Genomic DNA, 121058 nt, shown 5'->3' with positions numbered 1-121058 from the left:
CTCAAATCCCATCGAACACGTGATTTTACTAACATTTTATCAATTATATTATAACGTTTAAAAAATATATTTGAGTGACTAATAGAAAATAAACATACCCATTTAATATCCATTTTAATTCATATAGGAACCATAATCCAAGTTTGAATGAATGGATCCGAATTTGAGTGAAGAATTTGGAGACATGATTTCATATTAAAAAATTTTGAAATGTACCATTATTTAATGAAACATAATTTAAATTTAGAGGTTGCGATTTGAAATCCTTTAAAACTAAAATTATCTAAATAAATCCATAAAATTTGAGATCATAACTTCAAATTTTTCGATTCAAATATAACTTAAATAGATTTAGCTAATGCAACATACGTTGAATCCAAATTAAAATGCTTTTAAACTCAATCCAACTCAACATAAAATTAATTGAGTTGAATTCAATCATGGATTTCAATTAGGGATGTACAGTTTGGTTCCCGATACTGAAAATTTGGTATATCAGTACCGTACCAAATATTGAATATTTTTTGTAAAAAAGATATGTATATATACATTATTAAATATCATTTTATTAAAAAAGACTAAATTTTATTATTTCAATTAGTATAGCAATTAATTAATAAGTATTAACTAAAAAGATTAAAAACTAACAACTATTTTTTTAAGTAAGAGCGATGAAATATTATTAATTGAAACAAATTGATTACAATCATTTCTGTCAGATATTAATATCTAATAAATTATTATAATAATTATACTCTGATCAATAATATCAAATATACTAAATCTAACAAACACCTACTATTGCAATAGAAACAACATCCCACGTATAAGACGGAACTCGAACTCATAACCTCAAAAATTATAGGGCCTCAATTTCACCAACTACATTAGGTTTTATTGGCCAAAAAAAAAATAATGAACTATTTTAATAACTAATAAGTGTTTCAATCCATATTTCAGCTCTACATCGTAATATCATTGACTAATAAGTAAATTCCAGGATATAAAAAACGTAGTTAGAAAAAAAGGAGGGCTCAGATGCACTGCACTTGTTCGTCCAGAGAGATCCGACGGTTGTGGGTAACCCAATATCCACAGTCGAGCGCATTGGGTTCGTCACAGCTCCTCTGCACCAGCCGGGAATCGAACCCGGGTCTGTACCGTGGCAGGGTACTATTCTACCACTAGACCACTGGTGCTTGTTGAATTTCAATAAGGTACTTTCCACTCATCATCATAGGAAACAAGTGTATCTATGATAGCCATCTCTTTATCATAACATTTAAGTTAAAATACAACAGACTCCCTTCAAATTTGTATAATCATTAATATTATCTTGCTATTTTGAGAATTTCAAATATTTCTTGAAATTAATAGTTGTTTAACAAGTATCACGACGATCGTTAATTCTAACAGGTTTTTTCAATAGAGTATTTGTAATTATGACAAATATTAGGAATCTATTTTAGTTTATCCTAATATTTAAAATAATTCACGCCAATAACCTAAAAGTTAAGTCTAATTACAAAAATCTATCATGCTCTTTGAATACTTACTCTGAAAATTCATTAGGAACTAAAATTTACACGAGCACTTTTAAAAGAAAATTACATCTACAATCCCCTAGACAAAGTTTTACGAACTAAAACTTGATTCGTAGTGTTCTTTGAAATTAGCCAGGGCGGCACATTATCTTTATGTAAGTATAATTAATTGTATTTCATGCTTAAAAATATATTATAAAAATAAAATATAAATCAATACATAATATTTTATAAAAAAATAATAAAATAAAATAAATAAAAAAATTAATATTACAGTGTTATAAATCGTGTTTTATATAAGTGAATAAAAAGGCTTTTTTGTGTATAAAGAACAATAATAGTAGCAACTCTCTTTTTGATAAAAAGAAAGCAAAATGCATCCCCACCGCAACCGAAATAAAGAGCTTCTGGACGCTTCTAAACCCCCATTCGCACCCAAAAATCTGAGGAAGAAGACGTTAATACCCTGCTGATTACTGCATGCGGTGGATGTTGCGACACCGTATTTACGTTGTGTCCGTAGGGTTAATCAAGTCAATCACAAGTCCATTCCCGTATTTCTTCCTCCCCAAGTCCCAAAATCCCTCCTAAAACCCTGAAATCTTCGCTGTTCAGATTTAGCCCTTCCGATAAATTCCATATACCCATTCGTCGGAGCCATGTCCCTGAGCAGAATCACGACTCGGTTCTCCAGGACCGTGTTGTCTCAGTGTCGCAATTCGCTGCTCTTCTCTGGTCGCCATGAGAATTACCACTTTTACTCTTTTCCACGAGGGCCGGTTGATAAGGTACTGTTTTCGTTTTCAGGATTAGGGTTTTCCTGGGTTGTCGCCCCTTTGCTTGGTACTTGTGTTTTTCTTATTTGATCGATGGGGTCTTGGATACTTTTGGTGTTTTTATGAGTCGTGGTGGTGATTTCACTTTTCCTCTTTGAAATGATTTCTAAGCTGAATCGAGTATGGGTTTGGATTTATGTACTATCTTGTGTTTATTTGTCTCTACTCTTTATGTATTAGTTTGCTTTCTGCATGAGATTTTCAGTACCTTCTATTTTGGTATTGGTTTCCTTTTTTCTGCCTTTCATTCCAGTCAAAACCCTTGTTGATTATTCTTTTATGCGTGGTGTAATTTCATTAATTATTTTGCTGTTAAGATGGTTCATTGCCTAGAGATTAGGATATGAACCTCTTAGATTCAGAAGAAGCTATTCTGTCCCAAATGATCAACTTTCTGGGTTCCCTGAAGTATTTTCCGGATGATGTGGTGAATTTTGGGTTTAGTTGTCTAAGATGGCATGGAAATAGTAAAATCGATTCACATAGGCTTGCAGCAAGTTGTTCCATTCTTCTACAAGATCCATGCTAATATCGTAAAGAGACCAGTAGAGATGCCAAGTTAGTTCAGGAAATTTCTGTTCATGGAGTTTATATTCATACGTCTTGATTTTATTTTTGCAATGTCATGATTTTCTATTCTACATGTAAGAAAATATATGGCACAATGCTTATTTGAACTTTTAAATGTCTATGGACACCTTCAACATGCCAGTTTATTGGATACAGGCTATGCTATAGCTTTGACATCGATTGGGACCATCAGTTTGCAGAACTGACTGGTTGGCATTGAAGTATGTAAACTAATAGAACTATCCTGGGGATATTGGAGGATACTTTTCTGGGAGAAATATCTGATTTATGCTTGAATGGGTTGTACAGACAGCTAGTGCTGCATGTTTTGCTCTCGCCTGCTGCTTTTATGTAGTGTATATGACCAGAAATTAGTAGTATCAAGGAGATATGCTCTTTTCCATTTCAGGTGGTATCTGGTCAGGTGTCATGGCTACATCATTCAGCCATAAACTCGTCAGCCTTTCAGTGGTTTGGATTCTCGTCATCTGCATCTCCACAGCCCAATGAGAAGGAGACAGCTCAATCTGCAAATGAACCGGAAATTAAGGGTGATAATGAAGCTGCTGGTGATGCTCCTCACCAAACAGAAGCATCGGACAAAGAAGCTGCTGCTACTCCTCAGCAAACAGAAACATCAGTTTCTGATGGAAAAACTGAATCAGGTTCTGCTAGGGGGCCTCACCCTAACACGTCTGGGACTGTCAAAAGGAGAAGAGGTACTAAACGAGTTGCATTTTCTGATTCAGATTCAGATGCAGAGAGTGATCTTTCAAGAGATGATCTGGTGAAGCTTGTGGCTGAGAAGGAACAACTTCTGGCAACGAAGCAAGAAGAGCTTGAGACAATGAAGGATAAAGTCCTGAGGACTTTTGCAGAGATGGAGAATGTGAAGGAGCGTACTAGACGTGAGTCTGAAAATGCAAAGAAGTTTGCCATTCAGGTTTGTGGATTTGTTTTTCTATTTACTTAACATGTCTGGAGGACCATGAGCTTCTGATTATTTTTCCTTGGCCTATTCTAGGAAATTCAATTAATTATTTATTTGGCATATGATGCAGAATTTTGCAAAAAGCCTTTTGGATGTGGCAGATAACCTGGGTAGGGCTTCTTCTGCTGCAAAAGAGAGTTTTTCAAAAATTGATGCATCAAAAGATACGACAGGAGCTGTTCAACAACTTAAAACACTCCTGGAAGGTGTTGAAATGACTGAAAAGCAATTGATAGAGGTATATTGTACTCTTTCTCTGATATTGTTTTGTCTGTCTGCTTTTGACCAAATACTTGCACTAGTTGTTTTAGTGATTTTTTTGCTTAAGGTTATTTTGCAAGACAGTAGGCTTTGCCTCAGTTTCTTGTGTCATACCTGCAAATCTTGGCTACAATTACTAATTGTTGGTGTTGGACTTTGTGTTATGTAATTAACTTTTATTTATAGCTGATTTCTGTTATATTAAATATTTGCTGAATTGAAACAAGAATACAGGAACTGATTGTGAATCATGAGACTATTTGGAAACTAGAGCTATCGATCAGTTGTAGAAGTGTAGTAATTTATGAGGAAATAACTGAAAACAGTGACGATCAGGGTCTTCTGCCAAAATGCTTAGATTGTCTGAAAGTAACTGGTATAGTGGGCAAGTATTCGTCTGCTGCTTAGAGTATCTGATAGTAATTGGCAGTAGTGGGCACTTGTTTGTCACCTTCAAATACTTATAGAATTTGTCCAGTGTGGAGTCTGTGATGCATCCGGAGCTGCAGATATAGATTGATAACTGATGCACCTAAATTTTGTGATTTACAGGTATTTAGAAAGTTTGGACTGGAGAAATACAACCCTGTAGATGAAGAATTTGATCCGAACAGGCATAATGCAGTGTTCCAAGTACCAGACGCTTCAAAACCAGCTGATCGTGTTGCAGTTGTTCTGAAGGTATCCCAAGCTGCATGTGCCAACTTTCTTTAGCATTTATTGCAGCAGAATACCTATTATAACTTCTACATTGTTGTAATCTTATATACAGACTGACAAATCCTGTATGTAATTGCCTCTGTGTTCCTTCTCAGGCTGGATACATGCTGCACGACCGAGTCATAAGGCCTGCTGAAGTCGGTGTAACAGTGGCAGTGAACAAAGACGAAGCCGGGCAAGGATCCGAGGCCTGAGGGGAGAACATTGCACAACAATGACTCACGTGCAACGTCCAAGTGCTTAACTCGTCAAACTGTATCTTGTTCGGATCAGCTTCATGCATCATTCCCATTGCCGACAATAGAAACTATAGGCTACTTTTACCTTTTCATCCGTTTTATTGTTGGTTGTTCTTGCGGATCTTTTCTACGAGATTCATGGCAATGAAAATTTTGGGTGACCGAGAGCAGAAATTGAAGAGGTTGATTCTTGTTGCATCTCTATGGCCCCCTCCAAAGTGTTTGTACTAATAAAAGGTTGCATATCGCCCCAAATTCAATGATATATCTGGTTTGGTATATCCCCAAAGATTTTGGGACAGTACCCAACTTAATTCTATGCGCATGCTGAGGCTCATTATTAGGAATGAAGAATTACTAATTTTTCTTTAGGGTATATTATAATAGATGCTTTTAGATCTGTCGAAATTATAAATATTATTTTTTTATTTAAAAATTTTTAAATATTATTTAGAATTAATAGTTGTTTAATAAATTTTTTTTATAATTAACTATTAGGAGGGGTATTTATTATATGATCGATAATTTTAGAGAGAATTTATAATTTTTTTAATTGTTATAATGAATTATTTACGATTATGATAAATTTTAAGACAATCTGTTACGAATTACCCGCTTATTTATGTGAGTCCTATGTTTTCCTTTTTTAATGTCTAACAAAAAATCATATGAATTGTTTTAAAATAAAAATTTCAGAGGTGATCAACCTTCGCTTGAAAAGTAAAACGACGACGTCGATCCTGAATAAATTATAGAAATATCTTATCCTCAGCAGTTAACAGAAACATAATCCATTTTTCTCAGAGTCACACAGCTGCTCCAAGTCCAACAATGGAGGCCCGCGCTACTTCACCTGCCCACACATTCTTCAAATTCAACCCCTCTTCTTCCTTCTCGCCTTTCCCATCTTCTCTCTCGTTTCTCAATGTGTATCTCCTCAAGCCCATCAAGACCCCGTTACTTCATTGTTCCCGCCAATTCTCTCCTTCCAAGTGCCCAACTCGCGGGGCGAAGTTGACCCGCTTTGTAGCATCGGCAGCTCCGGCGACTGCTGATGACGTTGTTGCCGAGAAGCTTCCCGCTGATATTCAAGTTACAGAGACGCCAGAGCCCAATTCTAGAGTCGGTTTCCTTTTCTTCTTTCTCTTGTTAACTGAATTTTAGAGAGTTTTCCTCGTCTTGTTCTGTAACTGCTGGCTGGATAAGTGGGACGTTCCTCTTGGTTTCGTGGGCTGTAATATCCTCGTTTAATACTTAAGTCCACCTTTTTTCCTTGGCGTTTTGACACCAATACGCACATTTTTCCTTGGCGTCGACAAGTGTCTTGAACTCTGTTTGATTAGTCGAAGTTTCTGAGGGTTTCGCGTTTAGCATGTTTTGGTCTGGTTTGATGTCGTGAATAGTAAACTTATTTCTTTGTGCAGGTGAGGTTGAGTGTGGAGGTACCTGCTGCTGTATGCGATGATTGTTACAGAACAGTCATCAAGGAGTTCACCAAACGATCAAAGGTACGTCCGACCCAATACTTTGATCGAGATTCTATTTTCATCATTATCATTGTTGCAAATGTGCTACACTTTAGTTATTTGTGTTCCAGTGATGTACTTAGGGAAATCTATAAGTACCTCTGTCTTGGAAAAAGAGCAGCCAGTCACAGAATTCCTAATTTCTTTCCAGTTTGGCATACTTGTGGTCCGTGTGTTTTCTTTTCTTTTTCGCAACTGAAAAATCCTGTTGCATTGATGATATTAAAAGATGTCTTGTCTGTAATTACGAATTTTCATTTTAGGTTCCTTTTTTCTGCTTTCTTCTTGGTGTTCCCATTTTACTGCTATTCACAAGTGATTTACTAAATGGGGCAAATAACTAGCTTATCTTTGTCTACAACCCCGTTAATTAATTATCTTTGTATTGACTCTACAGGTCCCTGGCTTTCGTCCTGGGAAGAATGTGCCAGAGAGTATTCTTATTGGTTATGTGGGGAAGGAAAATGTTAAGAAAGCTACCATTGAGTCTATCTTGAAGAGAACACTTCCTCATGCCATGTCTTCGGTTCGCCTTTATAGTCTTTATGTGTTTACGGAACATCTCTTTCAACCTACTACTCCATTTGTTTGAGTGAAGAGATTTACTTTGAGTTGAGATACATTTTAACCTTCCTTTACTGGTGTGATCCATGTGCTGCAATCATACCTCACTCATCATAAATTATGAGAATTCTATTATGTGAACTGATTTCAATGCTTGTGACTTCATAGGTAAGTGGAAGAGCCTTGGAAGATTCACTTCACATTATCACCAAATTCCCAGAGATGGAAAGCACTTATTCTTCTATGAAATCACTGAGGTTTGTTTCCAGACTTCCTCTAAACAAACAACTATACATCAAGAACTAGCATAAACTGTATGCTTTGGCCATCTAAATAGTTTATCCATCTACCACAGAAAAAAAGTTGTAAAGTTCTGCTTATTGCTTTTCATTTATTAGAGGATGTGGCTATATATGACTTCTTTTTTTATTATATTAAATTTGTTGATATGAAATCTTTTTTGTTTTGTTTTGGGGGAGGGGGTGGGGTTAAGGATAAAGAGGCGTTGCATGTGGTGGTCTATAGTTTTATTTTAAATTCATTTTAATATATGTTTACAAACATACTAGTAAGAAATTGTGTCTCATCGCTCATGGCTGGAATTCTTAAACCTGATCTCGTTGTTTAGATATGATGTTATTGTTGATGTGGTACCTGAAGTCAAATGGATTCCTGAAGATGGCTACAAGAATTTGAAAATTGTGGTTGAGATTGACAAGGAAATAGATGCCCAGACTGCAGCTGAACAAGAATTAAGACGTCGTCAGAAGGCCCTTGGTGCTCTGAGAATCGTAACTGACAGAGGGCTTCAGGTAATCAAACTAGGCACATCTCTAGTTGATATCTCCCTCATATTCCAAGCATCTAAGGCACTTTGTTAGAAGATCAAGTAGAATGAATATTCTATCAATCACATTTGACTGAAATACTGCTTTTACTCTGTTGCTAAAACACAATTAAATAGAGGAACAATGCCTTTTGCTTTTAGGTCAAATTAATTTCAAGATTAAAACTTCTGCAGGTAGGTGATGTTGCTATTCTTGATATATCAGCTACAACGATTGAGCAAGATGAATCTGCTGCTCAAAGCATACCATCAGCGGAGAGTAAAGGTTTGTGTGCAACTCTAATATTGTCCCTTACGAGTCAGTCATTCTGATTTATCTTATCCTGGCTAACATAAGTCCTTTCCCTTTTCTTTCTTTATTTCTTTCTAATAGTTTCTAGGGCCTTCACATTCAAGTAATGGAAAAATTAGGAAGAGAACAGGATAAGTTGGTTTATATGGACATACATGTTTGCGACAGCATCTGTCGTACCTCTTCTGAACGCCTTAAAGTTAAACATAAAGATGGATCATGTTTTGTCTTGTCATGTTATTCTTACCTTAACTTAATGGGTATGCGACAAGTGAATGATATGATTCGAGATCGCACACTTTTTGTACCATCTCATATCTGCATAAACTACTAAGAAGAAATGTACATAGTTTAGTGTATTACTTTCTACTTAATTATTCTCCTAGAGGTGTACACAAAGTTGGGTCATGTGACAAATATGAAGATTGGGACAAATTTCTGTTGACACTTGATTAAAGGCTAAAAATAGCTTTTTCTTTGTTCTTTTCTTTTTTGTTTTTGCAGGGTTTCAATTCGACACGGAAGATGGAGATAAAGTCCTTCCAGATTTTCTCGACTCAATTATTGGGATAAAACGTGGTGAAACTAAGTCTTTTCCATATGTATTTCCTGATTCATGGAAACAAGAAGATCTTCGTGGAGTTCGCGCTCAATTCACGGTTAGTTAATTTATTAAATTAAAAGAAATTAATCTCAATTGTTACACTAAGATGTGCGCTCACACGTACATACGAGCATGATGAACCTCTTGAGCTAACTTGCTGCTTGTTCTTTTCCCACTATATTTTTGTCTTCCTATTTCAAAAAGGTTATTAGCTTTTCCCTAAAATAAAACAAAGAAAACCATTTGGTTAAAGGACTATAATCCTTGCCTGTCAGTGGCATCTGATGCTTGATATGAGTTACTTATAAAAACTAGTTTAAACGCTATTAACTCTTATAAATTATTATTCCTCAATCAATACTCCCAACTTGGAGTTCTTGATATCAATATCAACTTAAACCATGTTATTGTTTATGACAATATTTCATAGCATTTAGGTGCTTTAGTTTAGATGCTGATTATTCTGTACATTTAATCTTTATGCCTATCTTTCTAGGTGGATTGCATGGAACTGTTCTACCGAGATTTACCTGAACTGAATGACTCTATTGCTGATAAGATACTATCTGGATGCAGCACCATTGAGGAGGCAAGTTGTTAAACATGTATTTTACCATGATAATGAGTTAATGGTGATTGCTGAGCTTACCCTGCAGCACAAAAATCTCAGTGGAGGTTTACCATCTCTAATTTTCAGGTGAAGGAAACATTGCTGCAAAAGTTTCTTGAAGTGGAGCAAACTGCCAAAGAACAAGCTACAGATAATGCTATCTTGGACCAGCTACACAAAGTATTCTCTATTTAATCTCTTTGGACATTAACAGCCAGTTGAGACTTTTGATGAAATTGAGCCTTTTGTCTTTCTTTCTCCTCCTTGCTTTTTTTCAAAAAAAAAAAAAAGAAAATGCCAAGACATTCACCATACTAGTATAGAACTAATGATATTCTGTTTCCAATCTGTGCTTGGTAGCGATGTCATCTGCTGAGAGCAGTTATATTACCATTACTTGAGTTCTTTATCATAAGTAAAGGTACACTTTTGATTATATGTCCTTAATCTTGATACATCATCTCATACTTCTCAGATGGTTGAAGTTGATATTCCTCCATCTTTGTTTGAGGACCAAGGAAGACAGCTTTATGGAGCCCAACTCTTGCAAATTCAGGTAACACTTGCATTAGCATTTCCTTCATGGGATAATCTTCTCTTATTGTTGATTATCAAGTCAGCTGCATTTTAATCTGTAGAGACTCATGCTTCAATTTTGTTTATTAGGCAAATATGAAACTTAACGAACAGCAGCTGGCATCTTTGTCTAGTCCCAAGGCTGTAAAGGAGTATCTGGAAAATCAGAAAGAAAATATAACAAATATTATAAAGCAGAACCTAGCTGTTGGGGACATATTCAAACGTGAAAATCTGCAGGTATAAACTTTTCCTCTTTATGCACTCTCATCATGTGTGCAGTTTTTGTCAACTATTGGATAGGAGATTGAATCTCAAATAGATATGATGTGTGTTACATGATATAGAACATTTACTCAGATGCCTACTATCTGTGAGTTAAAAATGTTTCCATTTCCACCACTATACAAGAACTATGCTTGAATTTCCTCAAAATTTTCTTTCAAATTGCAAGTGGATCGGTCTGCTTAGACGCACATGGGCATGGATATGCTGGTAGAAAGTGCCCATCTACTTTATCATGATTGTTAATTTCTTCATATTTCAAGTTGATTCAGATAGCCTTTCCAAAAATTTAGTTGCTTGCTATCCAGGTAGCACAAGCCACTGGCACGTAAAGAAGAGAGATATTACCATGAACTATGTTGTGCTCCCTGGTTGATTAGATCGCTATCATAGTAGGATTGTAAGGAAAAAACATCATCATAGAGCAATAATTTTGCAAAGAACTTTGGCCCTCATCTATTTTGTACCAGTTTCCCAAATGAGCAATACATACATACATAATGTGCTTCAATGTGCAGATTTTAACGGATGAGCTGGTGAAGGAGGTGAACAATTCAATATCTGAATTTAAGCGCCACAACCAAGAATATGATGAGGGGCGAGTCAAAGAACAGGTTATTAACTTAAAATAAATTAGTAATTCAACTGCTAATAAACATCAATCTCGTAGTCTGTAGCTTATATCAAACACGTTGATGAGCGGAGAAGTACATCATTTTCTTGCTATCAAATTGCTGAAAGAAATCTGTACTTGCATTGATGTTGCTCAGGTAGAAGAGGTACTTGAGGGAGCCAAAGTGCTGGAATGGCTTCGAGAACGAGCAGATATCCAGTATATAACAAAATGAGGAATACATGTGTGATACCATTTCATCAAGCAGGCTGCCTCATTGGCTGCCTCCCAAGTAAAACCATGTTTCTCCACCGCTGTCCAGATAAATGAGTCCCGATGTTAACTGAGGAGAAGTGTGTGAAGATGGCAGGGTGGTACGAAGTATCAAATCTTGAAAGGAGAGAAGAAACCAAGCTCTTTAGGCATACAAAGCTTTAATGGGAAGGCGTGAGTATGTCTGTGTAACTGGGATTCTGCTGTGTATGACAATAGTTGAGCTCTCTAGACCAATTATCATTTGCTTCTACTATTAATGTATACCATTATTGAATCTTGAATATTATGAAATAATGTTTTTCATGCAACCTTATGCAGCATACACATAATAATTAAATATATATAGTTTTTGAATGGTGATGATACCTAAGCAATGAATGCCATAAAATCTCCTCATCAAGAATACAATACAATATCTCTATCAGATGCCTCCATGCCTAAATATCTTCATCCCATCCTTAGTATCCCTCACCCTCCTCCATCTTTTATTTAATTAATAATTAGTGGCTGAAATATACTCCATGTAATTTTTATTTAATTAGAATATAAGAGAAGAAAAATAAAATAATAACTTACATGATTCCAATCACCAAGTCTTTAATTTCTCATCTATATGCTGCAGTCAAACAACACTTGACGGGTGGTGGACCCTCAAATAACCCCTAAAACACGGGGCCAGAATCCACACACCAAAGCGGCGTCGTTTATCTGCCAGGATTGGGGGGTGGGGCCCACACCCACAACATTTCATTTTCTCCCTCCTCTGCAATATCTTTTTCCTCTGATTCCCAGTCCTTTCAGTTTCCACTCTCACTCACTTATTAGTCCTTTCGGACACACCCTCCCACACTCTCACGCACAAAATAACTCGTAGATCTGGCCCCGAATCCACCGAAAATCGGTCCGTATTTGCGATCCTGTAAGAATATATTTGGATTGCAGCTTTTTCTCTGAGATTTTTGTTGACAATGTGAGAATGTGGTGTCTGCTGCTGAGTGCAAGTGTTGTGGTAGTTGGTTCGTCCGGATATTTTGTTTGATTTGGTAGCACTAGTTCGCTTGCTCTGGAAATGTTGTTCGATGTTAACACTTTTTTGTGGTGAATGTGATGTGTGGTTGTGGATTTATGTACCTTTGTGTAATGTTTGGGTGTGTGTGTGCGTGTTTACTCGTTCGAGGGTTTTCTGTTAGGTGCTGTCCTTGAAAAATGTGACTGGTAGTCTCTTTCTTTGTTTGATTGGGTGTAGAGAAGTTCAAGTACATTTTGTGGGTTCAAGTGGAAGTAGGGATTTTAGTTGGAATCTTGCAAGGATCTGGAGTTTATTATGCCTGTTTTTTTGTATAAGTTTTGATTATGTTTCTCAAACTGGTAAGTAAGAGTGAGAAGGCATCCTTAGTCTTGCTTTATCGAATTCTCTGGTTGATGCATTTTATAGCTAAGGGTACTGTCTGAGTAAATGAGTTTGACTTCTTTGTGTTGACTCTGCGTATTTCATGGAAAAATACAAGATAACATGACCTTCGTAGTGATTGCCACCAATTATGCGACAGGGTTTCCTGGGTCAAAGTGCATCTGTTTTGTTATATGTCTCATGGAGAAATACTGAAGTTTGAACGTTTCTCAGGTTTATTTTGAGCCACAGTGGAAATGGCAGCTGTAGAAGCTGAAAATCCTCATCTTGGACAAATTACGTGTGGGTCTTTACTGCAGCAGTTGCAGGTAATCCATTCTTCAATACTACCGCAGCTTCCCGCTCATGCTCTCTGTTTTCAGTTACTCTAAATCTCTGCTGTACTAACTGCAACTAATCTTTGTTCTTAATGCAGCAAATCTGGGATGAAGTTGGTGAAACTGATGAGGAACGGGACAAAATGCTTCTTCAGTTGGAGCAAGAGTGCTTGGATGTATACAAGAGAAAAGTTGACCATGCTGTGAAGTCCAGGGCACACCTCCTTCAGACATTGGCGGATGCTAGAGTTGAACTTACCAACCTCCTATCAGCCCTTGGAGAGAAGACCTATGTCGGAATTGTTAGTAATTATCCCTGCTGGCTATGCATTTTGTAAAAACTGTGGAATTTTTAATCACTCTTGGAACAGTTTGCATCAATAGCATTGGGGTAAAATAAGACTAGCTTAAGTTATCTGGTAAATTGTCCCTTGTTCTGCTTTGTTTCTTTGCAGCCTGAGAAGACATCAGGAACAATAAAGGAACAGCTTGCAGCTATAGCTCCTGCACTGGAAAAACTTTGGAAACAGAAGGATGACAGGGTAAAAGAGTTCTCTGATATACAATCTCAAATACAGAAGATATGTGCAGAAATTGCTGGAACTAGTGAGCCAGTGGAGAGTCCTGTAGTCGATGAGTCAGATCTATCAACAAAGAAATTAGATGAATTTCATGCTCAGCTCCAAGACCTTCAGAAAGAAAAGGCAAGGCCTTTCACTTACCATAAATCAGTTATTAGATGCTGCCACGCATATTCTCTTAGCAGGAAATCTTCATGGTTTGTTTTCTTTATTTTGCAGAGTGAGAGGTTGCACAAGGTTCTTGAATTTGTGAGCACTGTACATGATCTTTGTGCTGTTCTTGGCATGGACTTTCTTATGACAGTCACAGAAGTACATCCAAGCCTAAATGACTCTCGTGGTGTTCAGTCAAAAAGCATAAGCAATGATACATTAGCAAGATTGGCTAATACTGTTTTAGCACTGAAGGAAGATAAGAAGAAGAGATTGCAAAAGGTAATGAGTCCAGTGACATGAGCTCGGATCTGATTTGCAGGAGAACTTTATGCAGATGATCTTGCCAGCATAATTTGTTACCTGAAAAGTGTATCATCACCGATTGATGGATACTAGAATCTACAGCTCTTTCTCATATACCTCACGTACTCTTACATTTATTAGAACTTTTCTCACCATACAAATGATTTTGTTTTCTTTCCTCCTGTTAACAGTCGTCATTGGATCTTATAGTACCTCGCAGTTATACTTTACTTTAAAAATATAATGTCTACAAAGTTCTGATTTCCATCAATGTATTTATGATATTCTAGGCTGATTATATGCTGCAAATTTCTCTGGCTAGTTCACAGTAGGTTGGCCTTTTCAACTCTGAGCACTTGATCGCAGTTCTGTTTTATTTGTTAACAAACATCATTTGAGAAGTTTCTCATTTATGATTAAAGAACTGTTATCATAGTTATAACTTTCTCTTTTCGGAATTTGCATAATTTTGCTTCCCTATTTAAAAATATCTTCTTTAGCCCAAGTATATTATATATGAGGATTAACTTTATTTTCTGACTGATTCTCACTCTCTACAGCTTCAAGAATTGGCAACTCAGCTAATTGACCTCTGGAATTTGATGGACACACCCACAGAAGAGCGCAGCCTTTCTGGTCATGTTACTTGTAATATTTCAGCTTCAGTGGATGAAGTTACTGTACCTGGGGCTCTTGCTTTGGACGTTATTGAACAGGTACCTGCAATTCTTCACTCTGTAAAACTTAATTTGCACACAAAATTACAATCAACCAGTGATTTAATCAATCTTCTATTTTAAAGGCTGAAGTGGAAGTCGAGAGGCTTGATCAACTAAAAGCTAGCAGAATGAAGGAAATTGCCTTTAAGAAGCAAGCTGAGCTCGAAGAGATATTTGCTCATGCTCACATAGAGATTGATACTGAGGCTGCCAGAGAAAAAATTTTGTCGATTATTGATTCAGGGAATTTCGAGCCTGTAGAGTTATTGGCTGACATGGATAATCAGATAGTAAAAGCAAAAGAGGAGGCTGTGAGCAGGAAGGATATATTGGATAAGGTTGAGAAATGGATGTCTGCTTGTGAAGAAGAAAGCTGGCTTGAAGACTACAACAGGGTAATTTCTTTTGAGACGCTTCTCCTTTCCCTCTTTGCTTTATTCACATACTTGCATTGGTCTAAGTCTTGTCTGCATATGAGCAAAGCTCGACAATTCAGAAGTTTCTTTTACAAATTTTCCGACAAATAATGATTCATTTTCTACTTCTGTTTTTATGATTCCTAACTTATGCTTTTATTTTGCTGAAGTTCTCGAGTTGGTATGTTTGATTTGGTGACATAAATAAAATGTGATAAGGTCCTCTGCCTCCATAACTTTCCTGTCAATTATGCCAACAGTATGACCTTTGATTCCTGCAACCTTTGTCTTTCATATTGTGACTGGATACTGGATTAGAAATGTCTCCTATCACTATAGAGCCCTTCTAGCAACCATAGAGCTTTGACAGTCCCACCTTCTTGCTTGTAATTAAGAATATGATCTCTTCTAGCACTTGATTAACTGGAACAATTTTTTAATTGGTTAAACAGGATGAGAACAGGTATAATGCTAGCAGAGGTGCGCATTTGAATCTAAAGCGGGCAGAAAAGGCAAGAATCTTGGTCAATAAAATTCCAGGTACTTTTTATGAGATATCTTACAGCTACCATAACATTCTAGTATTATATTCCTTGTACAAATTGTCCAGAAGACCGATGACATTTGCACCTCTTTCTAGTGAAAAATTAACTAAAATGGTACCATCCTACAGATAAGGGGTATATTACTTGTTTCTTTCTTGCAGCTCTTGTTGATAGTTTAGTTGCCAAAACTCGTGCTTGGGAGCAAGATCGGGGGGTAACATTCACTTACGATGGCGTTCCTCTACTCGCTATGCTAGATGAGTACGTAATGCTCAGACATGACAGGGAAGAGGAGAAAAAGAGGTTGAGGGTAAGTCTAATCAATCTCCTTTACTTTCTACTTTCGTTCTTGCTGACAGCCATTTATTGGAACCGAATTGCTCTCATCGTAATTTAGAGTTCTACTCATGATCTTTACAGGACCAAAAGAAGTTGCACGAACAGCTGAATAAAGAACCGGATTCCCCGTTTGGTTCAACACCAAGTCCGGCCCGACAGCCGAGTACCAAGAAGGTGGTCGGCCCACGAGCCAACGGAGGTGCCAATGGAAGTACCAGCAGACGGCTCTCTCTTAACGCTCATCAGAATGGTTCGCGGTCTGTAAATAAAGATGGGAGGAGAGACAGCAGACCAGGTGCTCCAGTGAACTATGTCGCGATGTCGAAAGAGGACGCAGCATCGCACGTTTCTGGGACCGAACCTCTTCCAAACACACCCTGAAACCAAGATCTTGATTCGTCCCTATAATTAGGTGATAACTTTTGTTGTAGAGTAGTGGTAGTAGGAAGGAGATTTGTTTGATAAGGGGGTTATTTCAGGGTAGAGACTGTATCAGATGTTTTGTCTTTCATATTGAGGTTAACGAGAAGCTCTTTCAATTATTTCAGAATTTTAAAAACTATTAAAATATTTTGTAATTTATATTGGGTAAATTATAATAACTTCACTTGGGATTTGACATAATTACATTGTTTGAAAAATTATAAAATACTCCATGATATTTGCTAAAATTATGTAACCCTTGGATGAAAAGTATGAAATTGTTAACTTTGTCCTTATTGTACTTTTTTTTTTAAAAAAAAATTATAAAATAAAAAATTGAATTGGATGGATAAATTTTTTAAAAAAAATTATAAAAATTATTCACTTAGTTCATAAAAAAATAATTTTATTTTAAAAATAAATATTTTTTTAATTTTTAATCTACAAGTGTATTTTGATTAGTTCATCATAAAAAATGTATGAATACTTAATTGATTGGGCTAATTGTTAGACGGTCGTTAAAATTAAGGAGTATTAATAATTTTTTAAATAACGAGAGGGTATTTATAATTATTTAAAATCTAAAGAAAGATCGTTCTAATTTATCCTTTTATACATACTACGTATAAATTGACAATAACATAATACTTGGAATTATTTAGCTTTATAACTAAGTGTATTAAATAAGATTTACAATGCATGTCATTATAAGTTAAGAGTACTTTCATTTGCAACTTGTCTTGGAATGTTTTTTAAACATTCCAAGACAAGTCGGAAATTTGATTTGGAATTTTTGGTTTACTATATTAGTTTGTATTTAAATGTATGGAATGATATAATAATTTTAATTTATTTAAAAAAAATATTTTTCAAACTCTCTTTTTAGTAAATTAATTATAATTATATTATAAATTTCAATCATCAATAAATTATTATTATTAAGTAATAATTATTATAACAGTATATCAGCAATTATTATTAAAGTGGACTATTACCTGTATATTAATAAAATTCAAATTTGTTGGTTTCATCGATAAAGCTAAACCTCATATAAAATCTTTATGAAAGTTGAGATTAAAATTCTAAAGTACTTAATTAAATTTTGTGACAATTATTTATATCCTCTAATTATAGTTTATTTACAAAAATTATTCATATATCTTTTGTAATTACTAAATAATCTCTTTGTAGTAAAAAAATATAATTAATTTATGTAATATTGTTAACGTTTTTAAAAAGTAATTATGTAATTTTAAAAAGTATGAATGATTTACATAATTGATATTGACTTTTTTGGCAGACGTATTTGTGATTTTTTAAAAAATAGAAGTGATTTATGTAAATAAATTTTTTAAAATTCAAATCTATAGCGATATGGATATTTAATATAATACTTACTATTAAGACGTTCAAAACTTAAAAGAGGAAAAGAAAGGAGTGCAACAGATTGGGGACAACCGACGTCGTATGTCAGTGACGAAGCCATTCCCACTGCTCTCTCTCTCCAACAGTGATGACGACCGAGAATGAGCCGGCGAAGCTGCTTCTCCCTTACCTTCAGCGTGCCGATGAGTTGCAGAAGCACGAACCGCTCGTCGCCTACTACTGTAACTTCTTCATTTCTCTCCTTGTCCCTTCTTTCTTCATCAATCAAACCCTAAAATTTGCGATATGGACCTGGATCGTTTGTACATAATCTGATCGAGGAGAAGGTATTCTGGAATTTTTGATTCATGATTGTTGAACAGGTAGATTGTACGCGATGGAACGAGGGTTGATTATTCCTCAGAAGGAGCGTACCAAGACTACTAACGCCCTCCTGGTTTCTCTCATGAACCAGCTTGAAAAGGTCTTTTGATGCTCTTTTTTTTTTAATGATTATAATAATTCCAGTCTTAGCGACGTGTTCTTTGTTTTGTGTTGAGGAATTTTAAGTGGGTTATGAGGGTTAAATGTTGGGTGTTTGCTGCCTACGGATGTGATTTCTATTGTTAGGACGTTCTTTTACTGTCTATTTTTACAGTATTTTTGGTTCAAAATATTTTGCTTGTATCGATTGGTTTGGGAAGCTGTATATAACCTAATTCAATGATATTGTTTATATCTTGGTGCAGTATCCACCAATCTCTATAGTAATAATTATCAGAGTTGTTGATGGTGTCTGAATGTTGTGGCCATAGTAGTTAATGGCGCACGGCGCATAATGGCGCCAAGAGCTCCTGGAGCCATGGCGCATGGCGCACAGCGCGGCGCGCGCCTTTTCGAAGGTTGGCGCAAATATAACAAATAATCTATATATTTATATAATTAGTATTAAATGCGATATATATATAATATTTATATTGTATTTATCTAAACAATAGTTACTTCATCATCTTTAAGTATGCTGCATGCAGTTTTGAGTTTCATGATTTTTGGCAAAAATCTACTATAAATATCAACATCAACATAAACATACAATAAAATACTGTAATTAATTTAGAAAAAAGTCATGTGAAGTGTGAACAGCAGCGGCAGGACAAGATGCTTATAAGTTATATGGAAGAGAAGAAGAGAACTAGAGAAGAAGTAAGAAGAAGATGTGTTGAGAACTGAAGAGAACTGAAGAGCATGTGAGAACTGAAGAGTCAAGAAAGAACTGAAGAGTCATGTGAGAACTGAAGAGTCAAGAAAGAACTGAAGAGTCATGTGAGAACTGAAGAGTCAAGAAAGAACTGAAGAGTCATGTGAGAACTGAAGAGTCAAGAAAGAATGAAGAGTCAAATTCCTTTTTTTAATTAGGGTTTACCTTTTCTTTTTTAATTTCATGGGCCTGGGCGAGCTGCAGCCTAGCCAGCAGCCCGCTGCCCAGGCCCCTTCAGATGGCGCGCGCCTGGGCAATGCCGAAATGGCGCCCAGACGCGCGCTACGGCGACGCCATATAGAAGGGCGTCGCCATGGACGCCGTATGGCGCGAGGGCTGCGCCTCTCGCGCCATGCGCCATGGCGCGCGCCATAGCGCGCTATTAACTACACTGGTTGTGGCGTGCTTATATATGATGATGCATCTGGAATGTCAATTGCAGGATGCTTTCCCTTTGTGGCTTATGTTCTGTACCTTGCCTTGTAGGATAAGAAGTCGTTGAAGCTGGGCCCTGATGATAATCTACACGTGGAAGGTTTCGCCCTGAATGTCTTTACAAAGGCAGACAAGCAAGATAGAGCAGGGCGAGCAGATTTGTATGTAACTCCCATGTGTCTCATTAATGACTCTTAGCTGGGTGATATTTTTCTCATCTTGTCATGTGAAAGACTATTCTCGTAACCAGGGAGTTTGGATAGACTACATGGATAAATATTCAATATGCTAGGCAGTCCGAGGTTTTCTGCTTAGATATTTTTATGCTCATTTACACTTATTCACTGCTGGTTAGAGCAACTTTTGAAAGCCTTGGGCATCTGACTCAGTGCGTCTGTGTGATCCAAGAAACCTTATTCCTAGAATTTCGATATTATGACCACTATAGTTGGACACATGCATGCGAAGTGAAAGAAGCTTTTAGTATGCGCCCTAATTGATAATTATCATCTGATGGTTACAGGAATACTGCAAAAACTTTTTACGCCGCGAGCATTTTCTTTGAAATCCTAAATCAGTTTGGTGAACTTCAGCCTGATGTAAGTCTCTTACGGGTTTTCTGAAATACCTATGATGGTTACAGGCCTTTCATAGTTTTTGGGTTGCTAGCATGAACATTTCTCTCACATCTTATCTTTCTTTCTGTGTACCTTTTATTCAACCGGTCCCTCATTTGGTTATAAAAATAATTTTCCCCTGTTACAGCTTGAGCAAAAACAGAAGTATGCAGCATGGAAAGCAGCAGATATAAGGAAAGCTTTGAAAGAAGGGAGGAAGCCTCTTCCAGGTCCTCCTGGTGGTGATATTGATATGTCAGTGTCATCAAGTACATCCAAGGGTGAATATGTATGTTAGTTGCACCTTGGAGTTTCTCTCTCAATTCTTTTTGCTTTTTGTGCGGGGAGAAAGTAAGCTTGTTAATACTCTAATTGGGGAAAGTCTAAATAAAGCTGAAGTTGTCATGTGCAAATTATATAAATTCTTTGTTTATTTTATTTTTTTTCTTTTTCCTGTTTAATTGGAGATGAAGATGCTAGCACTTTTGCCCTCATTTTCTTCTTATCTGGTGCACTTTCTTTCTATAAATATTAATGGGTTTGAGCAAGTTGGTTCTTGCGACTTTGATGAATATGGTATCTCCATTGGAGATAGATTTCATCATGACACTGTCTCAGGAATTTACTGTTTCGAATGTTATCTTTGCAGGATCTTGAACCAAGCAACAGCAATTTCGTGACCGGCGCTGAACCAGGCAGAGGAGATCCATCAGCAACAATTCCACCAGATTCAGATTCATCACCTCAGCCATATGATAAAGTTAATTTGCAGCATTCTACGAATATCTTGCCACAACCTTCAAATAGTATGCCTTCACCTCCTTCAAATATTTCAACTCCGCATCATTATTCAACCGATGATTACCCATCTGACACTTTCCATCAACCACCTCCATCCAACAACTCTGAACATACCATTTATCCTCAGTCTTATCACCAGCAACCATACCAAACAGAACCTCAGCAGCACTTTCCCCAACACTACACTTCTCAAAATGTACCCTCATACTCGTACCCGAATTTCCAGTCTTACCCCAGTTTTACTGAGAGTAGCCTTCCTACTGCTCCATCTCATTACCCTTCTTATTATCAAGGCCCTGATGCTTCCTATTCCAACCTGCCACCTGCTGACCCGGCCACCTACCCGTCAAGTGCTCAATACAATTCTATTTCCAGGAATGGGAGTTTTTCAGAGGCTTCACCAACTACTACTACACCAAACTACGAGTATGACAGCAGCTATCAGCCTCCACCAGAGCAAATTTCGGAAGCACACAAGGCTGCTAGGTTTGCAGTTGGCGCTCTTGCATTTGATGATGTTTCTGTTGCAGTCGACTTCCTTAAGAAATCACTGGAATTGTTAACAAAGCCTTCAGCTGGCAACTGAATAAATCCAATGCAAATTTTTCACTAGATGATGCTTTACATGAGTCAAGGAATCAAATATAACTGGAATTGTAATCGATGCGGTACTATGGAACTTGAGTGTCTGTTCCTCAATTCCAAGATGACTCCGGTTATTTGGTAGTCTCATGTGCTTGCAGTCTATGAACCTCTCAATGTATTACATGCTGCTAGATGTTCGGATGTAGTATTTCTATTAAAATGGCATATAGCTATTTCCTTACATTCACATTTCCATTCGATGATCACATGAATTGATCCAGCCCGAGCACTATCTTGTGCCTTTGCAGCCTTTCTGCAATTTCCAGCAAGCCTATTCAAACACTTCGCACCCATTCCCTACCAGGCTTGCTCATCACAATGGCAACTCACCCAGGTTCAAATTCAACATTTCAATCACACCGCATGTCTTATACTAACTATATAATTAATTTAAGTCAGAACAGACTTAATTTGAATTAAAATTTCCTGTTAGATACCCCGGGGTTGACCAGCTAATTTCTACCCATAAAAAGAAAGAAAACAAAAAGTTAATTTTACAAATATAATAGAATATGGATTCACATAGGACGGAATGCCACCTCACCTGCATGGATAAACCCCTTTATTTATCCGAGGAGGATCAGCCAAGAATCTGAAATTGTCTTGTGGTTCGAAGTTTCTATTTCCACTCTTCAGAAACTCCTAAGCAGACATCTTGTGGTACAAAGTTTCTATTTTCCTAGACAGACATCCTTGTGATGCATGAGAATGCGAAGATACCGTTTTGATTGGAACCAAGTTGGACGATTTATGCAAAGACAAAACGAAATGTATCTTTGAGAAAGAAAATACAAACACTGAATCTAACTTCGGCGGTAATAACAATGCTTAACTAGGTTTAATTACTAGATTCAAAGTAATCTCCACTGCCCATTAACTGACAATCCATACATTCCTCAGAAAATTCGTCCAGCTAGAGAGAGAACCCGCCTAACATCTCTCTTTATAATCTTTTCAACCACATTTATCCATATTCTACTGACTCTGATTCTTGCTTCAGGATTCCCTGATACTAAAGAAGAGAAATGGGCTCAAATTTCTGTTGTCTCCTGAAAACAGACAGCCCCATCAGATCACCGAAACGGAAATCAGACAACAAAAAAAGTAGATGGACAGAATCAGCAATGAAATTCATAAACCCGAAAAGCTTATTGACTGCCATGAAAACAAGAAAGCCACAGCTCCATCGACTGGAAGATTTGAAGCACGAGATGGTGGTGTGCAATTACACCAGTAAGATGTTGACGTTGGAGGATTTCATTATCTCATCTCCAGGTTTCAACAAGACAGATTGCGGTGGCAGTGAACATCTGTATGTGCCCAAACAATCTTCCAGGAGAATTCATCCATCATTTCCTGGAGACAGCAAAGAAGGGGCTTTGCCTACAAGTTTGTCTACGGAGATTTTGATGGAAACTGAAGGCGGAAATGGCCGGTTGTTAAGTTCATCATTCAGTAGAACTAAAAGTGAGAAACTGAAGAAGAAAGTAAGGTTCAGATCACCCGAAGTTGCTGATGTATTCATGCTGGATTCACCAGTGATATATGCAAGTGTTGAAATGGAAGTTTCATGAGGAAGAAATGAATGTGTATTGAACTTGGACTGATTTTCAATGGTGGTGTATAAACTTTCTCATGCTGAGAAAAATTTGTGTCGGATCATAATAATGCTCCAGTAGATCTACTGCAGGGTCCCTTGTATCGTCAGTTTACTTCAATTTCCTGCATATTCTACCTGTGAAACTCTACTGAAAACCATCCGGATTAGCTTTCTACATGATAGTTTCTGAAAAGTTCAATTTCATGACAACATTTTGTATGAAAGTTATGTACATTATTGCAAATGTCATATGAAAAAATGTCTTTTATTCGAGTTGTTAAAAAAAATTGGATGTTACCATGGTTCAATCCCCTGGTCCTTATCTACCTAACCAATGAACTAATACAGACTACAAATAAAGCTACATATTGTACAGAGCTGAATTAGAACACCCCTGCTTCACTGCAACTACATCAACAAGCTACCTGTTAACAAACAATTGTTCTGTTACAATCAATCGCCAACTCGAAGAGGAAAGTTAAAATGAATGCAAATAGATAGCCATTGGCAAAAAACTTAGAAAATTTTCCATGTCATTGATATGCATATATCATGTACCTGATTAGAATGAGCGGAAGGGCAGCACACATATTCTTCAGACCTATGATATGCCTAGGAAATTTAACAGGAAATATCACGAAACAGCCCTTTCGATTCGTCGAAAATCCAGCTGCAAAAATATGTATATGGACATGAATAGTGGATAGACGAAGTTAATAAACTGGGGGAAATAAGCACACATCAGAGAGCACAATATAATTCAGTCCTTAAATATACTAAAAGGATATACTATTACAAATTATTGTCAATTGCAACTATAAATATGGATCCTCATATCCTGTCATTTTTCCTAAAAGTTTCGGAAGTTTTTAACTGGTCTTCTGATATCTTAGGATATACCATCACAACAGTCAAATCAGAGCAGACAGTATGATGGCACAAATGTATATAATCAATGACACAAGATTGATTAAGCAATTGTAACGCACTGCTAATGGCAAGGGTGAAATGACAAGCATGGGTGCCTCAAGTGAATATGCAGACAGATTAAATTGTGGCACATAGTGGGAATTGGAATCAATTATAAGACAAATCTGTGAGCTGGGAAGTAGGATGCATAAAGCAGTAGACGCACTTGCACAGATAAAGTGGAGGCAAGAGGTCATCCTGCTGTGCCCCTGAACGACATCTCTTTTCAGTCTCTTCAGCAAACTTTTTTGCAGGAAGGACATCACATGGGCTTTGAATTAATCCAGCCATCACTGTTCTACCACAATTAGACTCATAAACCTGTAAAAGGGTATAGACAAACACAGGTGAATAAACAGCATTTCACCTTGAAAGCCAATCACAAATAAATTAATTAAAGATGGTACGGATCATAGAACTCGTGACATGATATCGCTCTTTCCAGTAGTCCTGTTTTATGGTTGAGAGATGGATGTTGGATATGATTAAGTATTTCATATCTTTCATACTTCTCCGGGAAGCCGCCAAGTAATTAGAAAACCCATGTACAAGAGTAACTTTACTAGGATATAATCAAGATAACAAATCCGTGAAAGAACAACTCAAAAGTGGCACGAGTTCTAAATGAGATGGAATGTATCTTTCAACTAGTTTTGCACTTTATAAACCAAGAAAAATATCTCAGCGGCAATAGGTGTAGACAAAGCACAACTCCTACAACATACTTCACGTCTAAGATGGAGATTACCATTTCAAAAGAAATGCATAGATAAATTTTCAAATTAAACACCACTAGCAAGCAACTTTCCCAGTTCTAGCCAATAATCATCAAATCTTCCATCAAGTTTCCATTAACTTTATGTGAACACAAGTTTGATAACTGATGTGCAAAACTCTGTACAATATACAGTAGCATAAACTTCTGCTCATATTTCTTATTTCATAGATTGAAACACAGACAGTAAAAGCTATGCCATTTCAGTTCGAAGTGTTGATTGTTATCCTTAAAAATGATCAATGATTTTGCTGTGATTCCTTAAATCTTTTGACCATTGTAACTTCACTGAATACAAAAGTTTCATAAGTACAAAGCAGAGCATTAATATTGAGGTTTCCGGATATGGTAATTGATCCATCTCTTTATCAGGTGTATAAAGTGACACAGGAGGCTCCACAACCCACATAAACTTAGTGATCAATTATGCTTGGACCATGTCACATATTTCTAAGTTCGTACAACATTGCATCGAGGAAATAGACTCATTAATATGATCAAAATTCACCTCACTGCTTTCCAGGAGACATGGACGGCCAACAGCCTCTGGCAAATCACCAGGAAAGTAACACCGTTTTACTGTTACCCACTTCTTTGAAGTATGGTTATCCTCCCACATAGCCTGCAGGAAGGAAGCAACATCCATTACACCAAACTCAGCACAAATTATTGTTTCTACAAACAGCTGCAAAAACTAGGGGCACACAGTTCCTCAAGTAAATGGCACACTCATGTCTGCTCAAGGCACTGTAGTCAAGCTAAGTACACAGAACAGATGGTAACAGTGGCTGGAAATATGAAAACCAAACATGAACATATGATCAACCACAATAAAGTGATGACACAATAATACCATGCATTGGCAAGTCAGGATGGAAAAGAAAGATTAATGAGAGTGTACTTAGCTACAGCAAGGCAGTAGGCACTAACCTCCAAGTTCAACATTTAGAACCAATAACAAAGAATGGAAACCTGATTATTCAAATGAAATATTTATCATATATCACAAACATACATTAAGTAGACAAAGTTTTTCCATTGGATTTGTGGAAAGCATTTAATGACAAATAGTCTCTCAATGTGTAACCAAGAAGTTGGAAATGAAACTAACCCATGAATTGTTAAATCGACAAACATTGCTTACCTGAAGCTTTGAAGGTATAAGTTTGTCATTGTCAAAGTGAATAAGAACATGATCCATAACTTTATAAACATGTCCATTGATGCTGCATGAGGTGTAATAGATTTTCTCATCCAACGCTTGAACTGGGTCACCAACCCAATTGACAGCATGTAAACCATCTGAGGGAGACATGCCCTGGCTCATAAACCCAGAACTAGAAACAATTTCTGAAGAATTATCACGCACCGCCTCTCCCTCCTTCAGTAGGTTTGGCTTATGGTTTAAATTCTCATCACCATGAGATTCTTGCGGATCCCTAACCATATCATCATTTTCTAGAGATTGCTGTAATGTATTTGCTTCACCATTTTGCATTTTCACAGACTTTCCAGACATATCAGGAACCATCTCTATCATTGCAGGGAGATTTGGTTTTAATTCTACCTTTTTGTCATTACAAATTTCATCAGGCGTTGAGTTCACAGATGGAACAGAAGCAGAACTGGAGGTTTTCATCATATTATCTGGGCATCCTTTTGAAGGTACTTTATCATTTATCTCAACCCTACTTGAGATAATATCAGTCGGTTGCATTCCTTTAGCATCTTCTCTCTTTGACCCAGATATCTGATGGCTAAAATTATTTTCCACAGCTCCAGTAGGAACATTTTGCATTGAGGTGTTCGCATTGACTGTCCCTTTTGGCTGCCCAACCTTCTCTTCTGAAGCACCAATTTTTTCACTTGAAGTGGATGGAACAACTGCTGAATTTGGAAACAACTTTGATGTGTTCATGTTTCTCAAGACACGACCATATTTAGGAGGCAGGGGTTTCCCATTGCTTAAAGACAAGCACTTTCCACAATGCCACTCCCCTCTTGGAACTCCTTTCTGGTTAGTAGTCTGGAGGCACTTCAAGTGATACCCTTTCTCACAACCATCGCAAATGAGTACACTACCTATCTCACTTATAGTAGACATGCACATCTGACAAGTCAAAGCCTTATGCATATAATCCCTAGAAGGTGGAATCCAAGTGTGTTGGTCAGAAACCTTGGGTTGCAGTAATTTCTGAACGATCCTACCAACATCAGCATGGATATTTCCTATAGAAGCCTGCATATGATTAGCGCCACGTGCAGGTAGTCCAGCTGGCTTCGGAGAAATAACTGTCTGAGGCATCATTTGAGAGGCCAATCCAGATTTAACATCACCAATTCCCTCTACTTTAAGGGAAATATTAGCAGGCACCTTATTATCTAATCCAATCGTGGCTGATGAAACAGATGGAGGTCGCACTGACCAGGTTGGAGTCCTCACAGATGAATTAACAGAGTAATTTGCTGCATGAGGAAAGATTCCATAAAGTTGCATGCTAAGGCATGAAACATTAGAAGAATAATATAGTTGCAGCTTGGTACGACAATTCCTCAAGTGAAATGCTATGGCAAAACTAACACTCAAGAAGATAACATCCTCTCAATAAATTCCCACGAGATAAGTATATTTACTCAGTTATGCAATTAGAAATGAAAAAAGTCCTATAAGACAAACTTTAATGATAACAGCTGGCCCAAAGAATACATAGCTGTCAGAGGTGTTGGTAGTTATTGTCAATTTTGAACCAAATCTAAACTTTTAGCACAAGGCAGATATTTAGCCATAATCTACAACTAAAAGCAAGATTTTGTGTTACCTTGATCTGATCTCAGATTTGGCCTGTCAACTCTTGGCAGTGCTGCTGAACCCAAATGGCCCAAGGGCAAAGCACTGGAGACCACTGGTCTTATATCATTTGTAGGAAGCTGATATGGCAAAGATGTAGAATTTACTGTGGTACTACGGAGAGAAGGTGAAGCAGATTGGAAATTTCCAGAAGATATAGGCATGTGACCTGATTTATCTGACTGAGATGTTTGAACTTGATGTAATACACTATGACTTTCAACTGTTTTACCAGAATTCCCTTGCAGACGTTGAGATGAATGTGGAGTAGATGGTAGTGAAAAATCTTCTGCTTTTTCCATCTAAAGCAGAGAACAGGAGAAAAATTAGGTGTCGGGATAAACAATTTTTAGTTAGTAGCACGCAATCAGCTAAAGCAAGAAAAGCAGTCAATTTCGATGTCTCATTCCAAAATAATCAATAAATTAATAAACTAAACTTTCTAAGAGAAAAGCTACAGGCTGGAAAAAAATATTTAACTCATTGACGTAATTGACTAACCAATCAACAGCAAAGAGAAAAGATTGAATGAGTTGGCAGACAAGTAATTGGCATAGTTTAGGCGCAAACTCTGAGATGATAAATTACAGGAAAGGTAGCCAGCAAAATGCAACACCATACGTGTCTATTGCATGGGAAAAAGGTAAAAGTAAACAAATAAATGGTGTTTCACAAATTTAAGGCACAAGCAAAACATGACAACACACATGCAAGGTATTAAATCATCTTATTGCAAATTTCAATGACATATCTTTTGCATTAACTCTTTTCTTTTTCATGAACTTTATTGCTTCAGCATAAAGACCCTTGGTACATGTAAATGGTGTACATAACAAAGAAAGAAATCCCTAATAATGTGCATAGTATTGAAAAGATGACCTAATATTTAGATACAAAGTTTCTCAAGCAACTTAATTAATGCTCACTTCAGTTTATGTTCTCGTGATACTGTACATTGGAGCTATAACTGATTTATTGTAAACAATCTGTTTGATCTACTCTATTACAACTGCTGCTTAACTTAAAACATCTAATAGTGCACACAGGTGAAATTCTAAAGCAGCTGCCGAAGGGGCCAATGTGACCAACTGTAGGACAGTGTACCAGGCAATGTATAATAAGTGTGTAAGCAAATAAGTGGTTCAATTTTGGCACCTATTCAGATTTTTGAACTTGGACGCATCATATTGGCTATTGAAATCACTGGGATAGAGCACTAATTTTTTAAACAACGACATTTGGTAGAAGATCCTGCAACTTTCAACCCTGAATAACGAAATCAACAGATTTTGGCGCTATCCAACTACCACTGGCTTTTCCTTCAAATTTCCTAAATTGACCCCAGTAAAGCCAATGCTGGAAAGGAAATAATTACTGTAAATTCCATGTCGCATTCAATAACATTCCAACTCGCATTCCAATACTTCAGCTACAAAATTACGAGATTCAACCAAACTTTTATCAGAACACAATAATGTTGTTCATTCAATAGGTGAGAAACACGTCCAAATAGTCCTTAAAACGTCATCTCTCTCCAACCGATCGCTCAACTAGACCTTCACATCTAAGCAACCAAATTCTAGCCAATATTCTCAACTCAATCTTTGTGAATATACACAACATGAGCAAAAAAAAAAAAAAATCAGGATTACAACGAGTAAAGCAAACCAAAGAACCAAGCCGAAAAAATCAAGACATCGCGAGAACAAACCTTCCTTTTCGAGACAAGCAACTTCTGAGCAATGGACATTTTAGGAGGGCGAAACCCTAGCCTCTGTTCTTTCAACATACTCAACCCCAAATCCTCAATCACACCCCCAAAAGCATCCCTCGGGAACACATCCTTGGGCGCAAAACCCTCACAAACCTTAACCAACCTACTCCGCGCCTCCGCCATCAAGTCCTTCTCCGCGTCAGTGGGGGCCCTTCCTCCCCTCATCTTCCCCATCGCTGCCAACACCAACACCATCTCCGCCACCCTCCTCACATCCCCATTCACCCCTCCCTTAATCCTCTTGTTCGAAGCCTCCTTCAACACATAACAGTCCTCAATTGATCGCCGCTTCTGCGCCGCAACGCCCTCCGATTCCGCCTCAGCCGAACCAATCAGCAGCGTCGACTCCATCGAAGGCTCTAAACCTCCATGGACATCGCCGTATCAAGAGGGGAATCCAACAACACCTGCAGAGAGGAGAGAGACGCGAATCCATAATAATAAGAGTAGGAGAGAGAGGAGTGGAGGGAAAAAAGAGAGAGGGAATGAAATCTGAAAAAAGAAAAAGAAAAAAACTTGGAATGAAAGAAAGAAATAATTGAAAAACCTGTTTTGGCGCGTAATTATTTAGAGAGTAGAAGAGGGGTTTGAGGTTTGCGAGTATAAACCGTATATAAGTGATGGTCGGGGGGGTAGGGGTAGGGGAAAACTTGAGCAGGGTAAGAGGGGAGCGAGAGAGAGAGAGAATTTGGGATTTTGATACATAGCTCTTTCGTTTTCTCTTGGGCTCATAATATCACATGCGCTTATGTACTCGGCACGAGGGTTGCACGCGCTACACTTGTGTTTGGCTTTTTACAAATTTGCCCTCCATAATATGCACTTATTATGTGTATTATTTGTTTTTTTTATGTAAATATAAGTTAGAATGAGATTCTCGTGAGGTTTGATATAATTATAAATACTTTATTATTTTTTAAAAAATTATGAATATCTCTTGATATTTGATAAAATTATATAATTTTTTAATAGTACCTAAAATTATAATTTTTTTCCTTCTTGTACTTTCTTCATTTGAAAAAAATAAAAAATTATAAAAATCAAATAAGGTTCCATAAGAAAAAAAAAGTTATGACTTATAGTAATATCACTCCCCTCTCCTGAGATTAAATATAATTATACGTAAATTTTATATGGTTTGAAATTTTACATTTAGTATCATTGATGGTTGCTTTCGTCTTATAAGTACGTCAATTTGTTCGTAAAAATTCACTAAATTTGTTTATATTAACAAAAGAAGTCTTAATATAAATTGATTTTTAACCTCATCTGACTTTTTGTAAGTCAAAAAAATATTTTGTGACTAAACTATCTTATAACATTAAAAATATACCTCCTCACGTGCATTAACATGCGAAAATGCATAAAGATAATTTAATCATAAAAAGATTCATTTAACCTGTAATAAATTAATAACAAATCAATCTAGAGTAACTATAAATTTTTATTCAATTTTTTTATTAATATTATCAAATTTATTGTAATTAAACTAACAGACGAACTTGTTTGTAGACAGAAACAAACCTTAAAAGTACTGAATGTAATTTCAAACAACAAAAAATTTACATACAGTTACATTAAATCTTTACCTCAAAAGATGGCAGGATAATTATCCCCAAAATTTATGATTTCTAGTAATATCTCAAGGCCCATATTTTTGAAGTTGTCGGTGGAGGATTTTCCGCTTAGGCCAGAACCAAATGTTACAGTGCATTATATTCATCAAAGAAAGAAAAACATACGTCTAACTACAAGAATAATACGAATACATGAATACTGGTCTAACTACAAGAATAATACGAATACATGAATACTTTTTTCTTTTTTTGGATACACAAATACATGAATTATACAGTGGTGCATACGGATACAAATAGTATAGGAAAAGAGGTCACAAGTAATCCCCCTGATGTGGGAGAGTGATTCTATAAACATCTTAAACATGCTACATCCTCAGTGGTGGCGGGGCCGGCGGCCGCGGCGGCAGTAGTCTCATGAATTGAGCTACTCTTATGTTGCCAATACATCCAGAATTCGACTCACGACTAGGCAGCGACCAGACGAGTCTCTGCAGAGGATTCGGGCAATATGGAGCTCACAACCACTGAAATCTAGGAGCTTACATATGGAAAGACGGGGATTCAGTCGACAGCAACTAGACGAGATTAAACTGTTTGACAGGGGCCACATCACTGCATATCACAATCCAAGATTCTGTGCAGAGGATGTGAGCATCTTGAAGCCCATAACCATGGAAAACTGGAATCTGAAATCCTTCACTGAGTTTCAAGTTTACGTATGGCAAGACCACAGTCCTCAATGTGGTGGACATTAACATCTGCAAATACCGGTAACATGATACATAAATACCACCCAAGGTATAAGAAGAAAAACTTAAAGCAAATACGGTCTTGGGAGCAGCGTAAAAGTCGAGGTTTCGAGCCTGGCACAACGTCTGCCATTCAAGGTGATTGGTTTATGTTTAACTTTCTTATGAACTTATGTGCATGTTATTTGTGCTTGCTGCACAATATATTTCATTGTAGTAGCAATATAAAGAGAGAAGAATTAGGCAATGCATTAACAATGAAAATCACAGCAGATTTATAAGACGAGCAATTGCAGGAATAAACGGCAGACAAATGGCTTATTTTCTACTTCCTTTAGTTATTATTATCGTAAGTGAGCTTATATTCAAGATACATGTCATGAATGAATTTTAGAGGCAGGGTGGTTTCCTGGTTGTAAAAACAATTCATAGAATTGGAAAGATTGGAACAAGTACCTGGACTAGATTCATGTGCAAGTCACCAATTTTGCTCCACTTAAGCGACATACTGATGTCGTTTAATTTCACATAACCAGTAAGAGCGTTCCCTTTAATTCCCGGGGACACAGAAGCACTAATCACCTGCAGCGACCAAATTTGTTACTTCCATCCAGACAGAATTAGATCACACAAGACAGATACTCAGAACTGAAGATTTCAGAAGGTTTAAAGTAGTGTAGAAGACTAGATAATTGGCTTTCCCAATGTGCATATATACCATGTAGTTACCTAATATGTTCAACGTTCTATCAACATAGTTCAGAGTTGATAGACAAATGAAAGGATCTTTATCATCCGAGTATTGCCGTTCTCTCTCAAGTATCAATTATCTAACATATTTATGTGATGTCAAACAAGGTTGAAGTTTCCATTCCTTATACCTTTCCCCTTCTTTCAGCAAATGCATGCAAATGATCAACTTAAATGAACACAAGTTTGAAAATGTGCATCAATTGAGGTTCATTAGTTTTCAACTTCGATAATTGCAGAGCAGAACATGCAAAGGCACCCAATTTCAGTAATCATGATAAGCGTAAATATTTCGGGGGACTAGAAACTGCAGCAAGTACAAGGAGAAAAAAGTGCAATGACCTGATAGCCAGATAATCCGAAACCAGAGTGGAAGCTTACCGTGGAAATGCAAGCAACTGGTATTACTTCCTCCACATCCAAAACATCAATCACCACATCTAAGGGAATTTTTGCCTTAATCTGCTGTTTCTCAACATTTAAGATTGGTGGTGAAGATACAGAAAGATTCAGATTCATGTCGTGATTGGGGTACATCTTGTACAACTGTGGAATAATAAACCTCCAACCAGCTGTGTTCAAGAGAGATTGATCTGGTACTTTATCAACAATCCAGTGCATCTTGTTTGCCTGGTACAAAAACCAACTGTTACTATGCAATAATACGAGATAACTCTATCGCAATTTAAGCAAACCATGATGTTGGCAATAGGATTAACTAGTAATATATATCAACTGGCTTAAGATTTGACTGAAGCAAGCCTATTCTCCCATTTTTTCCAGAAAATGTTAACTAATGACTAATGAAATTAAGTGCTCACCTCAAAGTAAACTGATGATGCTGACTTTATCACATTTTCTTGTAATGAGAATTTTACCATCTTATCTGCTTCCTTGCAGGAAAATGAAGCTTGTAGTAACCTATGGTAGTGGCGGGAAAGTGCAGCTTCATGCTTGGCAGTGAATAACCCATTGACTTCAAGGTCAAGTGATGACTCACTGAACTCTGGGTCATCCACAAATGTAACATTCAGTTCAGCGATATTAGTTACCGGTACTTCTTTTGGAAGCGATTGCAATACTGAGTCAAGCTTTATAATGGCTTCTTTTATTTTCTTAGAAACAGCATTTTCAACAGCAGAACCAATTTTGCCCTCAAAAGCATCAATTAACCTGAAAACAGAAAAAATGACTTAATTGCATGTCTATTGGAAAAAAGACTATAATAAAGGGAAGAGTAGTAATAGAGATTTGAAGAATCATCTAAGCACACAGAAAAGGCAGAGGCAGCAAAAGAATCCTGTAGGCTCACTAGTGAAATTTAACCCATATATGATAAATAGTTCGACATACAATTTTGTGATACCTACTTTGTTGCACAAATCTTTAAATGAAAATCCATGAGTTTGGAAGGAGTTGCGAGATTTTGGGATGATAAGCAATTTATTTAATTGTTATTGTGGAGTTCCATGCTTTTGACAACGTGTGATGTACTATCAATCAAGAAGGGAGACCAGGGAAATAAGCAAAGGCAACAGAAAGCCATCTCTTCTTAAGAATAGCAGCAGGATATGACTCACAGCAAGATAAGAGAGAAAACCCCCAAAGCAAAGAGTAGTGATTGCACTTTAGATTACCGGACTTCATAATTAAAAGAAGCATCACAATGGTTTTAGAGGTAGTCCCAAGTATAAATTCAGACTGAACCAACAAATAAGCAAGCAGCTTCATCGGAATCAATTTCATTTGATGAAATGCTTTAAATATGTTCTGGTGTTCAGTCGACCTTTGAATATAGCGAAAGCCACTTATAAATCTAGAGGAGTTATATTATTAAAGCATGCCATACAAATAGCCACTGCATGGTATGATGCCAATGCAAGATAAATTGCCAGAAACTTAATATTTTTCAAAATGTGGGACCTAGGTCCTAAAGTTCAGGGCAACCTATTAGTGTTCAGCAAATATATAGACAGCGGAAATATTCTTCCGTCGCAGATTATAACAGGTAAAAGGTGTTGATATATTACAACTCTAATGCCCATAAAGCAAATTCCTATAAAAGAGAAAGATACATCTATTCACATCATTCTTATGCTATCCAGATTTAGTGGATAATTTTAACAATCGTAGATACCAATAAATAATCCACAGTCCTCAAACAGAAAAAGAGAACAACATGAGAAAAGATACCCTTGATAAAGCCACGATGCTCCTCCATCCAACTTTATAGAGATATCGTTCACGTTGCACTCACATTCCAAGAGAGACAACTTTAGAGAGCCATTTAGCATCTTTAAACTGAGTGAAAGGCCAACTTCAAGTCCTTCAACCTTATAAAAAGCAAAATTTATCAATTCATCTTGGTGCATAATATGTCTGGTATGATTGCATAACTTGACAAGGAAAAGACCTAATACTTTTCTACTCTTGCTAACGGAATTGAGGCTTCACATCTAGGGCGCAGCGGCTAAAATGTTGGACCCACTTGATTGGACATTGAAGACATAAATCATAGATGTGTAAGAACTAAGAAGGTAGAAGATATGACTCGAACAAGGAGTTCCTAGACTACAATCATGCTAACTGTGAAATTATCGACTCCTACTCTACTAAACTTTTAACAGATTAGATAGAGATCCTTCTCCTTTGTTTTCATGCGTGTTCTCGCTGCATAAAACAAATTCCATGTGATGAGTAATCTTAGCTTTTTTGCATCATCGCCAACAAATAACTTCCGAGGAACCTTGCATAAGTGTGAAGAAGGAAAACACAAATTCCATGAACTTGCTAGCAATGCGAATTGATCGAAACGGAAAGCTCCCATATCATCTTGCATTGAATTAATGAACCGTAGGCTCGTCAAACAAAACATACACCAATTCTCATTCCCCAACATGAAATCAAATAGTTAGACTTTTTCAAGAATTCAAACCGTGCAATGACTATTAACTTCTCTAACTTAATATCTAAATTCATTCAAGCATCACCAGCTCACGTGCTACATTTCCTCATATCAAATACAATAAACGGCAACATCATTTAACACAATCAGACAGTAGAACGCGCAACAATCAGCCAACAAGCAAAATTCTCACTGAGGTATACCAGACAACAAACTAAAGCTTCAAATCATGTACATTTCCAACAAATTGAATAGCATCAAATTTAGCAAGTACCTGAACAGTAGCATTCCCCTTATCAGAGACTGCAATGGGAACTAACCAAGTACTGTACGAATACTTCCATTTCATAGTCAAATTCGCGGTGGCTCCAGAAACATCAATAACTATCCCGCTATCTCCAGTCTTCACAGTAGATGAAGTCACATGAATTCTTTCAATAACAATATTGGAAAGCACCATCTGAACGCTGCCCACAACTGGGATTTTCACAGACTTCTCAATCTTGGGCAGCTCAAGTGGGACTAACGAAGACTCCGCCTTTTCTATCAGCAAGTCCTTGAGAAAATCAAGACCCTCGTTTGATATTTCCGCCGTTATGTGCCCTTCTTCACGGGATTGAACACGATCACACGAAAAGGCAAACAAAAGGAGAATCAAGAAATGGAAAATTGAGCTCGCCATGGAATGATTGAAGATAAACCCAGGTAAGAATTGAAGTTTCTGAATCAAACTGGAGGCATATTTCCAATCATTGAAGGCTTTGAGTGGATTGGAAGCGTACAGTGGTATATTCTTGGAATCGTTTTCTCTGATGAGGGGTTTGAAATCTGGAAGCAACAAGTTAAATGCTTGAACAGAAGGCAGCAATCATCCGTAAAATTGAATATAATTGTAAATAGAATGAACAGAGGGTAGCTGAAGTTTCGGTATATGGAGTTCTCTGATTTACACGGTGGATTTTGTCTTTCCTTAATGTTCTCTCCAGTTGTTGATTGCTTGTCCAGTGATTATTATTTAATGGAATATAATTTGAAATTTAATAATTAATAGTTTTATGTGTATTTTTGTTTATAAACACATGATAATTTACTTCAAAATAATTATGGAATTGGAGAATTTCATTCATATTTCAATGAAATATAATTAACTTACAAAAATAAATCCCCTCTCCTATAATTAAAAAAAATATTTACATTATAATCTATATTATTTATTAAGAGAAAATGTTTAATTTATTTTTTTATAGCTTCATATTTTTCCACTATCATATGATAGTCTTTTTTTTTTAATATCTTTTGTTTCACTACTCTTTTATAATTCTATTATTATTAAATAATAAATATTTTATTTTAAATAATATTAAAGCATTTTGCGCACACACCCACATTGTAAAGTTAATAACATAATTAATTTTTATTCAATTTTTTTATTATAATTATCTATACTATTATAAAGAGAACGAAACTTATAAATACAAAAGGATGGTTTTTATACCACATATAAAGTGTCAATTTTTTATTTAATTTGACTAAAACATGTATTAATAATTAATGCATTAAAAAAAATTATCAAATAGTTTTTGCGTGTAACTTTGTAAAACAATGAAAAATTTTAAATATAAAGAAACGATTATGAGTTTCAATAAAATGAAAGCATTACTAAATATTATGCGCGCGAGTCGTGCGTGCCACCGTATCTATTATTATATTTATAGCCTATTATAAAGGGAAAAGGGTTTATAAACTCAAGATACTTTTCAACTTTCCAACTCATATTAAATTAACAACTCAATCAAGTTTCTTTAGAAAAATAATTATATGTAATTACATGTACTGAAAAATTAATTTTATTTCCATTTTATTTAAATTTATTGTTAATTGAAATTGAAATAACATACTAGTATTTATTTTGTAGGTATATATAGCCATCATTACCAATATAACATATATTTACAAATTAAGTGTCAATTTTTATTTAATTTGAGTAAAATATATATTGATAACTAATGAATTAAAAAAATATGAGACAGTTATGTAGGTGAGGTTGTAAAGCAATGTCAAATTTTAATATAAAGGAACAAATTATGAATTTTAATAAAATAAAAGTATTACTAAATATGTATACACGCAGGTATTATATGCCATCGCATCTAGTATTATATATATATATGTATATGCAAATATCGAGTGTGCTTTATCTTTAGTAGATATAATTTATTGTGGTATATAATATTTTAAACAAACGATTTTAAAAAATAAAAAATTACTTTTGAAAAATTTTCATATGAAAAGAAGCACAACGGTAGAGGTTGGTATCATGTGAATATAAATATGAAAGAAGACTATAATTTGGCCTTGTAGTGGCATTTCTGGTCAAGACTCCGGCTTGCGAGATGGACTTCCAGATCACAAGAAGCGTAGGCGACGACGGAAATGTCGATTAGTAACCGCAGTTTCCCCGGAAGTTTGACGTTAGACTGCAAAGGCAACATGCCGGATGACGTCGGAGTAGAAATTCGAGTCGGAGAGCAGGCGATCCGCCATTTGTTGGAAAAATAATAGGTTTCAAGTAATCGAAACAATGTTTTGAAATATTTCAATCGGATTTAGAAATCAAAAGCAATAAAGCCACGTTGGAACAGATAACATAAAGCGATCAGAAACGCTATTTACGACAAGAAATTTAAATAGAAAACTTACAACGAGAATTGTATCGTAACAATTCTCAGTCCAATTTGAAGTCGTTAATTTTTAACTGAATCGCAGAATAACTGCTTGCCTTGAAGAAAATATACGCCCCGTATCAGCAGTGCACCAGGTTCAACGTAATTTCTCCCAGGATAAGACGGTTACAGTTCTTCGGTTTTAGCACTATACCAAAGAACACCTCGAACAACACTCAAAAACTTATTGAAACAAGAGACTCAAATCTTGAAACAAAATATAGAAGCCAAAAGAGAGAGTTTGAGAGAACTCAAAATGAGAGCTTGTTGTTTTGGTGTGTCTCAAATGAAGAATGGACAAGCCTATATATAGGCTTCCAAAAAATTCAGCCATAAGAAGGACATAATGGCAATAATTTCCCCACATGAAACCGTCCAAAATGAAATGAAGTAGCAGTAAAATTTTGTGGCAGTTTTTCCATCTCAATCAAATGCAGAGTAAACCAAATTGAAAGTGAATTAATGTTGTTGCTGTTACAAATTGCTGTTTCAGATATGTGTGTTTTCATCTTTTGAAATTTCAAATTCAACAATCCCCCACAAACTCATAGATTTGAACTCAAGTTTCCATGACTTGCTTTCAACAATGGTACCTTCCGGTTTGAACCACTGTCTAAGTTATCTAACGTCAGTTGTCACCAGGTCAAATGGAACTAAGCCTTGAATTTAAGCCTGTGAGTGTGACAACGTCTGTCAGTAACAACAAGCCACCAGCTATGTGTTGATCTTTAGGGTTAACACTTAGGCCATGTGTCCTGATCCTGTTCATGAATGCTTTCAGGAATAATCCAATCCTTAGTTGCGGCCAAAGAACGACATTCATTTAGTTGGGCGTCTCCAGGGATGCACTGCTAGCATCTCGTCTTATAAGACTTGACCCCATTCAGAGTTAGACTCTTACTATACTTGCAGTAGCAACACCTTCCAGAATTTCAGGGGACAGACTCCAGATACAAAGTATCAGTCTATTTGGTGCTCCGACATACCCTTACGACTTGTTGATACCACATTGAACCTTCTTTGTGGGATCTCCACTCAAAAGGTTGGGTTGCCGTCGTAGATATATCACTGATGGGTTTTCAGTCCCATCCCCAATCTGGACTTATGAACTTGTGACAGATTCAATCCTTTCGTCAAAGGATCAGCCACATTGTCCTTTGTTCCCACAAAGTCAATGTCTATTACTCTGTCTCACACTAATGCCCTTATAGACTTCAGTCTAACTTGGATGTGTCGTTTGGTCTTTTGATTGTATTTACGACTCCTCACCTTTGCTATTGTGGTTTGGCTATCACAATGTACATCAATCGGTGAAAGAGGCTGACTTACAATGGGAAGTTGTGATAACAACCCAAATAGCCATTCTGCCTCGGTACCAGTCGTATTTAACGCACATAACTCGGCTTCAAACGTAGACCGGGTTATCAAAGTCTGTTTTGCAGACTTCCAAGAGACTGCGTCCCCACCTAAGGTAAAAACATATCCTGAGCACCCATTACTCCCGGAGTTTTTGGCTATCCAGCTAGCATCACCATATCCCTCAAGAACAACAGGGAATCTGCCATAATGTATGGCTAGTGACACCGAGCCCTTTAAGTACCTTAGTACTCTATCCAAAGCACCCCAATGAGTTTTGTCAGGACAACTAGTGTATCTAGCCAGCTTAGAGACAGAAAATGATATATCTGGTCTCGTGCCATTTGCCAGATACTGTAAGCTCCCAATAATTTGGGAATACCTTAGCTGTGCAACCGGAACACCACTTTCATTTTTGAATAAAGCTACAGAAGGATCATATGGTGTTTTAGCAATTCTACTGTTTTGATAACCAAATTTCTCAATTATCTTCTCAACATAATGAGATTGAGAAATGGTTATCCCATCAGTTGACCGAGTCAACTTGATACCAAGAATCACATTAGCCTCACCCATATCCTTCATTTCAAACTTGTTTTTCAAAAATGACTTGGTTTCGGTAATAATATCTAGACATGATCCTATTAACAGAATATCATCCACATACAAGCATAGAATTATCATTTTATCTCCTTTAACCTTGCAGTATATACATTTATCATTCTCGTTTACAGTGAAGCCAAATGCAAGAATAGTTTTATCAAACTTTTCATGCCACTGTTTGGGTGCTTGTTTAAGTCCATATAGAGACTTAACAAGTTTACAGACTTTATGCTCGTTACCATGAGCTACAAACCCCTCAGGCTGATCCATGTAAATTTCTTCCTCGAGTTCACCATACAAGAAGGCTGTTTTCACATCCATCTGATGAATCGGGAGATTATACACCGAAGCAAGTGCTATAAGCACTCGGATTGTAGGCAATCGAGCTACCGGGGAATAGGTATCGAAATAGTCTATTCCCTCCTTTTGTTTAAACCCTTTAGCCACCAATCTGGCTTTAAACTTATCTATGGTCCCATTAGGTTTCAGTTTCCTTTTAAAAATCCACTTACATCCAATAGTAGTACACCCTGGAGGGAGATCGACTAGCACCCATGTTCCATTGGAAACAATGGAGTCCATCTCACTTTTGACAGCTTCTTTCCACTGCTTGGCTTCTGAAGAGGCCATAGCATCTTTGAAAGTTATCGGATCATCCTCGATGTTGTAAGTGACAAAGTCACTTCCAAAATCCTTGACGATCCTAGCTCTCTTACTCCGTCTAGGTTCATCTGACTCCTCATGAGTCTGATTAGAACTACTAGGACCAACCCCCACATTTGACATCTTTTCCACATGTTCAGGAATAGATGTGGAGGCAAGTGAATCATCAAGCGAAACATTAGAAGGTATTCCTGTTTTTAAAGGAAATACATCTTCTAGGAATACAGCATCACGAAATTCGACTATTGTGCTGACCTCAATGCCTGGAATTTCTGATTTAATAACCAGAAATCTTAAGGCATAACTTGTCTCCACATAGCCCAAGAACACAGCATCGACAGTCTTAGGGCCCAATTTCTTTCGTTTGTGTTATGGGACTAGCACTTTTGCTAGGCACCCCCACACTCGAAAGTATTTCAGGCTTGGTTTCCTACCTTTCCACAACTCGAAAGGAGTAGTCATATTGTGTTTCAGAGGGACTCTATTCAGAATATGGCAAGCCGTATTCAAAGCCTCTCCCCACAAATACTTTGGTAACCCAGAGGTTAGTAGGAGACTGTTAATCATGTCTTTGTATGTTCTATTCTTTCGTTCAGCCATTCCATTAGACGAAGGGGAATAAGGAGGAGTCTCTTCATGAATAATGCCAAATGTTTGACAATATTCATTGAACTTACTCGACTCATATTCTCCTCCTCTATCGGACCTTAGTCTTTTAAGTTTTCTTACCAGTTTGGGTTTCTGCTTCATTTTTAAACAAAATAAATTTGTCTAAGGCTTCATCCTTATTTTTTATGAGAAACACATAACAGTATCTACTGCAATCATTTATAAAGGTGATAAAATATCGTTTGTGGTCCCTGGTCAAAACTCCATTGAACTCACAAATATCAGTGTGAACTAAATCAAGTATTTTCGAATCCCTTTCAATTGACTGATAGGGTTTCCTAACTTGTTTAGCTTCTACACAAACTTGGCATTTGTGATTTCGTTCAATATTTTGACTAGGAATTAAATTCAAATTCATCATTCGTTTGATTGAATTGAAATTTAAATGACCTAACCTACTATGCAACAGAGTAGAAGATTCAACATTCAATATAATAGAATCAGAAACATCAATTTTATTATTATCAACTCGAACTTTGAACAAGTCATCGTCTAAGTAGCCTTTACCAACAAAAATACCAAATTGCTGAATAACAACTTTATTAAACTTGAAAACCACTTCATATCCTTCCCTAACTATTACAGAACCACTAATAATGTTTCTTCTGACAGTGGGTACATGATGAACTCGTTTTAGTAACAGAATGCGCCCTGAAGGAAACTTCAAGTCCACACTTCCTATCCCAAGTACATCAGATGTACTGGAGTTCCCCATGCTTACTGTCCTTCCACTGATGGCCTGATAAGACACAAAGAGAGATTTATCAGCACAAACGTGCACATTCGCTCCAGTGTCAATCAACCAATCATACGGTTCGTAAATAGTCAAGAGTTCGGGTTGTACAGATACATACCCACCAGTTGCTCCTAAGGTGCTAGCACCGCTAGAACCTCCCACAACCATGTTGACAACTGTCTGCCCAATCTTGGCTTTTTTATTAGGACAAAGCTTGGCCCAATGTCCAACCTGCCCACAGTTTCAGCATGGTTTGTTTGCTTTTGGTTTCTTATTTTTGGAGGCCTTGCTTTTATTGATGGCTTTCGAGTTCGTGTTAATCTTATTCACTTTTGGTTTCCCCACTATAAAATTGGCCCTTGGTTGATGTTTAACAGGCATCTTGTGTGTTTGATTTCTATGTTCTTCCTCAATGCTGATAGCAATCATAAGATCATCCAAAGACAATCTCCCTTTCTGATGCTTGAGTGTCATGCCAAAATTTTCCCAAGATTTGGGAAATTTGTCCACTAAGGACATGACCAGAAACTTCTCGGGAAGCTTCATCTCAGCATCAGCCAGAGCATGCTCAAGGTTGATAATCTCATGAGTCTGTTCAGCTACAGACCGGTCCTCAACCATTTGATACCTCATGAACTTAGAAACAGAATACTTTTCGAGCCCTTGCTCTTCAGTATTATATTTCCGGTCCAACTCATCCCACAGAGACTTAGCAGTGTAAGAATCGGAACAATAGACATCGAATAGCGTATTTGACAGGGATGACAAAATCGCTCCTCTGCCTATTTGATCCCTTTATGTCCACTGTGTTATCTCAACAGTTTTGGGATCGGTATCAGTAGGTTCAGGTCTGATCACCTGAATCACTGACAAAAGTCCTTTCATCGTCAACCAAATTTTCATTCGTTGTTGCCAGCGTTTGAAAAATTGGCCCGAAAACTTGTCCGGTAAATCGGTCAAGTCGACCTTTTGTGTGATCGGAATTGCAACAGAAATCGGCTCAGCCATCTTTTAGTATTTTAGGAAACTAAAAGTAATATTTCAAAAATGCGTTTGAAAAAATAGCGTTTTCTACAACAGTTCCAACACAAAATCCGATTTTTCAAAACCTGTATATTTTCTTCAAGATTGTTGGAAAAATAATAGGTTTCAAGTAATCGAAATAATGTTTTGAAATATTTCAATCGGATTTAGAAATCAAAAGCAATAAAGCCACGTTGGAACAGATAACATAAAGCGATCAGAAACGCTATTTACGACAAGAAATTTAAATAGAAAACTTACAACGAGAATTGTATCGTAACAATTCTCAGTCCAATTTGAAGTCGTTAATTTTTAACCGAATCGCAGAATAACTGCTTGCCTTGAAGAAAATATACGCCCCGTATCAGCAGTGCACCAGGTTCAACGTAATTTCTCCCAGGATAAGACGGTTACAGTTCTTCGATTTTAGCACTATACCAAAGAACACCTCGAACAACACTCAAAAACTTATTGAAACAAGAGACTCAAATCTTGAAACAAAATATAGAAGCCAAAAGAGAGAGTTTGAGAGAACTCAAAATGAGAGCTTGTTGTTTTGGTGTGTCTCAAATGAAGAATGGACAAGCCTATATATAGGCTTCCAAAAAATTCAGCCATAAGAAGGACATAATGGCAATAATTTCCCCACATGAAACCGTCCAAAATGAAATGAAGTAGCAGTAAAATTTTGTGGCAGTTTTTCCATCTCAATCAAATGCGGATTAAACCAAATTGAAAGTGAATTAATGTTGTTGCTGTTACAAATTGCTGTTTCAGATCTGTGTGTTTTCATCTTTTGAAATTTCAAATTCAACACCATTAAGGTTAGTGTGAGGTTCAAACAGCGGGTGGCGCCGTCGGCAATCTCGCCGGTGGGGATGTAGGCCTCTCCGACTACTTTGCCTCTGTAAATGAGGAAAGCGGAGGAGTTAGTGTAATTGAAGTCCACTCGGTTGGGGTTCTTGACCGTGACGTTGGCATTTAGGGTTACGTTCAAGTGGACGTGTAGTTCGGCTGCGTCGATGGAGAAATGCAGGTCGGAGACGGCGATGGAGTCGACGGTTGGGATGGGGTGCTTGGGCTTGAATACCGTGAGGCCGAGGAGGAGGAAGAGGAGCGAGCCCAAGGCCACTGTCGCGGCAGCAACCCATAGACATATGCAGAGGCTCTTTTTGTTCATTCCGGCGGCGTGTGGTGGAGGACGGAGGAGGCAGCATTAATCATAGTTTCGCTTTGATAAATTCGTAAATAATTATAGAGCAAGAAAGATGGCAACAATATATATCTATTTTGCTGTAGTGATACTCCTGTCCGTATACGGTATGATTTTTGACAGATTTTGTTTGTGAAAAATCGAACAGATGGTAATTAGAGAGCTTTGTCTGCAGAATGATGACCGTATCTGAAGTTCGAAATCAAGAAAGAATTTCCTTGCCATAGTTGAGATGAGAGGGAAATCAATTGGCTGCTAATATTCAAGAACATGCGCCTTACAGTAGAGATAATCATCCATCCCTGATATTCACTACCATTTTCATTCATCCACAAGTCAATTTACCATACAGAGATGGAATCCTCAAATTCAATCATAGATCTCTAGCAAATTGAGATACTATCAGATTAGGCAAGAACACAAACAAAATACATGATTACACCGGCACTTATCATTGATGAATTTGCCTTGCTCAGAGGAGAAAATCTTGAAAATAGGTTTTGAGGCAACCATGGAGAACTCACTTTAATGATGAAATCATGTTGATTATACATGAAAAGCAATCAGAAATATTCTGTCTTTTTGAGATAAAGCACAAGGCGTTTTCGCTCTTCTCTTTTCCTCTTTCTTTACCAACATAAAAATTATATTAATCCAGGGCACAAACACACAAGAGAGGTCTAATGCATCATTTCTTAGATCACAAATATTTGACCAGCATATATATAACTGCAACCAAGACGACAATTCCTATAACTGATAAAAGCAGGCACAAGCAGGAGCAGCCACCCTTGGTCCGCTTGTTCAGTATCGCTAGTCTCCTCTGTACTCGCTGTTTCGAAAGAAAACCAAGAAATGAATTAAAGTCAAACTTAGTTGGAGGGGAGAAAAAAGGAATCTTCAGATATGTTCAGAATTAGATACTACACATCAACAAGGGCGCAAAGCTACAACAAATGCCTCGTGATGCTAGTATATGTACATTCGCTTACAACACAATATGACAGCATCACGTGAACCAATCATGATTCTATGTTTGACAGTGTAATTGTTGAAATCAAGAAACATGATACTACTGTTCTACTTTAACTTTAAACAGATTTTAAGAATCTATTATCTCATAGTAGACAAGGTATAACTACCTCGTTTCTGAAGCTGAGTTGTTGATTATTATTTTCTTACATGTGAAGGTTTAAATACCTAAAGGTAATCCAAAGCTACACTTAATAGCAAAATAAATTTACTATTGTTTGAGAAAATAATATAGAAACAACTATCACCTGTAGTCTGGAGTCTGTAACCTCAACGTGTTGATCCAGATCATCCTGCACATTAAGTCATTAAACAGATATGAACTTCACCAGCACAGCATCTTACAATTGAGGAATTATTAACGACTTGCTTTGACGAGATAACAAGAGATAGGTATCATAAAAATGAAGTGGAAACAAGAAAACCCACGATCAGTCTTGTATGTAGATCAAGCTCTTCATTCACTGCCAGTGCAATGTGTTTAGTACTTATCACTGTCTCCTCCAATTTCTCGAGACCCTCATCTTGCTCTGCAGCGAAAGTAAGGATTAAGATAAATAACAGAAAAGTCAAAAAGGAAAGTAACGGACAAAAACGCAAATGAAGTTAAAGAAACGAGCTACAGAAGCTAGCCTTTCATGATTTGTCTTTGAAGCCCGACAATGCCATGGTTGTCAAGGCCAGTTGTTCTGCTCATGGCATCAGCAGGCTTTATCTCAGGCCCAAGTAAGCTGTCTCTATTTGCAAAGTTTGACATGTTCAATGTGGAAGCCATTTGGTTTACTTTTGATCTCAAATTAGCAACCATGTCCTTGCGACGATTCATTTCTTTCTCAGTCCTGTATACAAAAAAGGGCAGTTTGAGAATGGAGTATGAGGACTACAGGTTTATTACAATCAGGTGCCGAGTCTGCACAACCTGAAATCAAATTAGTGAAACAGCACCAAGTAACTTGTTACCAGAGCCACTGAGGCAAAAACAATTTAGGAACCTCAAACGTATGGAGCTAACCCAAGTTGCCAATAAATGCATCAATACATACAAGCTAATACAATAGAAGTGAAGTGGAATATAATCTTTTCACAAAATACATAAACAAGCAATAAGAAAGAGCTAGAGTTTCCAAGGTCACTCTAGGTACAATTAATTATATCCCATCAAATTTTCAAAATAGATAGTCATGGTTATCATTACGGCCCTTCAGACTCAGGTGCAACTACAGCATACAACAGATCAATTGCATATAATTATGTCGGTTCAACACTGGGATAGGGTAATTGATAAGAGAGATTGAAGCAGGTGGAAAGAGGGGAAGCCGGGTGAAGCCATTTTAGCCCATGCAAGCGAGCTAGTATAATCCTAAAAAGTTCCAGATCTTTACTAAGAAACAATTAGATAACTTACAATGGTTGCTTTCCAGGAAGCTTCGAGAGAAGAGACTGCAGGCTGTCCAGTCTGGTTCCCAGTATGGTAATTTTCCTTCGGATGGCAGATGAATGGCGTTGCGCTTCTGGCCCAGTTGCAGGCAACGAACTCCTTTCAGATATCATGTTAGTAATATCATCAGCAAGTCTGACTGCTTCATTATATTCCCTCACCCATGAGTCCCCAGAAGCTGCCATTCTCTGATCAACGCGGAACATAGTTTTTTAGTAAGCAAGCAACCAACTACAAACAGAGAAAAATTTATTCTTCTAACTACTAAATTTAATTTTGCAGTGGTTACATGTTATTTAATTTTGCAGTCGACAAATTAGTATGAACATGACATAGAAACGTAGGACTTAGAAACGCAAGTTTCAGCATTTTGCAGACGTATCTTCAAATAAACACCAGGACATAAGACTATAAAGATAACACCGAAGTCGATGTGGAGCAGAAAATGACAGTCTGAACAGCCAGTAACCCTCGCAGGAATCAAAACAGCATTAAACTCCAATCCAACACAACAACACCCAACAACAAATTCGAAAACCCCGACAAACAGGAAAAGAGTACAACATAGCTCAAATAGAAGAAAACTCAACACCCCTCGAGCCAAAATTGAAGCAGCAACCCAGCTGAATTTTTGGGGTGCAGTAGCTAAACGGCATGTGGAAAGCCGATCAAAAGCACAATTGACATTACACCCTTGCGTACCATTAAAACCCTCTAGCCGCAGGATAATTCAAATGGATAATTGCTTTTCCTTCCCAATTGGAATCAGCTATCAGAATTGTGGAACCGCACGAGGTATTGGTGAGAAGTGAGAGATTTGTGGAATAGCTGATTGAGTTTTTTTTTCTTTAAAGGGCAAACAACGTGACGTGACGGGCGGCGCCACCAGCTACCGGCAAAATTTGTCCGACCTGATCGTCTCCTTCGCCAATCGCATCCACACCACAAGTCAATGATTTTACACTGCTACACACCTTTTTTCCTATTAGAATATGGACTGCATTTTCGAAGAGAAAGTTCGAACGTGATTGATTATAGTTTGCTTGGGTTGTCCCTTGGGACCCAAACGGCGTCGTTTATCTCGAGGTTTCCTTTTTTTATTTTGAGCACAAAATCCAACCCAAATTGAATTTGATCAAATTTGAATAAATTATATAGCATTTGTTGTGTGATTTGTATACAATTCAAAAATAAATAAATAAATAAACGCATGCTACATATATTACATTTACTTTTTGGTTTATCAAAACCTGATTTTAATAAGAATTTTCAACCATGCCACTGACTGTGTACCCCAACTAGTAATGCAAATCAATAAAACAATCAGACACAATATTATTTAAATTTATTTAAATTATTATCGAATTTGAAACATTATATTCAAACTCAAATAAGTTTTAATTATACTAATAAATTGGGCATTTCTAAACATATATTGTTTGTTAACGAGTCCTAATTTTGTCTATAAAGTTGGGTTTGACTCCCACAAATACATAATTATTATTTTATTTCAATAATAGTTATTAATTTATTATAACAGTATGTATCGACTGATTGTATATATTTGATATTAACAATTAATATATATTGATTGTTATTTGAAATTTACAATATAATTACAAATAATTCCTTAAAAAAAATTATTTTTATTATTTGTTTTCTAATTCAATCGAGCTCGAGTAAATTTGATAAAATTTATTAAGTTAAAAGACTCGAGCTAAAAGAATCTTTTATCTGCTCAGTATCGAATAATTTAATTTATTATTCATACCAGATTTAATATATGGCCCATGTTTCTCAAATGTTAATTTTTTAAGCACCATCAATTATCTTGATATTTTATTTCTCCATAAGCCAATGTATTATTTTTGACAAAACAAAGCATAACAATTGAAAAGGGTTTAATACAATTAACTCCTTTGACATTTACAAGCCAAATTATTATTTTATTGAGAAAAAATAGCGATTTATTTCTCAGTCTTTATTAAAATAAAATAATTTATCTTATTGTTTAAGTGATAAATTATTTTATTTTAAAAAAATATAAGGAGATAGTTTGCTATTTTTTATTTTTTTTTCATAAAGCGGTATTTTGCACATACTACGTAGGCTAAAATGACTTTTACCTCTCTGTGTTTTGTTGAAAAAGCTAAAATTCATTCTGTTTTTTTCGAAATAGGCTAAAAATCCCCCTGTATTTTGTAAAACTTGGCAAAAAATGTCATTCTGTTAGTAATTAACGAAAAGTGCATTACACGCTCCTTGTGCTTTTGGAAATATTTTTTTTTACTGTTTTGAACTTGTCTCGTGAAATTTTATTAATCACATGTAGACATAATAATGTTAGCAGGTCAACACAAATATTTTATGAATTTATGTATTTGCCGATATTAGTAAAAAAAATTGAATAAAAAATTCATATCTATCTTTGATTGATGCATTGTTGACTTATTGCAGGTTAATACAAATATTTTATAACCAAATTACAATGGTGAAGATATATCTCATCACATACATTAGCGTGTGAAGTGAGTCAGTGTGACGATTTATAAGGATAATTTAATTTGGAAAAGATTTATTTGACATGTAATAAATTAATCGAAAAACAAATATAAATTTTTATTTAATTTTTTTACTAATTTTAATAAAATTTTAAAAAATTAATTAATAAAAAAATGTAATAATATGGGGGGGGTGGGCGGCCAAAATGACATTTCAAAGCAAGAGGGTGACATTTCAAAATAAAAGGAGTGCTGCATCCAGAAAACCTAATAAGGCAAGATATAAGGGGGGAAATCAAAATTCCCCGAAGTTTAAGCGCGAATCGTGAAAACCCCAGTCCAGAGAGAGAGAGAGTGAGCCTCACCACTGCTAACGTCAGTCAACAGTGGCAGTATCGAACTACAGTTTTACTGGAAGGAGAAGATCGCTATATATTCCGATGCGGAATCGCGGAATTGGTTGTTAATACGGACGGGATAGGGTTGACGCACGAAAAGAGCAGCGGCGTTTGGATTCCGAATCTGGGAAGATGTCGGACCTAGACCGGCAAATAGAACAGTTGAAGAGATGCGAACCGCTCAAGGAATCTGAAGTCAAGGCCCTCTGCCTCAAAGCCATGGAAATCCTCGTCGAAGAGAGCAATGTTCAGCGCGTTGATGCCCCAGTAACTGTAAGTATCGAAGAAGAAAAGTTTTGGCTCTAACGCACATTTTTTTTGGGGGGGGGGGGGTTGGTTTTGGTCCTTTTCTTTTATGGTTTTTGAATTTGAGGAGCTTGAGATTGATTTCGGTGGGAGTGATTCTGCTCTCGGATTTTTGTATTTGTTGTATTATTTTGAGTTATTAGTTGCTTGATGGATCTAGGTTTGGTTTTTACTGGAGTTTTTGTGAAATGTAAATAGTTTTTTGCCGATTTTGTATTTCTTCCATCATTGAAAATCTAGACCTTTACAAATTAAAGATTTATTGTCCAGATGTTATAGAGCTTTTTTTATGATAATAAGATGCTATGGAGCTCGACTTCTCATTTGTAATACTAGAAACAGGAGGTATTTATGTTAAGCACAAAAAACTGAAATTCATGGCAATTGGGTTTCTAAGTAGATTTTTGTTTTCTGCAATTGACTTGGGTCCTCTTTATGCTGCCAGTTTGTTGATTCAGAAAGTATGGAGCGAATAACAAGCTCCGACTCATATTGCTATTTGTTCTTGTTCTCTTTTTGGTTGTGTATGTGTGTGTGTTTGGGGGGTGGAGGGTTGGTTAATCTAATTTGGCTCAGAAAGTAAGGAAAACCAAGTCAATCACTCAGAAATGAGAAGTTCAATCAAAGAAAATACTAGCACTCACAGATATAGTTTTACTACAATTGACAATTAGGTCATGTCTGAGTAGTGGAGCCTCAGATATAGGAATGGTTGGTCAATGGAAAATATAGTGCATTTTAGCACTCATGTTCACCCAAAACACGATCTGGATACAGATTGACAACATTTTTACATATCATGTTTGGTAATTAGTACACGTGTTAAAAAAAAATGTACAACTGGATTGGATTTTCAGCCTCAGATGTGTTACTACCTCACTTGAAACTGTTTTTCCTGCCCATTTTGCTGAAGGTCTTCCGACTTTCATCATCAGTAAAGTCACGAGGCCAGAAAATATCGTAAAATAGTTTTTGATGCTTCTCAATGTTTTCCTCTTAATCCAGTTATAGACTTTGATTTAAATTTAAGGTATTTCCAATTGATTAATGAAATTGAGCAAACTGAGAGATTGAAGATATTAGTTTGAGAGCAGCTGATCTGCAGAATGATCTCGATGTGATCCAGCCAATGGTTCAAACAGAAAGGTTGAAGCTTAACCATAACAGGAACAGCTAGAACTTTTACTCTGAAAGAAGCCACATCTTAACGGGATAATAATTAGTTCATATTTTTTTAACTGGAGTCGCTTGTTCAAGTGATAACCAAATTACTTACAGTCACAGCCACAAGCCATCCTGACAAGTTGAAGAAAGTCGCAACTCGTAAAAATTGATGGTGCTAATCCTTCTCTCCCCCCTCCCCCAAAGGATTATTCGGAAACAATAAAAAAGTGCAAGGGGGAAACATGGCAATACAGACTCTTTAACCTTCTTTTATTACTCTATCCATTGCAAAGATGCCGAACTAGCTTCTATTATAACCCCATGGTACTCTAGTTACTGCCTTTCAGGTTATGGAAGCTGTTAATACAGTTGGCTGAGTTCTAATTCTATACTAATACCTTTTGCCAAGTGGTTGATGTAGATTTGTGGAGACATACATGGGCAGTTCTATGACATGAAAGAGCTATTTAAAGTAGGAGGTGATTGTCCACAGACAAATTACTTATTTCTTGGAGATTTTGTTGATAGAGGATTTTACTCTGTTGAGACATTTCTGCTTCTACTTGCTCTGAAGGTAATTGCTTACTACATTACTTGCATATAAGTGGTCCAGCATTTTTTATGATACCCAGTGTTCTGGGATAATACGAAAAGTCAAAAGCATATCTATGTACCCAATGCTCCATGTTTTCAGACAATAAAGCTACTTTGCTCAACTAACAGTTACTGCATTGACAGGTAAGATATCCTGATAGGATAACTCTCATCAGGGGAAACCATGAGAGCCGACAGATAACGCAGGTTTAGTCTTCATTCTTTTGTGAGGTTTTGAGGTACAATTTTGCATAAAATACTTATTAGCTTTCTCTTCTTCCAGGTGTATGGTTTCTACGACGAGTGCCTACGGAAATATGGTTCGATCAACGTTTGGAGATATTGCACCGAAATTTTTGATTACATGAGGTTGAGATCTTCTATTAATTTCTCAGGTCTTTGTGCAAAGCACAAACTTCATTTGAGTTTCATATGTTGGATGATATAACAAGGTGAAAAAGAATTAATAAAAGCTTAGATGAGGCAAACTTCAAAATGTGGTCTTGCACCTCCTTCATGCCTGTATTACCATGTTTCAATTTCCCATGTCCCTGTCATGGCTTATTTGGGGACACATTAATAATGTCATGTCCTTTTTGCTGTCTTTTGCAGCCTGTCAGCACTCATTGACAATAAGATATTTTGTGTTCATGGTGGTTTGTCTCCTGCAATTTCCACGTTAGACCAGGTCTAAAGAATATACTAAATTAATTATTTTGTGCTTTTAATTTGTTTTATCATATTAGATATTGATATCATCTATATTCCAGATCCGGATAATTGACCGAAAGCAAGAAGTTCCTCATGATGGTGCCATGTGTGATCTTCTGTGGTCAGATCCTGAAGACATTGTTGATGGTTGGGGTCTGAGCCCGCGTGGTGCAGGATTCTTGTTTGGTGGCAGCGTTGTCACTTCATTTAATCACACGAATAATATTGACTACATATGTCGGGCCCATCAGTTGGTAATGGAAGGTTATAAATGGATGTTTAATGAGCAGATAGTTACAGTCTGGTCTGCCCCAAATTACTGTTACAGGTAAAACTGCTATATGTTTCTCTTTCATTCATCTCCTTTGAATCTGTTACGAATTTTAGTCATGCCGCAGATGCGGAAATGTAGCTGCAATTCTCGAGCTAAATGAAAACCTAGAAAAGGAGTTTCGTGTTTTTGAAGCAGCCCCACAGGTACGTGCAAATGATTATGCGTGCCTGGGCACATGCTTCATGCTTCATGCTTCCTAAATGCTGATGTATTAACCATAGACCTATCTTGAGTCACCATGACATGTAGTTTGTCAACAGTGCATTTTTGCTTTCTTAAAATGCATTAATGCTGTTAATGGTTGAATGCAGGAATCAAGAGGAGCACCGGCCAAAAAGCCACCTCCAGACTACTTCTTATAGGAATGAAGTTAACACGATTTTAGGTAACTACAATTCTTCAATGGGCAATCTCATCATGTTGTGAATGCTCTGAAGCGGTAGACGAAGATTGTGCTTGAGTTGGGTAAAAAATGGTATCTATGAGAGATTTAAAGAGATGGATTTTGCACTTTGCCAACCACCTCTCTGAGCACTTGATTCTTTTGTATTTCTATTTATATATGTTCATGCTACTACAGTGTGTCAGATACCAAGGAACACCTTGTATATGAACCAAATTGCAGGTCCCTCACCCCCACAAACCCAGAAAAAGGAAAAAGACCAAGAAAATTGTTCATCTGTTTCTGCTTTCGGCTACGGATTTCAATTACTAACCAGATGGAGCACGTACGTAAAAAAATTTAATGGGGGTAAAGAGAAGACTTAATCTCTTCTGAACCCCTATAATCTATCAAATTATGAGTTATCTTTACAAGTCGAATCACATTAGTTCTTAAAAACATTTGACACAACATGGTCCTACAAGAATTTTCCATCATACAGGACTAGAATCATAATTTTCTTCGTTGAAGTGTTATCCATCAAAGGAAAATGACGTACTCTTCAAATAAGAATCAGTGGCCCTGTTCTCACTGTACAGATTTTAAGTGCTACGGTTCAATCTACCTATGGATGAAATTTCAGTTCAGCTACGATATAAGGGAATAGACTAAGAAGCATTGAGAAATTGCAATTCAACAGATGGTACAATCAATCATTATAACATGGAAATGCCACCTCAAGCCCTACCTGATGAAGAGAGAAACGAACTGATAAAAGAAAGGTACGAACCAAACACAAAAAGGTTAAAAAAAGAGCCTCCGAGCAGGCATCCTAGAACTAGTCGCAGGAGAGGTTGGTGGATTGATAGTGACTGGAGATTTCATGCCGTCTGGGCTCCCAGTGGGCTTATCAGCTAGCTTTGCACCCCTTGGGTCTGTCAGAAGAGTCTTCTGAAACGACTGAGTGAAACCAGTGGCAATAATGGTGACGTGGATCTCCCCATTGTAACGCTCATCCACAACTGCGCCAAATATAATGTTGGCAGAAGGATCTGCTAAACTCGTAACGACCTGGAAGCAAATGGTGATGAATTTAGAAAGAATAACACACGAATCCAATATCTTAGTTTTACTTTTTGGTTATGGTTCTTTCATGCGCCCTGGAAACTGTAATAGTAAAGTGATCTGTGCCCTTTTCGTCATTTTCTGAATATATGCATACATTTTTGGTTTACACAATCGTTTAAATTATACTGGGATACAACATAAATTGCAGATTACTCCCTCATCTTCCATGTGTGGACAATATACAGTTGGGTATCCCCATCAATCAGAGGCCCTAGAAACAGAGAGTTGCTGATGCTTTAGTGGTAGTTGTGAATCCACAAAAATAATGCTATGTGAGATTTTACCCCAAAGAGAAAGAAAAAGGGAAAAAAAGAGTTACGAAGGTGTGATTCTTGGGAACAGAAAAACAAAAGAAAAGAAACATGGAGAAAGGTGGCAGAATACCTGTGACACCCTATTCACTTCCTGCAATGTTATATCTTTCCCTCCAGTAATATTGTACACAACTCCAGTAGCGGATTGAATAGAAGAGCCAATCAGTGGAGCCAAGGTTGCTTGTTCAGCTGCTTCTTCAGCTCGGTTCTTGCTTGCGGAAACACCAACTCCAAGCATAGCAGTACCAGAGTCCTTCATGACTGCCTTCACATCTGCAAAATCCACATTTACCAAACCAGGTATCTGCAAAAACAAGAAGAATGATTGAATTCTCGTGAGATGCAAGCTGTGAATAAGTTTCTGATGCATACATAACCTGGGAATGAGATCCACACATGTAACATGAATAAAGTTTTTGGAATATTTTATGCATCATAGAAATTCAGTAGTCTCCAGAATGACTTGGGAATGCGTAATCAGGATATCAAACATCAAAATAATTTTTTCACATCTAGCTGAGTGAGGCAAATTCAAGACAGAGTGAAAAGGTCAGATATTCAAGCATGCTCCAATGCTCTGGGGGAGTTGAGAAACTTATTAAAGAGCCAGAAAATTCCGGACGATGCACTATAAAATCTTATCATCACTTACCGTGATTATATCTGATATCCCTTGAACACCTTGACGGAGCACATCATCTGCTAGAAGGAAAGCATCTTGAAGGGCAGTCTGTTCATCAGCAATATCTAGGAGACGATCATTTGGAATTACAATAAGCGTATCCACATTTTTCTGGAGCTTTTCAATTGCTTCGAGAGCCTGAAACAAAATTATATGCAAAGCAAAACAGTGTTGAGATATGTTCAATGAATTCTTGTTTCAAAGGGCACATATCCTTAGCACGATAGAGTAAGAGAAGTATACCATAGGGCAAAATCATCCAATTCAAAAGGAAACTCATAGTAAAATAACCGAGAAGAACAAGACATTTATTCTTGTTTCTCTATAATTGGAAAAGAACAGAAGAACACCTACCTGCATAGATCTTTTACGTCCTTCGAAGCTGAAAGGGTAGGTTACAACACCAACTGTCAAATACCCTGACTCCTTTGCTATTTGTGCAACAACAGGGGCAGCACCAGAACCTGTACCCCCACCCATCCCTGCTGTTATAAATACCATATCTGATCCCTTGAGGGCATTTGCAATGGCTTCCTTTGATTCTTCTGCAGCCTGTTCCCCCAAAAGTGGGTTGCCGCCAGTACCTGCATTCCAGCAAGACTGTTGTCACAAACTGAAACAGTTCTACCATCAGACCACGCTAGCCAAGTTGGATAGATAACTATACATGTAAAGCAAATCCATGATGACATCATTTTCCGTTTTAGCATGTAAAACTATTGCATGTTCAAGTTTAAAAAGATCAAATAGTTGCCAAAATGCGAAGAGTCTAACCAAGTCCACGAGTCAAAAGCTCTCCAATCTGAATAGGATTCTCAGCAGCAGATTGCAGTAGAGCTTGAGCATCCGTGTTTATGGCATAGAAGTCCACTCCCTATCATTAAGTAGGGACAGAAAATTGTCTCAGGAAATTTAGATTATTAGAAAAAGAAATGCCTGAAATAAGAGTATAATCACATGTCAGAAAAATGTGAAAAAGAATGTTTGCACTTGATTCACTATGAGATGAAAACATGATAATCAATATAATCGACTGAAACATGTTAGTAAACATTAATGAAAGTGGATTTAAATGCCAATAAACACCACTCCCGGACTTCTAAAGCAGAATAACTCTCTAAAATAGCATCCATATTTGAAAAGAAGTTCTTTGCACAAGACAATGTCTTCCTACAGTTTTAGAAATAACTTCAACCACATTCCTCTTATCAGATAATCATTGCCATTCGCCCGCACTAAAGAGGACTCAATTTTAGCATATTATCCAACCACAAGTAACATCTTCTTATGGCACTAAGACTTGCTTAACTCGAAGTCCAGTTCCTGTAACCCCTTGCATATTACCGTAACCACTATCACCACTCATCCATACACTTACAGCAGCAAAATTGCCGACCAAATTTAGCTTCAAAAAGTCAAATCTTAAGGTAAAAAACGCCAGTGAAAAAGTAAACCAAAACCCAACCGCATTACACAAAGAAAAGAAGGGAAATTCTAAGTCAACCGATAAGCCGCTGCCAATCATGCGATTAACGGCATTGTTACCACCGCCGCCGACGCCAACGACCTTAATCTTGGCGGAGTCCATAGGAATAAACGAGCACTGAACCCCACTCCGATGGCGTCTGAAACTGCAAAAACTTCGCCGGCGAGAGCTAGAGAAGGAGACATTAGAACGTGCATTTTTAGATAGCAACGGGGAGAAACCGATGGAAATGGAGGCGGTGGAAGAGTGAGAGGAGGCCAATTCAGAGGCTGGGGTGGAGAATCTGGTGGCCATTAACGCGAGCTCGGTTACAGGTATGAGAAAGTGAGTGATTTTGTTATCTTTTTGTCTTTGTTGGGTTACAATAGCATTTTAGGGTTTTAGATTTTTCAAAGAAATTTGTTTTATCTGATTTTCACAAGTGTGTATGCTTGTTGGCCCTACTCCTCTCCCGCTCTCTTTATAGTTTATACATTCACAACTTGTTCCTTATTGTGTATAATACATACGATAATTTTGTTTTTTTATGAATAAATTTTTATAATTTCAAAAATTATATTTAATATTTTTCAGGTTAGATTTATTTTTATTTAACAAAATTCACGTAATTTGTTAGTATAACAAGAAATGTACAGAAAGAGGTACGTCTTCATACTTACAAGATAGTTTGATTAGAAAAAAAAAAAAATTAATCTGCTATAAGTTAATTATAAATTAATCAAGGATAAATATAATTTTTTATTAATATCAACAAATTAAGTAAAATTTAACGAACATATAAATCTATTTGTTAGACGAAAACAAACATTAAATGTATTAAATGTAATTTTCAAAACATATATGTAACTACAACAAATCTCAGGAAAGAGTGGTGTAATTATCCATGAAATAACATTTCACACTTTATTTTAAATAAAAATAAAATATATAAACAAACACATCACATTTCAAAAATAAATAAATTAATAAATCAACTTAAAAGATATTATTGACACAGCAAAAAAATTAATGTACAAATATCAGAAATTGCGATTTTGAAATAAAAAAATCTTTACCTTATATAATTGTAGAGGTATAATTACTTAATAATTGAAGCGCACTCATGACATATTTATTTATTTTATCAAAAAGAAAAAATTAAGTCGGGTTTTACAATAGTGAAAGTCATAGTATATGCGACTTGCAATGTGGAACTTCATATGTTTACATTGAAACCAGAAGTTTACAGTGAAAAAGAATGCTTAAAAACTTCATTAGAAATCAACAGAAAAATTAAAGCCCCTAATGCATTTGAGTTTTCCAGACCTTAAACGGTAGCATAAAAATGAGTTGTGCAGAATGAATCCTCATTCCCAAATGGCTTACACAGATATAGAAGCTGATGATACAAACTCCAGTTTCTTATTCGCTCCTAACTCCTAAGTAACAGCAAATATGATAAAATCCTTAAAAAATCAATGAAAGATCAGAGAAGATAAAAGTACATTAAAGTTTTCTCCATCACTGAAAATTACATACAAATCTGACAAAAACCGGATTCTTTGTACTGCATGGTTATACCCCAAAATGTTATTTATCACTCTCCATTTCTCCATTCACAAACAATAATATGGATTTGCAAAAGGATACCACATGCTTCTCATAGATACATCACTCTGATTCGTTCAAAATCGGGACAATTAGAGGTTTCATCTGCGACAAATACACTATCGCCCACCTGCAAATGAAGAGCAGAAGCAGGGTGAATCATCAATGGTCTTTAGCATCATTTGCAAAAATTGATGCAAAATTTAGTAATGTAACAGCCAACCGCCCCCAGCGCCAACCGAAATAAAACATTGAACTTCAGCGTCAAAGTTATTGTCTCTGCTGAAGTTCAAATGGAAGCCCAAACAGCACCATAACAACTATTATTAGTCAACCCAAGGAAATTCACAACGTTCTCAAGGACCTCAGTAGTACACATGCCAGATGATTGAATAGAATCAACAAATGAGACAAGAACAAAGCACATCGCAAAGCTGAGCTGAAGAGCTCCTTGCCAGAGGGGAAGAACAGTTCATAGGATTTAAGCTTGCCAGAGTACAGTTCTCAAAAGAATGTTACAACAGAATCCAATTTTCAACATTTATTAGAATAGGAGACTAAGCCTATTCAGCATCAGATAAAGATCGGGGAAGCAGTCCAGGATTCAGATAATTCGAACTTATAATACAAGGTAAAGATTATGTGTTTAAACCAAAAAAGCGTAAGCATCTGATGAGATTCTTAACCAAATTTCGGAATATTGCCATGGTTATTTAGTGAGAAACATCAGCTACAGCAGAAGAAACAGAAGAAATGAGAAAAAGGAAATTCATGCTTGTACATACTATTAGGACAATTTGTTTAAGCAACAAGCATGCATGCATTTATTTGTTACTTAAAAGAGGGAATATGACTTACATCATCCAACAGCATACCGTGGCAGTAATAATCAATGTCAGATGTAACCTGCATTGCAAAACAGAATTAGCTCTGTGCTGAAAGAAGTTCAACTGAAGCCCAAGCAAATGTGGCAAGCAGAGAAAACATATTGAGCATGTCTAACAAGTAACAACCTCAACAGCCAAATGCAACTGCAGTTGTAAACCCTTTTCATTCCCAAGCACTAAATGAGCACCCAAACAAGCCAACCGAACAAGTGAGATAAATACTTAAATAGAAATTCAGATATTCACTTGGCCATCTTTAGATTCAAACATAGCAGTATCGCTATATTTCCTACTAGTAACAAGAACTTTCCATAACTCCTGTGGGCAGCTCTCTAGCTTAGAGAAGTATGCAACAAACTCAAAACATAAAGCCTACTTGTCCTATTCATATACATTGCTTTGTGTTGACACAAGATAGATAGCTACGAACTATGGTGACTAAAGAAGTTGTGAATGCGCAGTAGGTAACTACCACATAAAACCAAAAACATAGAAAAAAATTAAGAAAAACTACGTAAAACACATACAGATTCGCAGAGGGTCCTCTGTTGCAGCAGATCCTGGCGCAAAGGGATGCAATAATCCCAACCACTAGGAAGATTAGGGTAGTTACAAAGAACCCCATCTCCAACACACTCCCCGACAATATACCAATTGAACTGTAACTGCAACAACGAATTTGAGCCAACAAATCAATATGGAGATCTACACTTCCAAAATCAAATTATATATTCCAGATTCCAAGTGTTCTATAAATAACAAGATGCCACTGAAGAAATGCAATAGTTCCAAAACTAAAGTATTAAAGCTTATAGCAATTCAACGCGATCACGCATTGCAAAGAACCCTAAAACATTATCGGAAAAAGGTAGCAAAATAATTCACAACAAGACGAAACTCACTACGGTGGGAACACGATAAGCACCCCCAAAACTCCGGCGACCGGAGATGGTTCTGGAAGCCGGTTGAAGCTGCTGATCCGGCGTCGCTTTGATCAGATTCGATGCTTTCTCAACGAGTGGAAGTTTATCAATCGCAAAATGATGTCCAACGTGCGATTGAAACAATTTTTAATTTTATTTAAGGGGAAAAAAAGGAAGTAGTTTGGGTCTGAATTTATGTGGGCTAAAAGTCTTACTTTATGGGCTTCAGTAGGCCCAACTGTATTGAGTGTTGGGCCCAAACCTCGGCCTCATCCCAATTATTCTAAAAGTTCTTAATTACTATTTTAAAGTAATAATAGTTATGAGGATAAATTCAAACAAGAAAAATAAACCAAAAAATTTGTATGATTATGAAGTCAAAATTGTGAATGTTAATCCTAGAATTTTATTAAATAATTATTTAATGTACTTAATTAATTATTAATAAATATATAAATATAATGATGATTTTGACAAATCTCCTATATAAATCCAGAGTTTTTTTTTTTAATAAATCTATTTAAGGAATATAATTATTTAAAAGGCAAATCACAACGGGATCCCATAAAATTTATGATAATTACAAACACTCTTTTGTTATTTGAAAAATTATGATTATGAAATTAATTCGTTTAACATTTTTCCCTCATGACAGCCACTTGGATATTTATTAGACGATTTTTATTCCAGAAGGATATTTGTAATTTTTCATATAATGAGGAATATTCATAATTATCCAAATTTGGGGGAGTCCTTTGTAATTTCTTCTTCTTATTATTAAAATATGGCAATGTCTCTAAAGAGTAGTGTGAAATTAAATCTACAAAACTTTTCATATATCATAAGGATTTTAAGCAATTGACCCTGTGTGATATTACAAATGAGCAAATTACCCTATATAAATAAAAATAATAATTTATCTCCCTAGACAGAGAGGTAAATAACTCCATTTTAAAAAATATAAGAAGATAAACTACAGTATTTTTTTTTAAATTAAAAGGGTGAATTACTATTATTTTTATAGGGCATAATTTGCTTATTTATAATATCACGAAGCGATTGTTCGTATTTTTTCCATTTTACAATTAATAGTAGAGATTGGATAGGATAAGAAGAAAAATTAAATTAAGTGTAAATTGATTAATTTATTTATTCTTGATCGCAGCATAATACGATAGATTGATTAAGAGGTAATGACATGATTAGGACCCTGCACCCTATGTCTATATCATATTATAATTTATCCATATTTGAATTAATCAATCTCAGTTAATTACTCTCTCAAGTTTTTGACTCAAACACATTTTAGTCTACAAAATTTAGTTTGACTAATCCAATCCAATGCTGCACCTAAACCCCTTTAATTAATGATTTGTAGATTAATTATCGTAATTATTAATTTCTGACTCAATTTGTGACAAAGGATTAAGGTTCACACACTCCAATTACAAGGTTTTCGTGTTACGCCATAATTTTTTTACAGAGCTCGACTCATTTACACCTCTAGAATGGTGCAAGAGATTGAAGTTTGAGAAGTATATTAGAATACATGCCCAGTTTGAAATTGAGAGAGCTTGGCTAAGTTCATACGAAAGACAAGAATTAATTGGGATTATAAGAAGGTATGATCGATAGATATATAAAAATTTAAATTAAATTAAGGATAAGTTCAAGAATATATATATATATATATATATATATCTATCTACGTCTACATGGACTAGTGCATGCTAATCGCAATCTTCTACCCTGAATTTTATCGAATTGGAACATTTTATTTTAAATTTTACTTCATCTTTTATTTCAATTAACATATACACACTTGGTGGATAAAATCTTGACAAAAAAAATGGATCTAAAGGGGGCCAAGCGCCCTCAGGTTCTGTAATTCTTTTTAAAATATACATAATTTTTTTTTTTTATATATTAGCTTCGCCAAATTATTTTAGTTGTCTTCGGCGATATGAACTCGATGCATATGTATAATTTGTAGACGTCCTCAAACTTTCACTTTTAAATTTGGCGCTAATCTTCACTTCTAAATCCGTCTCTAAATCCGACTCTTGAAGATTGAAATCTTATGACTAACATTATTATGTTTCTTGTGTTTCACTTTAACAAAAGAAGAAACTTCTGGGTTTGTATCAGGTTTCATCACACTACAAACAAATCAATTATTTTTATGCTATAAATTCAGACAAAATCGATGTGAAAATTTAAATTTCAATCCCGATTAATCAATATTTGTCATAATTTTACATATGACCAGAATATGTGCTGCAGTTTTTAAACTTTAGCAAATATTTTAACATCATTTACAAAAACAACGACTGATAGCTGTTACGTAGTTGTTATTAATTGATCTACTAATCGTAATAAAAAAAAATATATTCTTTTCTAATTTAAGTCATATTTGTCTCCATGCACGTGCATTAGGTGGGGGCAATAACATCGTGTTGCAAGAAAGTGTAAGGGATTAAAAAAGATGTTACGTCGTGGGATGGGAAGAGTCGTGTTTTTAGTTTATATATTAAATCTTGACTTGGGCGTTGAAAGTGTGAGCGCTATTTGTTTGCATGTGGAAGCAATGGTCTATAAATTGTGTTAAAATCGTTCTTTGTTTTCTCATATCCAACTCTTACTAGCTGCAGCACTTGGGCAAGAAGAAATGGCTGCCAAGAGTTTGATTTTTCTAGGACTTGTCTTTGCTATAATTCTTGTTGTCTCTTCCCATGTTGTTTCGGCTCGTAACGACCCCGGCCTCCCTCAAACTGGTGAGTACTCTCTTGCTCAAATTAAGTTTTGATCGCGTTGAATTAATTATCAACGTAACTTGTTATTATTATCTATTCGTGAATAAATTAACATGGAAAGACGTATGAGAATAATTTGGTTATAAAAATACTTATTTGATCTGTCATAAATCCATACCGAGTTGATCAGAGTTAAATATGAATTTTTTTCTAATTTTTTTTGTTAATATTAACAAATTTGGTGAATTTTGACTAATGAATGGACTTATTAATTTGCTAGATTAAAGCAAATATCAGAGATGCTAAATGTAATTTTCCAAACTACAGGAGGTCTACATGTAATTGCACCAAACCTCAGGAGAGGGGAGTGTAATAAGCCCTTTAATCTAGGAAAAAATGCAAGCAACCCCCTGTGATATTGCAAATGAGCAAAGTACCGCCTTATGAATTCTTTTTAACAATTTACCCTCTTGTATTTTTTAAAATGATACCTCTCTAGATAGGGGCTAAATTATTATTATTTTTTTATAAGAGATAATATGCTCATTTACAATATCACAAGGGAATAGATTGCATTAATCTAATAGTAAAATCAAAATAAAGATAAATTAGTTCTTACATGTCGAATCTTTTCTCGTCTTGCATAAATTTTGATTGTATTACTCATATTTGTGAAGAGGGCGACGTGCAAGTGGACGGATGGCATGACCACCACCATCACTACCACCACCACTGCCACTACCCCCACTGCCAAGAGCTAGAGGCCGACGGGGATCATACTGAGGCTCAAAGCCATGAAGAAGCTGGAAAGAAAGCTGCCAAATCAAGCGATGGTGCAGAAGTAGACGGACACTACAAGCACAAACCAAAGAAGTGCAAACATTGGCCACATTGCTAAGGTTGCTCGAAAGCCCGACTACTCATAATATATACTGTTTGTAATGACTTATGGTTAATTGGTGTTTGAGGTCAAAATAAAACTGTCATGAGCTCAGGAGAGTTCTCGTTTGATTATGGTTTGGTGATTAATATGTAGTGTTTGAAGTATTGGTTGCAATACTATGTAGTTTGGCTGTATGCATACTATTTAAGTGAATAAAGGTGTCTTTATGTTAGGTTCTTTTTTTCTTTTTGGATATTACACAAAGTTGTATTTATATTCAGATTCGGTCGAGTAGAGTCCGAACTAGAGTTTCTCCAAACGTTTATATTGCAATGGAAACATATAATAAATGTGTATTTATATTCAGATTCGGTCAAGTGGGGTTCGAACTAGAATTTCTCTAAATATTTAGCTTACCAAAAAAGTAACAATGCTCCTATTTGTTAACATTAGACATTGTTGTATTCGGTTTTCACTAGAATGTAAAAAATTATGGTGTGAGATAAAAAAAAAATAAATTATAAAGAGACACAAAATATAATAAGGTGAGGAAAAAGAAAGAAGTATGTGAGGTAAAAAAAAAAAGGGAATTGTAGGGTAAAATAAAAAAAAAGAATATATATATATATATATATATAATTATGGGTTTATTAAAAATATGAAAGCTTGTAAGAAAAAATAAATATGGGGCATTTGAGATAGAAAAAATTAATTGTAATAGCATTTATTAAAATTATGGAAGTTTGTGAGGGCAAAAAATATGATCATGAGAGAGAAAAATAGAATAGTGGTTTAAGAGAAAAAAAATAAAAAATAATTAAAAAGTATTAAAATTACTATTATGGACAATTTTTTTTAAAGAATAAAATGAACGAAAAGAGGGTACGATCAATGGATTTTCTTTTATAATAATATAGATATTTACAATCGTCTTTTTTTTGGGTTAATGAAAAATAGAATAGATTTTAAAATAATTAGCCATCATGGTACATTATTTCTGCGTGCATATAATAAATAATTTTTTATATTTTAAAATATATTATAAATAATAGTAGAATATATGTAGACAAATACATTATATAAAAAGAAAAAAGAAATAAAAGAAAATTAAGATCAGTTGAAGGTCATTTTTAGTCTACAAAATATTGGTGTGACGACGTCATTAACAGCTGTTTGTGAGTGTCAATGATTTTTTTTTTATATATTAGTATAGATATAGATAAAGAAAAGCAGCACAAATAAGAGTTTGATCAAATTAGTTCGGAATAAACAAAATAAAATCAGTTCAATTACTCTTTTTACAGTAGTCTGTTCGATGTACCTTTGAGTGTTAATGGCAACGAGAGTTGTTGACCCCTAAATTATAAGTTGGCTTAACAAAAGTTGTATGTCGCTCCCAATCAACTTTTACAACTTTTGTTGATAAAATTAAAAATATTTAGTTGCTTCGTCAAATATTTCAACCTCGTTTGTTTTTTCATTTCTCATTTATATTTCCAAATATTCCCAATTTTTACTAATATTTAATTTATAATTATTTTTACAATTTATTCTCACCACAGGAGGAGTAGAACAATGCAAATATACCTTAATATGTTTAATTTTTATGATTTAGTGCAGAAATCAGTAGAAAACAAAATTACAGACAAAGACACAAAATTTAGGCTTGAATCTTTTTGAAAGTTTTGGGCCTGCGGTAGATGTAGTTGGGTTAGAAGAACTTCTGGGCTTAAGCAATGCAGAAGATCCAGTTTTTTGGGCTTTGGGCCCAAACCTCAGCCTCATCACAATTCCAGTATAAAATTTTCTAATAGTTGTTAATTTTTAGGACTTATTTAAGTAAAAATAAAAAAAAAAGGAATTTTATTTTTGTATTAATTTTTAAAATAAATCAATAAAAGCTGATTTCGACTTGATTTGTTAAACTCACGGAATCAAACTTGAACAAAAATTTTTATTCTATAAACTTTGAAGCACGACTCGAATTCGATACGATTAGTACAAAAATAAATAAATTATACTTAAATATATCAAATTACTTGAGCTTGATTTATATTTGATCTAATTAAAGCTTGTTTGAACTTGATTATATCATTAATCAAACTAAATTCAAATACAAAAATTTGAAGCTCGATAATAATTCAAACTAGTTTGAACGATATGTACTCGCCTCGATTCAAATTATTTATATGGGACTAGTTTGTTGGAAAATTCTTATCAAAATTAAGTTTGGGCGAACCGAACCAATTATATAGTAAGTATGATATGTTTGTTATGTGATTAATCATTTTACTTGAACTGTACACTAATCACATGACAAGTCAATTACACTTATCATATATTTGATTTCGATTTGATTAAACCCAACCAGAGTTAGAATTTTCTCCATTTTTAATATAGAAATCACTAGAAAACAAAAATTATACCGATGATGGGTGTCACTTATTTTCTTGTTTTAGGAAAAAAGAAGAAAAGAATTAGTGATGCAAGGATGAGAAAGTTAAGGAGATAAGGATTACACCTTTGAAAGTAAAGAAACGTTCCATGGATTCAAATTTCCATCACTTTCAGACATTGAAAGTAGATACAAAAATTCATACAACTTATGAGGTACTAATTAAATTATGCCCCACCCTTTCAGCTATAAATCGAGCTATCATTGAGTACTCATTAATTGCCCTCGTATCTATACCGTTCCTAGTCACTTGTGGGAAGAACAGCCAAGCACCTGTCACCACCGCAAACCCCACCGTCAGCGTCCCCGAAACCGCCCTGTGCAGCTGCCACCGCCCGCCCACCGCTTTCTTCAACGCCACCTCCGCCGCCACGCAAACCCCGTGTAGAACAAAGAACCCCGTTACCTCCCACGTGGGGCTGGCACGTGACATGTAATAGTAAATCACCTCATGCATGAGACCCGACACCAAGAAAGTCGCCAAGATCGCCGGTGCCAGCGCCCAACTACTCCTCCCGAGAATACGCGTAGAGATACGGCGTACGGGGTGGTATACTGTGGGGCGTAGAATGCTGGTGACCATGAGATTCCACCTACGGCCCCAGAAATCTTGAAGCGACGTGGCTAAATACGGCTCGTCGAACTGCGGCTCCAGCTCCACCCCAAGAAGGGCTCGCGCCGGCAGGGCTGTAATGGAGAGTATCAGCTCCACGCCGAGGTAGACGTGGCAGCAATACAGAGCTGTGATCAGATACGGGTGTAGAAATTCCCTGTACTTGTATAAAGCGACGATCACCGCTAGAAGGCCGCATTTGAGTGGAAGAAGAATCGGACGTTTGTGATCCGATGAGGATTCGGGAGATGGGGTCTGTTTGGTTTTGATGGGGAGGAGGCCGACGGAGATGAAACGGAGGAGGGCCAGCGGTGGAGTGGCGGAGAGAGGGCCTTGATTGAAAGAGAAGAGGAGGAGCTTGAAGTTGCCGAGCCAAACAAGGTAGAAGATGGTGGGGCCGCCCAGATGGATGGAGGAGAGGCGGAGGGGGAGGGTGGTGAAGAGGTAGATGACGGGGAGGACAGAGAGGAGCCTGGCGGCGCCGCTGGGGATCCGGGCGGCGATTTGGTGGCAGAAAATTAGAGACACGATGGCTGTTAGCCAGATCTCGGTGAGAGCTTGGATCTCAGGGTCGACCATGACTGGTTTCTTGGACATAGTGATGCTGGCATGGCGGTCGGAACTCCACTATCTTAATATATTGTCTTAAACACACAACTATGGGTCCACAACAATGCAGTGGGATGATTAAAATAGTTTTAAGACCGCTCCAGCCGCTTTTAATCAAATTGAGTCGAATAATTTACTATGATTTGTTGAATAAATTAAAATTTTAATTTATAATAAAATCGTATTGCAGCTATTGATATGATTTGATTTTGATTTAGTATTAAAAAATGATCGTTGAAATCGAAAGGTTAATTTTTTAAATTATATATATATAATAATTTAATAAAATTAATTAATTATTTAGACGATTTTAATATTCAATTAATAGAAACCCAAAATACAAGTTGTTGAACGTGTACATCGCAAAGCTCATTTTTAAAAGTTGAATTTGTTGGTCGTGCTATTTTTAAGGGTGGTTCAGACATTTTAGCCACGACAAATATTATTACCATAGTTTTATTCATGGTAAATAACTTTTTCTTGGTATTAAATCTATATTTTTGCATTGGTTTTTATTTAATTGTGATTAATAAAAATTATTTACCATAAATTTTAATCCATAACTATTAAAATTGTAGTTTATAATATTTTTTTTCTAGTGAAATTAAAAAAAGTCTGTAACTTTTTATTTTTCAAAGAAATAAAAATTAGAGATGAAAATGATTTCTGTTGGAGAAACATCACTTTCAAAAACTCATAATCAAACTTCTCAAAACATACAACAACCTTTGTAACTTTATGGTATAGCTACGGATTGGCGAGTTCATATTTGGAAAACTGATATTTCTTAACGGTCGTATTTGAATTGGCGAGTTCATATTTGTAACTTTGTGGCTCCTTATTCCTTAGGCACAAGGAGATTTTATTTGTTGGTGTAGACGTTCTGTGGAGTGTGGAGTTTTGTTGCTGTCTATGGCGCTTTCGGACTAATAAGTTTCACCTAACATCAATTTGAGTTTGCTCGATTTGTTCATTTGTGATCTTATAATGCAATCACATTCTTTGGTCGAATTGTTGTTTTTGTTGTATTTTTTATTCATCCACTAAGGCAGTCTGGTTTAAAATAATGATATTCTGCTGCCCACATTAATATAATTAATGTGTATATTTTTTTTAAAATTTGCGAACAACATATATAGTACAAAATTTGGCGATAAAACCTAAAAAAGCCACTTTATTAATTACGAAAAAAAGATGAAGTTGTTTAATTTACAATGCTCTAATTTCTGATACGCACTTCTTATAACCTGCAAATAACTAGATCAATTTGCATACTCCAGTAGGGAAGATTAACCCCCGAGCTCTCTCGACAACCTAGTTGTGTTACATGTCAATCTCGTCATGACTCCTAACTTCAATTTCTTTTCAGACACACTCTATAATACTCAAACTACAAATACGTACGTATGCATATCTAATGTTGTAACTGTCTGGACGAAAATAAACTAGCGCAACAACTAACAAAGAGCTCAGACTCGCAGAACATTTTGATGAAAATTAAAGAACAAGATAAACAAAAAAAATAGGTAGAGAAGACTAAAATGTTGTTGATCGACAATGAGTAGTTGAGGTTGAGGTTGTCCGAATTGTGCAACCTATGTGGAGGGCCAGTCTTTCTGGATGTCGAAAGTGTAGTTGATCTCTAGGTAGCACTTGTTGTCATCGTCAACGAACTGAGTATGCAAAATGAAAGTATAATATTTTCAGGATGTACTGATTTTGGCATGTAATGACATATTTTTTGTTTCATGTAGCACATGAACAAGAATAAAAGCAAAATATAATGAAAAGCTATCTAGACCAGTAATTTAGATCGATTGTTGTAAATTGATATTATATTTTATGTTATACTTTACATATACACGTGGTGTATGTTGAATGGAGTACAAGATAATAGTAACTTGGTGCAGAAATATATTCGATATAGTAATATACCTTTGATTTTGCTGAATATGATCCTCTAGCAAACATTCCAGAGGGAGTAGTCTCTTCCGGCATTTCATGTGTGTACGGCTCTACCTGAGGGCTGAATGTTCCCAGCATTTCTTTCGTGCTATCAACTGTGCATACATATGAAATAAGAACTATAATTTTCCCACACATACATGCAAGAAAGTATCTTAAGACTTGAAATTTAAATACACTCTCTCTGTCTCTCTTTTTAATTTAATTATGACGAAAACTTAGAAAAACATATATAAATACATACCTTTGAGTCCGGTCTTCCAGACAGTATTAATGTACTTGAGGCCACAAACAATGTCGTTGTTGACCTTAATGGAAAATCTCAGCCGGTAACGGCAGCCTTCCTTGAGTGTAAACCACAATCCTTTAGGGTTCTCACCCTCTGGGATTGGTAGCACGATGTCTGATCGTTCCGGAGATAGGATTGTGAGGCTCAAGATTTTTACGTCTGGTTCTTGGTTCTCTGAAAATTCTCAAGAATGAATCTTTCATAAATACATTAATTCAAAAATTTTACACACGTGTCACATACGTAGAGTAGAATATAAAACGAACTATAAGCACAAAAGTAAATAGAAAAAACCTCTATTTTAAAAACATGATATGCTATATACATATATATATATATATCATTTTAAAAATATCACGATTTTTCTCATGATAATTCTCTTTATTAAGAAAGGTAAATTACGTCCACACTCACTACGATTGAATCTAATTATACAAACACATTTTATCTTAATCTTTGCCAAAAGTGCAAGTCAACCCCAGATAACATAGTTATAATTACAAGTATATCTTCTATATATAGAGATAAATTTTACAAGTACACCCCTTGAGATAACCTAATTATACCAACACTCCCTAAGAGATGTACTTGTAATTTTGTAGAGAATGTGAGTGCTTATATAATTAGACTGTAATCTCAACGGAATATCAATGAATTTGCTGAAAAAAAAAAAAAAAGGGGGAAAGGATGGAAATGGAATTACCTTCAACAACAATAGCATCAACACTTCCAAGAAGTTGTTCTTTCCACCTCCTCAAGCTCTCATCATCCTAAAATTAATCAAATGAAAATCCATGCAAGAATTCTACATGCAATAAGACCAAAACAAACTAAGTAATGATGTCATGATCATGCATGTAAGTAAACAGACCTTATCCTTCTCAAGATGTTCTTTGATGCTCACTTTGGGACCCAACTCAATGTTAGCCGCCAGTTCGTCATCATCCTCAGTTGCGTAACTCGACGGCTGTCTGCTTATCCGCCCTTCCGAATCAGACGCTACGTCCGGATCTTGCGCTCTGTTCGACTCGCTGTCTGAATTATCCATTTCCTTCTTCTTTCCATCAGATTCCATCCTCGTACGTTCATCCAACACAAAACACACTACAGCTCAATATCCCCCAGAAATCCTATAATCATATATACATCACAATATTGTTAATCAAGAAACCCCCCCCCCCCCTTCTTTTTTCAAAATCAAGAATCAATATATACATACATACGTACCAAGAAAGCTGGGAAAATTGAGACTCTTGGGGTGAGAGATTTGGAGATTTTAACGTTGCATGACTTCTGTAAGAAAATTAAACTGCATGCAGAAAGAAAAAAAGAAAAATGATGATGAGCGGGTGATTAATTGTGATGGGAAAAGGGTAAAGAGTTGATGGTTCTTGATTTGTGGTGATCCGATGTGTGTTAAGGGAAGAATGTAGTGCAAAATTTGTGTGCAGATGGATGCGGTTTTTGCATGAAATTATTATATATGAGAAGCGGAATGTCGGCCAAGAATTGCGCCCTTTTACTCTTTCTTCTCAATTTTTGGTTGCCAATCAAAGGAAAGTAGTTATGTCCAAGACCCCGTTGATATGGAAGAAATCCAGAAATCCCCCGCCAAAGATTGTGATACACGTGCATTGACCGCAAGTAGGGATCTAAAAATTGTGTGTTTTTTTTTTTTATAATTTTGCCCCTCCTTCTCCCAGTTTAATGTTGCAACCAATTATATATTATCTAATATATATAATTTAAAATTTTAAAATAATATGTAAATATTATATTAAAAATATTAATATAATTTTATATTAAAATAATATTATTTTTAAAACATAATTAAATCAATTAGAATTATTTTTTTTAAAAAAAAAGCGCCGGCGTGTAGAAGGGCTCCCTTATCCCTGAGCGACGCGCAGCCACACCCTTCGTCGCCCCCTCACCCTTGGGCGATGTCGCAATGGGCTACGCCGTCGCCCTCAACCTCTGGGTGATGGCAGACAATAAAGGCAGCAGGAGGGTTGAGGGAGAGAAGAGTCACACTCATCAAGTAAGTCATGCATGACCAACCACTTCCTTAGCTGCTTCAAAATTCCGACAGCAGCTCAATTACATCGAGCCTCTCCAAAGTTTCTATGATCAGAAGGCGAAAAGAAGAAGCTTCACCTAGTCAGCTGGTCTTTTTTGCACAACACAAGGGATGCGGTTAGTTGAATCGATTTCAAAGGCTTGATAAAGCTTTGGCATGACGTACGCGTGGGAAGGTTAGCAAGGGAAGGAGGGTGATTGTAGGGTCTAACCAGCTGAGCCTCTCCGACTCCGCTTTAGTCATTAAGAAGCCGATGAGCCAGACCGGTGAAGCAAGCCAACTGATGACCCGACTCACTCAAAGAATGGATGAGAAGCATAAAATCCCTGTACATCGTTTCATTTTTCGTTTCTCGCAAGTAGGAATCGAACCAGCGCTAGCGGATCAAGTCACAAGCTTATAGACAGGGAGAAGTGGAGGGGTTTGATTATTATTTTTTAAATAATAATTTTATTTTTATAAATTATAATTATAATAATTATAATGTATTATTTTTATTATAAACAGATTTATTTTTATAAATTGTAATAATTCATATAATATAATTACATCCAACATATCATTCAACTCATTTTCTAAAGCGACATAGGACAAAAAAACTCCTAAAAAATATCTGATTGGCATTGTCATGCTATTTTTCGATTAAAAATTAAAATTTCGGCCACCGGAGGAGTAATATTAATTTTGAAACTTAATAGACTTAAAAAATGGATATAATTATCAGACTCAAATCAATATTGAGAATATTTAACGGACTGAAAAAATAATCTTTTTCATATGAAATTTTAATAGGCTTAGGTTGATTGGAGGGGCATTCCAGTTATTATTTTTAAAAAAAATAAGCTCAGATTGACCAGGAGCAGTGTGACTCATTATTCATAACATAGAGTTAATTTTTTATAGGAAATTTTTTGATATTTTTTCATATCACATAGGGTCAAAATGAATTTAAATCGTTATGTATATATTGCATGCATTCTATTTTAATATTTTTAAGTGAATTGTTTTTTTGTTTTAAATTTTATTGTAATTTCTGTTCCATTTGATATTTATTTGGGGGGTGGTTTTATAAGATCAAGAAAGATGCTTTATTTAAATTGAATCTACCAATATTTTTTTCTTTTCTTCATGTTATAGAAATAACAATTAAAGATGAAAAAATAAAAATAAATTTTTAGGTTGAGGCGTGGATATTTCATTTATTGTACTTTAGATTTTGCTAAATTTAATTTTTAATAACTTTAATGAGAGATATATATATATATTATAATATTAAAAAAAATACCCTTTACACTCATAAATAATGATTAATAATATCGTTGCATTAATTTTTAAATATAATAATTGGATTCTTAATTAAATAATTTTAAGAATTAATTTTAGTGAAAATGACCCCACATATAGAAATCTTTTATTGTATTGACAATACCTTTATTTATCGATTTATATATTTTATTTTTATTTATAAAATATCTTAAAATATTTATTATATATATGGAAAAACAACATACCACTAGTTTAAAAAATAAAAGTGTATTTCAAAGGTAAACAGAGAAGACAAAGAACTAATACTCATATTTAACCTAAAAACGTACTTACATAGTGTTTGTATTTATTTTTTAAATATTTTGTTGTATTTTATAGAGATAAATAAGTATGTATTATAAATAGTATATATGTATAAATTTATTTTTAGATATAATTTAAAATAAGTATTGTATGTTTGAGATTGTGTTTCGGGAGAAAAACTATATATTATCAAATTATATTTTTTATATATATATTTATGTCAAATAAAAAAAAATACCAAATAAAGTGTTTTTACATGAAGGTAAACATGGGACGGTGCATTCTGAAGATGGACTGAAAATAAAACCAAATGGCTTTGTTTGGTTTTGTGTTTTCGCATTTCCCGAGACAAGATAAAATACACTCAATGTTTGTTTTTGTATTTTTACACCTTATCTGCGTGTTTTTCTATTTTTCAACTTTCTATATATAATATATATACACATTTATATATATATATATATACATAATATAAAACAAACATGATTTGACAATAAATAGTAATTTTTGTCTCCCAAAAGTACAACATTAAACATAAAATACTTATATATATATAAAAATATATTGTTTGACAATGAACAGTAATTTTTGTCTCCCAAATCTCAATATCAAACCTACACCACTTATTTTAAAATATTTTAAATTTTCTCAAAACACAAATCCAAACACATAATTTATTTTCAACACACACTCACTTATCTCTATTTTTCTCTCTGTATTTCTAAAACACAAAACAAAACAACTAAAATACAAATCCAAACATAACGAATGTTTTCTTAACAAATACATAGGTATATTTCTTCTTTTGTTTTTTCTTATTCCGCACGCTGATGGAGTGTATCAATATGTTGCACCTGCAGTGCCAAAACTGCCACTCGGATTCAGGATAATCCTAAGACGTGCCTACTTTTCATTGGCTCCTACAAGCCACCGCGAAACCTCGTCTGTGACCCAATCCTTTGGAAGGGCTATTTCGTCATTTCAGCATTGTATGAGAGAGAGACATTAAAGCGGAGAGAGAGAAAGAGAGAGAGAGAGAGAGCGACAGTGGAAATCGGACGGGCACGCAAATAGAGAGAGAGAGAGAGAGAGAGAGAGAGAGAGGGTTCGTTAGTTTCTGGCTGCTACTGTAGAAGCAACAGCAGGGGAGTGGCAAATTGGTTAATTGATGAGTGAAAGAGGGCCAGCAGCGACGCCGGCGGGAATGGTGGTGACGGAGCAGCAGCTTGCGGAGGCCTTGGAGTCTCTCCTCGGCGAGACCAACGCCTTCGCCTCCCTCAACGGCGTTGTTCAGCAGCTGGAGTCCAATTTCGGTGTCAATTTGAGCCACAAAATTGACTTCATCCGCAGCCATATCCACCATTTCCTCCTCCGTCAGTCCCAGTCCCACAATTTCATGCTCCTGCAGAAGGACCATTTTACCCTCCCCCAAAACCCCAATTTCCACCCCGCTCCCTCCTCGCATTTGCCTCCGAGTTTGGCCGGGCATCATCCTGCGGAAGGTTACGGCTTCTGCCTAACCTCCTCACCTCAGCCACAGTCCTCGCAGCCTCCGCCGGCGCCGGTGGTGACCAGACCTAATGTCACTGCGGCCAGCGTCTCTGCCAAGGAGAGGTTGGTTTTGAATTTTATGAAATCTCTTTTATTTCCCGTTTTCTGGAAAAAAGTTGGAAAGTTGGTTATTTGGTTGCCTCGGATATTCTCGGCTGTTCTCTGTGTTCTAAGAACTGCCCCGTCGATTTCTCACCAACCAAAGGGCTTGCCGTTCCTTGTCTTCCTTTTTTCCCCTAAAGATTCACGTCCTAGTTACTTTTCATGTTTCGTGGGTTCAGTTGCTTTCAAGATCATGTCTTTATGCTGAACGGATAGAATCCTCAAATTTAAACTTTCTTTTGTACGGGTAACATAATGTTGTTACTTTTAGTTATGAAATAAACTGAAGCACGCAGAATCAAGGTTCTTTTGGAGGATGGGGGGTGCTGGGACGAGGACTGATGAAAGAGTTCGGGAATGGTGTAATTATGTTCTGTAGTTTAACTATTCCTTTACCAGGAATGGTGTAATATATTTCTGAATTCTAATGACTCCTGATTGATTGTCTTCACGGCTTGTTGGATATAAGTAGAAAGTAGTTGCTCCACAGAACAAATTCTTTTTTAAACTCTATGTGTTAATGGTGTCTCTGCTGCTCGAAGAAAAACATTTCCTTCTGCTAAGAATTCCTGGAGAGTCTGCCCCTTTTCAGTATTATGGAGGACTAACGTATCAAAGGAACACATTTACTTTGTGATTGGCAAAGTTCTTGATAGTTCTATTTTGTTTATTTTCTATCCTCCTTGTCAAGTAGAGCTGCTTCATCAATGTATATTTAATGATTGATTCATGCTAAGACAAGGTGTAACTCTGTGTGATCATTAACTGACTGGAACTTCCTGACCCTTTTGACATCAAAATGGAAATATCTCTAAATAATTTTTGCTCTTTTGTGGTAATATATATTTCTTTGGGAGTCTAAAAATGCTATTATGAATTTCGGTTGTGCAAAACTGTAGATTATTAATATGGTCTTCAGCATTGCCTCGTTAGTTCCGATCCTCTTATTGTTTGTATATGTACTCTTGTAACAAGAAACTGTTCATCATACCCTTAAGCAATGTAGAAATTGTGTTTGCGGGCTCCATGAATGATGTATCCATTTAGGCATGGTACTTTGGCTGTTGATTTGTTTTTATACCATTCCGAATATAATTTTGACCATCTATGTGCAGAACCACGCAGTAGCAAATTTAGCAAGGATTTAATTCTCATAAGCCTTCTTGAACCTTCCTTTGAAACTGCTGGCATTCTTATAGCTAATTACTATAGACTAATGGTTCCATGTCTCTGCTTGCACCAACTTCTGCAGCGCTCCAACGGGGAAAAAAAGAAGAGGTGGTCCAGGAGGCCTAAACAAACTGTGTGGTGTTTCTCCTGTACTTCAAACCATTGTTGGCCAGCCAACCCTGCCTAGAACTGAGGTTCAGGAACAAACTTTTTCCTTGCTTCGTTGTTTTTCTCTGAGAACTACAGTCCTCCTACAAGAAGTGCTCTTTGCAGATTGTGAAGCAGTTGTGGGCTTACATAAGGAAAAACAACCTTCAAGACCCAAACAATAAAAGGAAGATAATTTGCAATGATGAGCTCCGCCTGGTATTTGAGACTGATTGTACTGACATGTTCAAGATGAATAAGTTGCTAGCTAAACATATAACTGCTCTTGAGCCCACGAGTATGGATTTGAGTATCGATGTTCATTTCATGCTCGCCTTCCAGTAACTTCCTTTCATGCTTATGATAACTTAATAAAACTATATTTTATTCTCACAGAACAGACAACTCAAAACAAAAAGAAACTGAAGGTTGATGTTGAATCTGAGAAAAACACTGACGACCCTGTTCCAATTGTGATAATATCTGAAGCACTTGCCAATTTCTTTGGAACTGATGAGAGGGAGATGTCACAAGCAGAAGTGTTAAGGCAGATGTGGGAGTACATAAAGGTTCACCAACTTGAGGTATGTAACAGAGTAATATAATACTAAGCATTGTCTTCTTTGCTCAACTATTCTCCTAGTTTGGCATCATCCCCAGAATGAGATATTTTATTTTCACTTGGCAGCATTCCCTGTATGCTTGAAAGTAACTTTGGTTTTGAAGATTTATTCTTTGCTTTTCTAAGAAGCAAGAGAAATGTCTCTTCAGTCTCTTTTGTGCATGTTTTCTGTGCTGTGTCTCCTACAGGTTCTTCACCCATAACGTCCAGCTTGATGCACTTAAAACCATGAGCTAAGTAGCATATGAAATCCGTAGTTTGTAATTTCACTTATCTGTGTATCTTCTGGTACTGGGTGATGGCGATCTCTTATGTGAATTTTTTTGGAAACTTAGTTGCCCAGTGCCCTTTTCATTATCTTGAAATGTCTTTGTTCCTATGAGCTTTTGCTTTTCAGTATTTGCTCTCTATCTTTCTGAGAGGCTTCTTTTTGTTATAGGATAGATTAAGTAAAGAAGTAAGTTACAGTTTTATGCTTCAAAATGTTTTTGTATTCTGCTTCTGTTAGGATCCTTTAAATTCAACGACCATCCTGTGTAATGCAAAACTACAAGAGCTTCTTGGGTGTGAAAGCATTTCAGCATTGGGGATACCTGAGATGTTGGCACAACACCATTTATTCAAAAAATCATGAAGATACACTGACTGGTAAGTAGAAGGTACTAATCAGTGCTGCCTAGTCTACTTGTTTGCTACTTTCAATATAATTCACCGAGTTAATCAGTAAAACAACAAGGAGACTGTAATGAGTGATTTTTTCCTTACCAATTCTATGACCGCAAACTTGAATATGATTTCTACAGAACCATGTTATATTAAATAGCACAATTGTTTTCTCCGTGGAACTTTCTTAGGAACATTTATGAAGGATATGTAGTCAAAACACAGAATTCAATAGCATCCAAGGTTGATTTCTGATGGTTTATGTTGTACTTTGCAGATATATGATGTTAATGCTAACTTAGTGCGTTCTAACATCATCCCAAATGCTTCCTGGGGAGAAGGTTCCATTGACTTCTTTCAATTGTTTAGAGTCATGATTGTGGTGGTAGAAAGTTATGAGGTAGGTTAATTATGAATAGACATATCCCTTGGCGAATGGCAAGTTTATTGTTGGTCATTATAGTTCCAGACCTATATTCTTGCATGTAGGGACTTTCCTACATGATGTAATATGCTCTGACGGTAGGAGAACCAGCTGTATAAAAGAACATTATAGGCTACTATTCTGGTTGTGTAGATTGATGTATCAACTCTATGTCCATATCGCTACAATATAGTTTATATGCTTGCTGATCTCTTCTTTGAAGATGCTTTGACAACCTTTTCTCGTTAACGACTGGGCTCTTGTTGCTTACTTGTGTTGCATGTAAAATTGAATTATGTCTTTTGTCTTAAGAGTTTGCCTTGGTTGTTAAAACTGTCAAGTCAGTTTTCTTCACTCAGGGGAAGCTCATTCAAAGTGCTTTCCTGAAAAGTTACTGTTATATTTGCCATAGGGTTAAAAGCATACTGTGAGCCATTGGTTGCTAGGTTCTTTGTCACTTCAAACAGAGAATAGTCTTCAGATGGATGGCTACTGAATTACGAGCTGATGTTTGTGATGTTATCCTCACCGTTTATCCTGTGGAAGAGAGGTTCAACAAATATGCTATTTTTACATGTTTTTCTCTTGATGCTTTCAATTTAGTACGTCAACAGCCTTTGTTCACTGGTAACTGGTAAGGCAAGACGACCGTGAACCTTGCTGTTTAGCTCATTTCCGACTTCTCCTGCTTGAAAGACGGTAACAACCACCACTGAGAGAACCCTTTTTGCTTTGATATCACTTCATTACTCTTCTTTTTTCATTGCTTATTCTGAAAAGTTGAAGTTTCTAATACGCTCACTGCTTAGAATGGTGATCCTCTATCGTCTGATCGCTGTATTCCAACGGACTGATCAATGTTGGCAACCACCGAAACTGGGGTTTCACGTGCCCACCTGGAAATATTCTCTTAACATCACGGGCTCCAATAAGGGTGAATTTATATATCACGAAACCTGCCTTAAAGGTAAAAGTAAAGGGGCAAAAGTCCAAGATCATTTGCCTAATTGCCTAGCTGGGTCCTGGGCTCACATGAAGAGATTGTACCAAACTTGTCTGATTCTCAAACAGATTCTCCACACACCCCACTATAAAAAACCCACATTCCCAAGAATTAATCCCCAGACGTAATCCGGAGACTTCAATCAGAATGGGTAAGCCAGTTACTACATTCCTGCTGCTCTCCACACTTTTGGCTCTCGCTGTTGCACTGGTTAACGGTGATGCAGCAGCAGCAGCCACTCCATCCACTATCTGCAACGTCAGCGTCTCCGAACTCGTAAAGTGCCTACCTGCCATAACCGGGAAGTCACCACCTTGGCCAACCAAGAGTTGTTGTTCTGTGATCTCCAAGGCCAACCTCCACTGCTTGTGCAACTACAAGTCCGAGATCAGCAAGTTTGGTGTAGATCCCGCCAAAGCCTTGGCATTGCCCAAAAAGTGTGGGCTGAAAGCTCCTCGCGAATGTACCAAGAAGTATTTACGTTAATCAAACGTTAACGTCTATACTTGGTCTGGTTCTCGTGTGTTAAATACTTTTACCATTAGAGTCGATATTTGCACGTCGGGAGCGATGAAAGAAATATAACTTATTAATCTTTCTACTGTAGTCATTACGCAGAAAACAAGTTGTGTTTGTGAATGTTCTGCTTGATCGTTTCTTTGAGTGGTTGGGTTGGGCGGGTTGGCCAACTTTCGGCCCCCTGCGGATTTCCTTTTGTATTTGCACTTGAAATAATGAAATTTTCTATTCTAGTTTTTGGTGCTTTTATATTTCTTATTTGTAAATATAATTATTATTAAGCTTGAGAATATTGTAAAGTATTTGATAAAAAAATTGGGAAAATTATATTTAACAGCTAACCTATAATTTGTTAACTAATCGTTTTTGTCTTTTATTAATATAGATAGATACCACTCCTAACAACAAAAGAATAAGGTAGTTCATATAATGATATTGGCGTTTGATGAGGGTGTCCGTGTAAATAAAAAAAAAAAATATGAATGGTTTGTGTTAAATGATATTAACGTTTATGGTGGGTATATTTGTAAATATCTAAAAGATAGATGTGGTTTTTATAAATATATTATAGATCATGGGTGTAAATGTTATTCTAAAATTTTTAAGGGAGAAAACTCACAAATTCGTAGAAACTTCTTCCAAGCTCTCATTTTGACGGCTTATTTGCAGCAGAAAATTTAGAAACTCTCAAATCATTTTCAATATTTTAATGAAGGTTTTTGGTATTTTGACTGTTATTAATTATAGAAATCTCTGTCATATGATGTTTAATTAGAAATAGACTTAGATAAGCTCTTGAATTTTTTGTATAAAATTCTACTATGCGACGCATAAAGTATTATTTATAAAAATTTTATAATTAATATATTCAAAATTGAAGAAGTCTATTAAGAATTTCTTACTATTCTTTTACAAAACCTTATAAACTTCTAATATATATATATATATATATTATCTTTTACACTATTTTATAAAAATATTTATTAAATATTTTCAATATCTTATAAGCTTTCAAACACGTCTACATGTCGCCCTCATCATTGTTAAATGCTGGTGTAAAAGGGCCACATTCACGCAATTTGAGTCCAGCTGTTGTTGGGCTAGGTTTCACACAAACAGCCAATAGCTTTCATATTAGCGGTGTTTGAAAAATTATAATAAACTCTCAGATATTGTCTTAATTACAGATATTTTTCATTATTTGAAAAATTATAAATATTTTTTTGAAATTATAAATATCTTAATAAATACTTACAATAATGAGCTCTCACAATTGAATATTTAATAAAATATTTGTAATTTTAGAATAATATTTATAATTTTTCAAATAATAAAGAATATTGTAATTAATATAAAATTTAAAAAAACTCATTGTAATTTATCTTTTAAAAAAATTATATATGAACACTGTTTTGTTTTTTTCCATATAGTCTTACTCTTATTCCATACCTAAACCCTTGATTTTGACCAAAAAACGGATATATATATATATAAATATAATTTTACAAAATTGTATGAAACGAGCAGATCAATTCCGTGAATGTCACATCAGCTAACAAAAATAGAAAAATCCCCAAATGTCTATGTCAAGAATTTTTGTATTTTAATTAGACATTGTTTTAATGTTGTCCGTTTCTGTCGAGGGGTCATTTACAAGACCTAATAAAAGTAGATTGAGTCTTCAATCCATCCATGATTTGGAGGATGTGTTCAGCTATAAGTTTTTCTAAATATTTTATAAAATATTTCAAAATTTATAAGCTCTAAAAATTGTCTTTCTCTCTCTCTTTTTTTTTTTTTAAAGAGTTTGTAAGGTTTTAGAATAAAATCTCTTGAATTTAGATAAGTTTTTTTTTTAAAAATAATTTACTCAACTTATTTTAAAGCATCTTATAAGTTTTTTATTTTTAATATTTAATAAACAAAAAATATACTTAGCAACACTTCACACTAAAACCTGCTAATGACACCGAGCTAGTCCAGACTCAATTCCATCCTATTGATGGCCCGACTAACTCGATTAATATATCACCAACGCTTCACACCTCAAATGATATGCCAACCTTAGAACATATCAGTAAGGGATAAACCTGCCAACTAAAATTTTCTGATAGAGTCAGTAGACAACTACTTCCCCCTAATCGGTCACTTTCCTATTAATGTTACAGATTTTGATCCTATTCGCGTAGGACATGAATGACATGTAGCTCACTCACACTCATTCTCTACCAAACTCACTATTCTCATAATATTCCACACGGTATTTATGCATTTTACATCAAATTTGTTAGTTCTTGATGCGGTTTGCGACCTCGCTGGGGAGAGAGGAGGTTTTGGAGTTTATAAACCACTCAAACTCTTCATCTATAATCAATTTGGGATGTTTTTCAACATCATCAGCCCTCCAAACGGACGGGGAGCTTGGGAGGGGTACATGGCCATGTTCCCACATATGGCACGAAGGATGTAACTTACGACGTACGAGGTATTGTCTTCTATAACTTCCTATGAGCCTCAATAGTTTGTCCTAAAAAAGCACCTCACTAGGAGGAGAAGGTATTAGTGCTTATAAGCCACTTATAAATTCCTCATCTGCAGTCAATATGGGACGCTTGCCTACAATTTTCATATCTTTTTCTTACTGTTCTTGTTTTATTTTTTTCATTAACCCAAGTACGAACTTAAACAACAAAGTGTTAACTCCTATTTTACACTTTAAACCCACCAATAATTTTAAAATGCTCCAAAAACCCTTCAACTTTATGATACTATTGAACTTGGACAATCATCTACTAGGATTTAAAATGGATCAAAATTAAAAATTGGGGCTAAGTTATCAAACAGCAAGCCAACTGTTTGTTGTCACCCACTACTTTGTGAAACTTAAATTTCACAAAATTAAATTCATTTAAAAAGTCAAAATCTTGATGAATTAATTTTTGTGTGTGAAATTCATGTATTTGACAATTTTGATGAATTAAATAAATTGAGAAATGAGAGTCTTTGGCGGGCGATAAATAAATACTTATTTAATGGAAAAATCATCCGATGCGCAGCATCATAGCTCTCTAGTCATGTTCCATCATAAAGATCATCACATGCGCTGGAGACATCATACATCCACATCTCATTGTAATGTAAGGGAAACAAATCAAATGTGGAAAAAGTGTACGTCCTTTTTTGGAAAAATTACGAAACTTCCCAATGAAATTTCCCAAATTGTAAAGACAGCCCATGTGGTTTCCCAAATTATAATTACCTCCCATGACGTTTCGCATAATTATTAACTGCCTTTTTAACAAAATAATCAAAACAATTAAAATTATGTTAGCCAAAACATCGATTTCGATTTGGCCAAAAAGTTTGCAAAAAATATTTGGATTTATAAAAAATTTGTGCTATAATCCAATTTTACATGACTAAGATTTTTTTTAATATTTTAAAATTACTTAAAATGATTATGTTATTGTGTAGACTTCAATTTTATCATAAATATTTACAAAATTTAGTCCATGAAAATTATAGATTTTTCAATGTGACCCAAATTTATAACGGGTACAAAATATTTTGGTAGAAATATTCTATTATGTTTTAGTGTCGCACGTTAGTGTGATTTACACGTATTAATTTTTTTAAGAATTTAAAAGTATAATGAAATTAAAATATTATTTAAAATTTGGGTATATTTCAGTTGTGCAGTAATATATTATCATAATGTGATAAAAAGATCTTTCACCAAAAATATTATAATAAATTGTCTCGGCTGCTAAAATACTAAGGCGGTGTTCACAAATGTTGAAAATAAATACTTCTTAGCTTCTCTATATCTATACTATGCAAAAAAGATGATTCTATTTTCACTCACAAATAGCGATTACTTATATCGTGACATCAATTTTTTAAATTACCAAAAATGTCCTTGTGTATTTTCAACCACCCTACTCATTATAGTATATTATAAAGCGCAAACAATTATTTATTATTAGCACGCAAGGATGGCGTGCCATAACGACTTTAATATAAAAAGGAATAACCCTCAACACTCACAGATGACGGTTAATGATACCGTTGCATCATTTTTTTTGTGAAGTTAAAAATGCCCTTCAACTGATGCAATAACTAACTTCTTCAACTTTTTAAATTTTACATTAACTAATAAATTAATTTTAATTTATTTTTTTAATGTAATATATTGATTTATATATTTTAAAGAGCGAATATTACATATTATATGCACACCGGAACAACGTGAAACAACAACTAGTTGTTAAAATGGTGTTTCTATTTTTTTTTTACAATTTCTACTTTTAAATTGCTTAAATAAAATTAGTTAAGCTACAAACAACTTTTTATCAATTTCTACAGCTTATTAATTAAATTGTGAAAAGTTAATTATTTTTCCGAATACTCCAACTTCAACTTTTATTTACTTATCACTGTTGCTTTCGAACATCTCCAACATTCATCACGATTTAACTTATAATTTTTATTATAATTTAATTATTATAATCTCAAAAACAGAAGCTATTACAAACACTTAGTTAGAAAATAGTTACATCAAACATAAACATTTTCACTATGTTTGTTTTTATCTACAAATTATTTTTTAGACAAGTCAAAATATACCCAATGTTTGTCATCATTCAAAGACACCTTATTTAGGTATTTTTAACTGTTTTAGAATAAATACAAATATATATACATAAATATATATAAAAAGACATGATTTGACAGTTAATAGTAATTTTTGTTTCCCAAAACACAACATTAAACATATAATACTTATTTTAAATTATCTTCAAAAACAAATACAAACATATATATTATCTCTAACACACACTTACTTATTTTTATTTTTCTCTTTTTATTTTCACAAAATATTGAGAAAACAAATCCAAACATTATGTTTGTAATTTGAAAACGTTGTTAGGTAGGTGGTGGTGGTGTTTGACTCATTCATAAGAGTAAGACTGCTGCAGTGCAAATAGAAGTGGTCCACCACACACTAATGCCCACCCGCTGTCCTTTTCTCTGCAACCTGCACTCCACAATAAAGATCCGAACTCCACCTTCATCCGGGTCGGACCGGTTTACGCCGGCCCCACAGTGAACGTGACCCGTTTTGCGCGTTCGGCTGGCGTCACGTACGCCCTCCAATTGGCGGGCGCCATGCTGGCGGTTGACAGAAGAGCGCTGACCCATGTTGTGCTTGCCAGCTAGCTTGTCGTCCCCCATTAAGGAATCGGCTTCGAGTCCAAGCCGTTGAGGGGTAGGGTTAGCCAACAATATAATTTTTTAGATTATTTAAAATTGATATAAATCTTAACTCCATAATTATAAAATTTAATTATTATTTTGCACTAATACATGCTAAGAAATAATTATTTTAGGTAGAAGCATGTCAAGGTTTAGAAGTATCAATTAAAATACGAGATATTTAAATTTTATCCATAAATAATAATACGTACAAATTAAAAAAAAAGTCGTTAGCTCAATATAAATCAATTGGAACAATACGAGCAATATAGAAAAAAACACCACTAGGTTAGCTAACTTTCAATACAGTGAAACGTCATCAAAATACAAGATTTAGGACAACAATAATAAGAACCTTATAGAAACGATGATTTCTTAGTTTTTTTTCATATCAGTACTATATATTAAGGTTCAACATCCTAAAATAACTACTTTTGACTGTTATAATATTGTTTGATTGAAATACCCTTGAATATATTTGATTGGGATTAAACAGTTAGAAATCCCCACAAAGATCAAAGTGCCCCTCAAAACCTAAAATTACGAAATAGGACAATGATCAACGTCTTTTTGTCCTGGCCGATTTTGTTCCTACTCATTTGACCCAACAACTCGTCATGACAACAATTGATCTTTAATACCATCAAGCACATGCATCCACACAATCTCTAATATATTAACTTGTACACATATTGAGGAACTCCATAAGACATGTATGCATTTATGACGATAAGATCTAACTCTATGAGCCGGACATAATTCAAGCAAATAACTTAAGTTTCGAACGATTTTAAGTAGGGGTCACTCCAACAAGCCTAACGAATTGAGTTGCAAGCCAATCCACTGTCAATTGAGAATAAAGACCCTACGTCAAACATAAGATATCTGACTCAACTCATTAGGTCATCACTTACTTGGATTCGAATTAATATTTATATATTTCTTTAACAATTTAACTATCTCTAAAATCTACGTGTTTTGTTTATTACTGATTTATTTTTAACTTGTGTTTTTTATCAGTTTTCATCAATTATTTATTTTATTTTGTTTCTCTTTTATTCAATTAAAATAAATATAATTTAAATTATGCAATAACAAAAACACCTGAAAACTTCAGCTGGGCCGCGGCGCGCGCTAGCAGTCAACAGAAGCCGCTTCGGACAACCAAAGTAAGAGAGATGCACAAACGCGTAGAACATACAACCGGCTTCCATTATTACTCGTATTTGTTTATGTTCTTGATGATGATTATTTTTCATTTAATCCAAGTTAATTAATTCCTAATACCTCCCTATCTACCATAATAATTATAATTAAATAAGCCCAGAAAAACACAGAAATCAATAATCTACACAGAAAACTCCAACCTTAAAAGAACGCAGAACGTGCAAGCTGAACTAAACAAACACAATCACAAGAACACGAAACTCGCTCTCTGCTTCTCCTCTAATCCGGACCCAGAAAGGGATAGAGAGAGTTTTTTAACCTGTGGATCATTGTGAGTACTGCTCTCTGCTTCACATTTTCCTGTTATAGTTACCTGCAAGAAGCAGAAGGAAGAGCTACATCCCACTTCAGTCGGAGGTGTTGCTAGTTCTTTTTGCCGGAGGAAACACACAGCCGGCAATGTGGAAGGTCCGGTCGGTCTTGGGCTTGTTGTCCCTTCTCCTGCTTTCGGCCTCGGTGGGCTTGGCTGCTGCTCAAGGATCTAGGGGAAGAAGCAGTAAATGGCAAACACTTAGTGGTGAGAGATCTCTCTCTCTCTTTTCGTGGTGTAGTGTGATTTCCTGTGTGTGTGTGTTGTGGGTGTTTTGATTATTGCGTTGTTTCTCAGGAAGGAAAAAGGGAATGGTTAATCAAGGCTTTTTTTTTTTTTTTGACTGGGTTTGTTTTTTGCTGTTTTGTGTGTGGAATAATGTGAGGAATGAAGCAGTGTTAGGGATTTAGTTGATCGATTTGTTGAATATTTTGATATGGAAGGAGGTTTTGGTGAGAGTTTTGTGGGTTTGTGTTAGTGTAAGTGTTACCAGGATTAGAAGTAATGGTCTTAAAATTACTTTTTGTGTAGTTCTTGATTTTGCCCTTTCTTGTCCTAGAGATAAAATTGGGTGAATTATGTTGTTGGGAAGCTAAGGAAAAGGTTTCATTAGTCCTTTCTCCTGCTTCGATTTTTGTTCTGTGTGGAGGGTGGGATGATAACTGATAGTTTTGTAATAGTTAAGCAAATTAAATTTTGTATGCTCTTCAGAATTATCAAACAGCTGAGACAATTGAGTTGCAATGATCTTTAACTTTCTTTATTTGGGTACAGAAAGAAGTCTTGCATATCTATGTTAAACAACTTATGATCCTTCTATTCTTAAGTTGAATCATGGTCTTTCCTGATTTCTACAACCAGCAGTGTTTACTTAGTCTGTTAGTCAAGAACTTCATGAAGTATGTCCAAGAACTTACCTTGCATTTTCTTGTTGCAGGAGATGCACCTTTGGTCATAGCAAGAGGTGGATTTTCAGGAATATTTCCTGATTCCAGTTTTTATGCATATTCACTTGCGGTGCAGACTAGTTTGACAAATGTGCACGTGTGGTGTGATGTTCAACTTACAAAAGATGGAGCTGGAATCTGCTTTCCAGATATCAGGCTGGAAAATTCTTCTGACATTGATAATGTATATAAAAACGGGCGAAACACCTATGTTGTCAATGGAGTCTCCACGCAAGGATGGTTTTCTGTTGATTTCACGCTTAATGACCTAGCACCAGTTAATTGTAAGTTTAGTTCATTGGTGATCTGCATGATTTGCATTGTCTTTTCTTATATCTGGTTTCTTTTGCTGACTGTCCTTTGTACTTGAAACAGTGAAACAAAGGATCTTTACTCGGGCCCCTAATTTTGATGGTACTCCAATGCAAATTCTTACAGTCGATGATGTAGTTAGCCAAGTAAAACCACCTGCATTATGGTTAAATATACCGGTAGACAAAACAAACCCTTTGACTGTATTTCAGATTTTTGTAGGCTATTACTTGGCGATGCCTAATCAGTTTTGTTTTCGTTGATATACTTGTGCAGCATGATGCATTTTTCAGCCAACATAATCTGAGTATGAGGAGCTTCATTCTTTCTGTATCTAGACGAGTGATTGTTAATTATGTTTCATCGCCAGAGGTTGGCTTCCTGCGTAGTATCGTATCACGATTCAGGACAGGCCCGACGAAGCTTGTATTCCAGTTTCTGGGACCTGATGATGTGGAGCCAACGACCAACAGTACATACGGCACACTTCTGAATAATCTTACATTTATCAAAACCTTTGCCTCTGGGATTCTTGTTCCCAAGTATTACATATGGCCAGTAGACAACAGCCAATATTTACTGAATTACACCTCTCTGGTCGTGGATGCTCATGCAGCGGGTCTAGAAGTTTTTGCATCTAACTTTGCGAATGATGCACCTTTAGCATATGATTACAGCTATGATCCTGTGGTTGAGTATCTTAACTTTATTGACAACGGAAAATTTTCTGTTGATGGAGTGCTCTCTGACTTCCCAATAACTCCATCGGAAACCATAGGTAAGCAATGATCTTTTTTGACTTTTGTCTTTGCTATAACCAATGAAAATTTGAAACAAGTATAGGCTCCATTGATCCTGCCATATTCATTTCACTTGTTTTACTTGAATTTTATCTCCCATCTCTGCTAGAGTGATCGATGCTTTTTGACACAAGTGGTATCCAAGTGCCTAGTTGATGATTTATGCTGTTAAGTTTTATTTTCATTCTATTTCCAATTTCTTGTTGGTGGTGTGGTTTGTTGTTTTTGAATATCGATCATTGAGCATACAGAAGCTTAGCTGCATGGTTCTTTTGTGATCTCACGGTGGACAATTCACATAAACAGTTGGTCGCCCAACCCGCACTTGACTGAGCCTTCATTTGACAAAGAAATAAGCCTAGAAGTGCATGGGAGAAAGACGGCCCAAGTCAAATACCTTGGTCGACCTACTTGGCCCACTGGGAAAATTTAAATCTACCTTATGTTGATTCGCATCTCATCTAGTCATGGCATATGGTGAATCTTTCCCATGTCCTAATATCAACAAGTTCTATGCACTTACAATTCAGTGAGCTTATGTATGGATACTCGGAGAATTACTTGCAGGAAATCAATCTCTATATAATCCTACGGTCTAGCTTTAAAATAATACTATTTTCCATCTTTATGATTTGATTTTCCTTGCTCTTGAAAGTCACTTCTTAATATTTTGCGACACCTCTCTCGTTTAACTGATTTTTGTTTGCAGAACCACTGTATACATTAGTTCCTGTATAGTCTTGATATCATATGGCATAGTGAATATTCTATTTGCATTTTCTGATTTGATCAGTGTGCACTTTGACTAATGTATTATCTCATCTTGACTCTATGTTAATTGCCCATTTAATATTTTCTTCTTGTAGATTGCTTCTCCCACATTGGCAAAAATGACACTGTGCAAGGTAAGCCATAATAAAAGCGTTTGGTGTATTTCTTTTATGTTTCACCTAAAATTGTCAACCTATTGGATTGCAAGATTTATCATCCTTTTGCTTTTTGCTTGTATTGCAGCAAATATATTGGTTATTTCATCTGAGGGAGCAAGTGGGGACTATCCTGGTTGTACTGATAAGGCGTATCAGAAAGCTGTATCAGACGGTGTAGATATACTTGACTGCCCCGTTCAAATGACAAATGACGGGGTACCTATTTGCTTGGGATCCATCAACCTTAGGGATAGAACAGATGTTGCTCAATCAGATTTCAGCAACCTGGCAACAGATAATCCAGACCTTAACATACAGAATGGGATTTTTACCTATAATCTAACATGGAGCCAAATTCAGACCTTGAAACGTAAGTGAAACCTGAAACCCATATGTATTGTGGCTCGTCTAACTCTGTATCTAACCCTATGACAAGAAGTTGAAAATGCTTATCATTTCTTATAGTAAAAACTACTCAATGCTAACGTACTGAAGAGTGGTTTCAGAAGATAACAGTCGTAGAGCTTTTGAGCAGTTGTCATTCTCTGTTTACAGCTTGAATATGTTTTGCATGCTTCCATATTAATGCAGTGGCTTGGCCTACCATTGAGGTTGCATAAACTCATAACATGTGTTAATTGAGCCACATACAACATTGTAGGTTAGTTTGTGTTGTACTATCTCTATCTGCTTGGATATGGGATACTGCGCCGAACATTTTCATCAGATTGTGGACAGAAGGACCAGAAACTTAACAGAGATTGTCATCTACCTGAAATTTCATCACCCTTTTGTCCGCTTCTTCTATTTCATTTGCTGACTGCAACATCTATATTGAAGAACATTTGTCAAGATTTGCACTTATGGTATTATTTTTGTTTCGTTGCAGCTGCTATTTCGAATCCATATTCAAATTATTCACTTTTCCGCAATCCAAGATCCAGAAATGATGGGAACTTAATGTCATTAGCTGACTTCTTGGCATTTGCAAATAATGCCTCTTCTGTCTCTGGAGTCCTAATCACCATCGAGGTGAGTAGTTATGCTGGATTAACTTTACCAGTGTCAAATGCAACTTATAGATTTGCATTTCGGAAGATGTTTATTTGCAATAAGCATGCTGCATTATCTCATACTCTGTTAAGAAATATACTGACCATCCTCAGTGAAAAGTGAAAAGCCATCAATGAATTGGGATGTTAATACAAGAATCTTCGACCTAATTTGTCAGGGTGTGTAACCAGCATATGTTCAAACTGAAACCACGAGGATATTATTGCACTCGGTAGAAACCTGACTTTGTTGATTTTTCAGACTTGAAGAATCTATTGCATGAACTAGACTAATAATAATTTACATCCATATCATTCCCGTAATTCACTGCAACTATACGAGCATTATGTATGATAAGGGAGAGACCAGAAGCAATAAGAGAAAATAAGTAGCATTTTCATCTAGAGATGAAGAATGGAAAACTCATTTCTATTGTCCCATTATTAACTTGCTTTGGGACCTCGTTCTTGTTGCACCTTACACAAAAGGGTTTAAGACGTGATACTAATGCGGAAGTCTAGCATAACTTGTGTAATGTTTCTTGAAACAGTTTTATTGTGAAAAGTCGATAGTAAGTGAAATGTGGCGTATATATTGTGCATTAGGCCATACTGCATGCCCATCTTTCTACCTATTTCTTTTCATACTTTAATATAATGTCAACGAATCAAGAAATGCTGGAAAGTACTGAACATTATATATATACATGTTTTGTGTGTAATAAAATTGTAGAAAACGCTCGTATAAATATGGCATCACATTCTGGTTCCTACCTCGCAGAATGCCGCCTATCTAGCTCAGAAGCAGGGTTTAGGTGTAACTGATGCCGTTGTGGATGCTTTAAGTAAAGCTGGTTACAATAATCAGACAACAAAGAAGGTTATGATTCGATCCAGCGATAGTGCTGTTCTGTTGAAGTTTAAAAGCAGCAGCAATTATGAGCTTGTTTACCTAGTTGACAATGACGTCCGTGACATTTTGAACTCAACGATTTTGGAGATAAAAAAATTTGCAAGCTCTGTGGTCCTCTCCAAAGGATCCGTCTTTCCTACTGATGATGCCTTTGTCACTGGCGAAACAAATGTTGTTCCGAAGCTGCAGGCCTTTAATCTCACAGTGTATGTGCAATACTTCCGAAATGAGTTTGTAGCTCAACCGTGGGACTTCTTTTCTGATGCATACGTAGAGATTAACACACACGTCTCATACATGGGAATCAATGGTGTCGTAACGGACTTCCCTGCAACAGCTGCTAAGTACAGAAGTAAGTTTGTTCCTGACTGCTTATAATCGCACCAGTTTCTTGCCATGCCTCGTAAAACTGTGTCCCGCACTCGTGTAAATCCACTGTTCTGATTGTTTTACAGGGAACCGGTGCTTAGGATACAAAGAAGTACCATTATACATGACGCCAGTCCAACCTGCAGGTCTTATTTCACTTATGGCACCTAAGTTTTTGCCTCCAGCTGAGGCCCCGAACCCGGTCCTGACAGAGAATGATGTAACTGAGCCTCCTCTGCCACCTGTCGTGGAGAAGGCCCCTACTGCGAACACTGGCAACGGCACTACAGCACCAGGCCCAACCCCACCAAATGGGCAGCCTACGCTTCTTGCAAGCACCATCCTCAGCAGCATTGGTGTTCTTCTTGCAGCTCTTCTGATATGCTGAGGTTAAAAGTTGTAATTTCTTGCCAGCCATTTTGTATTTGTCTATATGATCATTGGTTATTTGGAGACGAGCCATTTCAGATACTTGAGGGAGGGACTGTTTTTCCCGGTCGATCTTGTAGGTATTTTGATTCTTCTCCTGGTTAATATGAAGTTTGGACATGGATGTAATTTATTCTTTGTATTGATGGTCTCACTCTTCCTATGTTGTAAATTTTTGTTTACGTTATCATTCAGGTGTGTATGGAGACATTCTTTGATGATATTTTCACTCTTCTGCTGTTAGTTCCAAAACCAACGGTGTAATAAATAAAAAATCTAGACCTTCTTGTTTGGTAGGAATTTCTTATCCAAATTAGATTCGAATATACTTGTTATATGATTGGTTACTTTTCGTAAATGTACATCATACGAAAAGTAAATTTTACTTGTTATATAATTGATTCAAGTTTGGTCAAACTCAATCTGATTAGAATTTTTTATTGTTTTACTTTTAGCTTTCATAATTTTATAAAGAGAATGTTTGTTTAAACTAATTTAAAAGATTTTATACAATATTTTTAGAGCTTATCAAATTTATATTGTCCTATAAAAACAAACTTTTGATCATAAAATAAAATCATAAAGTTTAGAAGATGTTAGTAATGGTATTTATGTAATTAATTTAAATTAAATTTAGAAAAAAAAATGTTACAAATTGAAAAACAAATCAAGCGTTTATATTCTTTTGTCATAAAAAAAGAGTTAGGTATATTTAGATTGATTTACGTGAATTTGGATGACTTTGAAAAAAAAAATTAAAATGAGTATGTGTTAGAAGAATTTGATATTTATTAATGTTGAGTAAAATTTAATTTAAACTTAAAATTAATTAATTTGAAATTTTCTAAATTAGAAACTAACCAAACAAATCCATAAAAAATGTTACTAGAAATTTGAAATTTACGAGTTCAAATTTATCAATAAATATAAAATTTTAAAAAACGAATAAGTTAGTACTCTTATAGTTGAAACTTCGGAACGGACCATAAAAAATTAGTGCAACAGTATTGAAACTTCACTTTGTGTTTATAGCGCCTATTTTCTTTACAATAATACTAGTAGTCATGTCCTAAAGCGCATATAACAAATAATCTCTCATGCTTTGGAATATATTATAAATAAATATTAAATATATAAACCAACACATCATAATATAAAAAATAAAATAAAATAAAATAACTATCGACACAATAAAAAACTGGTATCACGTGTTACTCTTCTTCAACTGTATATCAATCATACAATAAATATATTATACTTATCATATATAATTAGTTCAAATTCAATCAAAATGGTGTGGCAACTGTGTACAATGCTAAACAAATGAAACCAAAATTTGTTTTCTTCAACCTAGTGATTGTCTTGACAAATCTAAAAAGAAAACAAATAAATGTAAACAATATCATCGCTATTATCATACCCACAGGACACAAAAGACAGATCCACATTGTTATGATCGTCCCTCATTTTGAATCTTCCCACTCCCATCCCTTTATATTCAACTTCTAATTTTCAGAAACGATATATTCAGTTCTTTTCCCTCAACCTGTAACAAGTTTTTACATTCTCCGTTACCGTAGTTACAGTCCGATGGCTTCACTTGCTTCCACTCTACCAGCGCCTCCGGCGGCCACAACTTCCCACGGCCGCATCGCTTCGGGAGCCAAACCCAGCGCCACGGTGTTTCTCACCACACCAAGAGCCGTGGGGCTAAAATTCGTGTCCAGAATCAGTCAAATCCCCGTAACAAAATCTCGCAGCTTCAAGAGCACAAGGATTTCGTGCGCCGTTGCGGAGCCAGAAACTCTGCAGGTGGTTCAGAGCACGATCGCGAAACAACTGTCGATCGACGAGGGCTCGGTGACGCCCCAAACGAAATTCGCGGATCTCGGTGCGGATTCGTTGGACACGGTGGAGATCATGATGGCTCTGGAGGAGAAGTTCGGGGTGTCGATCGGAGAAGGCGGAGCGGAGAACATCGCCACCGTCCAGGACGCGGCGGACTTGATTGAGAAAGTGAAGGCGGCCGGAAATTGAAAGTAACTGAGGAATGAAAGTAAGAAGGATATGTTGGAGTTGGACTAAAGCTGGATTTTGTATTTTTGTTGTGTGTTCTTTGCATGCAGTTTTGATTCGGAAATGGGACGCCACGACGACGCCGTTCCACTGAAAAATAATTTTTAAATAAATGCAAAATATCATTGGAATTTCATGAATTAAGTCAAAATACACAAACGACCCCATACTCTTTGTAAAATCACAGCTACACCCCTAATACTATAATTGAAATTACAACAACATTTCTTATTTAAAGACAAAACTTACACAAATAATCTCTAAAAAATATTACATTAACACTCATCAGGAGGTATAATTATAATTTTACAAAAGATAATAATATTTGCGTAATTTGACATAATCTCTGAGGATATCAATGGTAATTACCGAATATATATATATATATATATATTCCATCAATTGGTAAAATACAAAATTTACGTTGTATTAACCTAAAGAACTCAATATGACAATGCTTTTAAAAAAAAAGTTGTCCTTTCATATAGACAAATCAAAAAAGAAAATTAATAATAAGGGATAATTATATTTACACCCCGTATTTATTATCATTTTATATAAATTACTCATGTCTTTTAAAAAATTACAGAAATTATCCATTTAGTTTTTAAATTCCCAAGAAGGCCCTATTGACCTGGTCAAACTTTAATTTAATTTTATAATTACATAAATGCCCTTATGGGTATTTTGTAATTACCAAAAGGTAGAGAGCATGTCAAAGTAATATTTATGAGAATGAATAATATGGTCCCATATATTTTTTTATTATTTATACTAATTGTATTTTTAATTTAAATTAATTTACTAATTTTTTTTATTGAATCTGTATATAAATTTACATCTCTTAATAATTAAAATACTAAATTATTTAATTAATACATTAATAAAAATTTGTTACAATTTTGTAAATTTAAATTAAAAAATTCTCACACTTGTATAAATTATTTTAAATTTTTAAAATTAAAAGATTTATTTTTTATTTTTGTTTATAACTGTATTTTTTTAAAATTAATAAATTATACATATATGTATATATGTTTATATAATATAAATGTACAAATATGTATATAATTGAACATATTCATATGTATATATTTTACATTTATATATACATATTTTGATGGCCAAGAATGACGAAGAAGGGTAAAAGGTTAGGCGAAAGTAGGGCGAGTCCGTAGGCCTCAATGGGGCAATGGGAATGAGGGCACACAGGCAGTAGTTGAGGTCATGTTATTTATCTCCATAAATATTATTTTGATACCCTCTCTATCTTTTGATAATTACAAAACACTATTCAGGATATTTCTGTCATTGAAAAGTTTAAATTAAAATTTGATCAAGTCAACAGGAGCATTTTGGAGTTTTAGAAACTATTAGGGTAATTTCTGTAATTTTTAAGAAGATAGAAGTGGTTTATAAAAAATGAAAATAAGTAAAGGATGTAAATATAATTATCTCTAATATATAAAAAAAAAAAAAGTAGTGAAAAAAACACAAGCTATTAGTGTAGATATGTCACAATTGGTGTGATCAGGTATAGGGATGAAAAATAAATTAAACTATTCAAAACTCGATAAAATTGATTAAAAATTTTTTGTTTCAACTCGATTTATTAAATTTAACAAATCAGACTTGAAATAAATTTTTTAGTTCGGTAAACTTTTGAACTCTATTCGATTAGTGGAAAAATAATAAAATATACTAAAAAATATCAAATTATTCAAGCTCGATTTATGATTGATCTAACTACAGCTCGTTTGAGCTCGATTACATTAAATATGAAACGAAATTTATGAAACTCAAATAATAATTAAAATAAATTTAAATAATAATATATTCGACTCGATCTGAATCCTACCTATTAATCCACTTTGCCCAATTACATCAAGTGCATATATGTAATAATAATAAGGTTAAATTACTAAATTATACTGAGAATTTTGAAATTAGACTAAAATATTTAAATATTATATACTTTTTATAAAATTACAGTCACATCTCTTGAGGATATTAGTGCCATATTTTTTAGAAGGTATTTGTACAAACTTTGCTTTCAAATAGACAGTGTAATTGTATTGCAATCATAACCTAAGGAGTGTATTTATTTATACTATATATTAAAGGAAATCACATTTTTTGCTTTTTCTTTATTTTTGGTCATTTTTTTTTCTACCCACTTCCTTCAAATAGTAAAAATTGTTTTTAAAATTTTAATCTATTTTTAATTAATATTTTTTTCTCTATCTCCTAGTTCAAATATTTTCTTTTAAAACTATTCAGTTTCTACCACTATTATTTTTATATAATAATTTTTTATTAAATAATATTTAATTATTGTAATTTTTTATGCACATACGATCAATGCACCACAATCAACTAATAATATAAAAATAATTTTTTATTAAATAATATTTAATTATTATAATTTTTTTATGCACATACGATCAATGCACCACAATCAACTTATAATTTATTAAAAGAAAGGGGTGTTTATGTATTTTGATTTAACTCAGAAGATACAGATGTAATTTACTCTAAAAATAAATAGTCGTATCCGAGAAAGATATTTTCGGCATGGAGTTTTTAAAAAGAGCGTGAAAAAAATGAAATTTAGCCTATTATCTTAGTTAAATTAAGATAATTTACAAGCACACCGTGCAATAACACCAATTAAATTACATCATATTAAATTAATTATATTATAAATGCTATGAATTTGCACATTATATAAGTAATTATTCTATTTTTTTTTTTTGAATTATATGAGAAGGTTTTGTGTTTAAATTAAATGATCCCAATTCCCAACCCATAATATTGCAAGGAAAAAAACAAAAAAGGATTAGCAAATACTAAGTATATGTTAATCATGAGATTAGTATCTTCTAATTTAATAATATGCCATGTGTCGAAAGATGAGTGGCTGGGTTTAGGACTTGTGTGTTTCATGTTTCATTTTTTTTTTTTGGGGTGGATTGAAAAGAAATGTCAGAATTTCAACAACAGGAAGACAAGACATTCGTCCCCCTCTCACACTTCCCTAAACTAAACCCACACTTTAGTTAAAGTTTTAAGTTTAATTCAAGAAAACATATACACATCTCAGAGAGAGAGAGAGAGAGAGAGGGAGGGAGGGAGAGGCCCATCGGACCATGAACAGCAAGAAGCTCAAGATTCTGCTCTCTCTCTTTACACTCAACTCCCTTTCTCTCTACCTTTACTTCTCCTCCCACCCCGATCACCACCAGTCGTCGCCCTCCAAGAGCTCTTCTTTGTCGGAATATTCCCCGCCGCACCACCCTCTCTCCGTCAAGCCATGGCCCATATTACCCTCCTACCTTCCCTGGTCCCAGAACTCAGAAACGCCTTTCCGTTCTTGCGAAGCGTATTTCGGGAACGGATTCACTCGTCGGGTCGACCCTTTGAAGCCCATTGCGGAATCCCACCGGAAAATCTCGCCCTCCGCCGGCGGCGGCGGGTGGTTCAGGTGTTTTTACAGCGAGACTTTGAGGAGTTCGATTTGTGAAGGGGGGAGAATTAGGATGGTACCGGAGAGAATTGCGATGTCTAGAGGCGGAGAAAAGCTGGAGAGTGTGATTGGGAGAGGAGAAGATGAAGAACTGCCGAATTTTGACGATGGGGCTTTTGAGATTGAGGTTGGTGGTGACAGATCAAGAGTTGGGGAAAAGCTGGTGGATGAGGAGTTCTTGGATAAGTATTTGGAAGACAGTAATATTGACAGACATACTATGCGTGGATTGATCGGTTCGATTCGGACAGTTGATGCCACTGAATTTGTGTGCTCTGAGGTTAGTTTAAGCCATTTTTCCTAACTGGGATTTTGTTTTTTTTTGTTAAAGTTTTGATTTTTGGAGTTGAATTGGTGGCTTTGGATCTTTGCTTTTTGCTTTTGTTTGGAGTTCATTTAATACCTGGGGTGATTGGACTTGCGGAGGAGAGGTTGCTGTTAATACATGTGGATCAGATTAAATGAATGGGACAAAGTGTTAGGATAAGGAAACAGAATCTTGTTGTTCTTGTATGGAAAGTTTTTAATTGAGTTGAAAAAGATCATTCCAAGTTCTTTGGAGGCTGAAGTGAATCAGATTTGTTTGGATATCATTAAATAGAGTTACTTCTGGGATGAATTAATTTCATTTCAACTGATGTAAATTGAGATAATCAGCTAAAAACCTTGAGTTGAATGTGAATATTGTGAAGTGATACAACAACTGGACCTGAAATTTTGTGGTGAAACTATTGTGATTACATCTAATGGCTAGAAATTCAGCTGGTTTTGCATGAGATTTCTTCCTTTTTCTGTGCTTGGTCCGATAAGATAGAACGGTATAGAACGAAGAAGAAAAATATTTAGGCTGAACGAAGAATTTGGATTGGGGCTATGCTTGGAGTCATTTTTTGATGATTAACATGCAAGTTTCAACACCTAAATCTCATTGGAATGTTTATTTCGTTAAACTAGTAGAAGTGTTCCTTTTGTGGTCAGTGTGCAACATGTTGTATTTTGAGTCATTGAAAGATAAAGGTTTAAGTAATATTGAAGATTATTGTGCCAAGACCAGATAAATTAGCTGAAAATCTCTCATTTGAGGGGGAACCAAATTATCTTTTCGAGGGTCTGTTATAATTTGTTGCACCACGATTTAAGTCGTAGTTCCTAGAGCAGGTCACCTTCTGGTTTTACATATACTTTCTGTGAGCAGTGAGACTAGTGAATTTTGAAATGGATATGAATCGTAAATTTATCACAAACTGCACATAGCTTAAGTAAAATTTCATTGTCATTTCATTGGACTCGTTCTAAATATATTAAATGGCTTTGTTTCAGTGGATTGAGGAGCCCACACTTTTAGTTACCCGGTTTGAATATGCAAACTTGTTTCACACGGTTACGGATTGGTACAGTACATATGTGGCTTCCCGAGTCACTGGCTTGCCCAATCGACCCCATGTAGTTTTCGTAGATGGCCACTGTCAGGTACGCCTCCGCGATTTGATCTTTGCTTTTGTAACATAATGCATGCTTTACCAAATATAATGCTAATTACAATTTGTCGGATAAGCACTAAACAGAAGCGGATAGGAGAAGTAAGGGCCGTAAGGTATTTAACGTAAGCGCAATGATATTATTTATAAAGCTGGTGTAGTGTAAACTGTAAAAGGTTTCTGCAACGGATTAAAGTATGCTGTGATGTTTCTGCTGATTTAAGTGTGTCTATAATCTGTGCGCTTTTGATAAAGATGATCTGTTTCTTAGTGCTTTATAATGTGTTTTTTTGCTCACCTTTAAGTAACAAATGCTATATTCTATGACAAATCAGACTCTATTGGAAGAAACATGGACGGCATTGTTTTCGAGCCTTACTTACGCTAAGAATTTTAGTAGCCCTGTTTGTTTTCGCCATGCTATTCTGGTCCCATTAGGATATGAAACTGCCCTATTTAGGGGACTATCTGAATCTATAGACTGCTATGGAGCTTCTGCACAGGAATTGTGGCAAAAACCTGATACTAAAAAGACTGCTCGATTGTCTGAGTTTGGCGAGATGATAAGAGCAGCCTTTGGGTTCCCAGTGGATAGACACCATATCCCCAAGTCAGCCTCTGGTCATAACATTCTCTTTGTACGACGCGAGGATTATCTTGCTCATCCCCGTCATGGTGGTAGGGTACAAACAAGGCTTATCAATGAACAAGAAGTATTCAATTCTATAAAAAGCTGGGCATCAAATCATTCGGATTGTAAATTGAACGTTGTCAATGGACTGTTTGCGCACATGCCCATGAAAGAGCAAGTTCGAGCCATCCAAGATGCAGCCGTCATCATTGGCGCTCATGGAGCGGGTTTAACTCATATAGTTTCTGCAACTCCCAAGACGGTGATATTAGAGATAATTAGCAGTGAATATAGGCGGCCGCATTTTGAGCTGATTGCCCGGTGGAAAGGGTTGGAATACCACGCTATACATCTTGCTGCATCTTATGCTAATCCTCCAGTAGTAATTAATAGACTGAGCGCCATCTTGAGAAACCTTGGATGCTGAAGGTGCGGAAACGTCAATCTGTCTAACTATTGAAGGAGAAAGAATGCAGCAGAGATTTGAGAATTTTGCCCAAGGTGGTGCTGCTTCCGCTAATACAACAGAGACTCGGATCATAGATTTTAGATAGCGAAGACTTCAATGCATGTTGATGGGAAGCATGATGGCTCATTACTCCGCAAACATGGGTGTCTTGGTTGCAGCTGGAAATAACACGCACAGGTTTGAATTGATGAAATGCCGAGCAGATACATTATTTTTCCCCGTAAACTTTCCTCTTCTCCGAGCAGGATTCCCATTCTTGTCAAGGAAAATGGTATACTTATCCTCACTCCTAACAACCATTTTTGAATGATAGAGAACTGTGAACCTTTTCTGTAATGTATTATTACATTCTTGCAAAAGGGGATGAGTGGTTTAAGAATGAAATTACAGATGACTGCTAGAGGGTGCGTATGGATTTCCTACATTAGCTGGATTTCATGCCCTTTGTCTATCTTGTTTGCTTGTTTCTTCTCCTTTTCCCCAGGTTCTTCATTCTACTTCTATGACTTGTTTTCTATGAATGAAAATAAGCCAAACTGCTCCATGCTCTCGATTGAAAGTGATTGATAAAAGTTTACTTGAGCTTTGATTCGTTGAATTTAACATATCAACTTAAATAAAATTTTCCGTTCAACAAGTTTTAAACTTTGATCAAATTTGAATCAATTAATGAGAAAGTAATAGAACATCATCAATAAGTTAATGAAAAGTAATAAAACACCAACAATAAAGACACTCGATGCATGTGCAGAAATTAAATATTAAAATTGTGTTTTATGGAGATTTTCATTGATAACTAAAAATAAATAAGACACCAAAAATACCACTCTATCTTAATAACAAAGTATAAATAGAGCTTAAATATGAAACTACTCAAACTCCACCTATGTTCAATTCAATAAAAGCTTGTTCAGGCTCTACTCGTTCAATAACCAAATCCACGCTGAACATATTTTTCAAAGTTAATAATTTAAACGAACTTGAATAATAACACGTTCAATTCCAACTTAATTTTCTAACATCCTTGTTTCTTTTGATGTTGCTAAAAATGAATTCACAATTTATGGAATCACAAGAGTTGATTGTCAAATTAATGTCATCGAATTACCAAAATCCAATAACATAAATTTGCATGAGAAAGCACTTATGGGGCAAAAACTAACGGACATTCAAGAAAATAATTACAACTAATTCCACAGTGAAAAGATCAAAGCAATCAATCAGCTAAAGATCACAAAACTAACAATGAGCGTCCTCGAGATATGACCTCAGTGACAAGTGAAATAATGTTCAATGTAACTCTGGAAAGCTCAACCAAACTACCCCCTCCTTCCAATGACAACAACAAAGTCGAAGAGTAACATTCTAGATTGGAGAATTTTCATGAGCTCGAACCAAATTAAGCTCCGCTTGCACCCTTTCCTTTCTTTCTCTGAAGTTTCTTCATGTAAAACTCCAACTCCTTGCCTTCCAAAATGTAACTGTAACCATAAACGATTTATGCACGTCAGAGACAGCATATTACAGACAAAAGGCAATATTAGCACTAGTTGAGAGCTGATTAAAGCTAGAAAAGAATAGGGGCATCGCAACTCATCATAAGAATAGCCATCAAACAAGATATAATACTTTGATACCCTAAACCATCCCCAAACCTGATCAGACAAAATATGTAAAAACAGTTTATCCTCAAAACAAGATCTTTCATGCTTTTAGCTGTAAACTTCCATCAGGTGGCACACCAGTATAACCTAATGTTATAAGCATGTTGATGGTTAGGGATGGCAGCATAACTTACTTAACATAACTATCAGCCTGATGCCATTTTACAGCCTAATCACAGTAGATCATGTGAATCCTTTTGTATTTTAGGTGAACAGATTTAACACAAAATATGCATACCCATCAGCACGCCCACACTGGCCTGGGCGTGAGGAGATAGCAGCTAGCAAACGGCCACTACTGAACTGTTCCTCAATATGTGGATCAATCTTGCGGTCTTGTTGACGCTTTTCTATCTTTCTCTGGACATGGTTACTCTTCTTTACCTCTTCAGTAGCAGCAGCCTCAGCCTCCTAGAATCCAGTCAAATGCAGTTAAAAGAAAATGTAAGCTGTGGACGAATATAACCAAAGAGCACTGCAAGAAGAAAAAGCATTATTACCTCTCCTTCCTTCTTGGCAGCAGTCTTCTTCTTGCGACCAATGTCAACTCCATAATGCTGAAGATACCACTGCTTGAATGGTGCAGCATCAACTTGAATAATAGCACTCTTTACCAAAGTCTGGGTCCTAACCAACTCATTATTAGATGCATTATAAACAACATCCAGAATACGAGTCTTTCGGGTCACAGCTTCACTCCCCCAAGAGTAGTTTCCTGTATCCAGCCTCAAGGCACGCCACTTGACATTACCACCACGAACTCTCACTCTGCGCACCGTCTTGTTGCTCGACAACTTTGTATTTGCGGGTTGTCTACCCAGCTCGTACCTAATAAATATAGCCAATAGAATCAACCAATCAAATACCAGCTGCAGAAGAATTGCTCTATTGGTATAGTAATACAATACAGAGTAAGTATATATGAAGTGCACTTAAATTCTAAATGCTCTCTGTATCAGCATCACAAGTACAAGAAATAAGTATCAGTTCAGGCTAAATGCAAGTTTTGGGCAGAGATAAAGACTAAAATAGGATCTTACAAACAAATGAAACCAATTCAGGACCATGTACTGAAAAATAATAAAGATCTATGTTTCCTTTTTCCAATCATGCAACCAGATATGGACCGAAAATACAACAAGATACAAATTTATAAGAAATCGTACTGAAGTATGCAGAAAACAGACGTGCTTAAAGTTACAAATCAGACTATCTAAACATTCAACAAAGAGATAAGAATTACACAACACAGTTAAATGCCCCAACAACAACTAAACGATATTAAGATAAGATTGAATTCAGCGAAAAAGGAAAAAGAATAAAAAAATTACTTTCTCTTCTTCCTCCAAGCCTTCTTCTTTCCTCCAGTAGCACGCCTCTTGTGCATGGAATCCCGAGAAATACCTATGCACAAACACCATTTCCGTCAGTCTTTCTCCAAAATAATCACCTACATGATTCAGCGAAATTGAGGTATTGACAACAAACTAAAAGTATGGCAACTGATGCTTTACCCATGATTGCCGACGAAGATTCTAGGGCTCCGGTTAATCTCCGATGGAATGCAGAGACTGAGACCGCGGTAAAATTGCAGCCAGCAAGAGGAGGAAACCGTAAGCTGAAGCGGGATGGGGCTTTAACACACTTACGCTGAAAACCCTAGATGATACAATTACAATTACACCCTCTCGATTTCATCTTTTAACGACGTCGTGTGGTTTTTATAATGCTCCCCTTTGTAGAATGATGACATAAGGAACCCAAGAGGAGTTTAAATGACCATTTTACCCCCAGAGTCGCCTTCTAGTTCCTTTCTCATCCATTGATTGAGGGTAAATGACATTTTAGCCCTACGTTTTCTGAAATGGGGCAATTGGTATTTGGTACACCACCACCTATTTTGATTAAAGGTGCGTTAAAAAATTATAAATTAAAAATAAATAAAATTATAAATTATAATTTATTAGAAAATTTTGATCAGCTCACTATAAAAAATAAATGAAAATCTAACGAAAACTAATACATTGAACAAATTATTAGGCGATTGTTAAAATTTAAGATATTAATAATTTTTTTAAAAAATATATATGTATCTGTAATTATAACAAATTTGATGAGAGCTCATAACAATTTATCCTAAATACTAATAATAATAATAATAATAATACCCAACTTATTTTTACATCATTTATTGTTAAAAATTGAACATGAGGAAATATTTCAAAAGACTCCCCAAGTGCCCATTACACTCACATATAATTAAAAAATTACATTTAATACACTTAAAATTACTTCACATTTAATAAATAAATTGCTCCATTAAAATTCATCAAACTTGATAATACTAATAAAACAGTGAATAAAAATTCACATTTACCCTCAATTACATTATTTTTAATTAATTTTTATTACAAATTAAATAAATCTTTTCTATGACTAAATCAAATCACTCTTATAAAGATAATTTAATATAAAAATAATTATTTGACCTATAATAATTTAATTTAGAATAAATACAAATTTTAATTTAATTTTTTATTAATATAAACAAATTAAATAAAACTTTGACTAGCAGATTTTATTTAAAAACAAATTTAAAAAATATTAGATATAATTTTTCGAATCATAAAAGCTTTGCATATAATTACACCAAACCTGAAGAGAAAGTATAATTATCCCTAAAACTAATTATAAAGAATATCAAAACCTAATAATTTTAGTTTGCATCAAACAGAATCCAGGGGCAAAAGTTTCAGCGAGTACACGAAAGTAACTACAGCTAATCCATCAGCCAAAAGATCGAAGCAGTCGGTCAGCCAGGAAACACAATTAAGCATAATTGTCCATGAGACGGACATCACCTCAATGACAATTGAAATGTTCAATACAACTCTGGAAAGCTCAGCATAACTATTGTTCTGCTCATTGTAATGATAAATAAAAAGGACAAAGTAACTTTCTGGATTGCAAAATTTTGATGAGCTCGATGAAATTTAAGCGCCACCTGCACCTTTTCCTTTCTTCCTCTGTATCTTCTTCATGTAAAATTCCAACTCCTTGCCCTCCAAAATATAACTACAATCATAAACAATTTATACCACATTAGATCCAAGACATATTACAGACAATAGGTTATAGTAACGCTAGTATAGTGCTTATTATTATAACTATAATAGAACATGTAGCACCCTAATTGAAAATATGGGAATAAGCAATAGTTGGTTAGACAAAATGGTAAACCATCCTCACCAAAAAATATATGTAAAAGCAACAAGTCTCTTTCCAACTTTCACCAACAGACTAGTTTATAGTTAAGCAAATGTAGCCCATGAAGAAAGCCAAGCACTTCATCAGATAGCATACTAGTATAACTTTAAGTAGATACAAGCACAATGACTGTTAGAATTCAAGCAGTGTACTAGTGTAATTTTGTGTAGCTATCAGACAAATCCCATTTCAAGGATCAATGGTTGTTCATCATTTGAAAACTTTAGTATTTCGGGATCAAGAAATTAAACAAAAATAAAGGGGGAAAAGAAAAAGAAAAAACACATACCCATCAGCACGCCCACATTGTCCAGGGCGTGAGGAGATCGCAGCTAACAAACGGCCACCACCGAATTGCTCCTCAATATGTGCGTCAATTTTACGATCCTGTTGACGCTTTTCAAGTTTTCTTTGGACATGGTTGCTCTTCTTTGCCTCTTCAGCAGCAGCAGCCTCAGTCTCCTAAAGTGCAGGCAAAACAAAAAATAACTAGGCCACTAATTTCATATCTATTTAAAGATTTCCAGATGGTATGGGGCTAAAATGAAAACCTTAACAAAAGGGCCACAAGAAACTTGTCAACATCCTAAAATCACAGTCTTCCAAGACTTGCTTAATGTTCTATGTTTGTATTGAAGAGTTTTAGCGCCAAATATTGTTTCCTCCCCGCAAATAATAGAACTGTTGGCCTTTACTTAATGCATTTCTTTTTCTTTTTCCATTTCATTAGAGAAACCCAAAATCTATAACATGAGCATTAGCACAATCACCTTCATGAGACCTCTAATGCCTATATCACACAGAAGGTTTTATAGTATTTCTCACAAAACTAGTCTGCCAACTGCAGTTAAAAACACAAGGGAGAAGAAAGGGTAATATTACCTCTCCTTCCTTCTTGGCAGCAGTCTTCTTCTTGCGACCAATGTCAACTCCATAATGCTGAAGATACCACTGCTTGAATGGTGCAGCGTCCACTTGGATAATAGCACCTTTAACCAGTGTCTGCGTCCTAACCAACTCGTTGTTGGATGCATTATAAACAACATCCAAAATACGGGTCTTTCTGGTCACAACTTCACTTCCCCAAGAGAAGTTTCCTGTATCCAACCTCAAAGCACGCCACTTCACATTACCTCCACGAACTCTCACCCTGCGTACTGTCTTGTTACTCGACAACTTTGTGTTTGCGGGTTGTCTACCGAGCTCATACCTAATTATCACACAAAACATCTTAACAAATCAAATAGCTCCCTTGCCAGAGCTAGTGTACATTATAACAAGAACTGCCAAAGTCTGAATAAACAATGTACAAAAACTTAAATACATATGCTTATTTTGCTAATTCTGATTCAGAAGAACACGTACAAAAACATAAGTAAACAAATTAGCACAAACGGCTGAATAAAAGTTTTGGACAGAATCAATGAGTTAAACAGGATCTGATGAAAAAGATGAAATTAGTTCAGGACCACATACTAAAAAAGTAAGGTTGATGTTTTCTTTCAGAAAGTGAGCAAATGCAGACCAACAGGGGAGCAAAAAATACAATCTCTACACAAATTCCTAGCAGTAGTTTGCAGAAGCACCAACGCGCTCAAACTTACAAATCAGATATATGAACATTCAATAGATAAAAGATTCACACGAACTAAACAAAAAGCTAAGACATTAACCAATACACATCAACAACAGATAAAATTACTTTCTCTTCTTCCTCCAGGCCTTCTTCTTTCCTCCAGTGGCACGCCTCTTGTGCATGGAATCCCGAGAAATACCTGTGCATCAATACCATCTACGTTACTCTCTCTCTCTCCATAATCACCAAAAAGATTCAAATGACCAGAACGTTTCAGACAAAGGAAGCCGGAAATTAAACTGAAATCATACCCATGATTGCCGGCGGTGGATTCTAGGGCTACGATTAATTGCAAGGCAGCAACGGCGGTACTCCAGCAATGAAAGAAGACGAATGATGGGTTCGCTGAGGCTTTTAGATGCTCCGCTCAAAACCCTAGATCTCCCAAATTACCAATACACCCTCCAAATTTTAAACACGAACGACGCCGTTTTTATGACCACTGTACCCCGAAGGCTATTTTTGCATTTCTTTTATCAGGACTCTATTGATGCTAAGCCCAACTACAAAGCCCAATTATGAAGTAGTAACCAAATGGGTTTAGCTGTGACCCAAGAATTTGGGCCACTATTATGAGTATGGGCCGGCCAATTAAACTCCCATTTGTTCTTTTTTTTTTTTTTGTTACATTTTTTAAAATTTAATATAATTATAAATAATTTTTATTATTTAAAAAATCCATAAATATATAATTTTTGAAGAATTTGATGAAAATATCAACTTTATTTTAATTAATTTTCAAACACCCCTGTTTGTGATCCATAATTACAGTAAAACCTCTATAAATTAATAAACTATCTAAAGTAATAAAATCTTCCGGTCCTAACTTGGGCCTTTGTAAAAAATCATCAAATTCGATAAGATAATAAGATAATATTTTTTTGAAAAATTCTTTTATAAATATTAGGTCCCATTAAAACTCTAAATTAATAATTCATAAATATTATAATTATAAATATTATGGTAATTTGCTAAAATATGAAGTTTGTAATACTTTATGCATTTGATCATTTATAACAAGAACTGCCAAAGTCTGAATAAACAATGTACAAAAACTTAAATACATATGCTTATTTTGCTAATTCTGATTCAGAAGAACACGTACAAAAACATAAGTAAACAAATTAGCACAAACGGCTGAATAAAAGTTTTGGACAGAATCAATGAGTTAAACAGGATCTGATGAAAAAGATGAAATTAGTTCAGGACCACATACTAAAAAAGTAAGGTTGATGTTTTCTTTCAGAAAGTGAGCAAATGCAGACCAACAGGGGAGCAAAAAATACAATCTCTACACAAATTCCTAGCAGTAGTTTGCAGAAGCACCAACGCGCTCAAACTTACAAATCAGATATATGAACATTCAATAGATAAAAGATTCACACGAACTAAACAAAAAGCTAAGACATTAACCAATACACATCAACAACAGATAAAATTACTTTCTCTTCTTCCTCCAGGCCTTCTTCTTTCCTCCAGTGGCACGCCTCTTGTGCATGGAATCCCGAGAAATACCTGTGCATCAATACCATCTACGTTACTCTCTCTCTCTCCATAATCACCAAAAAGATTCAAATGACCAGAACGTTTCAGACAAAGGAAGCCGGAAATTAAACTGAAATCATACCCATGATTGCCGGCGGTGGATTCTAGGGCTACGATTAATTGCAAGGCAGCAACGGCGGTACTCCAGCAATGAAAGAAGACGAATGATGGGTTCGCTGAGGCTTTTAGATGCTCCGCTCAAAACCCTAGATCTCCCAAATTACCAATACACCCTCCAGATTTTAAACACGAACGACGCCGTTTTTATGACCACTGTACCCCGAAGGCTATTTTTGCATTTCTTTTATCAGGACTCTATTGATGCTAAGCCCAACTACAAAGCCCAATTATGAAGTAGTAACCAAATGGGTTTAGCTGTGACCCAAGAATTTGGGCCACTATTATGAGTATGGGCCGGCCAATTAAACTCCCATTTGTTCTTTTTTTTTTTTTTTGTTACATTTTTTAAAATTTAATATAATTATAAATAATTTTTATTATTTAAAAAATCCATAAATATATAATTTTTGAAGAATTTGATGAAAATATCAACTTTATTTTAATTAATTTTCAAACACCCCTGTTTGTGATCCATAATTACAGTAAAACCTCTATAAATTAATAAACTATCTAAAGTAATAAAATCTTCCGGTCCTAACTTGGGCCTTTGTAAAAAATCATCAAATTCGATAAGATAATAAGATAATATTTTTTTGAAAAATTCTTTTATAAATATTAGGTCCCATTAAAACTCTAAATTAATAATTCATAAATATTATAATTATAAATATTATGGTAATTTGCTAAAATATGAAGTTTGTAATACTTTATGCATTTGATCATTTATAACAAGAACTGCCAAAGTCTGAATAAACAATGTACAAAAACTTAAATACATATGCTTATTTTGCTAATTCTGATTCAGAAGAACACGTACAAAAACATAAGTAAACAAATTAGCACAAACGGCTGAATAAAAGTTTTGGACAGAATCAATGAGTTAAACAGGATCTGATGAAAAAGATGAAATTAGTTCAGGACCACATACTAAAAAAGTAAGGTTGATGTTTTCTTTCAGAAAGTGAGCAAATGCAGACCAACAGGGGAGCAAAAAATACAATCTCTACACAAATTCCTAGCAGTAGTTTGCAGAAGCACCAACGCGCTCAAACTTACAAATCAGATATATGAACATTCAATAGATAAAAGATTCACACGAACTAAACAAAAAGCTAAGACATTAACCAATACACATCAACAACAGATAAAATTACTTTCTCTTCTTCCTCCAGGCCTTCTTCTTTCCTCCAGTGGCACGCCTCTTGTGCATGGAATCCCGAGAAATACCTGTGCATCAATACCATCTACGTTACTCTCTCTCTCTCCATAATCACCAAAAAGATTCAAATGACCAGAACGTTTCAGACAAAGGAAGCCGGAAATTAAACTGAAATCATACCCATGATTGCCGGCGGTGGATTCTAGGGCTACGATTAATTGCAAGGCAGCAACGGCGGTACTCCAGCAATGAAAGAAGACGAATGATGGGTTCGCTGAGGCTTTTAGATGCTCCGCTCAAAACCCTAGATCTCCCAAATTACCAATACACCCTCCAGATTTTAAACACGAACGACGCCGTTTTTATGACCACTGTACCCCGAAGGCTATTTTTGCATTTCTTTTATCAGGACTCTATTGATGCTAAGCCCAACTACAAAGCCCAATTATGAAGTAGTAACCAAATGGGTTTAGCTGTGACCCAAGAATTTGGGCCACTATTATGAGTATGGGCCGGCCAATTAAACTCCCATTTGTTCTTTTTTTTTTTTTTGTTACATTTTTTAAAATTTAATATAATTATAAATAATTTTTATTATTTAAAAAATCCATAAATATATAATTTTTGAAGAATTTGATGAAAATATCAACTTTATTTTAATTAATTTTCAAACACCCCTGTTTGTGATCCATAATTACAGTAAAACCTCTATAAATTAATAAACTATCTAAAGTAATAAAATCTTCCGGTCCTAACTTGGGCCTTTGTAAAAAATCATCAAATTCGATAAGATAATAAGATAATATTTTTTTGAAAAATTCTTTTATAAATATTAGGTCCCATTAAAACTCTAAATTAATAATTCATAAATATTATAATTATAAATATTATGGTAATTTGCTAAAATATGAAGTTTGTAATACTTTATGCATTTGATCATTTATAACAAGAACTGCCAAAGTCTGAATAAACAATGTACAAAAACTTAAATACATATGCTTATTTTGCTAATTCTGATTCAGAAGAACACGTACAAAAACATAAGTAAACAAATTAGCACAAACGGCTGAATAAAAGTTTTGGACAGAATCAATGAGTTAAACAGGATCTGATGAAAAAGATGAAATTAGTTCAGGACCACATACTAAAAAAGTAAGGTTGATGTTTTCTTTCAGAAAGTGAGCAAATGCAGACCAACAGGGGAGCAAAAAATACAATCTCTACACAAATTCCTAGCAGTAGTTTGCAGAAGCACCAACGCGCTCAAACTTACAAATCAGATATATGAACATTCAATAGATAAAAGATTCACACGAACTAAACAAAAAGCTAAGACATTAACCAATACACATCAACAACAGATAAAATTACTTTCTCTTCTTCCTCCAGGCCTTCTTCTTTCCTCCAGTGGCACGCCTCTTGTGCATGGAATCCCGAGAAATACCTGTGCATCAATACCATCTACGTTACTCTCTCTCTCTCCATAATCACCAAAAAGATTCAAATGACCAGAACGTTTCAGACAAAGGAAGCCGGAAATTAAACTGAAATCATACCCATGATTGCCGGCGGTGGATTCTAGGGCTACGATTAATTGCAAGGCAGCAACGGCGGTACTCCAGCAATGAAAGAAGACGAATGATGGGTTCGCTGAGGCTTTTAGATGCTCCGCTCAAAACCCTAGATCTCCCAAATTACCAATACACCCTCCAAATTTTAAACACGAACGACGCCGTTTTTATGACCACTGTACCCCGAAGGCTATTTTTGCATTTCTTTTATCAGGACTCTATTGATGCTAAGCCCAACTACAAAGCCCAATTATGAAGTAGTAACCAAATGGGTTTAGCTGTGACCCAAGAATTTGGGCCACTATTATGAGTATGGGCCGGCCAATTAAACTCCCATTTGTTCTTTTTTTTTTTTTTTGTTACATTTTTTAAAATTTAATATAATTATAAATAATTTTTATTATTTAAAAAATCCATAAATATATAATTTTTGAAGAATTTGATGAAAATATCAACTTTATTTTAATTAATTTTCAAACACCCCTGTTTGTGATCCATAATTACAGTAAAACCTCTATAAATTAATAAACTATCTAAAGTAATAAAATCTTCCGGTCCTAACTTGGGCCTTTGTAAAAAATCATCAAATTCGATAAGATAATAAGATAATATTTTTTTGAAAAATTCTTTTATAAATATTAGGTCCCATTAAAACTCTAAATTAATAATTCATAAATATTATAATTATAAATATTATGGTAATTTGCTAAAATATGAAGTTTGTAATACTTTATGCATTTGATCATTTATAACAAGAACTGCCAAAGTCTGAATAAACAATGTACAAAAACTTAAATACATATGCTTATTTTGCTAATTCTGATTCAGAAGAACACGTACAAAAACATAAGTAAACAAATTAGCACAAACGGCTGAATAAAAGTTTTGGACAGAATCAATGAGTTAAACAGGATCTGATGAAAAAGATGAAATTAGTTCAGGACCACATACTAAAAAAGTAAGGTTGATGTTTTCTTTCAGAAAGTGAGCAAATGCAGACCAACAGGGGAGCAAAAAATACAATCTCTACACAAATTCCTAGCAGTAGTTTGCAGAAGCACCAACGCGCTCAAACTTACAAATCAGATATATGAACATTCAATAGATAAAAGATTCACACGAACTAAACAAAAAGCTAAGACATTAACCAATACACATCAACAACAGATAAAATTACTTTCTCTTCTTCCTCCAGGCCTTCTTCTTTCCTCCAGTGGCACGCCTCTTGTGCATGGAATCCCGAGAAATACCTGTGCATCAATACCATCTACGTTACTCTCTCTCTCTCCATAATCACCAAAAAGATTCAAATGACCAGAACGTTTCAGACAAAGGAAGCCGGAAATTAAACTGAAATCATACCCATGATTGCCGGCGGTGGATTCTAGGGCTACGATTAATTGCAAGGCAGCAACGGCGGTACTCCAGCAATGAAAGAAGACGAATGATGGGTTCGCTGAGGCTTTTAGATGCTCCGCTCAAAACCCTAGATCTCCCAAATTACCAATACACCCTCCAGATTTTAAACACGAACGACGCCGTTTTTATGACCACTGTACCCCGAAGGCTATTTTTGCATTTCTTTTATCAGGACTCTATTGATGCTAAGCCCAACTACAAAGCCCAATTATGAAGTAGTAACCAAATGGGTTTAGCTGTGACCCAAGAATTTGGGCCACTATTATGAGTATGGGCCGGCCAATTAAACTCCCATTTGTTCTTTTTTTTTTTTTTGTTACATTTTTTAAAATTTAATATAATTATAAATAATTTTTATTATTTAAAAAATCCATAAATATATAATTTTTGAAGAATTTGATGAAAATATCAACTTTATTTTAATTAATTTTCAAACACCCCTGTTTGTGATCCATAATTACAGTAAAACCTCTATAAATTAATAAACTATCTAAAGTAATAAAATCTTCCGGTCCTAACTTGGGCCTTTGTAAAAAATCATCAAATTCGATAAGATAATAAGATAATATTTTTTTGAAAAATTCTTTTATAAATATTAGGTCCCATTAAAACTCTAAATTAATAATTCATAAATATTATAATTATAAATATTATGGTAATTTGCTAAAATATGAAGTTTGTAATACTTTATGCATTTGATCATTTATAACAAGAACTGCCAAAGTCTGAATAAACAATGTACAAAAACTTAAATACATATGCTTATTTTGCTAATTCTGATTCAGAAGAACACGTACAAAAACATAAGTAAACAAATTAGCACAAACGGCTGAATAAAAGTTTTGGACAGAATCAATGAGTTAAACAGGATCTGATGAAAAAGATGAAATTAGTTCAGGACCACATACTAAAAAAGTAAGGTTGATGTTTTCTTTCAGAAAGTGAGCAAATGCAGACCAACAGGGGAGCAAAAAATACAATCTCTACACAAATTCCTAGCAGTAGTTTGCAGAAGCACCAACGCGCTCAAACTTACAAATCAGATATATGAACATTCAATAGATAAAAGATTCACACGAACTAAACAAAAAGCTAAGACATTAACCAATACACATCAACAACAGATAAAATTACTTTCTCTTCTTCCTCCAGGCCTTCTTCTTTCCTCCAGTGGCACGCCTCTTGTGCATGGAATCCCGAGAAATACCTGTGCATCAATACCATCTACGTTACTCTCTCTCTCTCCATAATCACCAAAAAGATTCAAATGACCAGAACGTTTCAGACAAAGGAAGCCGGAAATTAAACTGAAATCATACCCATGATTGCCGGCGGTGGATTCTAGGGCTACGATTAATTGCAAGGCAGCAACGGCGGTACTCCAGCAATGAAAGAAGACGAATGATGGGTTCGCTGAGGCTTTTAGATGCTCCGCTCAAAACCCTAGATCTCCCAAATTACCAATACACCCTCCAGATTTTAAACACGAACGACGCCGTTTTTATGACCACTGTACCCCGAAGGCTATTTTTGCATTTCTTTTATCAGGACTCTATTGATGCTAAGCCCAACTACAAAGCCCAATTATGAAGTAGTAACCAAATGGGTTTAGCTGTGACCCAAGAATTTGGGCCACTATTATGAGTATGGGCCGGCCAATTAAACTCCCATTTGTTCTTTTTTTTTTTTTTGTTACATTTTTTAAAATTTAATATAATTATAAATAATTTTTATTATTTAAAAAATCCATAAATATATAATTTTTGAAGAATTTGATGAAAATATCAACTTTATTTTAATTAATTTTCAAACACCCCTGTTTGTGATCCATAATTACAGTAAAACCTCTATAAATTAATAAACTATCTAAAGTAATAAAATCTTCCGGTCCTAACTTGGGCCTTTGTAAAAAATCATCAAATTCGATAAGATAATAAGATAATATTTTTTTGAAAAATTCTTTTATAAATATTAGGTCCCATTAAAACTCTAAATTAATAATTCATAAATATTATAATTATAAATATTATGGTAATTTGCTAAAATATGAAGTTTGTAATACTTTATGCATTTGATCATTTATAACAAGAACTGCCAAAGTCTGAATAAACAATGTACAAAAACTTAAATACATATGCTTATTTTGCTAATTCTGATTCAGAAGAACACGTACAAAAACATAAGTAAACAAATTAGCACAAACGGCTGAATAAAAGTTTTGGACAGAATCAATGAGTTAAACAGGATCTGATGAAAAAGATGAAATTAGTTCAGGACCACATACTAAAAAAGTAAGGTTGATGTTTTCTTTCAGAAAGTGAGCAAATGCAGACCAACAGGGGAGCAAAAAATACAATCTCTACACAAATTCCTAGCAGTAGTTTGCAGAAGCACCAACGCGCTCAAACTTACAAATCAGATATATGAACATTCAATAGATAAAAGATTCACACGAACTAAACAAAAAGCTAAGACATTAACCAATACACATCAACAACAGATAAAATTACTTTCTCTTCTTCCTCCAGGCCTTCTTCTTTCCTCCAGTGGCACGCCTCTTGTGCATGGAATCCCGAGAAATACCTGTGCATCAATACCATCTACGTTACTCTCTCTCTCTCCATAATCACCAAAAAGATTCAAATGACCAGAACGTTTCAGACAAAGGAAGCCGGAAATTAAACTGAAATCATACCCATGATTGCCGGCGGTGGATTCTAGGGCTACGATTAATTGCAAGGCAGCAACGGCGGTACTCCAGCAATGAAAGAAGACGAATGATGGGTTCGCTGAGGCTTTTAGATGCTCCGCTCAAAACCCTAGATCTCCCAAATTACCAATACACCCTCCAGATTTTAAACACGAACGACGCCGTTTTTATGACCACTGTACCCCGAAGGCTATTTTTGCATTTCTTTTATCAGGACTCTATTGATGCTAAGCCCAACTACAAAGCCCAATTATGAAGTAGTAACCAAATGGGTTTAGCTGTGACCCAAGAATTTGGGCCACTATTATGAGTATGGGCCGGCCAATTAAACTCCCATTTGTTCTTTTTTTTTTTTTTTGTTACATTTTTTAAAATTTAATATAATTATAAATAATTTTTATTATTTAAAAAATCCATAAATATATAATTTTTGAAGAATTTGATGAAAATATCAACTTTATTTTAATTAATTTTCAAACACCCCTGTTTGTGATCCATAATTACAGTAAAACCTCTATAAATTAATAAACTATCTAAAGTAATAAAATCTTCCGGTCCTAACTTGGGCCTTTGTAAAAAATCATCAAATTCGATAAGATAATAAGATAATATTTTTTTGAAAAATTCTTTTATAAATATTAGGTCCCATTAAAACTCTAAATTAATAATTCATAAATATTATAATTATAAATATTATGGTAATTTGCTAAAATATGAAGTTTGTAATACTTTATGCATTTGATCATTTATAACAAGAACTGCCAAAGTCTGAATAAACAATGTACAAAAACTTAAATACATATGCTTATTTTGCTAATTCTGATTCAGAAGAACACGTACAAAAACATAAGTAAACAAATTAGCACAAACGGCTGAATAAAAGTTTTGGACAGAATCAATGAGTTAAACAGGATCTGATGAAAAAGATGAAATTAGTTCAGGACCACATACTAAAAAAGTAAGGTTGATGTTTTCTTTCAGAAAGTGAGCAAATGCAGACCAACAGGGGAGCAAAAAATACAATCTCTACACAAATTCCTAGCAGTAGTTTGCAGAAGCACCAACGCGCTCAAACTTACAAATCAGATATATGAACATTCAATAGATAAAAGATTCACACGAACTAAACAAAAAGCTAAGACATTAACCAATACACATCAACAACAGATAAAATTACTTTCTCTTCTTCCTCCAGGCCTTCTTCTTTCCTCCAGTGGCACGCCTCTTGTGCATGGAATCCCGAGAAATACCTGTGCATCAATACCATCTACGTTACTCTCTCTCTCTCCATAATCACCAAAAAGATTCAAATGACCAGAACGTTTCAGACAAAGGAAGCCGGAAATTAAACTGAAATCATACCCATGATTGCCGGCGGTGGATTCTAGGGCTACGATTAATTGCAAGGCAGCAACGGCGGTACTCCAGCAATGAAAGAAGACGAATGATGGGTTCGCTGAGGCTTTTAGATGCTCCGCTCAAAACCCTAGATCTCCCAAATTACCAATACACCCTCCAGATTTTAAACACGAACGACGCCGTTTTTATGACCACTGTACCCCGAAGGCTATTTTTGCATTTCTTTTATCAGGACTCTATTGATGCTAAGCCCAACTACAAAGCCCAATTATGAAGTAGTAACCAAATGGGTTTAGCTGTGACCCAAGAATTTGGGCCACTATTATGAGTATGGGCCGGCCAATTAAACTCCCATTTGTTCTTTTTTTTTTTTTTGTTACATTTTTTAAAATTTAATATAATTATAAATAATTTTTATTATTTAAAAAATCCATAAATATATAATTTTTGAAGAATTTGATGAAAATATCAACTTTATTTTAATTAATTTTCAAACACCCCTGTTTGTGATCCATAATTACAGTAAAACCTCTATAAATTAATAAACTATCTAAAGTAATAAAATCTTCCGGTCCTAACTTGGGCCTTTGTAAAAAATCATCAAATTCGATAAGATAATAAGATAATATTTTTTTGAAAAATTCTTTTATAAATATTAGGTCCCATTAAAACTCTAAATTAATAATTCATAAATATTATAATTATAAATATTATGGTAATTTGCTAAAATATGAAGTTTGTAATACTTTATGCATTTGATCATTTATAACAAGAACTGCCAAAGTCTGAATAAACAATGTACAAAAACTTAAATACATATGCTTATTTTGCTAATTCTGATTCAGAAGAACACGTACAAAAACATAAGTAAACAAATTAGCACAAACGGCTGAATAAAAGTTTTGGACAGAATCAATGAGTTAAACAGGATCTGATGAAAAAGATGAAATTAGTTCAGGACCACATACTAAAAAAGTAAGGTTGATGTTTTCTTTCAGAAAGTGAGCAAATGCAGACCAACAGGGGAGCAAAAAATACAATCTCTACACAAATTCCTAGCAGTAGTTTGCAGAAGCACCAACGCGCTCAAACTTACAAATCAGATATATGAACATTCAATAGATAAAAGATTCACACGAACTAAACAAAAAGCTAAGACATTAACCAATACACATCAACAACAGATAAAATTACTTTCTCTTCTTCCTCCAGGCCTTCTTCTTTCCTCCAGTGGCACGCCTCTTGTGCATGGAATCCCGAGAAATACCTGTGCATCAATACCATCTACGTTACTCTCTCTCTCTCCATAATCACCAAAAAGATTCAAATGACCAGAACGTTTCAGACAAAGGAAGCCGGAAATTAAACTGAAATCATACCCATGATTGCCGGCGGTGGATTCTAGGGCTACGATTAATTGCAAGGCAGCAACGGCGGTACTCCAGCAATGAAAGAAGACGAATGATGGGTTCGCTGAGGCTTTTAGATGCTCCGCTCAAAACCCTAGATCTCCCAAATTACCAATACACCCTCCAGATTTTAAACACGAACGACGCCGTTTTTATGACCACTGTACCCCGAAGGCTATTTTTGCATTTCTTTTATCAGGACTCTATTGATGCTAAGCCCAACTACAAAGCCCAATTATGAAGTAGTAACCAAATGGGTTTAGCTGTGACCCAAGAATTTGGGCCACTATTATGAGTATGGGCCGGCCAATTAAACTCCCATTTGTTCTTTTTTTTTTTTTTGTTACATTTTTTAAAATTTAATATAATTATAAATAATTTTTATTATTTAAAAAATCCATAAATATATAATTTTTGAAGAATTTGATGAAAATATCAACTTTATTTTAATTAATTTTCAAACACCCCTGTTTGTGATCCATAATTACAGTAAAACCTCTATAAATTAATAAACTATCTAAAGTAATAAAATCTTCCGGTCCTAACTTGGGCCTTTGTAAAAAATCATCAAATTCGATAAGATAATAAGATAATATTTTTTTGAAAAATTCTTTTATAAATATTAGGTCCCATTAAAACTCTAAATTAATAATTCATAAATATTATAATTATAAATATTATGGTAATTTGCTAAAATATGAACTTTGTAATACTTTATGCATTTGATCATTTATAACAAGAACTGCCAAAGTCTGAATAAACAATGTACAAAAACTTAAATACATATGCTTATTTTGCTAATTCTGATTCAGAAGAACACGTACAAAAACATAAGTAAACAAATTAGCACAAACGGCTGAATAAAAGTTTTGGACAGAATCAATGAGTTAAACAGGATCTGATGAAAAAGATGAAATTAGTTCAGGACCACATACTAAAAAAGTAAGGTTGATGTTTTCTTTCAGAAAGTGAGCAAATGCAGACCAACAGGGGAGCAAAAAATACAATCTCTACACAAATTCCTAGCAGTAGTTTGCAGAAGCACCAACGCGCTCAAACTTACAAATCAGATATATGAACATTCAATAGATAAAAGATTCACACGAACTAAACAAAAAGCTAAGACATTAACCAATACACATCAACAACAGATAAAATTACTTTCTCTTCTTCCTCCAGGCCTTCTTCTTTCCTCCAGTGGCACGCCTCTTGTGCATGGAATCCCGAGAAATACCTGTGCATCAATACCATCTACGTTACTCTCTCTCTCTCCATAATCACCAAAAAGATTCAAATGACCAGAACGTTTCAGACAAAGGAAGCCGGAAATTAAACTGAAATCATACCCATGATTGCCGGCGGTGGATTCTAGGGCTACGATTAATTGCAAGGCAGCAACGGCGGTACTCCAGCAATGAAAGAAGACGAATGATGGGTTCGCTGAGGCTTTTAGATGCTCCGCTCAAAACCCTAGATCTCCCAAATTACCAATACACCCTCCAGATTTTAAACACGAACGACGCCGTTTTTATGACCACTGTACCCCGAAGGCTATTTTTGCATTTCTTTTATCAGGACTCTATTGATGCTAAGCCCAACTACAAAGCCCAATTATGAAGTAGTAACCAAATGGGTTTAGCTGTGACCCAAGAATTTGGGCCACTATTATGAGTATGGGCCGGCCAATTAAACTCCCATTTGTTCTTTTTTTTTTTTTTGTTACATTTTTTAAAATTTAATATAATTATAAATAATTTTTATTATTTAAAAAATCCATAAATATATAATTTTTGAAGAATTTGATGAAAATATCAACTTTATTTTAATTAATTTTCAAACACCCCTGTTTGTGATCCATAATTACAGTAAAACCTCTATAAATTAATAAACTATCTAAAGTAATAAAATCTTCCGGTCCTAACTTGGGCCTTTGTAAAAAATCATCAAATTCGATAAGATAATAAGATAATATTTTTTTGAAAAATTCTTTTATAAATATTAGGTCCCATTAAAACTCTAAATTAATAATTCATAAATATTATAATTATAAATATTATGGTAATTTGCTAAAATATGAAGTTTGTAATACTTTATGCATTTGATCATTTATAACAAGAACTGCCAAAGTCTGAATAAACAATGTACAAAAACTTAAATACATATGCTTATTTTGCTAATTCTGATTCAGAAGAACACGTACAAAAACATAAGTAAACAAATTAGCACAAACGGCTGAATAAAAGTTTTGGACAGAATCAATGAGTTAAACAGGATCTGATGAAAAAGATGAAATTAGTTCAGGACCACATACTAAAAAAGTAAGGTTGATGTTTTCTTTCAGAAAGTGAGCAAATGCAGACCAACAGGGGAGCAAAAAATACAATCTCTACACAAATTCCTAGCAGTAGTTTGCAGAAGCACCAACGCGCTCAAACTTACAAATCAGATATATGAACATTCAATAGATAAAAGATTCACACGAACTAAACAAAAAGCTAAGACATTAACCAATACACATCAACAACAGATAAAATTACTTTCTCTTCTTCCTCCAGGCCTTCTTCTTTCCT

The 121058-nt window shown here is 35.3% G+C and overlaps 18 protein-coding genes, 1 non-coding gene and 2 pseudogenes across 25 annotated transcripts; 10 read left to right on the top strand and 11 right to left on the bottom strand.

Moving 5' to 3' along the window:
- Positions 1-1128: 1128 nt before the first annotated feature.
- On the bottom strand, positions 1129-1199 carry TRNAG-GCC (transfer RNA glycine (anticodon GCC)). The gene has a single exon. It is a non-coding gene; the product is annotated as a tRNA-Gly (tRNA).
- A 760-nt stretch (positions 1200-1959) lies between these two features.
- MGE1 (Co-chaperone GrpE family protein) lies at positions 1960-5359 on the top strand. Of its 2 annotated transcripts, XM_011099532.3 has the most exons (6): positions 1963-2332; positions 3360-3615; positions 3700-3893; positions 4012-4179; positions 4755-4883; positions 5018-5359. In XM_011099532.3, the coding sequence occupies exons 1-6, from the start codon at positions 2204-2206 to the stop codon at positions 5114-5116; spliced, it is 975 nt and encodes a 324-aa protein (XP_011097834.1). In that variant the 5' UTR covers positions 1963-2203; the 3' UTR covers positions 5117-5359. The 2 variants fall into 2 exon arrangements, with proteins under 2 accessions (XP_011097833.1, XP_011097834.1); XM_011099531.3 differs by having other exon boundaries at positions 1960-2332; positions 3360-3893.
- Positions 5360-5937: 578 nt separating this feature from the next.
- On the top strand, positions 5938-11662 carry LOC105176658 (trigger factor type chaperone family protein). The gene is made up of 13 exons (XM_011099530.3): positions 5938-6283; positions 6586-6669; positions 7085-7213; positions 7420-7508; positions 7880-8063; positions 8273-8363; positions 8895-9049; positions 9491-9583; positions 9692-9784; positions 10080-10160; positions 10271-10420; positions 10984-11079; positions 11236-11662. The coding sequence occupies exons 1-13, from the start codon at positions 5993-5995 to the stop codon at positions 11311-11313; spliced, it is 1614 nt and encodes a 537-aa protein (XP_011097832.1). The 5' UTR covers positions 5938-5992; the 3' UTR covers positions 11314-11662.
- A 455-nt stretch (positions 11663-12117) lies between these two features.
- LOC105176657 (65-kDa microtubule-associated protein 1) lies at positions 12118-16683 on the top strand. Of its 4 annotated transcripts, none has more exons than XM_011099528.3 (10): positions 12118-12255; positions 12979-13073; positions 13181-13384; positions 13538-13786; positions 13883-14098; positions 14683-14838; positions 14925-15236; positions 15710-15797; positions 15964-16112; positions 16223-16683. In XM_011099528.3, exons 2-10 carry the CDS (start codon positions 13002-13004, stop codon positions 16520-16522), a joined length of 1746 nt encoding a protein of 581 aa, XP_011097830.1. In that variant the 5' UTR covers positions 12118-12255; positions 12979-13001; the 3' UTR covers positions 16523-16683. The 4 variants fall into 4 exon arrangements, with proteins under 4 accessions (XP_011097830.1, XP_011097829.1, XP_088733065.1 ...); XM_011099527.3 differs by having other exon boundaries at positions 12119-12273; XM_088876939.1 differs by lacking the exon at positions 12118-12255 and adding an exon at positions 12352-12370.
- Positions 16684-17969: 1286 nt separating this feature from the next.
- LOC105176656 (protein HOMOLOG OF MAMMALIAN LYST-INTERACTING PROTEIN 5) lies at positions 17970-21866 on the top strand. The gene is made up of 6 exons (XM_011099526.3): positions 17970-18171; positions 18313-18413; positions 19674-19783; positions 20146-20221; positions 20388-20528; positions 20889-21866. The coding sequence occupies exons 1-6, from the start codon at positions 18078-18080 to the stop codon at positions 21624-21626; spliced, it is 1260 nt and encodes a 419-aa protein (XP_011097828.1). The 5' UTR covers positions 17970-18077; the 3' UTR covers positions 21627-21866.
- A 1631-nt stretch (positions 21867-23497) lies between these two features.
- On the bottom strand, positions 23498-30357 carry LOC105176655 (uncharacterized). Of its 2 annotated transcripts, XM_011099525.3 has the most exons (8): positions 30199-30357; positions 29589-30058; positions 27849-28179; positions 26174-27495; positions 25538-25651; positions 24421-24575; positions 23844-23955; positions 23498-23710 (listed from the first exon to the last, which is right to left on the bottom strand). In XM_011099525.3, the coding sequence occupies exons 2-7, from the start codon at positions 30000-30002 to the stop codon at positions 23907-23909; spliced, it is 2385 nt and encodes a 794-aa protein (XP_011097827.2). In that variant the 5' UTR covers positions 30003-30058; positions 30199-30357; the 3' UTR covers positions 23498-23710; positions 23844-23906. The 2 variants fall into 2 exon arrangements, with proteins under 2 accessions (XP_011097827.2, XP_088733224.1); XM_088877098.1 differs by lacking the exon at positions 30199-30357 and having other exon boundaries at positions 29589-30186.
- Positions 30358-31336: 979 nt separating this feature from the next.
- LOC105176654 (putative BPI/LBP family protein At1g04970) lies at positions 31337-36612 on the bottom strand. The gene is made up of 6 exons (XM_011099524.3): positions 35910-36612; positions 34924-35063; positions 33552-33903; positions 33112-33360; positions 32437-32562; positions 31337-31989 (listed from the first exon to the last, which is right to left on the bottom strand). Exons 1-6 carry the CDS (start codon positions 36315-36317, stop codon positions 31807-31809), a joined length of 1458 nt encoding a protein of 485 aa, XP_011097826.1. The 5' UTR covers positions 36318-36612; the 3' UTR covers positions 31337-31806.
- A 1365-nt stretch (positions 36613-37977) lies between these two features.
- LOC148784476 (uncharacterized) lies at positions 37978-44917 on the bottom strand (annotated as a pseudogene).
- A 202-nt stretch (positions 44918-45119) lies between these two features.
- On the bottom strand, positions 45120-48109 carry LOC105176653 (syntaxin-51). Its single transcript, XM_011099523.3, has 6 exons — positions 47794-48109; positions 47059-47279; positions 46287-46492; positions 46083-46183; positions 45902-45946; positions 45120-45453 (listed from the first exon to the last, which is right to left on the bottom strand). The coding sequence occupies exons 1-6, from the start codon at positions 47794-47796 to the stop codon at positions 45322-45324; spliced, it is 708 nt and encodes a 235-aa protein (XP_011097825.1). The 5' UTR covers positions 47797-48109; the 3' UTR covers positions 45120-45321.
- A 1729-nt stretch (positions 48110-49838) lies between these two features.
- Positions 49839-53779, top strand: LOC105176652 (serine/threonine-protein phosphatase PP-X isozyme 2). The gene is made up of 8 exons (XM_011099521.3): positions 49839-50263; positions 51882-52034; positions 52199-52261; positions 52338-52423; positions 52667-52742; positions 52825-53093; positions 53164-53242; positions 53411-53779. The coding sequence occupies exons 1-8, from the start codon at positions 50123-50125 to the stop codon at positions 53459-53461; spliced, it is 918 nt and encodes a 305-aa protein (XP_011097823.1). The 5' UTR covers positions 49839-50122; the 3' UTR covers positions 53462-53779.
- A 358-nt stretch (positions 53780-54137) lies between these two features.
- Positions 54138-57507, bottom strand: FTSZ1-1 (homolog of bacterial cytokinesis Z-ring protein FTSZ 1-1). Its single transcript, XM_011099519.3, has 6 exons — positions 57110-57507; positions 56380-56479; positions 55960-56189; positions 55576-55743; positions 54994-55227; positions 54138-54552 (listed from the first exon to the last, which is right to left on the bottom strand). Exons 1-6 carry the CDS (start codon positions 57383-57385, stop codon positions 54286-54288), a joined length of 1275 nt encoding a protein of 424 aa, XP_011097821.1. The 5' UTR covers positions 57386-57507; the 3' UTR covers positions 54138-54285.
- A 913-nt stretch (positions 57508-58420) lies between these two features.
- LOC105176649 (V-type proton ATPase subunit e1) lies at positions 58421-60628 on the bottom strand. Its single transcript, XM_011099518.3, has 4 exons — positions 60468-60628; positions 60093-60230; positions 59537-59584; positions 58421-58808 (listed from the first exon to the last, which is right to left on the bottom strand). Exons 2-4 carry the CDS (start codon positions 60188-60190, stop codon positions 58742-58744), a joined length of 213 nt encoding a protein of 70 aa, XP_011097820.1. The 5' UTR covers positions 60191-60230; positions 60468-60628; the 3' UTR covers positions 58421-58741.
- Positions 60629-66646: 6018 nt separating this feature from the next.
- On the bottom strand, positions 66647-68009 carry LOC105176647 (long-chain-alcohol O-fatty-acyltransferase). Its single transcript, XM_011099516.3, has one exon. The coding sequence runs from the start codon at positions 67787-67789 to the stop codon at positions 66728-66730; it is 1062 nt and encodes a 353-aa protein (XP_011097818.2). The 5' UTR covers positions 67790-68009; the 3' UTR covers positions 66647-66727.
- Positions 68010-68986: 977 nt separating this feature from the next.
- On the bottom strand, positions 68987-71540 carry LOC105176646 (rho GDP-dissociation inhibitor 1). Its single transcript, XM_011099515.3, has 6 exons — positions 71283-71540; positions 70927-71185; positions 70759-70825; positions 70011-70229; positions 69737-69861; positions 68987-69474 (listed from the first exon to the last, which is right to left on the bottom strand). Exons 2-6 carry the CDS (start codon positions 71128-71130, stop codon positions 69397-69399), a joined length of 693 nt encoding a protein of 230 aa, XP_011097817.1. The 5' UTR covers positions 71131-71185; positions 71283-71540; the 3' UTR covers positions 68987-69396.
- Positions 71541-74723: 3183 nt separating this feature from the next.
- LOC105176645 (uncharacterized) lies at positions 74724-78605 on the top strand. The gene is made up of 6 exons (XM_011099514.3): positions 74724-75318; positions 76610-76721; positions 76801-76972; positions 77071-77258; positions 77805-77944; positions 78237-78605. The coding sequence occupies exons 1-5, from the start codon at positions 74873-74875 to the stop codon at positions 77928-77930; spliced, it is 1044 nt and encodes a 347-aa protein (XP_011097816.1). The 5' UTR covers positions 74724-74872; the 3' UTR covers positions 77931-77944; positions 78237-78605.
- A 195-nt stretch (positions 78606-78800) lies between these two features.
- Positions 78801-80141, top strand: LOC148784475 (putative lipid-transfer protein DIR1 pseudogene; annotated as a pseudogene). The gene has a single exon (XR_016063742.1). The product of XR_016063742.1 is annotated as a putative lipid-transfer protein DIR1 pseudogene (transcript).
- A 6357-nt stretch (positions 80142-86498) lies between these two features.
- On the top strand, positions 86499-92672 carry LOC105176644 (glycerophosphodiester phosphodiesterase GDPDL3). The gene is made up of 9 exons (XM_011099513.3): positions 86499-86905; positions 87636-87929; positions 88021-88136; positions 88234-88735; positions 89624-89662; positions 89772-90056; positions 90576-90718; positions 91520-92003; positions 92107-92672. The coding sequence occupies exons 1-9, from the start codon at positions 86788-86790 to the stop codon at positions 92406-92408; spliced, it is 2283 nt and encodes a 760-aa protein (XP_011097815.1). The 5' UTR covers positions 86499-86787; the 3' UTR covers positions 92409-92672.
- Positions 92673-93660: 988 nt separating this feature from the next.
- LOC105176643 (uncharacterized) lies at positions 93661-94660 on the top strand. The gene has a single exon (XM_011099512.3). It carries the CDS (start codon positions 94040-94042, stop codon positions 94484-94486), a length of 447 nt encoding a protein of 148 aa, XP_011097814.1. The 5' UTR covers positions 93661-94039; the 3' UTR covers positions 94487-94660.
- Positions 94661-97578: 2918 nt separating this feature from the next.
- Positions 97579-101080, top strand: XYLT (beta-1,2-xylosyltransferase). Its single transcript, XM_088877063.1, has 3 exons — positions 97579-98331; positions 99372-99521; positions 99865-101080. The coding sequence occupies exons 1-3, from the start codon at positions 97675-97677 to the stop codon at positions 100585-100587; spliced, it is 1530 nt and encodes a 509-aa protein (XP_088733189.1). The 5' UTR covers positions 97579-97674; the 3' UTR covers positions 100588-101080.
- Positions 101081-101773: 693 nt separating this feature from the next.
- LOC148784474 (small ribosomal subunit protein eS8) lies at positions 101774-103962 on the bottom strand. Its single transcript, XM_088877064.1, has 5 exons — positions 103808-103962; positions 103625-103697; positions 102794-103121; positions 102532-102704; positions 101774-102110 (listed from the first exon to the last, which is right to left on the bottom strand). The coding sequence occupies exons 1-5, from the start codon at positions 103809-103811 to the stop codon at positions 102029-102031; spliced, it is 660 nt and encodes a 219-aa protein (XP_088733190.1). The 5' UTR covers positions 103812-103962; the 3' UTR covers positions 101774-102028.
- A 1324-nt stretch (positions 103963-105286) lies between these two features.
- Positions 105287-107451, bottom strand: LOC148784473 (small ribosomal subunit protein eS8-like). Its single transcript, XM_088876850.1, has 5 exons — positions 107448-107451; positions 107263-107335; positions 106443-106770; positions 105850-106022; positions 105287-105368 (listed from the first exon to the last, which is right to left on the bottom strand). The coding sequence occupies exons 1-5, from the start codon at positions 107449-107451 to the stop codon at positions 105287-105289; spliced, it is 660 nt and encodes a 219-aa protein (XP_088732976.1).
- Between the last annotated feature and the right edge of the window lie 13607 nt (positions 107452-121058).

This window comes from Sesamum indicum, linkage group LG13 (genome assembly GCF_026168435.1).
Source record: "Sesamum indicum cultivar Baizhima isolate 11 linkage group LG13, ASM2616843v1, whole genome shotgun sequence".
Classification (NCBI taxonomy): Eukaryota; Viridiplantae; Streptophyta; class Magnoliopsida; order Lamiales; family Pedaliaceae; genus Sesamum; species Sesamum indicum.
Note: the sequence above shows the minus strand (reverse complement) of the source record. Positions and strands in the feature narration are given on the sequence as shown.

Coding starts and splice junctions, on each gene's coding strand:
- MGE1 (XM_011099531.3), top strand. CDS start 2,204: ATGTCCCTGAGCAGAATCACGACTCGGTTCTCCAGGACCGTGTTGTCT. Junction 3,894..4,011: donor CAAAGAAGTTTGCCATTCAG/GTTTGTGGATTT, acceptor CATATGATGCAG/AATTTTGCAAAAAGCCTTTT. Junction 4,884..5,017: donor GTGTTGCAGTTGTTCTGAAG/GTATCCCAAGCT, acceptor GTTCCTTCTCAG/GCTGGATACATGCTGCACGA.
- LOC105176658 (XM_011099530.3), top strand. CDS start 5,993: ATGGAGGCCCGCGCTACTTCACCTGCCCACACATTCTTCAAATTCAAC. Junction 7,214..7,419: donor TTCCTCATGCCATGTCTTCG/GTTCGCCTTTAT, acceptor GTGACTTCATAG/GTAAGTGGAAGAGCCTTGGA. Junction 9,785..10,079: donor TCTTGGACCAGCTACACAAA/GTATTCTCTATT, acceptor CATACTTCTCAG/ATGGTTGAAGTTGATATTCC.
- LOC105176657 (XM_011099528.3), top strand. CDS start 13,002: ATGGCAGCTGTAGAAGCTGAAAATCCTCATCTTGGACAAATTACGTGT. Junction 13,074..13,180: donor CTTTACTGCAGCAGTTGCAG/GTAATCCATTCT, acceptor TTCTTAATGCAG/CAAATCTGGGATGAAGTTGG. Junction 14,839..14,924: donor CTTTGGACGTTATTGAACAG/GTACCTGCAATT, acceptor TCTATTTTAAAG/GCTGAAGTGGAAGTCGAGAG.
- LOC105176656 (XM_011099526.3), top strand. CDS start 18,078: ATGACGACCGAGAATGAGCCGGCGAAGCTGCTTCTCCCTTACCTTCAG. Junction 20,222..20,387: donor TTGGTGAACTTCAGCCTGAT/GTAAGTCTCTTA, acceptor CCCCTGTTACAG/CTTGAGCAAAAACAGAAGTA. Junction 20,529..20,888: donor GTACATCCAAGGGTGAATAT/GTATGTTAGTTG, acceptor TTATCTTTGCAG/GATCTTGAACCAAGCAACAG.
- LOC105176655 (XM_011099525.3), bottom strand. CDS start 30,002: ATGGAGTCGACGCTGCTGATTGGTTCGGCTGAGGCGGAATCGGAGGGC. Junction 27,496..27,848: donor AAATCTGAGATCAGATCAAG/GTAACACAAAAT, acceptor TTCCTCATGCAG/CAAATTACTCTGTTAATTCA. Junction 23,956..24,420: donor CCTCCACTTTATCTGTGCAA/GTGCGTCTACTG, acceptor ATATTTTTGCAG/CTGGATTTTCGACGAATCGA.
- LOC105176654 (XM_011099524.3), bottom strand. CDS start 36,317: ATGGCGAGCTCAATTTTCCATTTCTTGATTCTCCTTTTGTTTGCCTTT. Junction 35,064..35,909: donor AGGGGAATGCTACTGTTCAG/GTACTTGCTAAA, acceptor GCTTTTTATAAG/GTTGAAGGACTTGAAGTTGG. Junction 33,361..33,551: donor CATCATCAGTTTACTTTGAG/GTGAGCACTTAA, acceptor TTTTTGTACCAG/GCAAACAAGATGCACTGGAT.
- LOC105176653 (XM_011099523.3), bottom strand. Junction 46,493..47,058: donor CTTCCTGGAAAGCAACCATT/GTAAGTTATCTA, acceptor TTTTGTATACAG/GACTGAGAAAGAAATGAATC. Junction 46,184..46,286: donor TCAAAGACAAATCATGAAAG/GCTAGCTTCTGT, acceptor CTTTCGCTGCAG/AGCAAGATGAGGGTCTCGAG.
- LOC105176652 (XM_011099521.3), top strand. CDS start 50,123: ATGTCGGACCTAGACCGGCAAATAGAACAGTTGAAGAGATGCGAACCG. Junction 52,424..52,666: donor GAAATTTTTGATTACATGAG/GTTGAGATCTTC, acceptor TGTCTTTTGCAG/CCTGTCAGCACTCATTGACA. Junction 53,094..53,163: donor GCCCCAAATTACTGTTACAG/GTAAAACTGCTA, acceptor GTCATGCCGCAG/ATGCGGAAATGTAGCTGCAA.
- FTSZ1-1 (XM_011099519.3), bottom strand. CDS start 57,385: ATGGCCACCAGATTCTCCACCCCAGCCTCTGAATTGGCCTCCTCTCAC. Junction 56,480..57,109: donor TGATTGGCAGCGGCTTATCG/GTTGACTTAGAA, acceptor ACTTAATGATAG/GGAGTGGACTTCTATGCCAT. Junction 55,228..55,575: donor GGATATCAGATATAATCACG/GTAAGTGATGAT, acceptor TTGTTTTTGCAG/ATACCTGGTTTGGTAAATGT.
- LOC105176649 (XM_011099518.3), bottom strand. CDS start 60,190: ATGGGGTTCTTTGTAACTACCCTAATCTTCCTAGTGGTTGGGATTATT. Junction 59,585..60,092: donor AGAGGACCCTCTGCGAATCT/GTATGTGTTTTA, acceptor TTTGCAATGCAG/GTTACATCTGACATTGATTA. Junction 58,809..59,536: donor ACGGTATGCTGTTGGATGAT/GTAAGTCATATT, acceptor CTTCATTTGCAG/GTGGGCGATAGTGTATTTGT.
- LOC105176647 (XM_011099516.3), bottom strand. CDS start 67,789: ATGTCCAAGAAACCAGTCATGGTCGACCCTGAGATCCAAGCTCTCACC.
- LOC105176646 (XM_011099515.3), bottom strand. CDS start 71,130: ATGGAATCTGATGGAAAGAAGAAGGAAATGGATAATTCAGACAGCGAG. Junction 70,230..70,758: donor TGATGCTATTGTTGTTGAAG/GTAATTCCATTT, acceptor GAGAATTTTCAG/AGAACCAAGAACCAGACGTA. Junction 69,862..70,010: donor CTGGAAGACCGGACTCAAAG/GTATGTATTTAT, acceptor ATGTATGCACAG/TTGATAGCACGAAAGAAATG.
- LOC105176645 (XM_011099514.3), top strand. CDS start 74,873: ATGAGTGAAAGAGGGCCAGCAGCGACGCCGGCGGGAATGGTGGTGACG. Junction 75,319..76,609: donor AGCGTCTCTGCCAAGGAGAG/GTTGGTTTTGAA, acceptor CAACTTCTGCAG/CGCTCCAACGGGGAAAAAAA. Junction 76,722..76,800: donor CAACCCTGCCTAGAACTGAG/GTTCAGGAACAA, acceptor TGCTCTTTGCAG/ATTGTGAAGCAGTTGTGGGC.
- LOC105176644 (XM_011099513.3), top strand. CDS start 86,788: ATGTGGAAGGTCCGGTCGGTCTTGGGCTTGTTGTCCCTTCTCCTGCTT. Junction 90,057..90,575: donor CCAAATTCAGACCTTGAAAC/GTAAGTGAAACC, acceptor GTTTCGTTGCAG/CTGCTATTTCGAATCCATAT. Junction 92,004..92,106: donor AACAGCTGCTAAGTACAGAA/GTAAGTTTGTTC, acceptor ATTGTTTTACAG/GGAACCGGTGCTTAGGATAC.
- LOC105176643 (XM_011099512.3), top strand. CDS start 94,040: ATGGCTTCACTTGCTTCCACTCTACCAGCGCCTCCGGCGGCCACAACT.
- XYLT (XM_088877063.1), top strand. CDS start 97,675: ATGAACAGCAAGAAGCTCAAGATTCTGCTCTCTCTCTTTACACTCAAC. Junction 98,332..99,371: donor CTGAATTTGTGTGCTCTGAG/GTTAGTTTAAGC, acceptor GCTTTGTTTCAG/TGGATTGAGGAGCCCACACT. Junction 99,522..99,864: donor TCGTAGATGGCCACTGTCAG/GTACGCCTCCGC, acceptor ATGACAAATCAG/ACTCTATTGGAAGAAACATG.
- LOC148784474 (XM_088877064.1), bottom strand. Junction 103,122..103,624: donor GCTTGGAGGAAGAAGAGAAA/GTAATTTTTTTA, acceptor TATATTTATTAG/GTACGAGCTGGGTAGACAAC. Junction 102,111..102,531: donor CAGTGTGGGCGTGCTGATGG/GTATGCATATTT, acceptor TTATGGTTACAG/TTACATTTTGGAAGGCAAGG.
- LOC148784473 (XM_088876850.1), bottom strand. Junction 106,771..107,262: donor GCCTGGAGGAAGAAGAGAAA/GTAATTTTATCT, acceptor TGTGATAATTAG/GTATGAGCTCGGTAGACAAC. Junction 106,023..106,442: donor CTGCCAAGAAGGAAGGAGAG/GTAATATTACCC, acceptor CCTGCACTTTAG/GAGACTGAGGCTGCTGCTGC.